This window comes from Jaculus jaculus, chromosome 12, assembly GCF_020740685.1.
Source record: "Jaculus jaculus isolate mJacJac1 chromosome 12, mJacJac1.mat.Y.cur, whole genome shotgun sequence".
Classification (NCBI taxonomy): domain Eukaryota; kingdom Metazoa; phylum Chordata; class Mammalia; order Rodentia; family Dipodidae; genus Jaculus; species Jaculus jaculus.
This window is the reverse complement of record NC_059113.1, coordinates 13,939,787-14,082,241: the sequence shown is the minus strand read 5'-3', so window position 1 is coordinate 14,082,241 and position 142,455 is coordinate 13,939,787. Positions and strand designations below refer to the sequence as shown.

The 142,455-nt window shown below is 49.5% G+C and overlaps 2 protein-coding genes across 2 annotated transcripts; one reads left to right on the top strand and one right to left on the bottom strand.

The window, feature by feature from the left end:
* Nucleotides 1–44,689: 44,689 nt before the first annotated feature.
* Loxl2 (lysyl oxidase like 2) lies at nt 44,690–124,776 on the top strand. Its single transcript, XM_004665813.2, has 13 exons — nt 44,690–45,101; nt 56,937–57,112; nt 73,671–73,882; nt 80,592–80,814; nt 84,523–84,706; nt 94,749–94,900; nt 101,171–101,338; nt 102,655–102,817; nt 106,855–107,098; nt 115,588–115,703; nt 116,743–116,879; nt 120,631–120,742; nt 121,648–124,776. The coding sequence occupies exons 1-13, from the start codon at nt 44,738–44,740 to the stop codon at nt 121,725–121,727; spliced, it is 2,331 nt and encodes a 776-aa protein (XP_004665870.2). The 5' UTR covers nt 44,690–44,737; the 3' UTR covers nt 121,728–124,776.
* Nucleotides 124,777–128,074: 3,298 nt separating this feature from the next.
* On the bottom strand, nt 128,075–140,630 carry R3hcc1 (R3H domain and coiled-coil containing 1). The gene is made up of 9 exons (XM_045130542.1): nt 140,549–140,630; nt 136,695–136,722; nt 136,288–136,416; nt 135,835–135,972; nt 133,257–133,935; nt 131,655–131,827; nt 130,401–130,471; nt 129,130–129,225; nt 128,075–128,364 (listed from the first exon to the last, which is right to left on the bottom strand). The coding sequence occupies exons 1-9, from the start codon at nt 140,628–140,630 to the stop codon at nt 128,210–128,212; spliced, it is 1,551 nt and encodes a 516-aa protein (XP_044986477.1). The 3' UTR covers nt 128,075–128,209.
* Between the last annotated feature and the right edge of the window lie 1,825 nt (nt 140,631–142,455).

Here is a 142,455-nt window from a genome sequence, read left to right as displayed (position 1 = left end):
AAAAAAAAAAAGGTGTGTGTGTGGGGGGGGGTGGCTTTTTCATTACACCGTCTTTCCCGCAATATAGCATGAGAGTGACATGACCACAGAGTATATCCATCCCCCTGCTGCAAGGGACCAAAGTACAGAACGATTAGAAAAAGTGTTCCTTCAAGCTGAGCATGGTGGTGCACACCTTGAATCCCAGGCAGAGGTAGGAGGATCACCCGAGTTCAAGGCCAGTTTGGGACTAGAGTGAGTCCCAGGTCAGCCTAAGCTAGACTGAGACCCCACCTCCAAAACAAAACAAAACAAAGCAAACAAAAAAGAAGTTCCTTCAGAGACTTAATCGTAAAAGGGAAAATTATTAAGATGAGATTGATTGCCCTTAACCAGAATAGTTAGATACAGACAAGGTCACAGAAATTTCTTAAGTATATCCTTCCGCTAGGTGGCGCTATGACATACCGGCTGACCTCAGTTCCGACATGAAATTTCATTGTACTTCAATGTATTTTCTCAGGCATAGGCATAGTGGCTGTCCTTTTTTTCTCCTTAGATGCTTCAAGTGCACTTAATAGATTCTATGCGCCAATCCAGTGACACACACGGAATCCCTCAAGACTGAAGAATGGGCAAGGGGAGGCTGTAATTCAAGCCTTCAAGAAACACCTTGCAGGGAATGAAAATGGCTTCTAGTTCCAGTCATTGGGGCCAGGGCTAGATTTACATATGCATATTTCCTGGGGTTTGTTTTCTCTTTTTCTCTACGTTATAACATTGCAATGGGCAAAATGGGAGACAGACAGAATCTCTTCCCAGTTTTAGCCGCAACTGTAAAAAAAATTCATTTTTTATTTATGTTTTTGTAATATATAATATATTATATATATTATGTCATTGATCCTTTTAATGTGTGTTTAATCCCAGAGCCAGGCCTTACTTCTGGAACTTACAGTGATAAGTAGAGGCGAACAAAAGCAGGTATTTTCAAAGTCCAGCTGAGAGAAAACAACTCCTGTATATTCATTAAGCAGTCAGTCAGGGGTCAGGGTCTGGAAAGCACCCAAGAGGATTTCCAAGTTCGTGTGTCCTGTGCCACATGGAGATTAGTAGAAATAGAGACCGTTTGTTAAGAAAGCACTTCGGAGATTGGCAGCAGGCCCGAGAGCTGAAGGTTCGTAGCTCAGAACGACAAGAGTTGGGAACTTGTGAGGATTCTCTCACGTGGCAGTCATGGTCCCCTGTGTTTGTCCATCATGGATTTTTCTTTTTCTGTTTTCTTTTTTTGATTTTCAAAGTAGGGTCTCTGGCCCAAGTTGATCTGGAATTCAATTTGTAGTCTCAGGCTGTCCTCAGATTCACAGTGATCCTCCTACCTCTGCCTCCCAAGTGCCAGCATTAAAGGCGTGTGCCACGATGCCCAGCCATCACGGCTTTTCTCTGTGCCGTCCATGTAGCCCTGCTTGGGGAAGGCTTCCTGTCTTCTGCCAACTGGTTTCTGGTTTCATATTGGAATGAGGTGCTCTGGGCTCAGGAAAATCCTTGAACCGTAAGTTCATTTCTAATTTTTTTTTTCTTTCAAGGTAGGGTGTCACACTAGCTCAGGCTGACCTGGAATTCACTATGTAGTCTCAGGGTGGGCTTGAACTCACAGTGATCCTCCTACCTCTGCCTCCCATGTGCTGGGATTAAAGGCGTGTGCCACCGTGCCTGATTTTCATTTCTAATTTTCATCAAATAATTGAATGAAAAAAGACAGGGAAGGATAATTGTTAAATTATGTTTATTGAGGGAAGTAGAGAGCCAAGGAAAGATACCCATGTGGAGGGCCTGGGAAAACTGGGAAAAAAAAGTGAGAAAAGAAAGTTCAGGGGCTGGAGAGATGGCTTAACAGTTAAGGTGCTTGTCTGCAAAACCAAAGGACCCACGTAAGCCATATGCACAAGGTGGCACATGTGTCTGGAGTTCGTTTGCAGTGGCTGGAGGTCCTGGCGTGCCCATGTTCTCTCTCTCTCTCTCTCTCTTTCTTTCTGCTTCTATGACTGTCTCAAATAAATAAATAAAAATAAAATACAAAAAATGATTTTTTCTTAAGAAGAAGAAGAAGAATATTCAAGCCAGGTGTGGTGGCACATGCCTTTAATCTCAGCATTTAGGAGGCAGAGGTAGGAGGATTGCCATGAGTTCAAGGCCACCTTGAGACTACACAGTGAACTATAGGTAAGGCTGAGCTAGAGCAAGACCTTACCACCAAAATTGAAAAAAGAAAGAAAGAAAGTTCAAAGAGCTCCTGCCATGTGGGGATGTAGACAGGATAAAGGGCCCATGTGGAGAGTAAGGACTAGGACACTCTGGCTTCCGCCTCTGCTCAGCCCAGCTGGGCCTGCGCCAAGCAAGGGGCAACTGGACAGCTGGAAGTTCCCAAGGGGTCAGCCGGTTCAGAGGGCACTCCCTCCCCTCGCAAGTGTGCGCAGGGTCTTCTGGTGGCGGGCCCTGCCTTCCGGCCCAGGTGACCCAGAGGGACAGCTGGCTGGTTGGGGGGGGGGGCTGTCTCAGGAAGAGGCCAGCCCTGACACCTAGTTCCGGGGGCTGAACTTGATCAACCACAGCGTTTAAAATCCTATGAAAGACCTCCCTCCCAGGAGGGGCCCAGGTTGTCTGTGGAAAAAAGGGTCTAGGGAACTAGACAAGAGATGAGAAGTCAGATCACCCTTTGACCTGTAGCAAGTGCAGATTTTCCTCTCTTTTTACTTTCAGGGGCCCAGTCACCCTAAGTGCCTACGCCCTGGCATTGCAATCCTCTTGCCACTTTTCTGCCCCTCCCACCCTCCCGCCACACACTAGGTGTGTTACTTTGCTTCCGTGAGAGTAAACTCAACAGCAATCTCACTGCTTCAGCCTCCCATGTGATGCCCACACGTGGCACCATATTCTTTTTCCATTCTGGATTTTTCTTAAAAGTTAGCCAGTTTTTAACGTGTCCCTTCCCCCCCCCCCCAAAAAAAAAATGCTTTCTTATCACTGGGACAAAACACCGGATCAGAAGAGTAGCTGTTAGAAAGAAAAGGGTTTGATTCCGCTTACAGTTTCAAAGGAAGCTCATTAAGCCAGGGCCTGGAAGCCAGCCCCGTTCTGCAGCTCAAGAAGCTGAGAGGAAGGGAGAAGGGAGAGGAGCTGGGCTGGGTCACCTCGAGGCCTGCCTTCAAGTGACTTACTCCCTCGGGGAAGGTCCCACCTCCTGCCCAAACCGCACAGCGCATCCAAGCGTCCCAGTGCTCAGTACACAGCACGGTGACCATGAGCAGCTGGCCCGCTGAGAAGGCGTTCTGTTCCAGTGACTAAAGTTGGAAGGAGATTAATATGTACTGGGCAAGGTTTATTGCAAATTAACACACACACACACACACACACACACACAAAGAAAATCCAAAGAAAACTAAGGCTATTGGCTATGATTGCACGCCCTCCAAAATTGCCAAGTTTAAAGTTTTGGCGACAATGTGGGGATAGTAGCTTATCACTGGTGGCCGTGTCAACCAATACAGCCACCCTGGAAGCACGCACACATGTCATGTGACTCAGAACCATTCCTGTATGTTCTCAGGACTCCAACATCACACCGTATTCAAAGGCTGAGGCTGACAGCAGCTCCTTTAAACTTTGTGGGTTTTTTGTTTGTTGGTTGGTTTGTTTACTTCTTGAGGTAGGATCTCACTCTAGCCCAGACTATCTGGAGTCGCTTGGGTGGGGCTTTAAAAAAATATTTTTTTTTAATTGATTTGACAGAGAGAGAAAGAGAATGGGTATGCCAGGGCCTCCAGGCACTGCAAATGAACTCCAGACGCATGCGCCACCTTGTGCATCTTACTTTATGTGGGTCCTGGGGGATCGAACCTGGGTCCTTTGGTTTTGTTGGCAAGCGCCTTAATTGCTAAGCCATCTCTCTAGCCCCTAAGCAGGATTTTTATCAGGGAAACTTAGCAGCATCAGTCTTTACAGGCAGCCCGTATTGGAGCTGAAGGTCTGCCCTCCCTGTGGAGGGTAAGACAGTGACAGATTGAACAAATTATGAGACAACCGTGCTGTGAAGTACTGCAGTTATTGGGAAGAACAAGTTGTTTCTAAACAAATTCACTAAAGGCTGTCCCTGAGGTATGTTTAAGTGACTTGCAAGGTGATTTTCACATCATGAAACCATTTAAACATTCTTTACATGACCCAGTTTCATGTGTTTGTATAATAGATCAAATAATAGAATTAATAATATTGTTATGGCTCAAATATGGAATGTCCCTCCACCCCCACTCATGGCTTGGCTTGGGTGTCCACTGATGGGCTTTTATATTATTATTATTATTATTATTATTATTATTATTTTGGTTTTTTGAGGTAGGGTCTCACTCTGGTCTAGGCTGACCTGGAATTAACTCTGTGGTCTCAGGGTGGCCTTGAACTCACTGCAATCCTCCTACCTCTGCCTCCCGAGTGCTGGGATTAAAGGCGTGCGCCACCACGCCCGGCTGATGGGCTTTTTAAAAATAAATTTATTTTTGTTTATTTTATTTATCTTTATTATTTTTTAAATTATTTATTTATTTGAGAGAGACAGACACAGAGAGAAAGACAGATAGAGGGAGAGAGAGAGAATGGGCACGCCAGGGCTTACAGCCTCTGCAAACGAACTCCAGACACGTGCGCCCCCTTGTGCATCTGGCTGACGTGGGACCTGGGGAACCGAGCCTCGAACCGGGGTCCTTAGGCTTCACAGGCAAGCGCTTAACCACTAAGCCATCTCTCCAGCCCCAGTGATGGGCTTTTAAAAAGCAATTGCATCCTGAGGTTTCTGACGTGGCCAATGGATGAATCCACTGGTGGAGTTACATATGATGGCTTTATGGGGAGGGATAAATAGTAGGAGGTGGGGCCTGGTTTGAGAAAGTGGGTCAGCGGGAGTATGAGTATGCTTTCACAGGAGGTACCTTGGGGATGGAGACACGGCTTAGCGGCTAAGGCACTTGCCTGCGAAGCCTAAGGACCCATGTTCGACTCTCCAGATCCCACAAAAATGAGACAAAAGTGCAAGGTCACACGTACACAAGGTGGTGCAAGGGTCTGGAGCTCTATTGCAGTGGCTGAGGCCCAGGTGCACCAATTCCCTCTGTCTCCTAAAAAAAAATAAAATAAAATAAAAATAAAGAAGCACCTTGTGTTTTCTTTCCTCTTCTCTTCTCTTCTCTCTCTCTCGACCTTTTACTCCACATCCTCCACCACCATGACGTCCAGCCCCACTGCAGTCATGGAAACAGCTGACCATGAAGGAAATGTCTAAATCCTTGGCCCCAAATAAATAATTCCTCCCTTTAAGTTCTTTCAGGTATTTGGGTCACAGCATCAGAAAGCTAGCTCCACATTAGTCCTTTGGGCTATATTTCTTGCAAATATATTCTCCTATTTTGTGGCTTATGCCCTCACTTTCTTTGTTTTATTTTCATTGATTTTTTTATGTTTTCCTCACGCTTTTTAAGCTGTGTTTTGATGGATGGTGCTTAACTTTAATGAAATAACATTTACCTTTTTTTTTTTTTTTTTTTTTTTTTTTGGTAAGCGATTACTTTTGGACTTGTTTAAGAGGGGGAGATTTTTTACTTTTCTAAGGATAGCAGTCAGGAGCCAACCCTACAGGCCAGCATTGAGATTGGCTGGTGTCTGCTCCTCAAGCCTCTGCTGGCCTCAGAGAAATCCGTTCTTTCATTCCAGACAAGATTCCAGGTACTTGAAACACCAGTGGGCAGAAAGAGAGGATAAAGAGAAAGGAAGCTAGGGCCTCACGGAGCTCACATTCCAGTACGGAAATAAAACAATAACTGCCACACATGGTATGTTGATTAGTTACTTTACTCTGTGCTGTGACCAAATACCAGACAAGAAGAAGGCTTATGTTAGCTTGCAGTTCTGGGGACATAGTCCATGACGGCAGGGAAAATCTGGTGCCAGAGGTGGGAGGCTGGCTGGCCAGACAGCATCCTCAGGAAGGGTGGGTGAAAGGGAAGCGGGATCCAGCTCTAAACCCCCAAGGCCCCACACCGGGGATCCCCTCCTCAGCAAGGCTCTACCTAATAAATGTTCTACAAGTTTCCAAAAGCCGCTGTTAAATCACATCAGCCGATGGGAGGTGTTTCACATTCAAACCACAGTACTACTATTAAGAAGTACAAGGCTGAGGCTGGAGACATGGCTTAGCAGTTAAGGCATTTGCCTGCAAAGCCAAAGGATCCCGGTTTGATTCTCCAGGACCCACATAAGCCAGATGCGCAAGGGGGAGCATGCGTATGGAGTTTGTTTGCAGTGGCTGGAGGCCCAGATGCGCCCATTCTCTCCCTCTCTCTCCCTCACCTTCTCTCTGTCAAATAAATAAATAAATTAAATATTTTTAAAAAAGAAGTTCAAGGCTAAATAGAGTACAAGACAGTGATTAAATGAACTGGAAATACCAGAAGAATGGAAGTTTAAATAAGCAATCAAGAATGTCCTTTCTGCCAGGTGTGGTGGTGCACACCTTTAATCCCAGCGAGGCAGAGGTAGGAAGGAGGATTGCATGAGTTCAAGGCCACCCTGAGATTACATAGTAAATTCCAGATCAGCCTGAGCTAGAATGAAACCCTCCTCAAAAAAAAAAAAAAAAAATAGAAAGAATGTTCTTTCAGGGCTAAAAAGATGGCTGAGCAGTTAAGGCACTTGCCTGTGAAGCCTAAGGACCCAGATTCGATTCCCCAGAAGCCACTTAAGCCAGATACACAAGGTGGCTCATGTGTCTGGAGTTCATTTGCAATGGCTAGAGGCCCTGGCGCAACCATTCTCTCTCTCTCCCTCTATCTCTCTCTCCCCTCTCCCTCTGCCTTTCTTTCTCCCTCTCTTCCTCTCCCTCAAATAAATACTTTTTAAAAAGAATGTTCTTTTTGCTTGTGTGCGTGTGTATAATGTGTGGTGTATGCACGTGTATGTGCCCTTGTGGCACCTCATATGCCCTAGGGTCATTTGCCTATGGTGGCCAGAGTGGACATCAGGTGTCCAGCTCTGTAGATTCTTGTGTCTCTGCTCCCCTGAGGGACTGGGTGTGCATGGCCCCGCTCAGCTGTTGGATGTTGGATGTGGAGCTTTGAACTGAGGGGTCTCAGGCTTCGTCAGGCCCCCGTGCTTGCGCAGACAGCAACCTAACCACTGAGCCATCTCATTCACTTGGTTTTGGGTTTTTTTTATTATTATTTGATTTTATGTGTGTGTATGCATGTGTGTGCATATGTGAATGTGTACGATGTATGTGTGCATATGGGGCGCATGTGTGCCATGGCACACACATGAAGCTCAGACAACAACCTGGAGGTGTTCTTTCTCTCCGTCCACCTTCCTTTGAGACAGGGTCTCTCTTGCTACTCCCGTTCACGAGCTTCCAGATTCCCCTGGCTCTGCTTCCTGTTGCCATAAGCTCCTTGAGATTACACCCCCTCTGCAGCTGGCTTTACCTGGGCACTGTGAACAACCGAACTCAACTTGACAGGCTTGTACCTTTCACTGGTGACCCACCTTCCTAGCCCCTAGGGCCTGCTTCTTAAAAAAAGGTGAGGGGCTGGAGAGACGGCTTACCGGTTAAAAAGCTTGCCTAAGGACCCATGTTCTACTCTCCAGATCCCAGTTAGCCAGAAACACAAAGGCAAGGCAAGGGCAAGGCCTCGCATGACCACTAGGTGGCGCAAGCATCTTGAATGTGATTTCAGTGGCCGTGGCCGTGGTGCGCCAATTCTGTCTCCCGCTCTCTCAAAATAAATAAATAAATAAATAAATAAATAAATAAATAAATAAATAAATAAATAAAAAAAATACATAATTTTTTAAAAAGTGAGTTCTGAGGATCAAACTCAGGTCTTCGTGCTTGCAAGGTAAGCACTTTAGTGATTAAGCTATCTCCCTAGCCTCCAGACTGGTATTTCAAAGTATTATGTCACTTTGGACTTGAACATGGGCCGTTGAGGCAAAAGTGGTAGCTTAGTGAGGCTTTGCAGTGACCGAGCGAGAGGGTGCCCAGCGCAGAGACGAGACCGCTCGCTCATTCTGGAGGTCCTGTGAAGGAAGGGCTAGCAGGCTTTGGCACAGATCTTGGGGTTCGAGGCTAAAGAGTCAAGCAGCAGGGAGGACTTTGGAGAGGGAGAAAAGGGGGCGTGACTGTCCACCCTGCCTCTGAGTGGGCCTTCATTTAAGAGGCAGGTAGGTGTCTTTGCTGGCTGCAGGCTTGAGGTCCGGGGAGGGGGGCAGATTGTGTGGTAGCTATGGAGGTAACAGACAAAGAAGCAAAATCTCTGAGGTCACAGCATTGGTCAGAGCAGCTACGGCTGGGGGTGGGGCTGGGTGGCAGGGGCACTTCTGGGGGTTTGTCAGCTCAGGCTGCTGCCACAAAGCACCGCAGACTGGGTAGACGTGCCTCGTCCCAGGTCTGGCATCTGGTAAGTGCAAAGCCCACTGAGCTCCTGGTGGTGGCTGAGTTCTGGTTGGTAGAGGGCCATCTTTCCCCCTTGTCCTTACATAGTACAGGTTGAGTCATCTCCCCCTCTTCTTCTTTTGATTTTGATTTATTTATTTGCAAGGAGAGAGAGAGACAGAGAGAGTCAGGGCTTCCAGACACTGCAAATGAACTTGAGGTGTATGAATCACTTTGTACATCTGGCTTTACGTAGGTACTAGGGAATTGAACTAAGGTCTCTAGCCTTGGCAGGCAAGTGCTTTAACTGCTGAGCCATCTCTAACCCAATAATTTTTTTTTCTTTTTTTTTAAATTTTTTATTTATTTATTTGAGAGCGACAGACAGAGAGAAAGACAGATAGAGGGAGAGAGAGAGAATGGGCGCGCCAGGGCTTCCAGCCTCTGCAAACGAACTCCAGACGCGTGCGCCCCCTTGTGCATCTGGCTAACGTGGGACCCGGGGAACCGAGCCTCGAACCGGGGTCCTTAGGCTTCACAGGCAAGCGCTTAACCACTAAGCCATCTCTCCAGCCGTAACCCAATAATTTTTTAAAATGCTATTTGTTTATTTGACAGAAGGAAGAGGTAGAGGAGGAAGAGAGATACAGAGAGAATGGAGACACCAGGGCCTCCGGCCACTGCAAACGAACTCCAGACGCATGCGCCACCTTGTTCAGCTGGCTTACATGGGTCCTGGGAATCAGACCTGGGTCTTTTGGCTTTGCAGTCCCTGGTCCCCTTTCCTCCTCTCATATACCTCTGAGTCCCACCAGGAAGGTCCTCTCTAAAGACCTCATCCAACCCTAACCACCCTGCAAGGCCCCCCTCCAGACCACGTCCCACTGAACTTCAGGGCTTCAGTGTGAAAACAGGGGGATCCAGCCAGTTCACATGGTATCCTTGGTTCAACCCAACAACTAATGTTGTGTGAGTTTGGTGGCTTTTCTCTGAGTGTCCCCTCTTCTCTAGCCTCTGGCAGACCAGTGGCTACTTCAAGTAAAGCAGCTGTCCACTTCAGGCTCATTCTTAGCCTTCTCCCAAAGAAGTAGGCAGGGGCTGGAGAGATGGCTTAGCAGTTGAGCGCTTGCCTGTGAAGCCTAAGTACCCCAGTTCGAGGCTTGATTTCCCAGGATCCACGTTTAGCCAGATGCACAAGGGGGCGCAGGCGTCTGGAGTTCATTCGCAGTGGCTGGAGGCCCTGGAGTGCCCATTGTCTCTCTCTCTCTCTCTCTCTGCCTCTTTCTCTCTCTGTCTGTTGCTCTCAAATAAACAAATAAAAATGAACAAAAATTTAAAAAGAAAAGAAAAAAAAAGAACTAGGAGACTCTTCAGCCTTGGAACCTGGGAGGTACCTGCTTTTATCCAGTCTTGGAAACCCAAGGATCAAGGAAAGGCTGGGCTAGGCTTGCAGCTCCCTGCCTCCTCTGGGGTGCTGAGCTGGCTCTGGGCACACAGGAGCCTCATAAATACCAACAACTGGAGGAGCCAAACGTCCTCAGCCAACCCTGAGCCACCTGGGCAAGCTGCTGGCATACCTTCTGGGAGAACAGCGAGGCTAGCTGGACTGCGGCCTGGAGCACGGCTCCTGCCAAACACCAAGCCATCCTCCCTAGCAAAGCGCTCAGTTTCGTCTCCTAACCCTCCCCTGTTTCAGCTGCGTCTTGGAGACAAGGTGGTCAGAGCTGGCAGAAACCAGATGTCTGGAAATGAGGGTTGAACCAGTTTAAAAAAAAAAAAAATTTCCCCCTTCTAAATGACTGTTGTCTGTGAATATGACTCTTGTCTTGCAGAAGGGTTTCTGCATGGAGGGACAACTGGAAAGTCAAGGGAGAAACGCAATTATGCCGTTGGCCACACTGGTTTTCAGAACTGTCCCCTAACCCTGTTCTGTGCCTCCCCACTGCCCTGGGCTCACATGCCCCAGGGCGATTGCTAAGCGAGGGTTAAGCTGATTTTTCAGATCTGTGTCTCTGGGGTACACTCCCTCCCCCTTCCCCACCTCCACCCTCCCTCCAGCAGGACTTTGTTCCCTTTTCTCACCAGTCTGCCCACTTCCTGTCTATTCTCAGCCTCCTCCACATTCAGCGACCCTCAGACTCAGCGCACCTCCCACCACGCCCTGGTCCTGCTGACCTCTGTTTACCCTGTGGTTGCCTGGCATTTTGCGCCAAATCCATATTGCCTTTTTCTTGTTTGTTTGTGTTTAAACGTCTTTGTGATTACTCTTCTCTCATATCAGAGTGGCAGCCCTTGAGGATTCTCACTTGTGACTCCTCACTCCTGCCTTCTACCTCCTCCCGTTCTAGGCACAGATAGGATCGGATGCGCACGTGGGAACAGAGAGCCCAGGCATTCAGAGTTCTTGATGGAAACCATGACAAGATGAGTCATCCACTGGGAGAAAATCTTTACAAAAACTCATACTCAAGGAAGAATTCACTGCTTTCTCACTGCTGTGAACAGACACCTGACCAGAAACAGTTTAAGAGAGGAAGAAGGCTTTATTCTGGCTTGCAGTTTGAAGGATGCAGTTGATTTGGGGGAGGCAGTGACGGTGGTATCACAGCTGGAGTCAGAGGCAGAGGACAAACAGGAAGTGAGGCCAGGCCACCCACCCTCCAGACCCACACCTTCTAACCCATTTCTTTCAGCAAGGCTCCACCTCCCTAAGGTTCCACAACCTCTCCAAACAGCGCCATTGGCTGGGAAGCAAGTGTGCAAACACACGCGCCTATAGGGGGCAGTTTATATTCAGACCACAATGACTTATGCCCAAACTATACAAAGAGCACTTAGTACTCAACACCTATTTAAAGAATGAGCAAAAGTTGTGAACAGACATCTCACCCAGGAAGTATAACAACCACATGAAGAAAATGCTTCCTATCATATGTTTAGGGAATTACAACTGATGGCGACAATGAGATACCATTGCACAACTGTTAAAATGGCCAAAGTCTACAACAGTGATGTCTCCCCTCTCCTCCCCTCCCCTCCCTCCTTCCAACTCCATCTCTGCTCCCTCTTCTCCTCTCCCTCCCTTCTTTTCCCTTCTTCTCCCCTCCTCTCCCCTCTCCTTTCTTCTCCTCCTTTGCCCTCTTTTCCTTTCTCCCCCTTTCCTCTCCTCTTCTCCGTCCCTTCCCCTCCCTTCTTCTCACCTCCTCTTCCCTCTTCTCTCCTACCTTCCCTTCTCCTCTCTTCTCTTATCTCCTCTCCTCCCCTCCCCTCACCTCTCTTCTCCAGTAACTGGACTATTCCTGTAAAGATGGGAAGACAAAGTGTCAATGTACCTTAGAAAGATGGTTTGGCATTTTCTCACAAAACTGAACAGTCCTACCATAAACTCTAGCATCTGTACTCCTTGGTATTTTCCCAAAGGAATCAAACACTTATGTCCACTTGAGTGGTTATAGCAGTGTACTTTATAATCACTCAAACTTGGAAATTAGCAAGCGATTTTCAGTAAGTGAATGGGTAGAGATTCTGGCACAGCCACATAAAGGAATATTATTCAGTAACAAGACCAGAAATCTATAAAAAGGCACGGAGAAAACTTTCTTAAGGATGGGAAACATGGCTTAGTGGTTAAGGCATTTGCCTACAGAGCTGAAGGGCCCAGGTTTGATTCCCTAGAACCCACAGATGCACGTGGTGATGCATGCATCTGGAGCTCATTTGCAGTGACTGAAGGCCCTAATGCTCCCTCTCAAATAAATAATAATGTAATATAATATAATATAATATAATATAATATAATATAATATAATATAATATAAATGGTCTGGAGAGATGGCTTAGCAGTTAAAGCACTTACTTGTGAAGCCCAAGGACCCATGTTTGATTCTCCAGGTCCCTCATAAGCCAGACACACAAGGCGATGCAAGTGCAAGGTCACACATGCCCACTAGGTGGCACACATGTCTGGTTCCATTGCAGTGGCTGGAGGCTCTGTCTCTCATAAAAAATGCAAAAGTAAAATATAAAAAGCTTACTTAAATGCAGATGTCTGTTTATGTTTTAAACATTTTATTTATGAGGGACACTACACACACAACAGCATATCAACATTGGCTCATCAACTGTAGCAAATGTAGTTTGCTAGTACCCGATGTTAGTAGAAGATACATTGAACGAAGGAGGTACATGAGTGTTCTCTGTACTTTCTGCCCATTTTTTCCTATAGTTCCTAGAACTACTCTAAAATTTTTCAGAAGAATAAGAATGGAGAGATTGCTCAGGGGTTAAAGACACTTGCTTGCAAAGCCTTCTGGGCGCTGGTGCAATTCCCCAGACACCCATGGCAAGGTAGATAAATGTTTGTTTGCAGTGCCAAGAAACACTGATGCAATTATGTGCATGTGCTTATGAACACTCACTCACACACACAAATAAATAAAATTTTCAAAAGAAAGCTGGGTGCTGTGGCACATGCCTTTAATCCCAGCACTCTGGAAGGCAGAGGTAGGAAGGTCACTGTGAGTTCAAGGCCAGTTTGGACTACAGAGCAAGTTCCAATTCAGCCCAGGCTACAGTGAAACCTTGCTTCAAAAAAACAACTGGCTTACCGGTTAAGGCACTTGCCTGCAAAGCCAAAGGACCATGGATCAAGTCCCCAGGACCCACATAAGCCAGATGCACAAGGGGATGCATGTGTCTTGAGTTCGTTTGCAGTGGCTGTAGGCCATGACACACGCATTCTTTGTCTGTCTTTCTCTCTCTCTATGCCTCTTTCTCTCTCTCAGATAAATAAAATATTTTTTAAAAGTTTAGCTGAATCATAATTAGAAAAACACTATCAATTTGAGGTGAATCTATGTTGAATCAGTCACATGCAGATAAATGACTTTTAAACCAGCCTGCACTTGCTATATGTCAGATACTGACTCAAAGAACTTTACATGTGGAAACTCAACTTCAACTAACTTCGTAGCAATCCCATGAAGTACCTCTGCACTTTACAGGTGAGGGAACCAAGGCCCCAGAGGTTAAATGGCTGCTCCAAACAGTGTGGTCCTGACTAGTGTGCTCTAAACACATACATTATTCTATGTTACCCTTCCTTAAACTTCAATTTTTTCTAAAGGACCGAAAGGGAGAATAAAACTAATTTATCAGTCTACTTTATTATGGGATAATTTATGGAACCTGAAATCACCCATTATACGTGTGTTAGTTACTTTTCTTGTTGCTGTGATAGAATGCCTGACGAGAAGCAGTTTAAGGGAGGAAGGGCCATACAGCTCACCATGCTGGGAAGGCCTGGTGGTAGGTGCTTGCGGCAGCTGGTCACATCACATCCACAGTGAGGAAGCAGAGAGAGAGAGACACGAATGCTGGTGCTCGGCTACTTTCTCCTTTTTATTCGGTCCCTGATCACAGCCCATAGAACGGTGCCAGTCAGGGTCAGTCCTCCTACTGCAATTAACGTGGTCTAGAAATTCTTTCACACACATGCCCAGAGACTTGTCTCCTCGGAGATTCTAGATCCTTTGGAGTTAATAACCAATATTTAACCATCACAATGAGTGTCCAGTTTTTTGAGTTTTGGACAAATGCATATGCAACGAAAACACCACCACAACACATTTTCATCACCTTAGAAAACTCCGCCACACCCAACCCACACCTTCAGCCTCAGGCCATGGTTTGGTTGCTAGTTCCTTATGAATGAAAGCATATAAGCTGTCACCCTTGTGTGAGTGGCTTGTTTACCCCCTCAATGTATTATTATTTATTATTATTATTATTATTATTATTATTATTATTTTGTTTTTCTGAGGTAGGGTCTCACTATAGTTCAGTCTGACCTGGAATTCACTATGGAGTCTCAGGGTGGCCTCAAGCTCATAGCGATCCTCCTACCTCTGCCTCCCGAGTGCTGGGATTAAAGGTGTGCGCCACCATGCCCGGCTCTCAATGTATTTTTAAGATTTAGTTATTCTGGGTAGGGAGTCTGTTTCTTCTTAGACATCAAGTTTTGTATTTGCTTTATTTCTATTTATTTATTTATTTTATTTATTTATTTATTTATTTATTTTTTTGGTTTTTCGAGGTAGGGTCTCACTCTAGTCCAGGCTGACCTGGAATTCACTATGTAGTCTCAGGGTGGCCTCGAACTCATGGCGATCCTCCTACCTCTGCCTCCTGAGTGCTGGGATTCAAGGCATGTGCCATCACACCAGGCTTATTTGCTTTATTTCTTAGTAAAACTCTCTTGAGATGGGGGTCTTGCTGGTACAGTACCTGGGCTTATCTTGAACTACCATATTCAATCTATCCACTTGCCTCAACTTTCTGCAGCCTGGAACTGTGGATGCAAACCTCCACACCCACCTCTATTTTATCATTCTATCATCATATATTTAACCGGCATGTAACACTTATTGCATGTATATTCCATGTGATATGTCCATGTATGTATTCAATGTGCAAGAATGGAATCCGGAACATTACCATACCCATCATCTCTGGCATTTGTCTTGTCTTGTGTATTAGGAGCACTCAAAGGCCTCTTTTCTAGCCATTTTGAAATACACCGTCAACTGTTAGGTATAGTTACCTCATCAATATAGGACACTAGAACTAATCTTGCTGACTGTAACTTTTTTTTTGGAGGCAGGATTTTACTCTAACCCAGGCTGACTTCAATCTCATAGGGATCCTACCTCGGCCTCTCAAGTGCTCGGATTAGAAGTGTGAGCCAGCATTCCTGGCCTGATCTATAGTTTTACATCCGTTGATCAACCTTCAAAGATAATAGTTTCTAATGGTGGAATTTCAGAGAGGGGGAGCCCAGGGAAACAAACTGGTTTGAGTCACTGTGAGGAAACGTTTGACAAAACCGCTGAAAGGGAGGGAGAATTTATATGGGCTCACAGTTCCCGGGGAGCAGTCCTTGGTCACCCTGCATCTGGGCTGGGTATGAGAATACAGAGCAGAAGCTGCTACCCTAATGGAGGAAGATAGGCTGCTTTAAAAAAATTTTTTTTTGTTTTATTTATTTATTTGAGAGTGAGAGACAGAGAGAGAAAGAGGCACACAGATAGAGGAAGAATGGGTGCTCTAGGGCCTCCAGCCACTGCAAATGAACTCCAGTTGCACCCGCCCCCTTGTGCACCTGGCTTTCGCTGGTCCTGGGGATTCAAGCCTCGAACCAGGGTCCTTAGGCTTCACAGGCAACAGCTTAACCGCTAAGCCATCTCTCCAGCCCAATGAGCAGCTTCTTAATGTATAACCTTGTGTTAGAGAAAAGGTGGGTGCATTCTAAACCACTCTAAATTCATACACATGCAGTTTACAATTCTAACTGTTCAAAACGCGTCACACATTACACTTCACAATTCTTAACCACTCCAAATGCGTCACACGTTACACTTCACAATTCTTACCACTCCAAATGCCCACCCTTGCAGTTTAAGCTCGTGCTTTTCCAGAAGTCTTGGGCTGTTCCTGATCTGGGATCAGTCCCTGGTATCGATAACTCCCCACAAAGGCCTATGTTTATGTCAACAATCCTCTGGGCCTCTAATTCCATGTTTATCTAAAAGGTACTTAAACCAGATAGTTCCTGAAATTTTTTTGGTGCATCCAAGTTTGTACTTTGTAATTTAGCGGGAAAGGGGAATCCTTCACTGCTGACTGTGCAAGGCTTCGGCCACGAGGGGGCACCGCTCCCTTCATCTCAACCTGAGAGAGTCTGAGCATCTATAGCATTAAAAGGGATTGGGATTCAACGTTGCAGGTTTGTGATCACAAGAAACACAGAAGCCAGATGACAGGTCTGTTTAGATGTCCGGACAAAGAAGGACCACTGGAATATGTGATATAAGCAGCCACCATCCCCTTCCCAAAGCTACATGGGACACACCCATACGTATGCCCACGCCACTTTCCCAAACTGATGTTTAATTACTTGCTGGCTTGCCTGGTTGATCCCCTTTCCCACTAACCAGCAGACCCCATGAAGATATTCAATTGTACGGTTTCAACCTACTTTCCTCATTCTTGTTAGTGAGAGAATCAATAATAACAGCAACCAAAGCTATTTCAACTTTAGTCATGTCCTGTAGGTTTGTGTTTTCAGTTTGGTCCGAAGCATATCATGGACACTGGAGACCTCGGTGAGGCACAAGGTAAGCTGCTGGCTCCCACAGTGGCTACAGAAGTCAGCAAAATGTGCTGTCATGTGAACCGACTCCACCACCGAAAGGTGAGGTGAATCACCTGGCTGGAACCTCCTAATCTACTCACACAAGCATCATGGGGTCATTAGGGCTGGGGAGATGGCTCAACAGTTAAAGGCACTTGCTTGCAAAGCCTTCCAGCCTAGGTTCCATTCCCTCAGCACCCACATAAGTCCACATGCACAAAGTGGCACCTGTGTCTGGAGTTCCTTTGCAGTGGCAAAGGAGTTGTGGGTAGGCAAGGAGATAGTCTTCCAGCGCTGTCTATCTTGGCATCTATGGGCCAGACTGGAGGACCCATATAGGCTCCAAGCCCTGAAAGCTATGGGCCTTCTGGTCCATACGACTGCAGGTATTCATGGTGGTGGTGTGGCCCTCTGGATTTCAACCTCCAGTAGCACTGAGGCAGGACAGACAAGGAAAATGAGGGGGGTATGAAGAGAGGTGCCTCACTCATTTCTGGAGTCTGGAGACACCAGGAGTGTCTGCTTAAAGTCTCTCCAGTTGAGAGTCTTGAATTCCAGCACATTCACATTCACGGCATATTGCTATAAAGGCTGCCTATGTAGAGATGGTATTCCTTCCACATAGAGATGTTTCAAGGAAGAATGTTTTAGCAGTAGCGAACCATGCTTAAGGCGTAAGTGTAAAAGACATTTAAACCTGCAATTTTCTAGGAATCTCACAAGAAACCCTGTTTACAGTCCCTCAGGACATAAAAGATATGTCTCAACTCCTCTGTCCAAGTCTTTGACCTGTAGTTTATCTTCCTGGAGTACAATCTTATCCAAGTAACCTCTAAATATAAACCCTATAAATCTCATTTATTTAAAAAACAGAGAAAAGTTTCTTTTTAAAAAAAAAAATTTTATTTATTTATTTATTTGAGAGAGAGAGAGAGAAAAAATGGTTGCTCCAGGGCCTCCAGCCACTGCAAATGAACTCCAGACGCATGCTATACCTTGTGTATCTGGCTTACGTGGGTCCTGGAGAATCAAACCAAGGTCCTTTGTCTTTGCAGTCAAACATCTTCCATCTTCTCCAGCCCAGAAAAACCAAAAGTTCTTTAGCAACCCTTTTAGATGTAACTTGAGAGCCACCAACATCATGTATATGGCTAGGGCACTGAGGCATGGTTCTTCCTTGGGATGCCCACACCCACATCTGAGTGTTAGTCTCTCTCCGTTAACCTCTGTGCTTAAATCTATGTTAAAAATCCTCTCAATACATTCCGACTCTGGTTCACAGTGGCTCATTCTAAAATTCTTTTTCATAGCAAAGAACCCCATCTTTACCTGGGTAAAGGTCTCTGAAAAGAGCTCCCCAGGCCGCCACAGGCAGGAGCGTGGAGGTGTGGCTCTGACCCACGACTCCCTGCGGCTGGCAGCCTCAGCCTTGGGCCTTCGTAATCCCTCACTCTCAGCGGCAGTGCACAGGAGCTCTTGTACAGGCCCCGGGTGCCGAGACCCTGAGCCAGCAGTGATCAGTGTTAGAGTCCTCAAGCCGATGGCATCTGACACCCTTGACCCTTTGGCAGCACCCTGGTAATCTCCCAGTAAACAAGACCTATTATTTCTTTATTATTTATTTGCAAGACAGAGTATGCATGTGCTCGCGTGCGCGCGCGCACACACACACACACACACACACACACACACACATACAATACAGATAAGTAAACCAATGTTTTAAGGAGGTGCTTACACTAATCTCATGCACGGCCGAGGGAGACGGCCCAGTGGGTGAAGTGCTTGCCACACCCACGTGGGGACCTGAGGTTGGATCTTGAGCATTCACATGAGAACTGAGTGTGGTGGCCACGTGCTTGTGATCCCAGTTCTGGGGAGATAGAAACGGGAATTGTTACCTAGCCAGCTAGCTATTCTAGCCAAAGCACTGGGCTCTGGGTTCAGTGAAAGGTCTTGTTTCAAAAAACAAAGTGGTGGCGCACACCTTTAATCCCAGCACTCGGGAGGCAGAGGTAGGAGGATTGCCGCGAGTTCGAGGCCAGCCTGAGACTCCATAGTGAATTCCAGATCAGCCTGGGCTAGAGTGAGACCCTACCTCAGAAAAACAAAATAATAATAATAATAGTAACAAAATAAAGTAGTATTTTTTGGTAACATGTATTAAAACTCTATTTTTTTGCATGCGCATGTGTGTGTAGCATATGTGGTGTGATGGTTATGGTGTGTGTACATGTGTGTGCAGATGCATACACCCCCTGCAAGGGAGTGGAGCCATCTGAGAATGTCTGCTGTCCATCCATATCACTCATCTGTATGTTTCCTTGGGATGGCGTCTTTTTCTGAATGGGGAGCTGACCAGTGAGCCTTGATGATCCACTAGTCCCTGCTCCCCTCAGGACTGGGTTACAGGAATGTATGGCCGTGCCCAGCTACCTACCTGGATTCTGGGGAGTTAAATTCAGGGTGAATCAAGCTCTCCCAGGCCCTTATGCTTGCATGACAGATACTGTTACCTACTCAGTTATCTCACCAGCCCCAAACTTCATTCCTTTTAAAAGTTGAATAGAGCCTTGGGGAAGTGGTTCAGGCACCTGGTTGCTAAGTCTGCTGACCCAGGTTCAATTCCCCAGTACCCACGTTAAGCCAGATGCACAAAGTGGCACATGTATCTTGAGTTCATTTGCCGTGACAAGAGACCCTGGCACGCTCGTTCCCTCTCTCTCTCTCTCTCCTTCTCTCTCTCTCTCTCTCTCAAATAAATACAAAGTTTTAAAAAGTAGAATAACATGCCATACCACATATTAACTGTCCATTCATCTATTGACAGGCAGCTGAGTTGTTTTCATCTTTGGACAATTGTGAATTGTGCTTATGGTGCAAGGATTGGACTTTTGCTCTCAATACGTTGGGGGTATTCTCCTGCAGATGGAATTACTGGATCCTGTGGTAATTCTATGTTTAGCATTTTGACAGACCTTCAGCCTGTGTTCTGCAGTTCTGACACCAGCAATCATCCTTGTGAAGATGAGACGTCTTTAGCAGACAAGCACTATCCTGTAGACAATCTTGAACTCATCAGTTGTGTGAACATTTCAAGCTCCCAGCCAGATTCCAGGAGCGAGGGATGGCTCTCCTTGAACTTCCCCTGTCTCTGTGTCTTGCTTCACTCTGACCTGCCTAGGCTGTGAATCTTAGAGCCAAGCACTTTAGAATGTCTTGCTGCCCAATGTCCACACCTCCCCCCTCCCTTGGATCATGTTCAGTCCCCTGAGGACAGAGCTTGTTAACCCTGATGCTGAGTGAAGCAAAGGACCTTGGAGATCCAGAGCCTTTAATTTACAAAGGAGGAAGCAGGTCCTCAGAGGGGAGAGAAACTCGGCCTCCCTGTCAGCCGTGGTGACCTGCCCTCAGCAGCCTGGGGCCTTCTCTCTGTCCTTAACTGCTCAGCTCGGTGGGCCCTTGCCTACACCATGGAAGAGAATTTCAGTTAGAAGGAAACAAAGTCAGTGAGTTTAGTCAAATTCAGGGAAAGAGGCTGGGGAGGGGAGATCATGAGGGCCCATGTTCAATCCCCAGGACCCACATAAAAATCCAAGCCACAGAGGCAGGTAACCTAGTAAGGCAGAGGCAGGAGGAGCCCCGGAGCTCGCTACCCTGACAATCTGGCCTAATTAATGAGCTCTAGGCCAGCAAGGGACTGTCTCAAAAAAAAAAAAAAATAGATGGCATTCCTGAGGATGGATATACTATTTCTTCTCTGGCCTCTATACACATCTCTGCATGCACACACACCTTCATACTTGCACGCGTGCGTGCGCGCACACACAGACACACACACACATTAAAGAAAATGATCATGGGAGGCTGGGCGTGATGCCGCATGCCTTTAATCCCAGCACTCAGGAAGCAGAGGTAGGAGGATCATCATGAGTTCGAGGCTACCCTGAGACTACATAGTGAATTCCAGGTCAGCCTGGACTAGAGCGAGATCCTACCTAAAAAAAACAAAATCAAGGGAAGAACTGGGAAGGTCCCTTAGTGGATAATATACACGCTGCCCAATTCTGAGTACTTCAGTTCCGAGTCCAGACCTCACTCAAAAGCTGGAAGGTGTGGCATGCACGCACACCAAGTAAAAAAATAAATATATATTTTCAGATAGCGTCTCTGTTTAGCCCAGGCTGACCTGGAATTCACTATGTAGTCTCAGGCTGGCCTCAAACTCACAGGGATCCTCCTACCTCTGCCTCCCTGAATGCTGGGATTAAAGGCGTGCGCCACCACACCAGGCACATTATTTTATTTTTTTGTCAGAGTGAAAATAGATTTTTATTTACTAATTCACATCATTATTATTAGTCTCTTTATTTCATTACAAATTAAACAGACTTCTCACTTTCTTTTCGTTTTTCATAATCCCTTCCCTTCACCTCCTCTCTCCCTCCACCCCCCCCCACCGCATCCCCTCTTCCTTTCTTAAAACTTTTTTTGACACTCTATACAATTCTGCACTGACCATTATCATAATCCCCTCCCATCCTGCTCCTTTGTCCCTCAGGTAGTCGCCTTCCGCTGGACTCCTTCATTTCACCTACTCCCTCTTCTATTTTGATGTTTATTTTAACTTTTTTTTGTTTTTTTCGAGGTAGGGTCTCACTCTAACCCAGGCTGACCTGGAATTCACTATGGAGTCTCAGGGTGGCCTCGAACTCACGGTGACCCTCCTACCTCTGCCTCCCGAGTGCTGGGATTAAAGGCATGCGCCACCACACCCGGCTCTTTATCTTTATTTTTATTTATAGTATGCAGGTCTTCTGTAGGCTAACAGTGTCAGCTACTGTGAGTTCACGTAGGCAATGGCCAGTTTTTGTCTGTAAAGAAATAATTCTTAAGCTTAACAGAAAAATGCCAATTTTAGATTCAAGCACCATATTCAAGAAAGACACCCTGACACGTCTTCACAGTGACTATAGATGTCTGATTCTGCAGCCTTCTAAATCACAGTGTTCAAAAGATGATCTACAATAAGGTTTAAAGGTTAAGCAAAGCTTAAAATTTAAGTAAAGTTGGAAGACTGGAAAGATGGCTTAGTGGTTAAGGCCCTTGCCTGCAAAGGACCCAGGTTGGATTCTCCAGGACCCACGGAAGCCAGATGCACAAGGAGGCTCGCCCATTCTCTCTCTCTCATAAATAAACAAATAAATTTAAAACTTAAGTGAAGTTTAATTATTTTTCTTGTTTATTTATTTATTTTGGTTTTCCGAGGTAGGGTTTCCCTCTAGCTCAGGCTGACCTGGAATTCACTATGTAGTCTCGAACTCACTGCGATCCTCCTACCTCTACTTCCCAAGGGCTGGGGTTAAAGGTGTGCTCCACCACGCCCGGCTCAATTAGTTTTCTTATCCTTAAAGAATTTTCTTTTGTAATAAATCGCTGGCTGTATGGGTGCATTATTTAGACCCAGGAATGAGAGAGGAGTTAAGCAGGAGGCCGCCAGCTCTGTGGCTGTAAGCATAGTTTGATCTTTAAATCCCTGAAAGATAGCTTTAGGAAGACGCAAGCTATCCCAGTAGGCAACTGAGAGTTTATCAGTCTTGATACAGTTCAAGATTCCAGAGGAGAGCCAGGCTTCTTTCGGGTGGGGATGGAGGGCGGGGGGCTCTAGACTCTTTGATGTCCGAGGTTTTCATCAGGTCGTGCGTGCACAGATGTGGTCTGCTGGCACCAGGAGGCCGTTTTGCTTTGCCACTCAGCAGTTTCCACCCCCAGGAGGAGGGAAGTGGAACGAAGGATGCAAGCTCCTCGCATTCCAGACTTTTTTAGCTTCTATAGGCGGCGAGGACCGCCGGGGCTTCGGATGAGCGGGATTCCGCCTGGATCTCCGCTAGCGGGCCAGCTAGCCGGTGCAAGGCTTAAAAGCGCGCGCGGGCGGAGGAGGGCCGGGGCGTCCGCCCGGGAGCCGCAGAACCCCCGGGCCCCACCCCGCGTCCCGCCTGGGCCCCGGAACGCGCGGCCCCGCCGGCCTGGCCCCACCCCTGCCCCCCGCGGGTTCCCCTCCGGCCCCGGGATTGGCCGGGGTGGAATTCCAACAAAGGGGACTGGAGGCCAGGCTGGACGCGGCGGGTCGGGGGAGGGGTTTGCCGCGAGATTCCGATTAAAAAGTCCGGGAGAAAGAGCAAAAAGCCCAGATTAGTCGCGGCGCGACTCTGCGGCCTTGCGCGACGCGGGGACCCCGGCTGGGCACGGGTAAAGGGGCGCAGCGGCGATCGGCGAGGAGAGGGGCCACCGCCAAGAGCCCAGTCTCAAGCCGGCCTCCGCAGACCACCACCCACCCACCCCCGCCCTCCCCGGCTGCCAAGTAAGAGCTCTGCCCGTGCCACCTCTCCCCGCTTCCCGCAGGGGCTCCCCCACCCTCCCCAGGCTCCCCCCGCGCTGGGGCCGGCGCTGAGGACGTGCCGGCTGACAGGTCCCCCTACCTCCGTCCAGAGCGGCCAGTCCTGCTCAGTCCCACCTCGCCAGGGTGTGGGGAGACGCAACAGTGGGCTCGCCACGGGGAGCCGGGCTCTGGACTCCCGGTCGCCCAGAAAGCTGGTGGCCCGGCAGGACAGAGGCAGGGGTGGGGGGCGCTTAGGTGCGCGCTGGATGCCCTTAGAGCGCGCGGAGGATCGCGGGGCTAGGGGCGCTGGGGAGTCGTGGCTTCTGAGGTAGAGGACCCTGGAGTGTTCCCAGAACTGTGGTGCGTCCCTGGGTGTCCCTGGAGCTGTGGCTTTGGGGGTGTGGGAGCGCGGGGTTGCGTGTCCAGCGGCTCTAGGGCGCACTGGCTAGCGGCTAGGCTTTTCCGCCAGCCTGTTGGGATGGCCCCACTGAGCGCCGGGGCTCCGCGGGCTGGGCTGGGGGACACCCGTGGGGTGCGCGCGCCGGGCGCTCGCTCCGAAGTCACCCAGGGACCCGGGAACCACTTCCAAGTAGGAAAAAAATTCCAGACTAGCGAACCCAAGGGTGGCGCGTGCATCTGTGTGGTTAGTCTCATGGTCCCCAGTGCTTAAGACTTACGCGCAGACGCATTGCTCACAGACCCTGGTCCCCACTCCACCTGGACCCCCCCACCCGATGCTCCCCAGCCCTCCTGGGGTGTCGCCCTGCCTGTCTGAGGTGTCCTTGAATTTGGTGCTTCAATAGAAATGATTGGAAGAAGTAAATCAAATCCCTTCCTCTCATCATCCCCCAGCCTGGCGCAACAAAACTGCCACCAAAAAAAAAAAAAAAAAAAAGCTAAGAGTGCCTAGTTGGAGGGACAGGGCAGCACTCGGCGTGGCATGAGATGGGGTGGGGACTGAGTGGCCCAACTTGGCTGGGAAAGCTCCAGTTCTGATGAGAGCAGGAAGAGAGGGGGACGTCAGCAACATGTCTGGAATTAGTTTCACCCCCTAAGATCTTGGAACTGGAGAGATCTTTATTATTACTGCGGGTGGTTGTGAGGATGTTGTGTGTGGGTGTGTGCAGAGCAGATTCGCGTGTGGACGCGTGCAAAGATTTTTTTTTGGGGGGGGGGTTCAAGGTAGGGTTCTTGCTCTAGGCCAGGTTGACCTGGAATTCACTATGTAGTGTCAGAGTAACCTCGAACTCATGGTGATCCTCCTACCTCTGCCTCCTGAGTGCTGGGATTAAAGGCGTGCGCCACCACGCCGGGCACGTGCAAAGATTTTTAAAATCAGCTCAATCGGTAATTCGTTATCAAAGGAGGAAAAGTGCTGAAACTCAAGGGTCCAGGGTTCATGTGAGGACTGAACCCCTGTCTCCGACTCCCAGACACCTCCCTTACACTGCTAGACTGCATGTCCTGGGACCTCCAAAGCCCATTTATCGACTTTGGGGAATCAGTTTATTCATGGTGTCTGTGTGCTTAATAGCCAGGAATAAGGTGTAAGGGTGATGAGTTGCCAAGTGAATGCCTAATTCACTGGACTGCCCCAGCCTTGAGGAAAAGTTTAATCTCCCCTCTAGCCTTTTTTTCTTCTTTTTGATTTTGGTTTTTCGAGCTAAGGTCTCGCTCTAGCCCAGGCTGACCTGGAATCACTATGGAGTCTCAGGATGGCCTTGAACTCACGGCGATCCTCCTACCTCTGCCTCCCGAGTGCTGGGACAGGATGGCCTTGAACTTGAGCTCACCGTGTCCTACCTCTGTCTCTGTGCTGGGATTAAAGCATGCGCCACCACGCCCGGCCCCTCTAGCCTTTGACATCTCCCTTTCCCAGTCGGTAGGACAACCACCCAGCTCCTGACAAAGAGACTGTATTCCATGCTTCCTGGTGGCTCATGGGGCTGGCGCTGTGTCTCAGTTGCCTGTGTATATAGGGTTGCATGCTTCCCAGTGACGTTGTGTTAAAAAGTCAAGTCACGTAGCTGTTAAGTGACAACGCTGAGGATGAAACACAGGCCTGCAGACGGAAGTGTGCCCTTGGCCTTATATGGTGCCTGACATCTGAGCTTCCCAAGAGATTCTGTGAGCGCACTTCATTGGTTTCTCCTTCCGGCTTCTCCTGGCCTTTTCCCAATCCCTTACCCTTCCCAAACCCTCTGACTTCTGGATGACCGGTACCTTGACCAGGACCTGATCACTAGAAAGCTGACTAATGTTCTAGAAAATTCTATGTTGTTCATGTACAGTATTTTATGCTAAAACTATTCCGGTATGTACTGGAGTACAGAGAGAGGGGCTGAAGGATTCCTTACACCCTTTTCCTGTGCTTCAGTGGTTCCCAACATTTTGCCACACTTAGGGCATTTCTCTCAGTTTTCTTTTTCATTGTGTGTGGGGGGTATCTGGGTGTATGCATGTTTGTATGTGTGTGGGCACACATGTATGTGTGGGTATGCGTGTACATATGTGTGGAGGGCTGAGAGTGACATCAGGAGTCTTCCTCCATCACTTTGCACTTTATTTATTTAAGAGAGAGAAAGAGAATAGGCACACCAGGACCGCTTGTCATGCTGCAAATAAACTCCAAACACATGTTGTCACTTTGTGCATCTGGTTTTACATGGGTACTGGGAAATCAAACCCAAGCCATCAGGCTTTGTGAGCAAGCATCTTTAACCACTGAACCATCACCCCAGCCGTTCACCTTATTTTTTTGGAAACAGGGCCTTTCACTAAACCAGGGACTCAATGATGCAGCTAGACTAGCTAGCAAGCCAGTGAATCTTGGGGACCTCCTGTCTCACCTCCTCAGTGCTGGGATGATAGGCATATGCATCAACCACTTTACCCTCTGAGCCATTTCCCCAACTCTCTCTTTACTTTTTTTTCCCTGATTCCTTTTTTTTAAATTTATTTTTTATATTTTAATTTATTTTTATTTGCAAGGAAAGCAAGAGTACGGGTGGGTCAGAGCCTCGTGCTACTGCAAACAAACTTCAGATGCATGTGCCACTTTATGCATCTGGCTTTAGGTGGGTGTTGGGGAATAGAACCCAGACCAGCAGGCTTTGCAAGGCAGTGCCTGTAACTGCTGAGCCATCTCCCTAGCCCATTGATGTATTTTAATCCCAATATTATGTGATTTCATCCCTGAATATTTCAACGTTATTGTAAAAATATTTTTAAAAACTATGATGCCATTATTATACCTAGGAAAATGAACAAAAATTCTTTGGTGTCAACAAAAAGTTCTTTGGTGGCTCACACCTTTAATCCCAGCATTTGGGAGGCAGAGATAGGTGGATTACTGTGAGTTCGAGACCACCTTGAGACTACACAGTGAATTCCAGGTCAGCCTGAGCTAGAGTGAGACCCTATGCTGATAAACAAAAACAACAGCAACAAAATTATTTGGTATCAACTCTTACCCACTCTATATCATATTTTTTTCCTAACATTCTTCAAAAATCTGCTTTTAGTTGATCTGAGTCCTGTTGTTTTGTATTGTGTTTGTATTTCTGTTACATTCCTATTCTGTGTTATTTCTTTCAATCCACTCTATCATTTGAATTTTTAAAAATATTATAGTTTAACTGCTAAGCCATCTCTTCAGCGAGAGAGAGGGAGAGGCAGAGAGAATGGGCCCACTAGGGCCTCTAGCTACTGCAAAGGAACTCCAGACACATATGTGCCATCTTGTGCATCTGGCTTACATGGGTACTGGGGAATTGAACCTGAGTCCCTAGGCTTCACAGGCAAGCACCTTAACCACTAAGCTATCTCTCCAGCCCTATCATTTGAATTTTACAAAGTCCCACTAGAGAGTGAGGTGGGTAGTGTTAAATTCATTTTAACCTGAGCAAGCTTGGAAACAGAGAGGCACCCCTGGTGGCTGGAGAGCATCCAATCCACTCACTCCACTCCTTGAATTTTCATATCAGATGGAATGCCACAGCTCCCTCAAGGGTGTCCTTTGGCTTGTTGCATCTGGAGCTCATCAATTACCATACACTTGCTACCTCAAGTCCCTTTTTAACTGTTTAGTTTGGTGCTACATAGTCAGGAAGCCAGGGGATGCCACTGGTGTAGGAAAGCAAGTTTTTCTGAGTACTGGTGTGTGGAGAGGAAACTTGACTTTTTGGCTTTGCTTCTCTTTACATATTTTTGATTTATTTCAGAGAGAGGGAAAGTATGGGCACTTGTTGCCATTGCAAACAAACTCCAAACACATGCGTCCCTTTGTACCAGTTTGTGTGTCTGGCTTTATATGGGTACTGGGGAATCGAATTTGGGATATCAGGCTTTACAAGCAAGTGCCTTTAACCACTGAGCCATCTCCCAGCCCACCCTTGTTTTTTTTTTTTTTTTCTTTTTTGGTTTTTCAAGGTAAGGTTTCGCTCTAGCCCAGGCTGACCTGGAACTCACTATGGAGTCTCAGAGTGGCCTCGAACTCACGGCAATCCTCCTACTTCTACCTCCTGAGTGCTGGGGTTAAAGGCGTGTACCACCATGCCAGCCCAACTTTGTTTTGTTAAATTAATTTATTTATTGCCAAACAAAGAGATACAGAGACAGAGAGAGAGAGAGAGAGAGAGAGAGAGGGAGAATGCTGCACTAGGACCTGTAGGCACTGCACACGAACTTCAGGCATGTGCATCACCTTGTGCATCTGGCTTTATGTGGGTCCTGGGGAATCAAACCTGAGTCCTTTGGCTTTGCTGGTAAGTGTCTTAACCATTAAGCCATCTCTCCAGCCCTAATAGCAGTTTTATTCCTTACATTTATTTGCTTTTGAAATGGTGTGATAAGAAGACTTTATTTTTTTCTTTTTACATCTTATAAATAAGATGTATGAGTTAGAATCCTCTGTTCTTGGCAAGCAGTGTGGAAGAAGGATTTTTCCTTGCTAGAGCGCTAGGTTATTTGCTGTTAGGTTTGCTGCACTGAAATTGACAGGAAATGGGCCTTCTTTAATGCAACCAAACAACTTGGGGAATACAATGCTGCTATCCAACTGGAGGAGCTCAAAGGAGGTAAAATTTACCTTAAACCACAGTTTTCTGGCAGCCCTTGCTTCCCTTCTCCCATGGCGAACAGGTCGTGTCTGTCCAAGTCTGTTTTTCATTATTCTAACTCTTTCCTTTACTTTTCTCACAGATTCAGCCTGTAGCCCACCATTTTAGCCAGAAGTACACTTCATGAGGGATTTTCAAATACACACCCAGTTATCCATACAATGCTCATTCTAGACCCAGAAGTCAGGGATTCTGGAATATACTAGAAAGTTCCTGGGGCAACAGATGAGGATAATGGTGTTTTTTTTTTTTTTTTTCTTTTGCAACTGAAATAGTACTGCTCATGGCCAACCCAGAAACTGGAGCAGGTCATGGTTAGACCCTCTTTCTCACCTCCCAATCCTTCCTCACCCCTCCCTGCAAGCAGCAAGCATTGGTTGACATAAGAAGCCCTTCTTCAGAGTCATATTTGGAGAATCCTTGTGTCCCTTCATCCTGTTGCCCTTGACACAATTTAACACTTCCTAGTTTATACCCCAGCTGGGGAAAAAAATGCCTTTTTATGTAGGCAATTAGGCTTTTCTCCAACACTGTGCATTCTGTAAGTGTGCATTTCTGGTTTCCAAGTCAGATTTTACAAAAGGTGAATCCACAAGGACCTACCTCAGCTCATCCTAGATCCACAAATGACACTGAGAGAAATCAAAGATCAAAATTAAACATAATCTACTGCATTGCCTAGTTGAAACATCTACTAAAACTGCAGTTGGCACTTGAACTTCTTGACTGGAATCTAATGTCCAGCACCTGCTTGAACCAGATACACCAGCTATTCATCTGTGACTACCAACCATGGGCCAGAGATGTGAAAAACTTGATCTTTGACTCCTTTTATTGATGCAAGCCCAACAAACTGGACTTTAAAAAAAAGATTTTATTTATTTATTTAAGACAGAAAGAGAGAGAGAAAGAGAGGGAGAACAAAAATGGGCACACTACACCCTCTAGCCACTATACACAAACTCCAGACACATGTGCCACCATGTGCACCTGGTTTACATGGGAACTGGAGAATTGAAGCTGGGTCCTTAGGCTTCACAGTCATGTGCCTTAACTGCTAAGCCATCTCTCCAGCCCCCCACCTTTAAATGTGTGTGTGTGTGTGTGTGTGTGTGTGTGTGTATGTGTGTGTAAGAGAGACAGAATTGGCATGTTAGGGCCTCTGCCACTGTACTTGAACTCCAGACGCATGTGCCACCTTGAGAACATGAGTAATTTGTGCACTTGCATCACCTTGTGTGCCTGGCTTACATGGGATCTGAAGAGTCAAACATGAGTCCTTAAGCTTTGCAGGCAAGCACCTTAACCACTAAGCAACCTCTAGCCCTAACTCTTTTAATAGTCCTGTAAAGTAAGTATTTATTATTTTCACTTAAAAATGTCTTCAAGGGGGCTGGAGAGATGGCTCAGTGGTTAGGGTGTTTGCCTGCAAAGCCAAAGGACCAGTTCGATTCTCCAGGACCCGTGTGAGCCAGATGCACAGGAGGCGCACGTGTCTGGAGTTCATTTGCAGTGGCTGGAGGCCCTGGTGTGCCCATTCTCTCCCTCTCTCTCTCTCTGCCTCTTTCTCTCTCTCAAATAAATAAATAAGTAAATAAAAAATATTTTTTAAAATGCCTTAAAGTATATATTGTTTCTCTCTCTCTCTTTGTGTGTGTGTGTGTGTGTGTGTGTGCGCGCACACACGTGCACGTGTGTGCATGTGCCATGGCATGGGTGGAAGTCAGAGGCAGCCTCAGAAATCTCGGATGTCAATTCTTCCGCCTCATCTATTGCTCTCTGCTGAGTTCTCTAGGCTAGTTGGCTCACAACTATTCAGGAATTTCTTTTTTTTTTTTTTCTGAGTTAGGGTCTCACTTTAGCCCACGCTGACCTGGAATTCACTCTGTAGTCTCAGGGTGGCCTTGAACTCACGGTGATCCTCCTACCTCTGCCTCCCAAGTGCTGGGATTAAAGGCATGCGCCACCATGCCCGGCTCTCTAGGAAATTCTTCCATCTCTGCCTCTCATCTTGCCATAGACACACTGGCATCACAGACACCCACTGTAGAGTCCAAGATCTGCATTCAGGTGCTCACACTTGTGCGGCAAGCACTTTATCCGCTCAGTCATCTCTCTGCCCTTGTTCCTATGTTATAAATGAATCACTAGGATGACAAAACTTAAGTGTGCTTGAGGTTACAGAGCTAATGAGGGATAGAAGTGTGATTTGAACCCAGATCTGAGTGACTCTGAAATGCTAGTCACGCTGCTGCTTGCTGTCAGTGGAGAAGCAATGCAATCTATTATGTTCCGTGTGGAGGAAACGTGTGTGGACCGTGTAACTGCACGCGGAGCAATGTGCAAGGCCACGGGGAACAAGAGCTGGTTCCAGGTGATGGTTGTTGGGAAGACTTTGGATTTCCAAGTCCAAATTGTATGAATGAGTTCTGTCCACATCTCCCCTGGATAATCCCCCTTGTAACCTAGCACCTCTTTTTTTTAAAAAAAAATTTTTGTTTATTATTTATTTGAGAGTGACAGACAGAGAGAGAAAAAGGCAGGTAGAGAGAGAGAGAGAATGGGCATGCCAGGGCCTCCAGCCACTGCAAACGAACTCCAGACGCGTGCCCCCCCTTATGCATTTGGCTAACGTGGGTCCTGGGGAATCAAGCCTTGAACCGGGATCCTTAGGCTTCATAGGTAAGCGCTTAACCGCTAAGCCATCTCTCCAGCCCCCCAGCACCTCTTGTAAGTGGGGCTTATAGTACTGTGTGAACACTGTATCCTTGAACGATTTGAATTGAGCGTGAGAATATCGTCAACTGCTTAGCCATGAACCAGTGATAAAATAACCTTGGAGAAATAAATTCTGATAAGTGGCAGTCACAGCCGACCTCCTTCTGGAAGACATGGGCTTTTATTCTGTTAGTCAGATACTTGGGTCTTTAGGCGTGCCGCCCGAGGTCCTGATGGTGACCCATTCAGTGTGACCCATGCATGTGCGAATAATTAAAACCATCTGCTCCAAAGTTCCCAGACCTCTCTCCGATGACCCTTAGCCCAATGTCATATGACATGTTAGAGAGCTGCTCTCCCACATAGGCCTGGTGGAGCAGATCCCCTCATGCCTGGGAAACCTCGGCCTGGCTTCGTGTGTGTGAACAGAGCTTTGGGAATTCCCAGCATTCATCTGCTGTGTTCATCTGCCCCACTTGGCGGACACTCTCTGCCTGCATTCAGGATGAGGGACTGTGGAATTTCCATGATGTTTGATGATGCAACTTCTCTGCTATGGGATGTTTTCAGGCCACATGTGAAGAGACACCAACAGAGGCATTCAAAGGGGCGCTGAGAATAGCCCTTCTTGTTATCCAGCTCCTCTCCTAACTGTGACCCTGGTTTCCTGACCTCATTTATGAACTAGGGGTCTCTGATGGAGGATTGATGGAGCAGGAATGGAAACAAAGATGTCTCCATCCATCTCGGGCAGAAGGGAATCTTAGAGTGTTGGTTTATGGCCAGGTGTCAGAAAAGGCAAGAGGCATTGATACTTCCGTTTGGAGCAGAGAGAAACGGAAACCATGGGGTGAGCAAAGGGCAGGGACTCTGGGCTCCTGGTCTTCTGGAAAACCCGGCAGTTTTTCTTGGCTATGGCTGGTTGCATGCCAATGTGGAGGTGGATCTCACAAAGCAATGAGAAAAATGGAAAAGGTGTGACGCCATGGTTGCCAAAGAAATCAGTACAGGTCAGGGAAAATGCTCTAAGTTTTTGGTAACCAAAGAAATGTTAGTTCAAACAAAACATGCTTATAAGCATGTAAGGAAATCTATATACTGCCCACAGGTATAAACTGGCAGTCTTTCTGGAATCCAGTATAATTTCACAAAACGTGAGTTTTTAAAATAAGTTTTTAGCTCAAGCCATTTTACTTTTAGGAATTTATCCCAAGATTACATGACATTTTAGCAATATGGATTTTCAGCAATATATGTAGAAGTAGTGAGGTTAGAAATACAATGATAAGGCTGGAGAGACGGCTTAGCTGTTAAGGCATTTGCCTGCAAAGCCAAAGGACCTCGGTTCAATTCCCCAGGACCCATGTAAGCCAGATGCACAAGGTAGCACATGCATTTGGAGTTCGTTTGCAGTGGCTGGAGGCCCTGGTGTGCCCATTCCCTCTCTCCCTCCCTCTCTTTCTCTCTCTCTCGGTATGTCTGCTTCTTTTCCTCTCTCACTCTCTCAAATAAATAAAGTTTAAAAAATTTAAAAAGAAATACAATGATAATAGATCTGTATTACTAAATATAATGATGTTAGCTTTTTATAGCTGTTACAGAATACCTGATGGAAACAACTTAAGGAGAGAAAAGTTTTGTTTTGGCTCACAGCTTCGGAAGTGTCAGACCCTCATGGCGGGCAGGTCACATCATGACAGTGGAAACGGAGAGAAGGTGCCAATGTCACGACACTTCCTCTTCTTCCCCTTGTATTCCGTCCAGGACTGTGGTCTCCTGGGTAGTCTCATCCACATTCATTCATTCCTTCTGGACACACACCCTTTTAGACACACACCCAGAAGGGTTCTTTAATAACCCTCTTGAACCCCTTCCAGTCCAATCACTTAGGTAATTAAAATGAACCATCACAATAATAAAAGCTGTGGGCTGGAGAGTTGGCTTAGCAATTAAGACTGTGAAGCCTAAGGACTGAGAGGTTCGATTCCCCAGTACCCACGTAAGCCAGATGCACAAGGTGGCTCATGCATCTGGAGTTCATTTGCAGTGGCTAGAGTCTCCGGTGCCTCCATTCTCTCTATCTGCCTCTCTCCCTTTCCTTCTTTGTCAAATAAATAAATAAAATATTAAAAAAAATTTAAAACCTTTTAAGAGGACAGTTAACGAGATAGGACGTTTGCAATATGCTATCTAATGGAAGGGCTGCTTACAGAGGCTGGGGAGGTGTGTTTGCCATGCAGCCATGAGCACCTGAGTTCTTACCTCAGCGTCCATGGAAAGGCCTGGCGTAGTGACAGACTCTTGCAATCCCAGCCCCAAGGATGGCAGAAATGGGATCTCTGGGGCTTGCTGGCCAGCTTGTCTAGCCAAATTGTGAGCTCCAGATTTACTGAGAGAGACTGTCTCAATATATAAGGTGGAAAGTTCTTAAGAAAGACACCCGATGCTCACCTGTGGCCTACACACACACACACACACACACACACACATCCACATGCACACCCGCACACAAGCACTTAAAAAAAGGAGTTTACAGACAGAGCAATACATAAAAAAAAATCCAAATTTTAAAATCTATTGTTTATTTATGTATGAGATAGATAGAGAGACAGAATGGGAAGACCAGGACCTCTGGCCATTGCAAATGAATTCCAGATGCACGCATCACTTTGTGTGCCCGGATTTATATGGATACTGGAGAATCGAACCCCAGGCTGGCAGGCTTTGCAAACAAGTGTCTTTAACTGCTAAGCCATCTTCCCAGCCCTCCCCGCACCCATTTATTTTTTCGGTGCTTGGAATTAAACCCAGGTTTTTTTTTTTTTTGGTTTTTCGAGGTAGGGTCTCACTCTAGTCCAGGCTGACCTGGGATTCACTATGTAGTTTCAGGGTGGCCTCAAACTCATGGCAATCCTCCTACCTCTGCCTCCCGAGTGCTGGGTTTTGCACATTAGATAAGCACGCTACCACTGAGCTGCATCCACAACTCTTGTTTTTTTTTTGTTTTTTTGTTTTTTTTTTTGACACAAGGTCTTACTTACACCTCAAGCTGACCTTGTAGTCCGGGTTGGCTTTGAACTTTCAGTCGCTCTATTTTTCCGTCCGGAGTTCTGACATTACAGGTGTGAGTCATCATGCCCGGTGCTTCCAATTTTTCAAAGTGAATATATACAAAAAGAAAAGTAAAGTTGGGCTGGAGAGATGGCTTCACGGTTAAGCGCTTGCTTGTGAAGCCTAAGGACCCTGGTTCAAGGCTCAATTCCCCAGGACCCACATTAGCCAGATGCACAAGGGGGCGCACGTGTCTGGAGTTTGTTTGCAGTGGCTGGAGGCCCTGGAGTGCCCATTCTCTCTCTACCTCTTTCTCTCTCTGTCAGGCACTCCCAAATAAATAAATAAATAAACAAAAATTTTAAAGAAAAAAAAAAGAAAAGAAAAGTAAAGTTAAAGCAGCAATAAACATGAAAGAGAAAGGAAAAGCAAATGTGGACACAGCAAAGACTAGAAGCATGTACCCTGTGGAGCAGATTGTGGTTCACCCCAACAGCCACGTGGCAAGTTGCTTTCTTCCCCTTCCCAGTGCTTGTATCTTTCCACATGGTTGTTAACATGGCTAGCTTTCACAGTAGGTTGGGCATTAAATTATTTTTTTTTTAATTTTTTTGCTTTCGTGTGTGTGTGTGGTGGGCGTGGGAGTGCGGTGTGACACCCCCTACACTTGCCTGCCATGGGAAGCGCCCACCTATGGTGGTGGCCAAGGTGGACACTCGCTGTCCTTCTCCAACGCTCTTCTACCTGGTCTTTGTTTTGAGCCAGAGTCTGTCACTGAGTCCAGAGCTTACTGCTCCCCTGCAGCACTGAGGCTTCAGACATGCCTGGCCTTACCCAGCTGATTATTTGGAATCCAGAGATTCAAACTTGGGTCATGTCAGGCCCCCTCACGTCTTTATGCTTGTACAGGAAGTTCACTTAACTGCTAAGCCATCTCTCCAGCTCTTAAAATTACTTTTTAAGAGAAGAGAGAAGCAGCTGGGCCTGATATATTATAGTCCTCCAGAGGACAGAGCAGAAGGGCCCCACAGAGGAAGCCAAAAGAGAAAAAGCACAAAAAACAGGTAGCCCTTTCCTAGGAAAGATGTAGGCGTGCAACTGTGGACACGCCCACAGACTGGAGAGTCTAGAAAAATGGGTAGAGCAGTTTATAGACATGCAAAACCAGGAATTAAGAGTTCTTCTTTAAAAAAATTACAAGATCACGTTTCCCCCCATTTCTTTCTGGAATAGCATCAGAGGGTTTCAAAGGCTCTGAAACCCTTGGGGGGGGGCAGGGCAAGTGGTAGGCTAAGGAAGCAGATCACAGGGTACAGCCTGGGCCAGCAAACCATCTTCACTCAGATCCCGACGTACACTTACTATCGGAACAACCTTACTTCCTAAACCTCTCTGTGCCTTGATTTCCTCCTCCGATAAAGCTGCTGCCCACGGCGTGGGGCAAATTAAGACACTAGACTTGGGCTGGAAAGATGGCTCAGCAGTTAGAAAAGGCTCTTGCTTGCAAAGCCTGAAGGCCTGGGTTTGATTCCCCAGTACCCATATAAAACCAGATGCACAAAGCGGCACATGTGTCTGGAGTTTATTTGTAGTGGCCCTAGGCCATGGTGCACCCATTCTCTCCCTCCCCCACCCCTCCTTGAAAAAAAAAAACAGTAGACAACACGGGGAGACGGTTCTAAGGGGAAGGTGCTTGCCTTGCAAACACGAGGCCCTGAGCTCAATCCCCAGGACCCATGTGAACTGTTGCGCATGGGAACATGTGCCTGTGATCCTAATACTGTAAGGCAGAGCCAGGAGGATCCCTGGGGCGCACTGGCCAGCCCTGTTAGCCTAATTGGTGAGCATGCAGCCAATGGGAGATCCTGTCTCAAAAGCAGTGCATTCCTGGGCATGACATTCAAGGCCCACATTCACATGCACACATGAATACACACACATTAAAAAACCACTAAACTAGAGTAAACCAGTTCCCTTTAGCTGCAGGGACACATCCCAAGACCCTGAGTCCTAGATACCTTATGCTTTTTCCTCCTATAGATACATCCCTATGATAAAGTTTAATTTGTAAATTAAGCGCAGTAAGAAATTCACAATAACACACAAAGTAGATAATTCTAATATACTGTAATAAAGGTTGTATGGCCCGATCTCTTGCTCTCTACTGCTTTTCTTTCTCAAAACATCTTTAGTTTATTTTGTATTTAATTAATTAATTTGAGAGATAGAGAATGGGTGAGCCAGGGCCCGTAACCACTGCAAACAAACTTCAGACGCATGTGTCACCTCGTGTAGCTGGCTTACGTGGGTCCCGGGGAATCAAACCTGGGTCCTTTGGCTTTGCAGGCAAGCGCCCTAACCGCTAAGCCATCTCTCTGGCCCCATCGAAGTGTGTTATTATGCTGGTGTTCACCTTCTTCTAGCATGAATTTCTTTTCCTTTACAATTTCATAGAGGAAAGATTCATACTTACCATAGATCTTAGCTTTCTTAGCTTATCATCTTTTTTATCTTCTAACTCAATCTAAAACTTTCCTTTCTTCTCTTAAAAGAAGCCACCATCACTTTGGCACTTTGGGGCCATTCTGAGGCAAGGCAGCGGTCAGCACCAAGCCAGTGATGACAAGCGTCAGTGAACAAAGGGGTGACTGACACCAAGGATGGGGTCGGGGGCGTGGCACGGGGTAGCGCCAGATTGCATCACACTACTTAGAACAGCTGTTGCAGTTTAAAAGTTATGACTTATTTCTAGAATTTTCCACTCAACATTTTCTCACTTGAGTGTGAGTAGCTGAAACTGGAGACTACTCTATGGAGAACGTAAGGAGTCATTTTACGTTAGTGATTGTAAATCCCTCCGCTTGACCTTTGGAAAGCCAGTGACTTTCTGCCTTTAATATCTACAAAAAGAGGGTAGGAAACATGGCTGGAGAGATGTCTTAGCAGTTAAGGTGCTTGCCTGTGAAGCCTAAGGACCCAGGTTCAATTTCCCAGTGCCCATGTAAGCCAGATACACTTGGTGGTGCATGTGTCTGGAGTTTGTTTGCAGTGGCTAGAGGCCCTGGTGCACCTATATTCTCTCTCTCAAATAATAAACAAATTTTTAAAAGTTTTAAAAAGAAGGTAAGGAGGCAGCATAGAGTGCTGGGTCTTCTATTGCATGCCAGCACTTGGGAGGTAGAGGCAAGAGGGTTTTGAGTTCCAGGCCAGCCTAAGCTATATAGGGGACCTGGTTTCAGCAAACCAAAGGAAATGGAAGACACAAAACATCTGAAACTCAAAGTCAGGTCACCTAGACTCATGCAATCCAATCACCGATGCCCTGGAGGCACAGAGCCGTGTCAGCGCGGTAGCCAAGAGCTGCTGCCCTGTTTCACGTAGGGCTGGGCCTCCCTCCCACCGAGGCAGCGTGGTGACTGCTCTCTGAACACACCTGTGGTCCAGTAAGCTGGATGGAGATTCACGATCACAGATTTATTTCACTGTCCATCAAATCCACAGATCTGGGCATCTTCCTTGTGGCTTATTTATTTATTTATCGCATACAGATGTGTAGTGGGAGTGACATGGCCTGTGTGGTATATGCACACATGTGCACGGATGCAGTTGCCCATGAGTGGGCAGAAGCCACCTATCAGGCGTCCTCCTCCGTGGCTCATCCACGTGCTCCCTTGAGGCAGAGTCCCTTCCCTTGCCACCAGCCCCAGCGGTCAGCCAGTCACTGTTCTCTACCGCGCCGGGGTGACAGATGTGCGCGTCCCTGTGTGGCGCCGCAGAAAGCACCCTCAGCTGCTGAGCCATCTCTGCAGCCCAGGAGTGATCGCGGAGCTCAGAGGTTGGCACGTGGTCTGAATGTTCTTGAAGCTTTGTTTCATTCCCACAGTGGGGAGGGGCTGGGGATGAGGAGGTGGGGGGAAACCGTCCTGACTTCGGGGTTTAGACGAGGCCTTTGGGAAATGAGTGGGGACGTCCCGATCACGTCATCAGCAGACAGTCTTTGACTGAAGCTTGGTGACTTCAAAGAGGGAGACAGAACAGACAAGTGTGTAGTCTGTGTCCCTTGCCGTGTGAGGCTGGTTATCGCCCTGGGACTCTGCCAGCAGAAGGCCAAACGCAGCCTGTCGTACCTCGAACCTGCAGAGCTGTGAGCCAAAGTAACCTCATTTCTTCATGATGTACTCAGTGTATAATAATAATATCATATTACTAGAAACAATAAGCAAACAAAATACACTAGCTCATTTTTATTTCTATTTATTTATTTTGGTTTTTTTTTAAATTTATTTATTTGAGAGTGACAGACACAGAGAGAAAGACAGATAGAGGGAGAGAGAGAATGGGCGCGCCAGGGCTTCCAGCCTCTGCAAACGAACTCCAGACGTGTGCACCCCCTTGTGCATCTGGCTAACGTGGGACCTGGAGAACTGAGCCTTGAACCGGGGTCCTTAGGCTTCACAGGCAAGCACTTAACCGATAAGCCATCTCTCCAGCCCTTATTTTGGTTTTTTGTGGTAGGGTCTCACTCTAGCCCAGGCTGACCTGGAATTCACTATGTAGTCTCAGGGGGGGCCTCGAACTCACGGTGATCCTCCTACTGCTGCCTCCCAGGTGCTGGGATTAAAGGTGTGCGCCACCACGCCCAGCTACTAGCTCATTTTTAAAAAGTGTGTGTGTGTGTGTGTGTGTGTGTATGTGCGTGTGTCTGGGTGCACACCAAGCACTGTGTGTGCACTTACAGAAACTTGTGAAGTGCAAGGTTGTTGATCCCACCCTGCACAACTTCAGTGCCCAGGTTTGCACGTCTGTTTCTTCTGTCAGTCACTAGCAGGTATGGAAAGTGGCCCGCGGCAGTCATGGATCTGTTTCTCCTTGGCGTTCTGTCAATGTGCGTTTTACGACATTGAAGTGACCTATGCAAATTGAGCGGTTGTACCTTCTTGGAAGACCAACTCTTTTGTTAACCATTTGTGGTGGTTTGATTCAGGTGTCCCCCATAAACTTAGGTGTTCTGAATGCTAGGTTCCCAGCTGATGGAAATTTGGGAATTAACGCCTCCTGGAGGGAGTGTATTGTTGGGGGCGGGCTTATGGGCTTTATAGCCAGTGTCCCCATGCCAGTGTTTGGCACACCCTACTGTTGCTGTGGCCCATCTTATGTTGGCCAGGGGGTGATGTCCACCCTCTGCTCATGCCAGCATTTTCCCCTGCCATAGTGAAGCTTCCCCTTGAGCCTCTAAGCCAAAATAAATCTCTTTTTCCCAGAAGCTACTCTTGGTTGGGTGATTTCTACCAGCAATGCGAACCGGACTGCAACACCATTCCTCTGGACTCCAGGAGGCTCTTGAAGCTAGTGTTATCTCGCTTCAGTGTGTGTGTGTGATCATGCATGCCATAACCTGCATGTAAAGGTCTGAGGACAGCCTGTGGGTTGTATACCACACATACACAAAATCAAACATGAGGAAAGAAAAATCACACTTTCATCATTTCTCAGACCACACAACAATCTTAACACATTTTAATTCTGTTAAATCCCCATTTTCCTGTTCTACCATTGTAACTATGCATTTTTAATAACACACACACATGCACATGTGCACACACTCGGCATGTACATACACACACACATGCATACACAGTTGTTGCAACACCCAGGCCCTCACCCTTGCTAGACAAGCGCTCTATGCCTGAGCTACCTCCCCAGCCCATATTTTATTTTATTTTTTAAAAATATTTTATTTTTATTTATTTATTTGAGAGAGGGAGAGAAAGAAAGAGAGAAAAATGGGTGCACCAGGGCCTCCAGCCTTTGCAAATGAACTCCAGACACATGTGCCACCCTGTGCATCTGGCTTACATGGGTCCTGAGAAACTGAACGTGGGTTCTTTGGTTTTGCAGGCAAGTGCCTTAACCACTAAGCCATCTCTCCAGCCCCCAGCCCATATTTTATTTTATTTTTAAAAATATTTTATTTTTATTTATTTATTTGAGAGAGGGAGACAGAAGTAGGCAAAGAGAGAGAGAGAGAGAGAGAGAGAGAGAGAGAATGAGCACGCCAGGGCCTCCAGCCACTGCAAATGAACTCCAGATGTATGTGCTACCTTGTGCATCTGGCTTAAGTGGGTCCTGGGGAGTCAAACCAGGGCCCTTTGGCTTTGCAGGCAAGCGCCTTAACTGCTAAGCCATCTCTCCAGTCCCCAGCCCATATTTTAAACTCAACAGACATTATTATTGTTTAAGATGGTATATTTGCATTTAGATTGGTTTGTATAGTTTCCTATTCCATCTCCTTCATTCCTTCTTAAACCCCCACAATGTTACATAGGATTATTTTTCTTTTAGGTTTTTTTTTTGGTTTTGGTTTTGGTTTTTCAAGGTAGGGTCTCACTCTAGCCCAGGCTGACCTGGAATTCATTATGGAGTCTCAGGTTGGCCTCAAACTCAGAGCAATCATCTTATCTCTGCCTCCATAATACTGGGATAAAAGGTGTGCACCACCACGCCCAGCTACCTTTTAGTATTTTCTATCTGTGGCTCTTCTGGTAACAAATTATTTCCATTTTTGTTTGTCTCCAGTGGCCTCATTTTACCTTCACTGTTTTTCTCAAAAAGCACAGATGCTGGGCTGGAGAGATGGCTTAGCGGTTAAGTGCCTGCCTGTGAAGCCTAAGGACTCCAGTTCTAGGCTTGATTCCCCAGGACCCACGTTAGCCAGATGCACAAGGGGACACATGCATCTGGAGTTCATTTGCAGTGGCTGGAAGCCCTGGTGCACCCATTCTCTCTCTCTCTCTCTCTCTCTGCCTCTTTCTCTGTCTGTCTGTAGCTCTCAAATAAATAAATTAAAAATATTTTAAAAAAAAGCACAGATGCTGTTACTCTTGTCAGCCCTTTGACAACATCAGGCCATGTTCTCCTTGTTTCCTTATGTTTTTGGAGAGGCTAGCGTTGGTATTGTTGGTGTTCTTAAAACGCATTATATACCCATTACCTTCTGGCTGCATTTAAGATTCCCCCATTTCGAATTCCCGCAGTGGATGTGCTTGGCGGTGGTTTCCTTTATAAACCATACTGCTTGGCCCAGATAGTATTTGTCGATTTTGGAGAACTCTTCACCATTGCTCCTCAAATATTTACTCTGCACATTCTTTCTCTGCTCTTCTTTGGGATTCCAAGGATGTGTGTCTTAGACCTTTCCAATAACACCGTGCTCTAGAGGATTTCAGCCCTGTGGGAGCCCCCATCTGGAAGCCCAGGCCTATCTACCAAGCTCTTTGTCCTAAGCAGGCTCTGACTTCTGATCGTGTGTGTGTGTGTGTGTGTGTGTGTGTGTGTGTATGTGTGTGTGCACACGTGCGGGCGTGCATGAGTATGTGTGGGTTTTTTTTGAGGGGGGTGTATGTGAGTGCATGTGCACGTGGAAGCCAGAGAACAACCTCAGGTTGCTGTCTACATTTTAAAAAATATTTGTGTAAAACCGGGAGTGGTAGCACACACCTTTAATCCCAGAATTTAGGAGACAGAGGTAGGAGGATCACCATGAGTTCGAGACCACCCCAAGACTACATAGTGAATTCCAGGTCAGCCTAGGCTAGAGTGAGACCCTACCTTGAAAAACAAAAAAAAAAATTATTTATTTATTTATTTAAGACACACACACACACACACCAAGAATGGGTGTGCCAGGGCCTCCTGGTGCTGCAAACAACCTCCAGGTGCAGAGCTTTACATGGGTATTGGGCCATCAAACCTGGGTCATCAGGCTTTGCAAGCAAGTGCTTTACAGCTGAGCCATCTTTCCAGCCCCATTTTTTTTTCAGGCAGAGTCTCTTATTGGCCTGAAACTCACCTCATTATGCTAAACTAGCTGGTCTCTCTTCTCCAGCGAGCCCACGTCTCTGTCTCCCCAGCACCGGGATCCACGTGTGCACCACCATTCCCCGGCATTTCTATGTGGGTTCTTGGAATTGAAGTCAGATCCTCACCTTTGTGGGGCAGGCATTTTACTGACTTGACCTTTTATATGTATCTGGAGAGTCAGTCCTCAGAGGCTGCCAAAAGTTCCACTTAGCTTTGCAGCCTTCTGGCCACCGTGTTCGAGTTGAGAAAGGCAGGGCAGGGAAAAGCAGAGACAGATGTGAGCCTGGGCTTTCTGGCCTGGCCGCCCCTCTGCGCTCTTGGCTCCTCAAGCGTTTGCTGCCTTAAGTAGCCTGGCTTGGAATGCAGTCCGATTCCCCTTACTGACAGGACGACCTTCTGATGAATGCGTTGGTAGGTGATTCTGTCACTGTGCAAACATTGTAGGATGTTCTCACATAAACCTGGAGGGTAGAAGTCAGTCCTTCCAAGTCAAAAAGCTGTGCGAGGCTGCTGTAAGCGTGACTCAGCAGTCTGTTCCATAGCCAACTTTACCGAGAAGTGGAATGAATACACTGTAAAGTAGTGATAAAACATATCGCGTAAACTGGCTCATGCCTATAATCCTAACACTTGGGACACTGAAGTTAAGTCCAGCCTGGGCTACGGAGTGAGACCATATCTCAAAAAAAGGGGTGGGGCTCGAGAGATGGCTTAGCGGTTGAGGGCTTGCCTGTGACGCCTAAGGACCCCTGGTTCGAGGCTCAGTTCCCCAGGACCCACCCTAGCCAGGTGCACAAGGGGGCGCACGTGTCTGGAGTTTGCTTGCAGTGGCTGGAAGCCCTGGTGCGCCCATTCTCTCTCTCTCTCAAATAAATAAATAAGAATGGACAAAAAAAAATTTTAATATTTTTTAAAAAGGGTGTAGGGAGGCGATGGCTCAGTGGTTAAAAGCGCAAGCCTGACAACCAGAGTTCAGATCCCCAGAGCCCACGTATAGCCAGATGTGGTGTCCGTGCATTTGTAACCCCAGTGTGCCCACAGTAATGGAAGGTGGAGTCGGGAGAATCCCAAAGCTTACAGGCCAGCTAGTCTGGCGTCTTCAGCAGAAATAAGAAAGACCTTGTCTCAAATAAGGTGGAAGGCAAGGACTGACTCCCCGGGGCATCCGGCCTCATGTGAGTCATGGTTTGAGTGCATACACACACACACACACACACACACACACACACACACACACACACACACACCCCAAAGCAAAAACACCCCAAAACAGCCAAAAAAAAAAAAAAAGATATGATAGTTTGGAAACCAGTAGTACAGTCATTAATTATCATGTCAAGGGTATTGTCCTCCAGGGTGTGTGCTGGGTGCTTCACTTTTATACAAGGCAATGCAGCCGCTTATTTCCACTAGCATTATAACACATGCGTGTGTAATGCATTCTTGCCACAATGTTAAGATGACTATCAAGCCACTAGGTGGGGGACTTTTCACCTTTGTTATTTATTTTTTTTTCTTAGAAAATATTGTGGGCTGAAGAGATGGCTTAGCGGTTAAAGTGCTCGCCTGCAAAGCCTAACAACCTGGGTTCAGTTCCCCAGTGCCCGTGTAAAGCCAGATGCACAAGAGGGCACATGCACCTGGAGTTGGTTTGCAGTGGGTAGAGGCCCTGGTGTGCCCATTCTTTCTCTCTCCTTGCAAATAAATAAATAAATACATCAAAAAAATTGAATCATGCACGTGCACACACACACGTGTGTGCATGTGCGTGTGGTCATAGGCGTGCCAATGCGTGTGTGGAGGTCACAGGACAACGCTGGGTGGGGGTCTTCCTGGCCTGCCTTCGTTAAGGCAGGGGAGGGGGGGGTCTTTCGTTATCTGCCACTGCATGCACCCGGGCAGCAGGGCCATGAGCCTTGCTCCCGTCTTGCCACCAGGATTGCAGATGTGCGCTGCCACATCTGGCTTTATATGGGTTCTGGGGATCCAAACTCCAGTCCTCACACCTGTGCGGTGAGCAGCTTATCCACTGAACCGCCTCACATTGTACACGTACAGGACCCACTGTACCATAAGCGTGAGGTCTCCGAGTCTTTGAGGAAAATATTATATGGCACGTGACAGTGTGTGCAAATTTTTAGCATTTTTTAAAAATATTTTTTATAGTTATTTGTGGCAACCAAGATTGATCTAATCCAAGTGAGTGCTCATTAGGCAGACATAGCTGTATCGCTTGGTGGAAACACAAAGGGATGTTTCTGTCCTTTAGGACTGAGGCTTTGGTGACAAAACCAGACATGGCAACAATGTAAACCATGAGCCACATGTGATTGTTAAATATTTATTTATTTATTCATCTAAGTTAGAGAGAGAGGGAGAGAGAGAAAGAGGCAGATAGAGAGAAAGAGATTGGGTGCACCAGGGCCTCCAGTCGTTGCAAACAAACTCCAGTCACATGTACCACCTTGTGAATCCGGCTTACGTGCGGTCTGGGGATTCAAACCAGGGTCCTTTGGCTTTTCAGGCAACTGCCATAACCACTAAGCCATCTCTCTAGCCCCAACATGAGATTTTTAAAGGAGCCAGAGAAGACCTTTACTGTGCTTAGGAGGGCCTGGGAAGGCCTTGCAGAATGAGATGGGCCATGGCAATGTGCTCTGCAGAGTGCAAGGTGTTGGGAACACCATGTTCTTGATGGCAAAGCGTAAGCCAGAGACACAGGTTGGTGGGGTTGGATGTGGGGCTTGCCAAGGGCTGGGGTGAGGAAAAGGCAAGGAGTGCACTTAGAACTGAAGCTGAGCATGTAGGTTTGTGCCACGATGAACTAGAGGCAGTGAAGTCTTGCAGCACTTTATGGCTGTCCCTGGCCCTGCATTCTGTGCTAATGCCTCTATCCTCCCTTCTAGAAAGTTCCTGCTACTTTCCCTGGCCTGCGGCACCTCACCTCCTCCCACCCGAGTAAGAGGATGGAGGGACTTCTGGGCTCCCACCTCTGTGGCTGTTGGGTTGTGCTTTTCCTCCTGCCCTCCCTGAGCCTGGCACAGTACGAGGGCTGGCCTTACCAGCTCCAGTACCCGGAGTACTTCCAGCAGCCGGCTCCAGAGTACCACCGGCCCCAGGTGCCCTCCGACGTCGTCAAGATCCAGCTGCGCCTGGCTGGCCAGAAGAGGAAGCACAACGAGGGCCGGCTGGAGGTGTACTATGAAGGCCAGTGGGGCACCGTGTGCGACGACGACTTCTCCATCCACGCCGCCCACGTCGTCTGTCGCGAGCTAGGATATGTGGAGGCCAAGTCCTGGACGGCCAGCTCCTCCTACGGCCCTGGGGAAGGTGAGAGACTGTGCTTTGGAACTCAATGTGTGTTACTGAGCCAGGCCACAGCACGCCCCCCGCCCCCCGCCAGTTAGCCTGCGAAGGGAGGGGTGCTGTCCATCAGGTGTGAGGGCCTCAGAGCCCTATCTGCCCTTCAATCTGTGTCCTGGTGCCAGGGGGTGGTGGTGGAGGGGAAAGACCCCCCCACCCCACAGGAAGGTTTAGAGGGACCAATCATCATGATTTGCCCGTTTGAGCACAGAGAGTCTTGGGCAAACCAGGGTGGCCCGTGACCCCAGAAGCTGGTGAAATAGTAGGTGTACATCTCACTAGACCCCACAGCTCTTCTGGAGAGTGTGACATCAGCCCAGGGGAAGTTGTGCCTTATTCCAGATCTCTCCTCCAAGGCAAACGTTCACCCCTTCTCACAGGGCTCACTTATAGTTCATTATTTTTTTAAATATATTTTATTTATTTATTTGAGAGAGAGAAAGAGGCAGAGAGAGAATGGGGGTGCCAGGGCCTCCGGCCACTGCAAATAAACTCCAGACGCGTGCGCCCCCTTGTGCATCTGGCTAACGTGGGTCCTGGAGAATCAAACCTGGATCCTTTGGCTTTGCGGGCAAATGCCTGAACCGCTAAGCCATCCCTCCAGCCCTGCAGTTCATTATTTTACCACTAATGTGTCTTGTGGCGTTGGACAGGACGGGGACAGAGATGCTTTGGGATTTTTCACCTTTGGTTAGCCAATACTTTCCTCCCTTGTTAGAGTTAAATCAGTTTATCTTCACTCAAAATGTGAGAGCTGGGGAGATGACTCAGTGGATAAGCACTTGCCACACAAGGATGAGGGCCTGATTCACTTTGAGTTCCATTCCCCAGTCGCCAAGTAAACAGCTGAGCATGGCCACACAGGCCGAAAGCCCAGCCCTGATAGAGCGGAGACTGAAGTTACTTGGGCTTGCGGGGCAGCCAGGTTTCAGGTTCAGTGAGAGACTGGTCTCAAGGAAACGCATGGATGAAGGACAGAGGATGACACCCGGCGTTCTCACGTGGCCTCACACACGGGGGTGGTCTATGTTCCCGGCTGGGAATGCAAGTATGGGTGAAGGGGAGACATGCTCTTCCAGGAGCTGAGTCTCCTCCTCCGAGCCAATAAATCAAAAGCACCTGCTTCCAGACTGAGCCACTCACAGGGCTTGGACCAACAGCTGCTGGATTAGGGCCACATGCCCTTCCTGGACTGAAGGTCAGTGCCCTGCTGACTGTGTAAGACCCTGTGAATGGGTTTAAAACTACAGAACGTTCACCCTCAACCCAAGACATTCTCCCCCCTCTCTCTATCATAAATAAATAACTAAGAAAGGTTTAAAAACTTCTTAAAAAGGAAAGCAGATGTAATCATAGCCTTTGGAGTCCATGTTGAGCAAGGAGGGGAGTAATAGGTGGAGGAGGCGAAAGGTTGCACAAAACTCTCTATCAATAGGGTCTCTGCTGAGATTGCAATACTGGCAGGAATGTTCTAGAAAGATAGTCGGGGAGGGGGGATAAATGCAGAACAGGATGATAGGTATGATGACAACTGAGGAGGACGCGATTGCTGATCATGACTGGGGCTGAGCTGTGACCTTGAAGGGCACCTGGAAATGATGCAGGAAGGTGGCTGGAGCGAAGAGGACAGTTACTAAGAGGCCAGACACGGTAGAAATGAGAGCGTGGACACAAGGCATCAAGAGCTCTGACAGCATCAGCTCAGGACAGAGAGAAACAGATGCCGAACTGACCACTGCTGTGCCCAGGATGTTAAGAGTGAAGCCATCCGTCCATTACGTGGAACTTGGTTTTCGCTACGAGAGACCTTCCAAACACAACTGTGTTTGGATTTCGTCAGCATCAGTTGAGGTTTGATTCTAACACTGAGTGCACGGTGGGCGCCTCAGGTAGTATTAGCTGACTGATACACTTGGATGCGGGAGAACAGAGAAGTTGGCAAGACAGTGCACGCTACAGTGATCACGGTGTGTCCAGCGTCCCATAGGATGGTCCAGTAGAATCTGCCTTGGGAGTCAGGTTCTGTGGATGGGCTTGGGGTGTCGCAGCCGACTCCATAACAGACTGTCCCACCAGAAGTCCCCAAACGCCTCAGAAGTTCAGGCTGTAGTAATGAAAGAGGAGCAATCGCCAGGGACCCCTGGGGTTGCCCAGCCTGGGCTGCAAGTACACTTCAGCTCCCAAAGCACTTCCGAGCCCAGACAAGCCATGCACCCTTCCAGAGTGTTCTAGAGAGGCAGTGGGTTCATTTCCTACTCCCTTGGAGGGGGATTTTCACAGCAACCTGCACCGAGGCGGAGGCTCAACTGGACAGCCCCAATGGTTACCTGTGAGTGAGCACGTAGATTAGGTTAACCTCTGGGCACGTCTGTTGGGGGTTTCTAAGTTAGGGTTCACTCTAACAATAGACACCTCATACCATGAGCTGAGATCCCAAACTGAATAAAAAGAAGAAAGCTAGCTGAACAGCAAAGTTCATCCCTCCACACCTGCCCCCTGCTCCTGCCGCGACTTCCCCACTGTGATAGACTAAGCCCTGAAAACTAAGCCCTTCCTGTCCTTACGTTGCTTCTGGTCAGATATTTTGTCCCAGCAATCAGGAAGCAACCTCACTCCCACCTGCGCCATCACACACGCTAACCAAAGCGATGATCCTGCAGGTCTTGATTTGAACAGCTTTCATGGCCCTGACCAAGCAGAGGGCTCAGCCCCCAAACGTCATTTCATGTCTGAACTTTCTGTTCCAAAGCATCTGTTAGTTTCTCTGCATACCTCTTCTTTAACTGAGAGAGGGAGTTCTTAGAGTGAGTGAGTGGGAAGAGGAAAGCAAAGCTTGGCTTCTGACTGAGTAGCTTTTTTGTGGGTGCCCCAAAGGGGAGCCTCATCTTGTACCCCAAGTGCAGCTTTTCTAGCAGCCAGATGCCCCCAAGATGCTCAATACCACCTTGCACTGCCTCAGCCTGACCTGGAAGCTGGCTGGGTTAGAATCAGGATAGCCTGGCTGACAGGCACTGAGCATACAGGAGAAACATTGCCACCGAATCAGACCCGATGGCGTCCTGTGCATGGCTAGGTTGCCTTCAGCAAGTGTAGGTGTACCTATCTAGCATCTACGAAAACAGCATTGCTATGTAGACTAGGGAGGCTATGGAAGGAATAGAAGGGAGCAGCTCTCTTGGGCCAACTAAGATTCCTCAGGACTTCAGGGCACTCATTTTACATGCTTCTTGGGTGTGGTGGCACAAGCCTTTAATCCCAGCACTCAGGAGGCAGAGGCAGGAGGATCGCTTTGAGTTTGAGGCCAGCCTGGGACTATAGAGTGAGTGCCAGGTCAGCCTGACCTACAGTGAGACCCTTCTAGAACCACCCCATTCCCCCAAAAGTAAAGCCAGCCCTATAGAATTTGTTTTGCTATTTTTGTGCAGCTCTTTTAAATGTGTGCTGAACTGGGGCTGGAGAAAATTGCTCAGCAGTTAAGGTGCTTGCCTGCCAAGCCTAAGGGTCTGGGTTTGGTTCCCCAGTACATACATAAAGCCAAATGCACAAAGCAACACATATATTTAGAGTTCTTTTGCAGTGGCTGGAGGCCCTGGCATGCCCATTCTCTCTCTCTCTCTTTCTCTCTCTATCTATCTACCTAACTACCTATCTCTTCTCTCCATTTCTCTGTGCTTTCAAATAAATAAACAAAAACATTATAAAAGGATGCTGAACTATTCACAGCAGCCAAGTCATAGCAGGACCTCACGGTGCAACGGTAGTGAATCTGGTCCCCCAATAGTCAAGTCATGGTATCAGCCTAGGTCCCTAGTAACAGATGAATAAAGATACATAAAGAAAACTTGGTATGTATACTCAGTGATTATTCAGCAGAACAAAATTAGGTCATTTGCAGGTGCATGGATAGAACTAGAGATCATTGTATGGAGTGAAATAAGCCAGAGAAGCAAATACCACGTCTCCTCTAACATGTGGAATCTAGACTTTAAAAAATAAAAAATAGCCGGGCGTGGTGGTGCACACCTTTAATCGCAGCACTTAGGAGGCAGAGGTAAAAGGATCACCATAAATTCGAGGCCACCCTGAGACTATATAGTGAATTCCAGGTCAGCCTGGGCTAGAGTGAAACCCTACCTCGAAAAACCAAAGTAGTAGTAAACAAATAAAATAAAAATAAAAAATAAGGGGGCTGGGGAGATTGCTCAGTGGCCAAAGCGCTTGCTATGCAAGCATGAGGCCCCGAGTCGGATCCCCAGGACGCACGTCCAGCAGGCATGGTAGCTGACGCCTGCAATCCTGGCATCTACAGCAAGATGGGAGGTGAAGAGTGGAGAACCCCAAGAAGTTTGTGGGTCACCTAGCCTGCTGAATGCAGTAGTGACCAAGACAGACCCTGCCTCAAACAAGATGTGAGGCGGGACCTCCCTCAAGGCTGTCCTCTGACTTGCTCATGTGTACCAAAGCACATGTGCACGTGCAAGCACGTGCACACACACACACACACACACACACTCACAAATGAAGAATAAAACGTAAAAGACTTGAGGGGCTGGGGAGATTGCGCAGTGGGTCAGAGCACTTGCTGCATAGCACAAGGCCTCATTCAACCAAGTTTGAGTCTCCAGCAACCATGTAAACAACTGGGCGTGGCTACCAACATCTGTAACCCCATTCCTATTGTGGGATGGAGACCAGAGAATCGCTGAGGCTGGCTGACCAAAAATAGCAGCTCTAGGTTGAGGGAGAAACTCAATCTCAAGAAAACATGCAGATGAGCCATGGAGGGGACCACCCCACATTTTCCTCTGGCCTCTGCCCACGTGCACATTGGGGGTGCATATGTACCCACACGTGCATAATTACATCACACGCCACAACACACATACCCCACACTACACATGCATGTGCACATTCACACACACACACGCACAACTAAAAGACTTAAAGATAGAGGAGGAGCTATTTTGAAAGAGGAAGGACACTGGTGGAGTTAGGAATGGGTGAGTGGTGGGAAATGCGTCATTGGACAATGAATATAAACTAGGATAAGAGACGCTGCTCTGACCTGCCTGCATCCCGCAGTGAGCCTGGCTTCTTGGAAGGCAGATGGAATAAGGGCACTGCTTTTCGCCGTCTATCCTTCAGCAGCGTGGCTCAAAACATTCCGAGGGAGAGGCCCTGCTGGCCAGATGAGGGTCCCTTCCGTTGCTAGCACTTAGTAAAACAAACATGAGCTTGCTGTAGAAACAGCCATTGATTAGGAAGCGTGTTTCACTGGAGCCTGACGGCCTGGAAGCCAGCCCAGGTTGAGAAAGCAGTTGGAAAACCTCAGTCCAGATGTTTTCAATCAACTCTTTGTTCCCACCATGCATCCGAAGTATTCTCCTTTGAGCCCCAACCAGCCAGCCATCGGAGAAGACTCGTTACAGCCAAGCCAGCGAGTCAGGAGAGTGACCCTGAGTCCTCCTTAGAGAACCTTAGCTTCCACCTCAGTTTTCTATCTCTGACATGGAGGGACCAGTTGTTGTTTGAAACAGGAGCTTATCCTAGGCCAGGCTTACCTGGGACTCACTCTGTAGTACCAGGATGGCCTTGAACTCACAGAGATCCCCCTACCTCAGCCTCCTGAGCGCTGGGGCTAAAAGCGTGTGTCGCCATGCCTGGCCTTGATGCAGCGTTTTTCCTACATCATGTGAGAAGTAGAGCTCATTGTTTTTATCTGATGTCCTGGAAGAAGGAAAGGGAGGTCGAACATGTCCTAGACTTATCCATTAGCTCACTGGGTCTCCATGGCAACCCATCTGCTGGACATCATTTTTACTTTAGAAATGGGAGTGAGGTTTGGTTCAGAGTGTCCAAGCCATGCCGATGGGATTTGAACGCAAGTTTGTTAGTCTTTACGGTAGACCTCTAAAAGGAGCTGTGGAAAAATGACAGACTTTGTTTTGTAGTGACATCTATTTGTAAAGATCACTATTTGTGTGGTTGGGGAGATAGCACAGCAGTTAAAGGCACTTCTTTGCAAATTTTTCAACACTCACGTCAAACCAGGCCCACGACACGTTGCATGTATTTTAGTGACAAGTGACCCTGTTACACCTGTACACACACTCTGAGATAATATAAATAAATAAATATTTTTTTAAATCACTATTTAAAAATCATTTAGCATTTAAAAAACTTTTTAGTTCCAGGGCTTAGTGGTTAAGCACTTGTCTGTGAAGCCTGACGACCCCGGTTTGAGGCTTGGTTCCCCAGGACCCACGTTAGCCAGATGCACAAGGGGGCGCACGCGTCTGGAGTTTGTTTGCAGAGGCTGGAGGCCCTGGTGCACCCATTCTCTCTCTCTCTCTCTCTCTCTCTCTCTCTCTCTCTCTCTCTCTCTCTCTCTACCTCTTTCTCTCTCTGTCTGTCCCTCTCAAATAAATAAATAAAGATAATCAAAAAAAATTAAAAAAAAAACCTTTTAGTTCCAGTAAAATACACACGAGTGGCTGGAGAGGTGGCTTAGTGGTTAAGGTGCTTGTCTGCAAAACCAAATAACTCAGGTTTGATTCCCTAGTACCCATATCCAGCCAGATGCACAAGGTAGCTTATGCATCTGGAGTTTGTTTGCAGTGGCTAGAGGCCCTGGTACATCCATTCATTCTCTCTCTTAAATAAATAAATAAATAAATAATTTAAAAATGCATGAGAAAAATTGCCTCTTAACAATTTTGAAGTGTGTTTCCACATCACTAGCATTAAACATACTCACATTGTTGTGCAACCAATTTCCAGAACTTTCTCATCTTGCAAAACTAAACCTCTGGACCTGTTCAGCAACCCCACCCCATCCCCTCATCTCCCATTCTCCTCTGTTTTTATGAAGTGGATACTGCAGTGGCCTCATATAACTAATATAAATATAAATGCAGTCACACCGCATTTGGCCTTCCATGATTGGCTTAAGAGTCTGATGTCCTCAACACTGCCTATGGGGAAGACAGCCTGGGTCAGAACGCCTCCTCGGCATGCTCCTCAGGAAAGGACAGTTCAGCCCCAGGCACGTGGGTCCCTTCCACCTCTGAGCAGCTGTGAGTCGCGTCACCACGAGCATGCCTGTGCACGTCTCATTGCTGAGGGCCCGCTTTCAATTTATCCTTTATTCTCTTCCTTCCGTTCCAGGGATTGAGCTGCAGCTTTGTGAGTGTTAGGCAAGCACCCTGCCTCCGACCCATGTCCGTGGCCCTTCGCATTAAGCGACATTTCATTAATTAAGTTTTCTGCATGTGCATGTGTGGTGTGTGTGTGCACGTGTGCATGTGTGTCAATACGTATGCTGGCACATGTGTGCGTGTATATGTGGAGGCTGGAGGTTGCGGTTGGGTGTCTTCCTCAGTCACTCTCCACTTTTCGTTTTTTAGATGGGGTCATGCATTGGAAGTTTAAAACTAACCTGTAACTCCCCAGTTCAGCTGGACTAGCTAGCCAGCTAGCTTTAGGGACCTTCCTGTGTCTCCCTGCCCAGAGCTGGCATTGGAGGTGTACAGTACCATTCATATATATATTATATATATATATATATATATATATATGTATATATATATATATATATAATATATATACATAATTTATTTATTTATTTTAGAGAGAGAAGGAGGCATTGAGAGGGGCAGGGAAGGAGAGAATGGGCGGGCCAGGGCCTCCAGCCACTACAAACGAACTCCAGATGCGTGCATCCCCTTGTGCATCTGGCTTACATGGGTCCTGGAGAGTCGAACAGGGATCCTTTGGCTTTGCAGGCAGACGCCCTAACCGCTAAGCCATCCCTCCAGCCCCCAGGCCCAGCTCTTACATGGGTGCTGGGAATCCAAACAGACCCTCATGCTAATGTGCAAGTGTTCCAGGCCCAGTCCTCCTACTTGGGCTTTCTGAAACAGACTCTGTGTAGCTCAGGCTAGAATTCATTCTGTAGCCTAGGCTGACCTCAGACTTATGACAATGTTCCTAACTCAGCCTCCTGATTGCTGGCCTTATAAACATGAGCCCCCATGCCTGCCTCTGTTTTTTTTGTTTGGGTTTCTTGGTGTTTTCATTTGTTTGTTTGTTTGAGACAGGGTCTTGCTAAGATGCCCAAGCTAATGCAGCATTCATTACATAGCCCTGGTTGGCCTCAAACGTGTGGTCCTCTTGTCATAGGTCCCCCGAGTGGCTGGAATTACAGAAGTGCACCCCCACGCTGGTTTTCTTCAGTTTCTTTGGGATGTACGCTCAGAAGGGCAATTCCTGAGTCATGTGATCATTTTCAGGTTTTGGGGCTGGGGTCATAGCTCAGTGGTAGAACAGTGGAGCGTTTGCCTGCTGTGCACAGGGTGCTGAGTTCTATCCCTTGCACTTTAAAAATGAAAATGAAAACAGTTTTGAGGATCCCCAGCACCATTTCCCATAGCAGTTGCACCATTGGTGCACACAGATTACATTTCAAGTCTGCAGCAAAGCTTGTTCACTTATTTCAGACATTTTTGATAGTAGCCCTCTGTACTACTTTTCTTGTTGCTGGGACCAAATACTTGTCAAGAAGCAACTTAAGGCAGGGAACTTAAGGGTCTATGTTAGCTAAGATCGAGAGGATGCAGCCCATCTTGGAGGGGAAAGTGTGGGGTCAGAGGGCTCTGCAGTGACGGGATACACAGCTGGGAACTCCTCACCTCCTCACATCTTGGCAGAACAGGGAGCAGAGAACATCAGGAAATTGGCAGGGCTATAACATCTCCAGTGACTCACTTCCTTTAGCAAAGGTCCACCTCCTAAAGGCACCATGGCTTCCAAAACAACACTAGCTGGGGACCAAGTGTTCAAACAAATGAGCCTACAGGGGCCATTCCTTCTTTAAAAATCATTATTCAGGGCTGGAGAGATGGCTTAGCGGTTAAGCGCTTGCCTGTGAAGCCTAAGGACCCTGGTTCGAGGCTCGATACCACAGGACCCACATTAGCCAGATGCACAAGGGGGCGCACACATCTGGAATTTGTCTGCAGTGGCTGGAAGCCCTGGCGCGCCCATTCTCTCTCTCACTGCCTCTTTCTCTGTCTGTGGCTTTCAAATAAATAAAAATAAATAAACCAAAAAAAATGATTAAAAAATCATTATTCATGGGCTGGAGAGATAGCTTAGCAGTTAAGGCATTTGCCTGCAAATCCAAAGGATCCAGGTTCAATTCTCCAGGGCCCATGTAAGCCAGATGCGCAAGGTGGCACATGCATCTGGAGTTTGTTTGCAGCAGCTGATGGCTCTGGTGTGCCCATTGTCAGTCTCTCTCAAATAAATAAATAAACATTTTTAAAAATTATTATTTAAGCCAGGCGTGGTGGCGCACACCTTTAATCCCAGCACTCGGGAGGCAGAGGTAGGAGGATCGCCGTGAGTTCGAGGCCACCCTGAGGCTACATAGTAAATTCCAGGTCAGCCTGGGCTAGAGTGAGACCCTACCTCGAAAAATCAAAAAACCAAAAAACAAAAATTATTATTTATTTATTTGCATGCATGCATGCGTGTGTGTGTGTGTGTGTGTGTGCATATATGTGTGTACACACACACACACCAGGGCCACTTTCTGCTGCAAATGAACACCGGACACTGGCGCAACTTTTTTTTTGGTCAACTTAGGTGAGTGGCTTGAGAATTGAATCTAGGCGGTCAGGCTTCACAAGTGAGTGCTTTGATCCGCTAAGCCACATTCTCTGCCCTGTTCACTGGGTATTTCACATTCAAGACACAGCAGCGTCCTATCTTGCGTGGCGGTGTCTTGGTGAGGTTGGTTAACCCTCCAGCGCTTGGCATGCAGAATCCTCCGCTTGGTGTGGAGGAAGTCGAGGAACAGGCAGTGGACCACATTCCTCCGTGGCCTTGCATCACGGGTGACGGTGGCTTTGATGAACAGCACAACTGGCCTGTCTCTGACCCAGGCATAGCAAACAAGAGGAAGAGAGGATGGCACTGAGTAGAGATTCGATGTCTGGGCTTCTGGGCCCTATGGTGACCTGGTACCCAAAGGCTGCCTTCTCTGAGCAGAGCTCTGCATGCTGGAAGAAGGACTAAGCAAGCTGCCTTGTTCCCCACTCGCTGAGTAGTGGAGCAATCAGTGGAGGTGAAAATATCCTAAAAATCCGCAAACCTTCCACTTCAAAGTAGCTTAACTTTTCCCAGGGGGCTAGAGGTCAGCTACTGCATGCAGCTGGAGGATGAGGCTGCTTTGTGCGTTCTCATCAGTTTCCCCATTTTCAAGTCACTATGGGTTGGCAGTAAACCAACATGGCATATGCCATGCGGCAGTTACCTTCGCGCTGCTGTGACAAAACTAACCAGAAGCAGCTTACAAGAGGAAAGGGTTTATTTTGGCTTCAGTCTCAAGGGGAGCTTCACCGAGGTGGGGGAAGCACTGCAGAGCAGGCAGCAGCGTGTCCCGTCTTACCATGTCATCTTGGAGGAAGCAGCAGGAGTGAGCTAGGTAGCTCTGGCAAAGGACGGTGGACTAATAGACCTGAAGGCCTTACCTCTATGACTCACCTCCTCCAGCAAGGCTCCACCTCCCGGAGGCTCCACCAGCAGGGGACCGAGCATGAGGCTTAAGCACAAACACAGGAGACTGTGCGGGACATTTTCCATCCAAACCACCACACCATGACCTATCTAGTCAGCATACCCCTCTGCAAGCAGCCCATATGTCCTTGATGTGCCCAATGTGCTGATGTGAAAGAGACTTTGGGACTGGAGACATGGCTTAGTCATTAAGGCACTTGACTACAAAGCCAAAGAACCCAGGTTTGATTCCTCAGGACCCACATAAGCCAGATGCACAGGGTGGTGCATGTGTCTGGGGTTCGTTTGCAGCGGCGAAGGCCCTGGAGAGCCCATTCTCTCTATCTGCCTCTCTCTTTCTCTGTCTTTCTAACAAATAAAATAAAAATAAAAGGTTAAAAAAAAAAAAAGATAGAAAGAGACTCTGACCAAAGCCACAAAGCTGAAAGTGGCTCAGCCAAAATTCAAACCCAGGCTAGATTCCAAAACCTCTGCTCTTCATTGTCAACTGTGGTGGATTTGGAATCACCTAGAGGACAAACCTCTGTGAGAGAGGTTGAACTCATGAGGGATAAAGGCGGGTGGCACCATCCTGTGGATTATGGTCCCAAACTAAATTAAAAGGGGCAAAAAAAAAAAAAAAAAAAAGCCGGTTATGGTGGCACACACCTTTAATCCCAGCACTCGGGAGGCAGAGGTAGGAGGATCACTGTGAGTTCAAGGCTACCCTGAGACTACATAGTGAGTTCCGGGTTAACGTGAGCTAGAGTGAGACCCTGCCTCAAAAAACTAAAATAAATACATTTTTTTTAAAAAAAGAGGAAGCCAGCTGCACACCAGCATTTGTCTCTCTCTGCTTCCTGACTGTGGGTGCAGTGTGACTGGTGAGCTCATGTTCCCCTGCCATGCCTTCCCCCCATGATGGACTACTTACCTTCCTAAGCCACCAGCCAAAATAAATTCCTCTTCCCTTAAGTCATTTTGTCAGATATTTTGTCACAACAGTAGCAAAGTATATGACTTTGGGCTTAAATAACCTACCACTTTCTTAAGCACATCAGCTGCCCTGCCAAAGGATCCCAGTGGTCTAGGCCTGAAGCCCCCTCTTCACATAATAAAAATCAACTGATGGCTGTAATAGCTGCCAAAAATTAGGGCAAAGTCCATGTAAGACACTGGTCCTCAAAACACCCGGAAACTGCCTTGATATGACTCTTGGTTTCTTTCCTCCACTTCCTTCAGGGCCCATCTGGCTGGACAATGTCTACTGCAATGGCAAAGAGGCGACCCTGGCAGCCTGCTCCTCCAATGGCTGGGGTGTCACTGACTGCAAGCACTCAGAGGATGTTGGTGTGGTGTGCAGTGACAGGAGGATTCCTGGGTTCAAATTTGACAATTCGTTGATCAATCAAATAGAGGCAAGTCATGTTCTTTTTCCTTCCTTCCTTCTTCCCTCCCTCCCTCCCTCCCTCCCTTCCTTCCTTCCTTCCTTCCTTTCTTTCTCTCTCTCTCTCTCTTTCTCTTTCTCTTCTTTCTTTCTTTCTTTCTTTCTTTCTTTCTTTCTTTCTTTCTTTCTTTCTTTCTTCCTATCTTTTGCTGAGCTGGGCATGGGACCCAGGACCCTGTGCATGGTTAGCAAATGTTCTACCACTGGACTCCATCCATAGCCTCAAAGCTCTTGGTGACTTCTTCACTTGAATGTATTTTTCTTCCATGTAACATGTTTTACTTACTTCAAGAAATGAGTACTGGCTGGGCATGGGAACCAACCCCAACTGGATTTGGGGCAAAGGAGTTTAGCTGAAGGATTTCTTGAGAATGGATGTCATCTGTGGAGCAAGAGCATTCTAGGCAAAAAAAAAAAAAAAAAAAAAATGTGTGGGGAGAGAGGAGAGAGATAGACACACTAGGGTCTCTTGCCACTGCAAACAAGCTCCACATTCATGTACCACTTTTTGCATCTGGCTTTATGTGGGTAGCTTGGGAATCAAACCCGGGGCCATCATGTGTCACAATCAGCACCTTTGACTGCCGGGCATCTCTCCAGCCTGTAGTCGCCATCTTTAAAGGGACTTATTCATGATCAACAAGGTGTTAGAGAGGCCACGCCCCTCAGTAACGGAATGCTACTGATGACAGCCTTGCTCTGCTGGGAACCCGTGATGTGGAGGTCCAGCTTCTGCAGCCTAGTTTCACAGAGCCTAGTTTCACTCTACATCCTCCTCTGAAACACTTAGCACTCACTTTCACATGTCTCTTCTCTGCTGAGACCCAGAGCTCCTGGAATGTGTGAGCTTGCCTTAGTCACCGCTGCATCCAACAGACAGAACTTGAGGGACCTCAAAAGGCCACCATCTCCATCTCCCAAATCCCCTCCTCCCCAGAAATGCACACCAAAGATCACCATTCCCCTAAGTGGAGAAGAAGTCCTCAGGACCAAACGTTATCCTAAACAGAAGCATGTAGGAGCACCACATCCCTTCATGTGCTGCCTTGTCTAAGCGGATGCTATTTATAACATCTGTTCGTGGCCCTGTGCCCAGTTATAAGCTCAGGCTAATCTAGTTGGAAGGTCATGTGAAGGAATACCCAGGCTTCGGAGCATAAGCAAGGCATCAGTGGTTTTTTATTATTTATTTATTTTTTTTTTTGAGGTATTGCCTCACTCTGGTCCAGGCTGACCTGGAATTCACTATGTAGTCTCAGGGTGGCCTCAAACTCACGGGGATCCTCCTACCTCTGCCTCCCGAGTGCTAAGATGAAAGATATGTGCCACCACACCCGACTACCTCATCAGTTATTTGAGCAGAGCAACAAAGGCCAAAACCATCAGTGGAACTGGCCATTGGAAAAATAAGAGTAATCTGCCTCTAGGAAAAAAATAATCATGGAAAAGGGACTCTGAATGGTGCTTCCTTAGGTAACTGTTTATTGAATATTTACTAGGTGCCCATTGCAATGCTTAGCATTTGAAAGGGAATTAAGTTGGGTCATTCATTCATTCATTTACTTACATACTTATATACTTTTAAGGCAGAGTCTCATGTAGTCTAGACTGGCCTGGAACTTGCTATGTGGCCAAAGATAACTTTGAACTTCTGATCCTCCTGACCCCATTTCCCAAGCGCTGGGGTTGCAGATGTACACCACCATGCTAGGTTTATGAGGTGCTAGGGATTGCACACAGGGCTTTTTGTATGCAAGACAAGCACTCTACCAACTGGGTTATACCCCACCCCCAGCTCCATGTATGTCATGTCTCTGAAAAGCAGAACCCTGGACTGGAGAGGTGGCTTAGCAGTTAAGCGCTTGCCTGTGAAGCCTAAGGACCCTGGTTCAAGGCTCGATTCCCCAGGACCCATGTAAACCAGATGCACAAGGGGGCGCACACGTCTGGAGTTCGTTTGCAGTGGCTGGAGGCCCAGCGCACCCATTCTCTGTCTCTTTCTATCTGCCTCTTTCTCTCTCTATCACTCTCAAATCAATAAATACACAAAAAATATTTAAAAAAAAAGCAGGACCCTAACAGGATGAGAAAGGCCTAGACAATCTGTAAAAAAGAAAGAAAGAAAGAAAGATGTTGGAGTCAGCTTTCTTATTCTGGAAGGGCTGAGAGTCCATGGTGAGAGACTGTAGTGCTCACCTTCATTGTGGGCATTTGCTGAGGTTCCAGCTACGTACAAGATTGTCTGTAGTGATATCACAAAGGACACAGGGCCCTTAGAAGCTGGGAAGATGAGAGGTATGCCCTGGGGAAAGCTAGAACATTATTCCAAGGCCAAGTGCCCTGACTTTAGTGAGTCTATAGTCACCCAAAGGGCTAGAACAAGCATCTGGTACAAAGGACCAGATGACAGATGGTCTTTGTACTTGACATTTTCCTAGAAGGCTTTCCTCTTGTTGGGCAGAACTGCTGGATGACATGAGCTAGAGAAAGGAAGGCTTCCTTGCCCGGCCACAAACCTCCACGCAAGGAGCTTTCGGCTGATTAGCTGTCCTCTGCAAGCTCATCTGGATATCTCCTGAGAGAAGGTCATGGCAGGACCTAGATTCAGGATGCCTAAAGAGCACCTCTATGTTTCCAGAAGATTCTTGCACGCTGAGTTGTATGGTTAAAGTGCATTCTTTATGGGTAGCACTGGCCTGACAGGATGCCTCCTAGACCACCTACGTGGTATGTTTGTGGGATGCTGAGAAGTTTCTCCACAATGCCTCATGGAATGGCCTGTGTTCTTAGCTGAGGTCATGGAAGCATTCCTCCTGGCTAAATAAATGGTCTCTATTAGATCTCTGCGTCTGCGAGGACAGAACGTACTATTGGTACGTACACTCCACTGCTAGGTGGAGTCCCGGGACACTGATTAATGGCACCCAGGGACAACTGGTGATGAATGTAAGTGTGAACAGAGTGGATGGTCTCTCATGCTCCTGTCTGTGCACCGCATATGAGGAATTGACCTGGAAATGTACGTGTAAGATACAAAACTAGGAGCAACTGAAGGAATCTCAACTTGTGGAATGGAGGTTTAGGAAAACTGCACTAGGCTGAAATAATGGGTCCCAAATGTAACTAGAAGCTCAAAATGTAAGGTGTGTTTCAGTGTTGGATGTTGTGACCTATGTGACATTTAGGACAATAGGACCTTGACTAGACATTCAAGTTTGTTGGGAAAATTATTCACAAGAACTGAGCCAGCTAGGAGAGTGGAAAGCACTTAATTTTAATTTTATTTTATTGTAGTTTTTCAAGGTGGGGTCTTGAATTCTAGGCTGATCTGGAATTCACTATGTAGTCTCAGGGTGGTCTTGAATTCACTGCGATCCATCTACCTCTGCCTTCCTAGTGCTGGGATTAAAGGCATGGGCCACTGTGCCCAACTAATTATTTTTCCTATGTATGTGGTAATGTGAATGTATGTATGTGTGTTTATATATGTGCATGCAGATGCACATGTATGTGTGTACACATGTGGGTGGAGTTTAGAGGTCAAAGTTCAGTGTCATCCTCAATTACTTTCCACCTTATTTTTTAAAAAAATATTTATTTACTTATTTGAGAAAGAGGCAGATAGAAAGAGAGAATGGGTGTGGTAGGGCCTCTTACCACTGCAGTTGAACTCCAGATGCATGCACCACCTTGTGCATCTGGCTTTCATGAATGCTGGGGAATCAAACCTGGGTCCTTAGGCTTTGCAGGCAAACACCTTAATTGCTAAGCCATCTTTCCAGCCCAGCCTTAGGTTTTTGAGACGGACTCTCATTGAGTCCAGAGCTTACCAACTGGGCATACGAACCTGAGCCATCAAGCCTGGGGATCTTCCTGTCTCCACTTCCCCAGTGCTGGGATTACAGGGGTACATGGCCACACCAGGCATTTCTACATGTGTGCTGGGACTAAACCCAGCAAGTACTTTACCCATTGAACCTTCTCCCCAGGACTATTTTTACAAATCTCTACAAATGTTAATTGACTTGTACAGTGTGATATGGCTTCCTTTAAAGGAAATTTCAACTGCTACCTGGACAGAAGTACTGCTTTTTGGCTCAGTTCTGGACCCATCTTCTAACCAGGTCACCCCAAGGAGGGGCCAGCAGTACAGAGACACGTCTGGAGACTGTATCTCAGGAGAGGCTGAAGGGTTTTTTTTTTTGTCAAGAAAAGAGCTATGGGGGTGGGGGGAAATGTGTGGTGCTCTTCAAATATTTAGAGTGCTACCGTGGAGATAACTGTTTATGATGTGCTCCAGCTCTCAGAGAAAGCTAGGACAGAGGAGAAGGCAGTGGGAGGCAGACCTTCACCGTAGACCCATCTTTCCTCCTGAGTGGCGAGTTTCTTATCTGTCAGTGAGGGAGCCCTATGAGCTCCTGCCCAGAAGACTGTGAGCATATTTCTTCAGGGGAAGGAAGTGGGGCTGGCCTATTACCAAACTATAAGACCCTTTGTTAACTCTGAGTGTTTGGAAAAGTATTCGTCTCTATTGCGGAGTCTACCTGTTGTATGTGGGGGAGGTGGCGGTTACACATGCATGAAGAAGCAATGACAAATAGCATGTGTGGGGTGTGCTCGGGCTCTCTCCTTGCCTCTTCTCTGGTCCTTCGCAAACTTGACCTTAAAGCCAAGGATGGGGCTGGAGAGATGGCTTAGCGGTTAAAGCTCTTGCCTGCAAGGCATAAGGACCCATGTTCGACTCTCCATGCTCCATGGAAGCCAGACACACAAGGTGATGCAAGCGTGCAAAGTCACACGTGGGCACAGGTGGCACATGCATCTGGAGCTGGATTACAGTAGCTAGAGGCCCTGGCGCACCAATTCTCAATCTCTCTCTCTGTCTTGCTCCCTTGAATAAAAGAAGGCCAGTCTGTTGGGCTTGCCTCAAAAAAGAAAAGAAAAGAAAAGTATGGAGAGAGAGAAAGAGAGTAGGGTGTGTTTGGCGTATGATGAGATGTGTGTGGAGTGTTTGTACAGATGTCTGCACTGCGTGTACATACATGCAGAGAAGAGAGGAGAGCATTGGGTGTCCTCCATGATTCACAAACCCAGAAGTTGGCTAACGGGATTTTATTTAAACAGCTTCCCTGGACTTGTTTGTTGATTGAGTTATCTTTGGGGTCCCTTGAAATGTGATCGAGTCCCCTCCAGAGGAGGGGAAATATCCTGTTCTTCGTGTGAAGGACCCTATCAATGAGGAGTCCACAGGTTTGACCCTGAGCTCCCTGCTGACCAGCAGCCAGGACACTGTGCAGCAGTCAGCCAGCCTTCCATGGTAGCAGCGGCCTCTCTATCACTTGCAAGGTTGTTCAAGTACTCTGTAAGGAAAAGACTCGGCTGATTTCAGTACAAGTGCTGTTCAGACTGTAAAGCGCTTGTGATAGGTTGCCGGCCCTGCTGCTGGTTCACCAGGTTAATTACCTTCAAGGATGGCAGCAGCGTGAGTTATAAAGGCCAGAGCTAGACCCATGAATTTCACTTGAGCTAACTGTACAGCTGAGAGCACTCCCAGCATCCTCTGGGGCTCTGGGCTACTTGGTAACTTCCCACTAGAGATGAGAGAAAGCACATCGTCTAATGACTGACCGTATGATCATTTACTCCAGGAAACTAACTGAGTGGGGTCTCCATTCTCCCCCTTTCCAACACAGACTGTGCCATCTTGTCTTGGGGTAAATCTTCATTCTCAGACCCCGGAGCTAAAGGTCGGGTGCCGGTCTCATGGAGACAGACTTGTGGCTATCCAGAGTGACTGACCCCTCTTGGGTCACTGGACAACACACTGTAAAACACATTTGGCTGGATGTAGGGAAAAAGAGTCCCGAGTTGATTATTAAAACTTAAAAAGAAAAAAAAAAAGAAGTGGGCAGGAGCAAATGATGACATATTAATACAGCTCTGTTTTAGACCTAGAAAACAGAGATCTAGACAAATGTCCCCGGACCCAGAGCCTTTGTTTCCTGTCGGTGGCTGGTGGACAAATTGGAAAAAGCATTAGATAAGGAGAGATGACAAATCCAGATGCCCTTCAGAACAAACACTGGCAGCGGCTGGTTTGCACGTTGAAAGGTCATGTGTTTGTTCACAAGGCTCCTGGCTGGGGCTGTGGGCCATTGGGTCAGAAACTCACACATCTGCTGTTCGTTGTCTGACTTTTTCCTTACCCATTTCTTTTTTCTGTTTTTTTTTTTTAATTGACAACTTCCATAATTGTAAACAATATCCCATGGTAATGCCCTCCCTCCCCCACTTTCCTCTTTGAAACTCCACTCTCCATCATATCCCCTCCCCTTCAATCAGTCTCTCTTTTATTTTGATGTCATGATCTTTTCCTCCTATTATGATGGTCTTGTGTAGGTAGTGTCAGGCACTGTGAGGTCATGGATATCCAGGCTATTTTGTGTCTGGAGGAGCCCTTGCCCGTTTCTTAAAGGTCCTTTGGCCAAAAGCAACAGGGAACACCCCCACTGCTGGCTGTGAGATTTAGGTGCTCCTCCCTGAGGGATTGAGGAGATCCCAAGAAGCCCACAGGGTCACTTATGTCCCTCTGCTCTGCAAGCTCATGTTCTCCTGGAAGGATGCTGAGGCTTGAAAAAAACGCTTTCTTCTTACTATGGGAACTGGGACTGCTTGACTTTTTTTTAATTTTAAGATTCTAGGAATTCAGGATTTTATTAGTCACTGTCAGCTGCCAAATGTTTCCATCCCTCCCTCCTCTGCTACTTATCTATCTGCCTGCATGGGGAGGTGCAAGACAAGGGAATGTGGAGGCCTCCCAGACAGGAGGCGAGGAGCTGCTGCCCCATCAGCAGAGCAGATGCGCCGCGTGGTTCAGGAAAGAAAGCTGGGTCTGTTTCTATTCCGGGTGGAGCACAGAGGGCTTCATATGGAGGAGGCTCCTCGGGAGTCGCAGGCAGCTGTAGGGCTTCCCTCGGGTAGAAGAGAAAAGGTTGTTATGGTGTTCCGGGCCTAACTCTTGGGCAGGGAGTATAGAGCTAAGGAGGAGGCCCTGCTGAGCTGTTGAGCTGGGCAGTGAATGTGGTTCCCCAGGGAGCCCGGGCATAAGGGGGCATAGGAACCCGCCCTGTGCTCATGCTCTGAGTCCCAGTCACTGCAAGTCTCTATGTGGCCAGGGCTGTTGGCCACCACAGGGATGCAAGAGAAGTGGCTCTATCATAGCTTGTTTTCCCAACCGAAAATAGGTCACCGTGTCTGAAAAGCAAAGGGGTGTTTTATGTGGCAAACAGAAAATTAAAAAAAAAAAATTTGGAATTGTACACATACTTAGCAAATCTGGAAACTTAGTTCCTGACCATTTGCCCATGCAGTCTTTTGAAAAACATCAATATCATTATAAGTATTCATGAGATGAAACACTGTGGCCATGAGACTGTACAAGCTGATAGTAAGCATGATAATTTCTTGTAGATGAAAGAAATGAATGAACGGTGTATTAGTCAAGGTTCTCTGGAGTAGCAGGATGCCGTAAAGATTCCTGGAGATGTGGCTTCTGGCCTTCAGTCCAAACTGGAAGGCCAGTGAAGCTGGGTTCTGATGACAAGGAAAGATGGCAGTACCAGCGTAGATTCACTCACCAGCAAGTAGCACAGGTAGTCGGGCAGAAGCCCTGTGTTCTGGCGTTTCATGTGAATGTGTCTTCTGCCACAGGAAAGGCTGCCCCCTCTGGCGGAAGGTCTTCCTCTCCCAGTTAATACTTCCTGGACACACCCTCACAAACCAGCCCAAGGGGTGTGTCTTGTACTTGATTCCTGATCTGATCAAGTGGACAATAGAACTTGACCATCATAGGCATTGTATACTCTTATTTCAAACACTGTCAATTGAGCAGTGCATAGTCTAATGATATGGAGGATGAAGATTAGCGTGAGAAACAGAGGGGCCAGGTGACGCCTACAAATGGCTGAATTGGGCAGAGAAAAGCCTCCCACGAGTGGGAGTCTGTGTGCCTGCTCTGTAGGGCTCTAGTGTGGTCTGATGACATGAGTTAAGACTAGTGGACCTGGTGTGGCCATCGGCCCTTAGACAACACTTGCTTGAGGCATTTCAGCCATACTGGGAAGTCAATGCCTATAAGAAATCTCCCCCCATTACCCCAGTGAAGCTATTGCACGGATCTGTTCATTCATTCACTGCATGCATTTCCAACGAGCCCTTGAATCTATGATGAGCACCACGGAAGGGATTGATGCACTTACTATCTGGCAGTGAAGAAAGATTTCAGGACTCATTTGTTTGTTACCATGGGGATGGTTGCTGTGTCCAACCTACGGTGTGTGGTGGGTGATCTGTCCCAGCCCAGGACTCTTGAGTTTGTGGCTGCAGCACCCAGCCAGGGCCAGAGACGCTGCTGGGCCCCAGGGGCTGGTTTCTGGAGCAGGTGTCCTGCGGACTTCCTGCCCACAGCAAGCCTTGCTGGTTCTCCAAAGAAGCAGCCTCTGTTACCTGCCCAAGCTCTTCCAGGTTGGAAGATGAATCCAAGAGTGTTCCATTTTCCAGCAGTATTGGAAAAGCTCCACATTTATAGGAGGCAGCCCAGACAGGCTGGCTTTTTCCTTAGTGGCGTCAGTGTGACCTCAACTCTTTCACACTGCCCGCACTGTACCCTCTTCACTTCCACTGCTCTCCAGCATAGAGCTGAGCCTCGCGGTGCGGGCCCAGCTACTTGGGAGTCTGAAGCAAGGGAAGAGCAAGTTCAAAGGCTGCCTGAGATACAGAGTGAGCTCATCACCAGCCTGGGCAACTGAGTGAGACCCTGTTTCAAAATAAAAAGTTAAAAGAGGGATAGGGGTGTAGCTCAGTGGTAAAGCAATTTTCTCAGCATGTATAACTCCCTAGGTTCAATCCCCAGGACTACAAAAAGAGAAGAAGGAAGGAAGCAAGGAGGGAGGGAGGGAGGAAGGGTGTGTGGGGAGGAATAGAGCTGTACATGATGGTGCATGCCTGTAATCCCAGCATTAATAGACTGAGGCAGAAAGTCCAGCTTGACCTACATAGAGAAATCCTGTCTCCAAAAGCAATGGAAATGCCTTTCGCTGTGCCGTCCCAGTCAGAAGTCCAGGTTGGGTTAAGTCTAGAGAATGCTGCTGGCAGTTTCTTAGTCTGTGAATTTCCGACTTGCTCATCAGCCGGGGATAATCACAGTGTCCGCGGGGACACTTCTAGCCCAGACATCTGCTGTTTACAGACAGTACTCACCTCCCCAAGCCATCTAAACCTGTGCTGAGGATCAAACTGGCATCTAATTCAGGAGGTTAGGTGTTAAGTAGCTCAAGTGACAAGATGCAGATGGTCTCCGTGCTCTCCGTAGTTCCCACAGGAGCGCTTGAGTTATGTCAAGAGGGAAGGACTGCCTGGCTGTTTATTTAGCATTAAACAAAAGATAAAAAGAGTCTTTATTAATTTTTTGGGTTTTACTGTCCAGTTTTTTTTTTAGCTAAGCTACACTCTTATTGTTGGGTTTTTTTTTTAAAGGTTATCATTGGCTGATTCCAAAAATGGTTTTGATCTGTTTATTTTTTATTATTGATGATTGAAGTTATGACCTCACAGATTCCAGGCAGGTGTTGTACCACTGAACCACATATCCATCCATGGCTATCTCCTCTTCCTCCTCCTCCTCTTCTTTTTATTTTGAGACAAGATCAGTTGCCTAACCTGGCCATGAAGTCATTCTGAACCCCCCCCCCAAATGTTTAAGGATCTACCTGTGTCTGGCAGTGGGAGCTATGGGAAAAATTTTAAAGCTAACAATAAAACAAGAAAGGAGGGGCTGGGGAAATGGCTTAGCAGTTAAGGTGCTTGCCTGCAAAGCGTAAGGACCTCAGTTCGATTCCCCAGGATCCACATAAGCCAGATGCACAAGGTGGTGCATGCATCTGGAGTTCACCTGCAGTGGCTAGATGTCCTGGCATGCCCATTCTCTCTTTCTCTCTATCTGCCTCTTTCTCTTTCTCTTTCTCTCAAATAAATAAGATACTTTTTTAAAAACAAAGAAAGGATAATCCATAGTCCCATCAATTAATTGGCAAAACATGTGAAAAATTAGATGTCTATACGAAGTGGTCAGTATAAACTGAGGACTGAGTGAGGTGATCGGAAAGCAAATGCTAGAAGAATAAAAAAAGAATTTAGATCTATGTGGATAAGATATTTGTTGTAAGGAGTGGGGCTCATAGCTATCCCTTTCTGTGTCCATTAGAAAATTCACAGCAGCAAGAAACTAGCTGATCACAGATTAAACCAGAGCCAGAGAGGTCACTGGGGGTGGGGGCACAGTGAGATGGTAGAATTTGAAAGTACCACGGTTCTCCTCACACACCTGCCTGAGCAACGGAACTGCGGAAACAGAAAAGATATTGCTATAAGAGCAAGAAAGAAGGGGGGGGGGAAGGAGGGGTGCAGGGCTTGAGGTCCGCAAAGCTGGCTGGGTGACTCCCTGAATGGAGGAATTGTGGGCATCTCGGATGTGCTTGGTCTGAGATGCCAAGAAAGGTGGCATGCTGGCAGTGGTGCATGTGACCATCCATTTAAAAAAAAATAGTTAAATAAGGCAAGCTGCAGGCTGTGAGAGCAAGGGTGGGCACTTGTGAGCCGCAGGGGACAGAGAGTGTTAGCATAAGTGAGCAGAGGGCACGGACTTGGTCAACAGCCAGAGGCACATCCTGGCAGAATGAGGACATGATGGCATGGCTCTCATCCCGGTCCCAGCCTCCAGATGATTTCAGGCAGGGTTAGGAGTGGTGAATATTGAGTTGTCGAGAAGGAGAGGGGGGCACTGGGCTAAGATCCGATCTCGCGGGGTGCAGAGCTTCTGGACACTGGGAAGGAGGCATCTGCTTGCTTCCTTGCCTTGCCTCCCTTAGCTTCTCCCCTGATGCAATCTCCAGCTAGCCTTTCAAAGTGGGTGGCTCCTCCCATTGACCGTCCGCCTAGACTGCCACATTCTGGAATTTGCAAGTCACTGACAGATGTGGCACATGGACCTTGCACTCGCTCCTTAACCCTTTTTGACTCCACCAGCCCAGCAGCTGCTGCATGAAAACACTGCTGCTTCGCCTCCCTGAGGGTCCACTTCCGGGACCTGCCTGATGCTAGGATGAAATGAATCCTGTGTGGGACAAGGGCAGGAGTTTCTGCAGGGCCCTCTGAAGAAAGCCTTTTGGAGCTGAGGGTCACCATTGTCTCTGGTGAGAGAACCAGCCCTCAGGCAGGTATCAGAATTTTCAAGACATGTCAGATGTTTGACCAGCCCCTGGGGCTCCTGAGCTTCATTTTATTTTATTTTTTATTTTTTTTTTCTTGTGGTTTTTCATGGTAGGGTCTCACTCTAGCCCAGGCTGACCTGGAATTCACTATGTAGTTTCAGGGTGGCCTCGAACCCTTGGCAATCCTTCTACCTCTGCCTCCCGACTGCGCCACCACACCCGGCCTGGGCTTCATTTTACAGGAGCAAGCCTACATAGATTCGGTGCTCCTTTAAAAAGAAAAAAAAAATCCGTGTCTATTTTAGTATTTTGAATCTTCTCTTTTAAGGCTAAAATTCTGAGAAAAAGAAAATCTGAGCGCTTGTGGTTCTGGAAGGATTCCACAGCAGTGAGGTAGGAGGGAGGTGCTGCGTGCAGGCATCCGCCTTCTGCCCTCGAGGTCGCCCGGGACTCGGAGCCGCTGGTGAGCTCACAGGAGCACTGAGTTCGTGCTGTCAAGGGTTGCCCCACTGCTTCCTGTTGGCCTGAGTTCAAGAGCAGCTAGGGGGCCAGCTCACGTCCAGTGTGATGCACAGCCCCTCCAGGAACAGTCTTGGACTTCCAGTGGGCACAGTGCCAGACAGGCCCTGAAGGGACCACCCAGAAGCCAGTCTCTGCCCCCGCTCCCTGCGCATCGCCATCAATACCAGGCAACACTAGGGCCCGAGAACAAGAGCTGCTCAGAGGCCCGTGGGTACCATTAGCCTAGAACACGGGCTTGGGGAGAAGTGGATTTTCATGTGGCTGGACCTGCTTATTGGCTAAGTGAAATTGGATTTGTTGGCAAGCCTTGCCAAGTTTTCTGATGGTTTTACCTCTAAACGGGTATTCCATGATCCATCTTGAAGGTTGTGGTTGAGGGAGTGAATGGATGTCAAGTGTTATGAGAGCTACGGAGATAGCTTAGTCGTTAAGGCACTTGCCTGTGAAGCCTGGGGAGCCAGGTTTGATTTCCCAGTATCCACATAGGCCAAATGCACAAACTGGTGCATGTGTCTGGAGTTCCTTTGCAGTGGCTAAAGGCCCTGGAACACCCATTCTCTGTCTCTCTCTCTCTCTCTCAAATAAATAAATAAGTTAAATAAATTTAAAAAAAATTTAAGTGCTATTAGCAAAGCCTTGAATCCAGTTGATTGGCCTTTGGGTAGTGATGGCAAGGTATTATAGCCGCTATTAGTGGAAGACAGGGCACCAGGGGAATAGCTATACCCATGAACAACAGACTGTACTTTTTTAGTTTTAGGACGTGTGTGTGGTACGTGATGCTGTGTGTACGTGTACACATGTGTGTATGCAGCTCTGAGCGCCCCATGCTCACAGGGTCAGAGGTCAGAGGACAGCAGGTGTCTTCTGTCACTGGTTTCCTTATTTCCCTGGTACACAGTCTGTCAGCAAACCTTGCTCAGTTAGCCCTGTTTCTGCCCTCCTCAGTGCTGGGCATCCAGGCATGTGCAGTCCTGCACCTCTTTCTGTGGGAGTGCTGAGGATTGAACTCAGGACCTCATGCTCATGAAGCAAGAATCCCTCCTCTCTGAACCAGTCAGGCCACGTGTAGTTGAGCACACGGATGGGAAGGATTTGGTTCTACAGATGAGGAGAAAACGATGTTCCATGTCAGGGGAAGTCTGCGCAAAGCCTCCCCGAACTGCCTTCCTGTGGCAGGGGAGGGAAAGAAGCCATTCCTCTTTCTCTCTGACCCTCCAGACACAAGCTGCACAAATGCAGAGACCTGCACGTCACAGGACATCCATTGCCACAGACGCGCATACCCACAGAGCCGCATGATGCACAGGCGCACACACAGCCTTGCCATTGGCACAGCACCTTGTACATACACACACACACACACACACACACACTCACACTCACACACTCAGATTCTCACTCATGGAGACATAGAGACAGGTTCGAGCACACATGGATGCATGACTCATGCAAAGAGATGCGCCACATGCTCAAATGCACCACTGTGCTCCAGAACAGACATTGCACAGACAGAGACACACGTGTTCAGCAGTGGGGGGGGGGGGGATAAAGAGGGTGGCTGCTGGGGGTAGCTCTTTCTCTTCTCCAGGACTCGCTGTCTACATCCAGGAGACCACAAGACTCCTGAGAGGACTTGTTCTCTGCATTGTGGCGGGAGGGGACTAGACTGTCTTGGGAGATGGGGCCGCATGAGGTCTCAGGCCCTGTGGCTGCCCATCCGTTCCCGGGGTATCTGCTGAGCTGCCCAGCCAGGCCTCCCTCCTCCACTCGCGCCGTGCTGTAGATCACATCTCCCATCCATGAGCCCATGCTGTGCCCACAGCCAGGAAAACAAAATCTGTGAATGGAATGAGGTCAGCACTGCTTGCCAAGGACGGGTGCTGCAGCCGTAACTTTCCTTCTGGGCATGACGCATCCCTCACTGGATGCCAGTGGCCTCCTGCGGTGGGAAGAGGCAGGAGCAGGCTGGCCCACAGGCTTGAATTAGACCTCAGGTTCCTTCTTGGCTCATCCTTGCCCACGTGTCTCAGTGGCACGGGTCCTGTGGGCTGTAAAAGTTCCAGGATGCAGGATCCAGGCTGGAAAACATAATCCCTCCACTGGCGGCTTTCCTTCCACTCTGCGTGGAAGGGTGCTGCTGGGGCCAAATGTCATCACTCCGGGCCACATACTTTCCGCTGCTCTGCAGAATCCACGGAGCAGGACCTGGCTTTGGACTCTGAAGCCTGTGGATGGAGACATGAGTCCCTGGGCATCCAAATAATGGCTCTGTTCAGTGGCACGGCTCATTTGCATCCCGCCTGGACAGACATGGGGGTCTCGGGTCACAGGAGTCCACGTTACAGTCTGGTTCTTACCAGCCCCCACCTACCCCTCTCTGGCCTTGCTCAGACTGTGTCTCACAGGGCGCAGGGTGGTCTAAGAAGGAAATTAGAATCAGCCAGTTTTCTCCTCTGTAAAATGGGGAGAATGGGGATTGTAGGGGTGGCTAAGCAGTTGAGGTGTTTGCCTGCAAAGCCAAAGGACAGAGGTTCCATTCTCCAGGACCCACATAACCCAGATGCACAAGGTGCTGCACGTATCTGGAGCTTGTTTGCAGTGGCTGGAGGCCCTGGCCCACCCATTCTCTCTCTCCCCCTCTCTCAATAAATAGACATAAATATTCTTAAAAAGTTTTTTTTTTAATTTTTATTTATTTATTTGAGAGCAACAGACACAGAGAGAAAGACAGATAGAGGGAGAGGGAGAATGGGCGCGCCAGGGCTTCCAGCCTCTGCAAACGAACTCCAGACGCATGCGCCCCCTTGTGCATCTGGCTAACGTGGGACCTGGGGAACCAAGCCTCGAACCGGGGTCCTTAGGCTTCACAGGCAAGCACTTAACCGCTACACCATCTCTCCAGCCCTTAAAAAGTTTTTTTAAGGAGGAGAATAGCTATCAACTACCTCATTATTGTCCCTGTGGGTTAAATAAGCCACACATAAAGCAGCCTGGCATAGGGTGGGCACTGCTAAGCACTATTAGTGGCTATTACTATAATTCATTGCAAATCATGGTATGTGAGGGTCCACTTGGAGCTGGGACATGAGGGGAAGGAAAGAGGCATAGGTGAAAATCAACTAGGAAACGCCATGGGCATCTCACTAAGTCATCTGCATTAGATGGACAAAATAAAGAGCCCATTGAAGGACAAAATCAGATCCGTGCTTGCCAAAGAGCTCTCTGGTGCTGGCCACGTGGAAGATAGATGGTGGCAGGGACTCCCTTGGGACTGCTGTAAGAGCTGGCCGTGTGCGCCCTATGGCAGGGGAAGGAAGGGTGTGGTGGTGCAAGAAGTGAGAGATTCAGAATGTGGGGACTGATCTGTCAGGCTTTAGCAGCAGAAAAACATCAGTGTAACTTTGGGGGACCAACCCCAGTCCCACAGCCAGCGTGGCCTCTGGAAGCTTCACTCCTTCTGGTGTAGGAGCGATGCAGGGGCATTCCTGCTGCGTGTTGGAGCCGCGGAGAGCCCATGCGTCAGCAAGCACCTTCCGGTCACCTCCCCTTGCCCAGCCTTCTTCCATTTCTTTCTGAAGGGTCCTGCCAGTGAGTCCCTCTCAATCCCAGACCTCTGACCCATTGGTCTAAGAAGATGAATGGAGTAGCCTTAGAAAGAGGCTTTCCAAGGGACTCACTGCGAGCAGAATCTTGCCTTGCCACAGCCAAACACTCTTCCCCAAACCTACTTGCCTCCCCAGTACCCAGGTGTAGAGCCTTACATGTGACATGCTCCACACTGGACACCCTGGCTTCTTTCCCTGCAAACCATGCACCCTCTTGACGTTTTCTATGGTTTGGAATGAAGGAATACCACCACTGAGATGCAAGGTGTTGCGGAAGGTGACACCCAGTAGCTTCAAGAGACCTGAGACTCAAACCGGAGAGGTGGTTCAGTTGGTCAAGTGTTTGCTGTGCAAGTGTGAGGACCGAGGACCTGAGTTCAGGCCCTCAGTGCTCCTGTAAATGCTGGCCTTGAGAGGCAGAGATGGGATCCTGGAGCCAGCTGGCTGGTTAGACTAGCCAAATTGGTAAGCCCTGGGCTCATGGGAAAGTCCTTGCCTTGGGAAATAAAGTGGAGAATGATTTAGGAAGATACCTCATATCAACCTCTGGCCTCCACATGCACGCACACATATGTGAATGTACAGTCACGTGTGCACACACATGCACAAGAAACTTGAGACTCATCTGCCTGAAACTCCTGGCTTATTGGCATAGACAGGGAAACACACACATGCTCACACATGCATACACACGTGCACACACATGCTCACACATGCACACAATGCACCCACACATGCTCACACATGTGTGCACACACATGCATAGACTTGCATATACACACTTTGGAGTCAAATACAAAACCCAACACATCTTCGTGCTTTTGTTGTTGATGCCCACACAGGAAGAGTCTACTGCCCATGGCTCTCCAGTTTCTTCAGTAGGATATGGGGGAGCTCCTAAGACCCCCTCCAGTCCTCTCTGAGTGCTCCAGTTCATCTTGTTCCCTACAGCCACATTCCCTTCCCATGCCTAGCAGTTTACAACTGTGCCTTATGCCTGGGACCCTCTGCAGAGCCTGGCGCAGAAGGCACTTGGGCCTGTGGTCACTGAGAAAGGACGTGCTGCTCTGCAGTCTCTGCAGGGCCAAACTAGGCTCTCAACCCCTGTCCTTCCACACCTCCTTCTTCACAGAGCCTGAACATCCAGGTGGAGGACATCCGGATTCGCCCCGTCCTCTCCACCTTCCGCCATCGCAAGCCCGTGACCGAGGGCTACGTGGAGGTGAAAGAGGGCAAGGCCTGGAAGCAAGTCTGCAATGAGCACTGGAGCGCCCCGAACTCCCACGTGGTGTGCGGCATGCTCGGCTTCCCTGCCGAGAAGGCTTACAACCCCAAAGCCTACAAGTAAGACGGCGGGACCAGGGGGAGGCGGGCTTTCCTGGGCTCTCGTTCTCCCCTCGGGGTCAGAGCCAGCTCTGGAGGTGGACCTGGGCTGCGGGCTGGATCTTGCTCGGAGCACCTTACACCTCTACAGGAAGGAAGTTCTAAAGACTCAGCTCGTCAAGCAGAGGGTGGGGAGGCTTAGAGCACAGTAAACCGTAAGGTACTCAGGCCTGGGGGAATCCCACCATGCACTTGGACATCCGGGGACCACGCGTGCTGGACCACAGCAGTACTTGGGCTAGGCAGGGCAGAGACATCCTTGACTTAAGAAATGATCAAGAAAACCTGGAAACTATAGCAATCAAAGATGTCATTGAGAAGTGGATCCATTCATATCATTTCAGTGAATCCCAGGGAGACCTAAAAAGGCTGTTACTGTTTCCAAGGTTAATGTCATCTGGGGAGAAAAGTAGGGATGTGACCTGGGGGCTGGCCAGGGCAAGGATTTCAGTTGCTTGGCAAGCTGTAGGTGGACATCCAGATGTGCCTTGGTATCTTGGGTGGGGCCCCTGGTTCCAGAGCCCCTTCCTCATGCCAAAATCAAAGGTTCTCTGGTCCCTTACATAAAAGGATATGATATTTACATAGATATTTACATAGAATCTACAACCTCCTCCTGTAAGCCTCATAACATCTCTAGATGACTTACAACACCTAATGCAATACCAGCACTGTGGAAACGGTTGTCAGGCTCTGGAATTTAGGGAATAATGACAAGACAGAAGGGTCTGTATACCCCCCCCCCCCACAACTGAGTATTTTCAGTCTGTGGTTTGGTCAGATCTGAGGATGTGGAACTCAAGGGTATGGAGAGCCAACTGGCTTGAGTTGTGAACGGGCTTTTCCTGTCTCTTCTGCATAAGTGTGTGAGTGTGTGTGTGAGTGTGAGTGTGTCCTCTGCCCACACTTGTGGAGGTCAGAAGAGGATGTCCTCCTCTCATTCTTCTGCCTTATTTCCTTGAGACAAAGTCTGTCATGGAACCCAGGTGTGTGTGTGTGTGTGTGTGTGTGTGTGTGTGTGTGTGTGTGTTGTGGTTGTTGTTTTGATTTTAGCCAAACTGGCTCCCCAGTGAGCCGCAATGATCCTGTTTCCCTCACTGCCGGGGTTACAGGTGTGCAGCCACGCCCAGATGCGTGTGTGCTGTCTGTGGGTATGTGTGCATGTGTATGATGTGTGTGGAGGGGTGCACACTGTGGAGGCCCCAGGGCAACCATGGGTTGTTTATGCCCTCCTTCCAACCTGCTTGAGACCGGGTCTCCTTGTTGGTTTCTGGGCCAGTGTAGCTGGCTGTGGGCTTCAAGATTCTCCGGGCTCTGTCTCCTGTAGGCATGTGGGGATGAACTGAGGCCAGCAAACTTGCAGGAAAACACCTTTAACATCTTAGCCATCTCCCCATCACCACGCCCAGCCTTTGATACGGGTAGTGGGAATCGAACCCAGGGTCTCATGCTTGCATGGCAAACGCTCTTACCCACCGAGCCATCTCTTTAACCCCTTTTCTACATAGTGCTAATTCTAACTTCCGCTTACTGAAAGCTGACTGTGGGCCAGATGGGCACTGGTCACTGCAGCTGATAGGAGCCACACCGCTAGGAAGTAAAGGTTTATTTTATTTTATTTTATTTTATCTTATTTTATTGAGGTAGGGTTTCACTCTAGCTCAGGTTGACCTGGAATTCACTCTGTAGTCTCAGGGTGGCCTCGAACTCATGACAATCCTCCTACCTCTGCCTCCTGAGTGCTGGGATTAAAGGTGTGTGCTCTCTCTCTTTCTCTCTCTCTCTCTCTTTCTCCCTCTTTCTCTCTCCGTCTGTTGCTATCAAATAAATAAGTAAAGATTTTTAAAAAAGACACTGCATTGGGAAACCTAATGACACTGGGAGTAATCCAGGACTGGCCAGGCCACCTGGTGCCCATCAACCACCAAAGGCAAGGGGACAGGGTTCTGTTAAGGGGCAGCAGAGACAATGCCACCCTCGGGATGGTCTGACTCCTACAGACCTTGGCACTGGCTCGTTGGTTATCATGGTGCTTCTGGGAGACAAGAGGCCCACTAGATCCTAGATTGGCATGCACAAACAACCAAGTTCTAGGTCAAGTGCGAGGTCTCACCTGAATCATGAAATCCTGACAGCAGAAGTCACTTTCCATAATCAATTTCAAGACTCAGGTCTGTTTATGTCCCCGGGACCCCAGAATGAAAGGAAGGCTGTGCCCCTTTGAAGAAGAATCTGGAGTACCCTGACAAAAGCTGGTACTTTCTGCCAGTCTTCCCTGAAGGAGCCCTTTTCCCAGGATGTGTGTCATGAAGAAATAATCGGACTTTTGGGGGACTACAGAACATTGACTCTGAACTCACCCAAACATTCCTGTAACCCACTAGCCCAAGGAAGGAATGATGGAGTTTTTAGCTCAAGTCTATCTCACGTGGATGGAGGGTAACCCCAAGCCTGACCAGTGGGGATTCCCCACAGGTCTGGAAAACATGGTTGGAACAGACCTCAGCAGCTGGCAGGATCCCACAGAATCTGCCTTCCCCCTTGGCTGGGGAGAGCTGCCGCGACCTTCCGCGCTGCAAGGAATCATTCTAGCTTCTGTTAACGGCCCCGCTGGCTTCCAGCTTGGCGGAAGGCTGCCTCCAAGCCTTCATCCTTCCTATGTTCAAGCCTGGGGGTAGGCTACCTCCCTCCTCCCCCACACCTCGGCTCTCTGAATCTCTGGGGAGGGAGGGAGCCCATCTGTGAGTCAGTAGATGGTGGGGGGGGGGGAAGAGTCGGGGAGAGACCAGCGTCTGGTTAGTGGAGGTCTGTGGTCGTGGGCGGCGCATTCCTGAGACTTGATGTAAGCTGAGCGGCCTGGGAAGGAGCAAGTGTGGGGCAGCCTTGTGTGCTGCCCGGCGAGGTGTGCACTGACAGCTGGAAACAGATGCGGTTTCCTAAACCAAGGCCGGGGGGGGGGGGGGGCAGTGTGGTCTGACCAGTCTTCACACAGCTCACGTTCCGGGCCATGGGTAAGGGGGAGCTGAGCCCAGTGAGCTGGGGGGGGCTTCCCAGTGCAGGGGCCTTGCAGGAAGTGGGGGGGGGGGAGTAGTAGCTCTGGATTTACTCATAGTCCTGCCGTGGAGGTTCCCATCCTACGATGTCACTGCGGAGAGCACGCACTCGGAGTCCCCCAGCGTCGTTTGCCTCTCGGAGACCCCGGTGTACAGTAGAATTGTTAGGAGACACACATTTTGGTAAAGGAGAGCGGATGGTGGCACCCGTGTTTGCATGCTACTCGCTCCAAGACCAAGCTGATCCTTCCAAGGGGGCTGGGGCAGAAGGAACGGAACCCCGCTTCTGCCCCTGCCAGCATCACCTGCCCGGAGAGCCTCCTTTACTGGGCAGCTGAGAGCAATTGCTGCTCAGCTTCCTCAGACGTCTCACTGAGTCCTTCCAGGCAGGGACAAGCCTGTAGGAAGTCCCAAGGAGCTGGACAGCAGGACCAGGATGTCGTCCCTGTCCCCGTCTTCTGCAGACCCACCATTACTGGTCTCCCACCAAATGATTCTCACTTCAAGCACAAGGCGCCCTCCTCTTACCCCTTTGCTTTTTCCTGTAATGACCTGACAGAAGCACCTTAAGGGAGGAAGGGAATTACTATGGCTCACAGTTTGAGAGGGTGCAGTGCATCCTGGTGGGGAGGGGGAGGGTATGGTGGAGTTCATGGCGGCAGGAGCATGCAGCCCATCTCTGCTGATCAGGAAGCAGAGCCCAGCTGGAACCCCAGGCCCTTCCCAGTGATGCATTTCCTCCAGCTGGGCTCCACCTCTGAAAGGTCCCACAACTTCCCAAAATATCGTGCCCCTCCCCCGCAAGCTGTGAACCATATGCCCAAACACACGAAACTGTGAGGAACATTCCACATGCAATCCATGACACCGCTACAATTTCTATTTATTTCCCAAACATTTCCTGGGCAGTGTTTTAAGTGCTTCCCCAGTAGGAACTCATGATTAATTCCCAGCCGTAAAGTTTTGCTCTAGGTCTGAAGGCTCACCTACATTGAGAGATTAATGGATTTATTTACAGTTTGGGGCCAAAATTGGGAGAGGGGGGAGAGAGAAAAATTGTAATCTATCATTACTGGGCCTACATTCGTGTTACATTTTACAGAAAAGGCGAAACAAACCCAGTGAATGTACATACAGAGATTTAGCCGTGGGCCCCAGTGACCAGTACTGGAGATAATTTTTCCTTTGGGAGGTGAGTCTTTCTCTAGATGCCAGGACTCTTGTAGCAGGTCATTTTCACTCCCAGCATGGGGTTTCCTCCGACCTCCAATTATAGTTTGACTGTTCCCTCCAACACACAAGTTGAAGTGTAATAAATGGTACTAAGAAGTGGCACCTTTAAGAGGCGATCAGATCATAAAAGGTTTGTCCTCCTGAATGGCTCAATGCTATTTTCCGTGGGATGGGGTTAGGTGTCATGATGCTAGGTTTGCTGTTTAAGTAAATTTGGCCCAGTTTCTTCTCTGTCTTGTGTGTCTTTCCACAGATGGCCATGGAAGGACATGGCACAAGGTCCTTTCCAGGTGCCACCACCATTTTTCTTGAACTTCCCAGCCTCTAGAATGGCCATACAAACCAAATAAGTGTCTATTTTTTAAATTTAATTTTTATTTATTTATTTGAAAGAGAGAGAGATACAGAAATAGGGAAGGAAAGAGAGAGAGAAAGAATGGGCATGTCAGGGCCTCCAGCCACTGAAAATGAACTCCAGATGCATGTGCATCTGGCTTATCTGGGTCCTGGGAAGTTGAACCTGAGTCCTTTGGCTTTGCAGGCAAGCTCCTTAACCGCTAAGCCATCTCTCCAGCCCTAAATGTCTATTTTTAATATGCATTATCCAATCTGTGATAGCCAACTATAGGAGCAGAAAACAGGCTAAGACACGTAGCAATCTTATGAAGTAGATATTTATGTTATTTCTGCTCTGGACACAAGGGAACTGAATCATAGTAACCTTTTTATTTTTTATTAATCAATGTATTACTTATTGGTTGGCTATTGTTTTGGGGGAAAATATTTTTCCTACCTTAATCTTAACTTAATTTTTTAACTGTTATTCTGCCTTTAAAAGAAAAACATAGCCAGGAATGGTAACACATGCCTGTCATCCCAGAACTTAGGAAGCTGAGGCAGAAGGATCAGAAGTTCAAGGCCATCCTCAGCTACATGGGATTTGAGGCTAGTGTGAAGTACATGAGACTCTGTCTCAAAGTAAACAAATAAATAAGTGCATAGATATATAAATGAATTTTTAAAACCATAAAAATGTAAAATAAATACGCACTGAAAATCCCTAGGATGGTACTAAGATAACCCCAACCTCACCAATTTCCCTGGGTGATTTGGGTATTTGATAAGGTCTGTAGTTTCCATTCACTGAACAAACTCTTCTTTGATTCAAGGGAGGGAGTCATTTAAGGCTGTTGTCATTGTGTTTATGCGTTTACTCTTGTCTGGCATTGTGAGACTTGCCCTCCTCACTGACCAGGAGAAAGAAGGTTTGCAGGGACAATAGGTGATGCTGAAGTTAACTGAAGAGTCAAGGTTGGCCATTCTGAGGATGGCTGGGTTGGGGACCAGGAGACCTCATCTCTTCTAGATGGTTCTAATTGTTTTGTGTGTTTGTGCACACAATCCTAATCATTATTATTTTCTTGTATCTTTTTTAATTTTTAATTTTTATTTATTTGAGACATAGAAAGAGAGAGAGAGAGAAAGAGAATGGGTGCACCAGGGCCTCTAGCCACTGCAAATGAACTCCAGATATGTGCGCCCCCTTGTGCATCTGGCTAACATGGGTCCTGGGGAATCAAACCTGGGTCCTTGACTTTGTAGACAAGCACCTTAACCACTTAAGCCATCTCTCCAGCTCTTCTTGTGTCTTTTTCTTGGCACGTATGTGTGTGGTATGTGTACTATAGCGTCTGCATGTGTGTACACAGATGTGCATGCCCAGTATGCACACATACGGACACTGGGTGTCTTCCTCTGTCGCTCTTCCGCAGCGTGTCCTTGAGACAGAGTCTCCCACTGAAACTGGAGCAGCTACTTTCTGTCAGACTGGCTGACAAGCAAGGCCCAGTAGTTCTCCAATCTCCACTCCCCGCAGGACTGGGGGTTCCAGGGGTGCAGAGCCATGCCCAGCTTTTGTACATAGGTGCTTGGGACTGAACTCAAGCACCCTCAGGCCCTCACCCTGGCACAGCAAGTGCTCTTATTCACTGAGACAGTTGCCCAGCCCTTATGTGTTTTTGAGACCCAGGCTGGCCTGATTCCTTCTGCTTCTGCCTTCCAAGAGCTGAGGTGATCAACACGTGCCACTTGCCTGGCCACAGACTTTATTATTATTATTATTATTTCATTAACATGAGCTAGTCCTTTTTCGCCTAAAATGGAAGCTGCCTGAGGTCAGGAGGCCCCTGTACACCCTCTAGGTTAAACCTCCAGCTCCCAGCATCAGCCAGTGCTCTGTGGGTGCCGACAAAAGGCACTGAGCAGAGACTCCCCTCATCTGGGAGGCAGGGCTGAGCCCTGGGAGCAAGCTCTATGAGTTTCAGAGGGGGGAAGGGATGGAGATCAGGATGCCTTGGTGACTCGCTCCATCCTGCCCTCTGCAGAGCCTTTGCCTCCAGGAGGAAGCTGCGTTACTGGCGCTTCTCCATGAACTGCACGGGCACCGAGGCTCACATCTCCAGCTGCAAGTTGGGTCCACCAGTGTCACGGGACCCTGTGAAGAATGCAACCTGTGAAAATGGGCAGCCGGCTGTGGTCAGTTGTGTGCCTAGCCAGGTCTTCAGCCCCGATGGACCTTCAAGATTCCGGAAAGCCTACAAGCCAGAGGTGAGGACTGGACAGAAGAGGTGGCCACTTGGTCTCTGGCAAGGGTGATGGGTGGAAAGGGAACAAGAGGGACCCCAGGAGAGAGTGAGGAGAGGCCCCTCTGTGGAGGACAAACTCTGGGCAAGAGGAGTACTCCATGGTCACCTGTCACGTGCTTCATAGCACCAATGATGTGGGGTGGCCAGATGGGGACCCTGTGCACAGTCCCCAAAAGAGAAAAGCCTGCAGGACTCAAGGACTACTGGGGAGGTAGGGTGCAGCTCTCCAAGCCACGTGATGCCAGCTACATCATTTTGTAACCAGCTTTGGCTTTATTTCCAGTAGAAAGGTTTTCAACATGCGAGAGCACCTGCCATTATCTCGTCCAGGTCATCTCTGCACTGGTCACATTACACTTGGATGAGCCAGCCCTGTCATGTTTACAGAGGGCATGTATCAGGGTGACAGAATACATGAGAGCGGGTGGGAGAATAATTGAGAAATAATTCCCATCTCCCCATATAAGTGAGGTCCTCCGCTTCCACCGATGGATTCCTCCAGACAGGTGAATCATCCCAACCTCGGCAGGCCTGACTGTGAAAAAGAATGTCTCCCCTCTTCTGTCTTCCCTTCCATAATCAAGAAGAGGCCGTCAGCTTTTCTTTTCTCTGTTCTTCCTTTCTGCCATGTATCCATCACATAGTCCCTGTGAGCGTGAGTGCATGCGTGCACGCAGCGTGTGTGTTGTGGGAATTGCTGACCTAGGACAGCTGGAAAGCACCTGGAACGAGCAGAGGGTGGGGGAGGACAGAGAGTTGATCATCGATCAAGGGTTGGATCTCTGGCCCTGATAATAAATAACCTTAGGCATGGCCAGATAAAAGCTGCGTGCCTTTATCCCATTGGCAAGGGGAGTTCCACACCAGCTATAACGGGGAGCTAAGGAGAGGGTGGGGGAGCTCCCACAGGGCGTGCTGGTAGCCAGTGGAGCAGCAGGGGTCCCTCCCCAGAACAACGCCTGTCTTCCCTCTCCCTCCTCCTGCCTCTCATCTTATCCCTTGGTCCTCTGCACTCCTCTCAGGGTTCTTCTTGGGGCTACGAAATCAGGAAAAGAGTGACCAACCAAGAAGCATGCCTCTCCCAGGCTGGGAGGTAGTGGGATCAAAGATCTCGGGTCTAATGGAGAGAAGTGAAATGCATGCTGGGAGCTCAATCCTCAGGCCAGTGTTTAGGAATAATTGGGAAGAACCCTTGATTTCCTGGCACTTCTGGGGAACATGAGCCTAGCCTCTTCAGGCCCCTCAGGGATCTTGAAAATGCGGCTGTGACCACCCACAGCTAGAGTAAGGGGAAAGCTATGCAGTGCTATTTCTAGGCCCTCCACAAACCTGTCTCCAGCCCTCACTTCCCCTGCCACATGCTCTGATGGCCTCATCCTCATCCAGCCTGTGTTTTCCCCATGTGTCATCCAGAGTACCAGGTCCTACCGTTTTGGAATTCCTCTGCTGTGATGTTTAACACGAAGGAGTCAGGTTCATACCAAACCGGTGAACAAACCAGAGGCTGACCTCACACTTTCCCTTGGTTTCTGTTTTCACTCCAGAGCCAGCCGGATCTCTACACGGCCCCTTCGAGGGGCGGGGGCTAGGGCTAGATTACATTCAGGCACTTTGTCTCCATCCCCTTGAGATCAGGATGGTGGGCTCCATGTGAGAGGACCCTGTATTCCACGAGGCAGCTTGGGAAGAAGGTCGCTAGAAGTCACAGTTCTACAGAAAGCAGGAGCCATCACCAATATTTTTAGTTACTATGCTGTTTATTTAATTTTGGAAGAGAGATACAGATAGAGAGGGAATGGGCGTCTAGGGCCTCCAGCCCCTGTAAGCAAACTACACATGTATGCGCCACTTTGTGCAGCTGGTTTACGTGGGTCCTGGGGAATTGAACCTGGGTCCTTTGGCTTTGCAGGCAAGGGCCTTAACCACTAAGCCATCTCTCCAGCCTGTTTTTTGTTTGTTTGTTTGTTTTTTGTTTTGTTTTGTTTTGGACTCTTTTGAGGTAGGGTTTCACTGTAGTCCAGGCTAACCTGGAATTCACTATGTAATTTCAGGGTGTCCTCGAACTCATGGTGATCCTCTTACCTCTGCCTCCTGAGTGCTGGGATTACAGGCATATACCACCACACCCAGTCCCTGTTTATTTGTTTATTTGTTTTTTTTTTTAAGAAGGACTAAAGTTCCTGAAGCCACGGGGATTTTTGTACTCAGTCCACCCTCTTTTACTTCTCCCCCCTTGTGCCAGGTTCTTGGGGGCTGGGGGGGGGGTCTGTGAATCTGGATGATGCCGCAGCACCCCACCTTGCAAAGCCAGCCCCAAGTTGCCATTTGTGGGTGGGGAAGGTGGCTGGAGGGTAGAATCGGGCTTTTGCATGAGGCCTAGGTCATCACGGTGCTCTGTGGTTGTGAGTGGTTCCAACACAGCGCCCCCAGCCAGGCCTGCCTTCTCCCCATCATCAGCAGACAGGCTGAAAGTGGTCTCGGCTAAGGGCGGCACAGGCCAGGGTCGAATAAGGACTCTGGTCTGATCTGACGAAAATGCCAGCACAGTCCCCAGAGGAACATCAGCCATGACTCAGAGCCCCGAAGACTTCGGAATCTCCTGAACGCACACCCGTACGGGTGCACCCGTACACACATGTGCAAGTGAGCCTGCCCACAAGGTTGCGCACAACCATCCCTGCACACCTGTGCGTGCACACAGCCACGGAAGCTGGCGCCCATCTCCTATCCTGTAAGAGATGAGAGGGCGGGCCTTGCTGTTGTGTCATTCCAGAAGGGTAAATTAGAGCTTCCGGACTGTGAGTCAGCATTAGTGGCATTTTAACTGCAGCACCTCACCGTCTGTGGCTCTCTGGAGGCGTTGCATCTTTTGAAGGTCTGAGCTGATTTGGACTTGGACTGGGTCTAGGGAGCTCTGGACAGATACTGGTCATAACTAGCGAGGCTCCCCATCCAATGCAAGGTCCCTGCCCTGAGTCATGCCCTGATCAGGTCTAGCTTTCCTAATCAAGCCCCGCTTTCTCTTATTTTCTTTTATTTATTTACTTATTTGGCAGAGAGAAAGAAGGAGAGAGAGGGAGAGAATGGGTGCGCCAGGGAGGCCACTGCAAACGAACTCCAAACTCATGTACCTCCCCACCTTGTGCATCTGGTTAATGTGGGTCCTGGGGAATTGAACATGGGTCCTTCGGCTTTGCAGGCAAATGCCTTAACCTCTAAGCCATCCCTCCAGCCGTCAAGCCCCACTTTCTAGGTCCGGGTCTTCCCTTGCTTTACGGCTCCTCCTGCCCTGTGTGGCGCGCAGCAGAATCATAGGCATGTAGGGCAAGCCAGGAGTACACTGCTACAGGCAGAGGATGGGGTTCATTTGTCATCTGCAGACATTGTGGGTAAAGCGTCTTCCTCACAGGGGGAGGAGGGACGAACTGGAGGTGGAGCCAGGAGCTGAGCATGGAGGAGGTGGTGGGCCGGCAAGGGTCTCACATGGGCTTCCAGGGCAGAGGCTCGTGGGAAGCTGCACTGGGAGCTCATGTCACCTCACCCCCAAGAACCTGAGCAGGTTCAGCCGCTGAGCTGGGGGCATGGCCTGGCCAAGGGAGCCGGGAGGGAGGGGAGCGGAGGAGGGTGACAGCCCGCAGGGTGCGCTCAGCAGGACCATGTGTCTCTCCAGCAACCGTTGGTGCGGCTGAGAGGAGGAGCCCAGGTCGGGGAGGGGCGCGTGGAGGTGCTCAAGAATGGAGAGTGGGGCACCGTCTGTGACGACAAGTGGGACCTGGTGTCAGCCAGCGTGGTCTGCAGAGAGCTGGGCTTCGGGACTGCTAAAGAGGCCGTCACCGGCTCCCGGCTGGGGCAAGGTAAGGAACGGGGTACCTGATGGTGGGGCCCTCTCTCTCTTCACGGGAAAATGCGGCCCTGTGAGCCCAGCGCTAGGCGGTGGTCGTGACCTCAGGCTCCTTTTGTCCTGCTCCTCCCTGAAGCAGGGGCCCTGTCCACCCAGGAATCTCAGGCCCTTCTCCAGAGCCTTAGAGAACACTGAGTCCCCATTTTATAGACTTGGAAGCTGAGGCGTAGAGAAGGGAATGAATGAGCAAGGTGAACTGGCAGCCAGTGGGTACTTGTGTCTAGGTCACCAACTCCCCACCCTGTGCCCCCTTCAGGATTCACAAACCCTTCCTCCAGGAAGGAAACTCAGAGTCCAGGAAGTGTGCCTGGATACAAAAGAGCTAGCCACCACCTTGTTTTCCCGCCCTGCCACAGCCTTGCAGACATTGTACCCCCGACAGCAGAGAGAGAACGTGGTTTGGACTTCTCCAGGGTCATAAGACAGTCAGGAGAAGAGGCCCAGTTTTCGCTCTTTCCAAACAAATCTCTTATGTGAGCAAAGCACAAAAATGGGAGGCTTTTGTTGGGGGCTCTGCTGTCGCCTCCAGATGACACAGAACGATGGTGTCCCCTCTGGTGTGAGGCCATGAAACCTACCCAGCCTTGCAGGCTTGAGTCTGTCAGGACCCTTCGCCTAGGCCAAGTGGCCCCGATGATGCCCACCCTTCCCCTGGAGAACTGTGTTTGAGTGAGACGAGTCATGGTCATTTCTGGGGCTCCGTCCAGCCCAGACCAGCAGGGAGACCACTGCAGCCCGTGGGTTGCCATGGTGGTGGGGGTGGGGAGCAGGGAGTGGTGCTCAGGCTGCAGACGAGGGTGGGGTGTCCTAGTCTGTGAGTGAAAGTGCTTCTCATGCTGCTGTGCGTGGGGCCGTCACCCCACAGAAAGGAATGTGGTGAGGTCATCAACTGCAGCCTGAAGAAGTAATAGTCACCATGGGTCCAGGCCCTGAAATGCCACAGCTGGTGATTTTTCTCCTGTGGAAATCCAGCATCCTGTTGAACTTAACCTCTAGTGCAGCTACTGAACACAGGCTCTCACATCTTAGCAGTAAGCTCATCTGAACTGTGCCATCTGCTGGTTCATCCTGAAGCATGCCACCCCCAGCTGCCTGGGGTGTTCGTAAATGGTTACCTGGGCCCAGAAGGAGGCTCTGTGGAGTTAAGATCAGTCTGGGGGGTCAGAGATGGGCTCTGCTAGATAAAGCCCCGAGTCCTCTACTCCATCATCTGAGGAGGGTGAGGCTCAAGGGGATCCCAGTAGTTGCCAAAGACTGGAGCGCCATCGCCCAATGCGGATTCCAGCTTCCTGGTTTTTGACCTCTGGGCCTGGTCACCTCTGAGCCTCTTTCCACGTACATTCTCCCATCTAGGAGGCACGCTGGGTGTGCACTGAGGGGTGAGGACCTAGGGGAGGTCATCAGCAGCACGCTATGTCATCTGGAAGTCCCCACTGCGTCACAGGACAATGCATTCTCTTCCCTGGTCCCAATGAGGGAGTCTGGGTCCCCTCAGCTTCTGAATGTCCCCCCAGTTCACTCTACTGGCTGATCCACAGGTGGACTTGGACCTTCTTTCCTAAGACCTACAGAATAAGGGCCGCTCATCCCGAGGCATAAGCAAGCACTCTGTGACATGGCCATTCCGTGTGTCATGGGCGGGGGCTATGTGACCTGATTACTTCACTGCCCAGAGCAGCCAGAGGTTTATGAGTTTCTGAGGATCTGTAGGAAGAGGCCCTGGGCATTTTTGATGCTGACCTTGAACGCACCTTCTGCCATCTGCCGTGTTGGGTGGGTGACTCCAGCAGGCAGGAAGGGAGAAGTCTCACGCACAGAGTCAAGTCGCAGAGCAGACACGGTCAGTCCCCAGGTCCTGGCGAAGCTGATGGAACAAGCAACCACACCCATGGGTAGTTTAAGGGCAACCAGGGAGCTGAGCAATCTGAATCTTCATCCTGGCCTGACCACCTGCTTGTCTGGTGACCTTGGACGACCTTCTGGTCCCGGGCTTCTTCACTGTAAATCAAGGTGGCTGGATGGATGCTGTGTGCGGCTCTGTCTGGCTCCAGCAGCACAAGGATAGATGATAGGTCACCAGAAGACTCTGCCAGGACACCCCCCCTCCCAGAAGGACCCCAACTGTCTGCTGACATATGGACTTCTCATATCTGAGCCATATGTGAGGTGGGCCTTTGTGTTTTATCTGCTGTCCGTAGAGTCATGCCCAGCAACAAAGAGGGAGAAGGGAAAGAAGAAGGGAAGGAAGGGAGGAAAATAAAGGGAATGAAGGGCAAGGAAAAAGAGAAAAAAGAAAGGAAACAAGCACTCCAAATGAATAATTATGGCCAACTGAGCAGACACTTGGTGAAGATTATCCAACATCCTAGACCAGTGCCTCTCAGTAGAATTACAATATGAGCCACATATGGAATTTTGAATTTTCTAGCATGCACATGAAAAAAAAATGGCAGGTGAAGCAAACTTTAATACTATATTTTCCTCAACCCACTATATCCAAAATACTATAGTTTCAATGTATCATCTGTAGAAATTCTATTAATGAGATTGCTTGCTGTTTTTCTTCTTAGAGATTTAAAATACAGGCAGTATTTTTGTTTCCAGCATGTATCAGTTTGGACTGGCTACAGTTTGAGTGGCGCTGGGCAGGGCAGGAGTAGAGAAATAGCTTGAACATCCTCTTGCCAACAATAAGACATACACGTGACAGGCGTGCCACACGTGCAAAAGTGAAGCGGAGTTGGGTGGAGCAGAGCTTCTGTTTGCAACATGCACACCACCACCCACACACTCTTCTGTTCTGTTGTGCTTTCCAGAATCTGACTGCAGCCTGCTTAGCTTACCCTTAAGGCATTCATTGATTTGTACCCACAAAGACCATGCAGTTCTTTTTTTTAAGATTTTTATTTTTATTAATTTATTAGAGACAGAGAGAGCAAGAGAGAGAATGAGAATGGCTGCACCATTGCCTCTAGCCACTGCAAACAAACTCCAGACACATGCGCCACCATGTGCATCTGGCTGACGTGGGACCTGGAGAATCGAACTGGGGTCCTTAGGTTTTGCAGGCATGCGCCTTAACCGCTAAGCCATCTCTCCAGCCTGAGACCATGGAATTCTTAGGAAGGCAGACGGGAGACAGGAGCTACTCATGGTTCTCCCACTGCACCCTAGTTCTGCTGCAAGCCTGTGGTCTCCAGACCGGGGCCCCCATGGCAGAAGAGCAATCAAGCAGGAGATGGGGCAAGAACTATGAGAGATGCAATTTAGGGAGTGCTGCAGCACCCAGGAGCAGGTGAAGTCTATAGTTCTGGAATGCAGAAGGAACCAGGTGCCCATGGACACCATGGGCATGCTGCCACTGGACCCCAGCACCATTGCCCGCCTGCCCTTCCCCTGACACAGAAGTGTATGGATCAGGGAAGAGAGTAAGGCACATTGGGGTGCTCGCCTCAGACTCTGTCTCTGAAGTGCCTTGAACACACGTGTCGGGAGGGTGAGCCTCACTTCGAGGCCTCATGCCCAGATCTGCCCAAGAGCCACATAGATTTTTCTCAGCAATTAATCCAGGAGGGGCTGAGGAGATGGATTAGTGGGTAGAATGCTTGCCACATAGGCACAGGACAGATCCCCAGCACCCATGTAAAATTTGGCCAGGGTGGTGTCTCAGCCATCCGGAGGCAGACACAGAATCCCCGGTATAAACTGACTAGATAGACTAGCTGAGTCAACGAGCTCTGGGTTAAGTGAGAGATTCTGTCTCAATAAATAAGATGGAGAGCAATGGAGGAAGACAACCCATGTCAAACCTCTGGCCCCCACATGCACACACACACATCTACACACACACACACACGCATACACACCACATACATATGCATGCCAAAGACAGGAAGAAGAAAGATTAAAAGAAAGAAAGACAGAGAAAGAAAGAAAGAGAAAAAGAGAGTGAGGTTTGAATGTAATTATCCCCTATAGTCTCAGGTGTTTGTAATTAAGCATCCTACCTAGTCCCCAGCTGGTGGAGCCTTTGGGAGCTGGTGCCTTGCTGGAGAAGGCATGATGTCTCTGGTGGCAGCCCTGTTTGCTCCACTTAGCTCACTGTCTCTACTTCCTCCATGCTCATATGGAGATGTGAGACTTTGCTGTTTGCTTCAGCCATGCTTCCTTGTCCCCAATGTGATGAAACTTCCCCCCAAACTGTAAACCCTCCAGAACTAAACCCTTTCCTTCCATAAGCTACTTCTATTTATTTATTTATTTATTTATTTATTTATTTATTTATTTGAGAGAGAGGCAGATATATATATATATATATATATATATATATATATATATATATATATATATATATATGTATATGGAGAGAGAGAGAGAGAGAGAGAGAATGGGCCACCAGGGTCTGTAGCTACTGCAAACGAATTCTAGATGCATCCACCACCTTATGCATCTGGCTTTATGTGGGGAACTGGGGAATTGAACCCAGATCCTTAGGCTGTGCAGGCAAGTGCCTTAGCAGCTGAGCCATATCTCCAGCCCAACTACTTCTTTTTTTTATTCAGAACTTCAAAATAAGAGCATATTGCAAATTTCTCTTATTCCTATTAGGTTATACTCTATGAACCTCCCCCCCACCCCAGTTCCCAATCCACTGAGAGCCTCCTCAGTGGGGTTATTGGTAATCACTGTGGGTTCACGAATGAACCAGTCAGTCTGTATGGGAGGGACAATGTCTCAGAGTACACCTCCACACCCTGTGGCTCTTACATTCTTCCCAGCCCCTCCTCCATAATGTTCCCTGAGCCTTGGGGGGAATGTTTTAAGTCTCCTTTAGCAATGAGCTCTCAGCAGTCTATGATTTATACTTTGATGGGTTTAGAGTCATATCTGTGTTTCCTGCCTTCTCGACCCGGAGGAGGTGTCTCTGGCTAGCAGCCAGAGTAGCGTTCATGTCTAATCCATACCTTCCTCTCTGGTGTTTCCTGGTGGTGGAGATAGAGATGAATTCTCTTGTGTTAGGAAGTCAGCCTGCTTTTCTTGTCATATGGATGGGTGTTGGGTCTCTTCAGTATTCACTGCCACTTGGAAAAGGCAGACTCTCTAGCCAGGAGGGAGAGCAGCATGGATCAAAGGGGATCATCATAGATATTTAGCAAGCTTCTTGTTCAGGTGTTTCGTCCCCGCAACAGAAGGCAAACGCTCCAGAAAGAAGTGAGTCAACAGTCACTAGGTGGTGGCCAAAGTGTGTCATGCCCTTGACTTGCCACCCCCACCCCGTGTGGTCTAACAGCTCTACACAGCCACAGAGTTCTGTTTGTGCTGAATCTTGGAATGGAGAACTCATCAATGTCCCCTGATGTCAAGGGGGAGAAAGAAGAAATAACCTGAGCCCATTATTTATTTGAGAGAGAGAGTTACTTGGCCTATGATCTGATGACGAGTCAGAACTAACCCTGGTCCTAACACCCTCCGTGTCCTGGGTCCCTAGCAGCCTGACATACTTAGTCTCCTGTGTTCCTCATGCTGTCAGCCCTGCGAGAGAGGTGTCTGTGGTCCTTTCCAGATGGAAAAACGGAACTCAGAAAGGTTTGTCACTTCCCAAGGATTATTCATCACCCCCGGCCCTAAATCCTGAGTTGGATTTAACCTTGGGCTGACTGTGAGCGCTTTGGCTCATGAGTTAGAGATTTAAAGAATAAAAGGTGCAGAAGCCTAGACAAGCACGAGGTCATCTGAGGCTATACCACAGAGGGGACAGGTTTGAGAGGTCACTTGGAGGCTTCTTAGATAGGCAGGCAGGAAGCAGCCCTCCGCAAAGTAGGAAACAGCAGATGCATTTGGGAGCCTCGAGCGCTTGGACCAGATGGGCTCCGCTGTTTCCTAAGCAACACCTGCTTACCTTTCAGCCTGGGTGTCTGCCCTGATGCTTGTATTAGTTTCTCATTGCTCAGACAAAATACCCTGCTGGCAGCAGCTTAGGGGAGAAAAGGGGTTTATTTCAGCTTACAGTGTCAAGGAGAAGTTTCATCGTGTCAAGGAAAGCATGATGGGAGCAGACAGCTGGTGTCACTCGGTCACATACACATGGAAGTAGAGGGCAAGTCAAGCCAGGCTGTAATGCTTCAAAGCTTCCCCCGGCAAGGCTCTACCTCCTCAGGGCTCTACAGTCTTCCCCAGTAGCACTACCAACTAAGTATTAAAACTCAGGGAGCTTTTTACATTCAAGTCATTACAACTCCACTGGAAGAGTTTGTGCTCAGGGGTTAGTACCTGGTTTGAACCCTGACTCTCTCACTGAGCCAAGTACTTCGTCTTCTTCTCACAGTTACTGTATAATGGTTCCATGGATTAGTAGAAGCCACGTGTTTAGAATCCAACACACAGCAAGTGCTCAGTGAATACCAGCCATCGCCACCTCCCCATCATTATTCTGAAGGTCATCACACAAACCCAATCCCGCAGGGTGTCCAGGCCCCAGCTTGCGTCCTGGCCCACCTCAGTCCTTGAGCTGTGGCCCTTGCTTGGACGTTCTTCCCAACATTATCCCTGAAGTGTTTTTATAAATTTATAAAATTTCCAAGGAATTGATGGCCTCACTATTCATGAATTTCTAAGGAAAACGTAACTTGGCTCTTTCCTTCTAAAAGTCATGTTTTTGGGCCTCAGTGTACTTAGATAGAGGCTGATCCACATAGCCCATCGACCATGAGACCACAGCCCCCGCACCCCTAGGAGCTCCAAAGCACCTGTGCTCATCTCCATTTTTATTTCCGACCACGCCGTGCCACAAACTTTTGGGTGACTCCTGCCTCCCCAGGAACTGGGCAGTCTTTCCTTATCCACTGTTGAGTCTTCAACATGTGGCGTGGAGGCTGACAGATCACAGAGCCCAGCAGAGTCAGCAGCATCGATATGGACGGCATGTGAGCGTTTCCTGTCTTCTGAACACTGGCTGGGAACTTAGAGAGGAGAGCAGACAGACCTTCAAGAACAGGGGATGGGTTAAGGCAGAGAGTTCGAAACAATGCTGTGGGAGGGAACTCAACTGAAACTGGGTTGGGCGGGGGTCAGAACAGTTTCTCCAAGGAAGTGAAGGATGGGACAAGAGTCACCTGGTGGGCTTTGGAAGGGAGAAAGGGCCAGGCAGAGGGAGGAGGCTGAGACTCCTAGGTTGAGGTGCAAGGAGCCCGAAACCCTTGTGGCTGAGGTAGGAGGACCAGGCAAAGCTGGAACACAGGTTTGTAACAGTGCGAGGCCTCCAGGGTCATTTGGTGGTGACAGACCCTGTGCACTCCTTCCTAAGGCCAGTAGTGGTAAGTCACTGGGCCACTCTCAAGTGAGGACTAACCCAATCCGACATGCGTTTGAAACTCTCCTGGACTGCTTTATAGGGAAGAGATCGGAACAAGCCAGAGAGGGAATGGAGGTTGTTTGGTCATTGCGTGTGGGAGAAGCTAATGTGAGCGTGGTGTTGGTGGAAATGAAAGGGAAAGAAATCCCAAGCTTTCAGATTGCCCGGAAGTGAACAGAACCTGATGGGTGGGTTGTCCGGAGTGGAAAAAGAAGTACAAAAGATAGTCTTGTGGGTCTGGCAAAGCAGCAGGTGCTTGGAGGAGCCATTTCTTGGAACGAGGAGGGCTGGTGGAAAACCAGGCTGGGAATCAGAGACAGAAGAAAGCTTCCTAGAAAGTTCACCCGACCAAGAGGAGAGTGCCAGGCCTGAGGGAAGCAGTGTGGGGTCCCGAGAAGTTCCACAAAGAGAGGTGAGAACATGTTAGAGCCTGAGGGACAAGAACTCAGCGAGGGGTGGGGAGGAGACTCGGGAAGCAAAGAGATAATAGAGGTCACAAAGATGGGGGTCGGCACATGCCAGGACATCAGGAAAGAGCTGGGCCTGAGGGCCCTGCCCAACTCCACAGGACTCCTGTCTCTGTGAGCAGAAGGGCCTGGGAGGCTTCTCAGTGTGGAAGGCTTGCTCTTGTCATCCTGCCCCTAGTCAAAGGAGCCCCTGTGGCAGTTCTTTCACCTGCCCCCTGGTTCCACACCCCACCCTTGCCCAGGGTGTGAGGCACAGTTGGCTTTGGCCACAAGGAGCACTGATAGGAAACGGAAGTGGCCAGAGGAGAGGACTTGGGGCACTTTCCTCCTGGCTTGGTCCCTCAGGCCCTGTGCCCCTCCACACAGAGCCAGCTGTTCTTTTCATGCCACTTCTCTCCTGGGTGAGGTGTCAGCTTCTTGCCTCACTCATAGGGCCAGTGTTATTAGCCCTGAGTACTGAACTACCCCTTTTATAACGTCCCTACACTTCAGCCATATGTGCATTTAAAACAAGGTCTCATTCTACGACTCACTCTATAGCCCAGGCTAGCCTCACACTCACAGCAATTCTCCTACCTCAGTCTCCCACCTGCTGGAATTAAAGGTGTGCACCACCATGCTAATACCTATATTTTAAAATCCCCTTGTTGGCTGGAGAGATGGCTTAGCGGTTAAGGCACTTGCCTGCAAAGCCTAAGGACCCAGGTTTGATTCTCCAGGTCCCACATAAGCCAGATGCACGTGGTGGCACATGCGTCTGGAGTTTGTTTACAGTGGCTAGAGGCCCTGGTGAGCCCATTATCACTCTCTGTCTCTATCCCTTTCTGTCTCTAATAAATAAAAATAAATAAAATAAATAAATAAAAATAAATCTTAAAATAAAATCTCCTTTAGAATTAGATTAGAATCAGGCCATCTAGTTCTTATATACCACTTGTTTACTGCAGGGACTATGACTGGAATAACAGTAGTCACTCCTTTCAGATTATTTTGTTGTTGTTGATTTTTGTTTTTCGAGGTAGGGTCTCACTCTAGTCCAGGCTGATCTCAGGGTGGCCTCGAACTCACAGCGATCCTCCTACCTCTGCCTCCCGAGTGCTGGGATTGAGGCGTGCGCCACCACGTCCGCCTTCCTGGATTGAAGTTGGGAGGGAAACGTAGATGTCTTCTAGCCCAGCTCCATTATTAATGTGAGAACTCTAGTATTGAAACATGCCGAGTGCATTACTTTAATGGTTGATGTGACAAATGCCCGACAAGAAGTAACTTAAGAGAAGGATTTGTGCTTGGAATTTAAGAAAAAATACAGTCCCTCACGGTGGGGAAGGCAGGCGGCAGGTGCAGCAGGAGACAGCTGGTCACATTGCATCCATGGTCAGTGCAGCAGACAGCCTCAGGTCACTGGGATGAGCTTCCAAACCAGGCACAGTTGTGGAGGAAGGAGTTTATTGACACAGATAGAGGGAAGGGTCTATGTTGGCAGAAGACGTTGGCCCTCCCTTTCACAGATCCAAGCAGACAGAAATACCACCACCAACACACAAGCAAGCAAATACGCTTCAGGAACCCAGGCAGAACTCTGGCACTTTGCCTGTCTTCAGACTGGAACTCTGGGTCTGCCCCGACACCTCCACACCTTAGGGTTGGACCCTAGGATCTCCCCAGTGACACCTCCTCCAGCCAGGGTAGCTGGAGATCTAAATTACAAGCTTTAACAAGTGCCTGAATCTATTTGGGGGACATCCATTCAAACCACCACAGCCAGGAAGCACATAGCAAACAGAAGTGAGGACCAGCTCTAAAACCTCACAGCCCGCCTTCAGTGACCTCCATCGATGGTCCATCTCCTAAAGATTCTAAGACGTTCTAAAAGAGTGTAACTAGTCAGGGACCAAATGTTCAAACACATGAGCCTGTGGGGATATTCTAAATTCAAACCACAGCCCTGAGTGATCCGACCAAGGTCCCAGGGCAGTTTGGTGACGAGTTTTATTAGCACAATGGCAAGGATATATGCCAAGACGGCGATGTTCTTTCCAAAGAGATGGGGCTTGGAATGTGGAGCTGATTGAAGGCAGTTTGGGGGATGAAGAGGGAGATTGTGGTCAGGGACATCCTGGCCAGCTCCAGGAAATCTGCAGACGCTTTCATGGCACGCATTTCTTTTTCCTCGCCAGGGATTGGGCCCATCCACCTCAACGAGGTCCAATGCACGGGCACAGAGAAGTCCATCATCGACTGTAAACTCAACACCGAGTCACAGGGCTGCAACCACGAGGAAGACGCGGGCGTGCGATGCAACATCCCCACCATGGGCTTCCAGAGGAAGGTGAGGAGACTGGACACCCAGAAGGGGCTGGGTTGCCGGTGCCCTGGAGAATATAAACTGCCCACTCTCCCTCTGAAGGACCCTCCCGAGCGTGTGAGGGTGCTCGGTGGTGGACTTGGAGAAAGGGCTCTGCCGCTGTCACTTTTAATGCCACTGTCACCTAGCATATGTTACAGTGCCAAGTGAGCAGACCCATTTCAATGCCACCTCCATACTGGCAGGTATCTGAGCATCCACTGTGGGCCATGCCCTCCTCTGGCGCTAGACATTCAGGGCCACAGCAACTCAGTAGACTGTAAGGGACTCGCATACCTGTGACACCATTGGCGTACATCCTTTCCACAGGCCAAGAAGAGTCACGTGGACTGCCGGTCAGTAAAGCCCTCAATATAAGCACAATACGGATAGTGGTTTGTAAACAGAGGGAATTAGAAGGCTGTCAGCGGAGACACACTCCCGCCTTCCTGAGACATGACTCGTATGTGGCCTGCAGCCTAGGGTGACCTTGCCCACAGAGGATTCCTTTCCTCCTTCCTGGCTATGCAGAAAGTCTACTCAATATTGCAAAATACCTGGCAAATCCTACATAGTGATCTTCACTACGCCTTGAATTTGCAGGGTGCTCTGTGGCAGCCAGAACGGAGTGGCATCATGTGTTTATGTAAATAGTCAATAAAGAGACATTATGAGGGGAAGGAGATCAATGCAGAGAAAAATCAACTCCTACCAAATCAGAGAGCCAGAGCCTCAGAGGCCCCCAACACCTCAGCACTGAAGCAGACCAAAAATGAACCCAACATGGCTCAGGGAAATCTTGCGGAAGAGGGGGCGGAAAGAATGTCAGAGTCACATGTTGGGTCATGATTTTCAGAGACATTTATCATACTAATAACTGGGGGCTAACTCCACAATGCACGACCCATTTTCATTAACAAGGAGGGTCTAATGGGAGGGGGTAGATCACAGATGAGCCTAAATAATGGTACCAAACTGCCTGTATTTACTGAAAAGAAAACTAATAAATTAAATTAAAAAAAAAAAAGAGAGACATTAAGGCATAGAATGTGCCGGGCCCCACTTGGACAGCAGCAGTCTTTGACCTTGGCAAAGGCACACCAGCTCATTCCTGACCCAGTAGGCACAGTGCCTGGTACAATTCACTCCCCCTCCACCTCCCGCCACCCAGGCTGTAAGTAGAAGCACAACTGTGGGTGACAGAGCCATGTGTGCGTGCTCTGGGTGGCAAGCAGGGAAGCTGGCCATTTGGCACTGCTGCCCGGCAGGACCCTGGGAAAGCCCTGATAAGACGAGAGCACATGCCAGCCGCGAGTCCCGGTGTGCCGGCACGCCGTGCAGACGGGCCGGTTAAGTGAGACGAAAGACCTCGGGCAAAGAAAGTGAGCATTTTCTCCAGAACTGTGATCACCAGAACTGAGTCAAGCCGGCTGCCTGATCGCGGCGACAGAAATGACTCACTCCCGGTGCCAGCAGTGCCCACCTTCCTAGGACTCAGGTTCCAGGACAAGACCACCGAGCTCAGGCTTAGGTGGCAGGAGGTGTGGTGCCTGAGTCTGTGGGTGCTCGCTCTCCCCAATGTCCACCCTGCGAGAAGACATTCCTCCGGGTGGGGCCAGGTAAGCTGCTGCGGTAGCCAGCCAGGCTCCGCGTGACCGCCGCGCGCAGGACGTGGAGTCAGAGTCACTTTAGCATTATCACGTTAGTCAGCTGGTGCGGCCATAACAAAACACCCCCAACAGGCAGGCTTAGCCAGCAGGAATCTCTTTTCTCCCAGTCCTGGAGCCTGTCCAGGCCAAGGGATTTCAATGTTTGATTTCTTCTGAGCCCTCTCTGCCTCTGACTTGCAGCTGGCTGTCTTTTCATTGTCCTTACCTGACCTCTCCTCTAAGCATGCTGTCCCTTGGCCTCCTTATAAGGACACCGATCTGACTGGTTTAGAGCATTTCCATATGATCTCACGGGACCTTAATTACCCCATCTCTAAATATAGTCACATGGGGGTCAGGACTGAAGCAAAAGAATTAGGGAAGAGGGGCACACTGGGGATGTGGCTCAGTTGGGTGGAGTGCTTACCTAGCATGCATGAAACCCCGGGTTCAAGCCTCAGGACCACGTAAAACTGTGTGTAATGGCACGTGCCTATAATCCCAGCACTTAGGAGGTACAGATAGAAGGGCCAGAAGTTTAAGATCATCCTCAACTATGTAGCCTGGGATCCTATCTCCAAAAAGAAAGAAGACAGCACTCAGGATGCAGAGGTAGGAGGGTTGCTGTGAGTTCGAGGCCACCCTGAGACTGCATAGTGAATTCCAGGTCAGCCTGAGCTAGAGTAAGATCCTACCTTGAAAAACCACAAAAAAAAAAAGAAAGAAAGGAGGGAGGGAGAAAGAGAGGAAAGAAGGGGGAGAAAGGACAGAAAAGGAAAGGGAAGGAGGGAGGAAAGGAAGAAGGGAGAAAAGTATAAATTTACTGGTTGAATATATGTGAATAAAAAAAAAACAGTTTATTAAAAAAAAGAATTAGGAATCTGGAGAGATGGTTTAATGGTTAAGGTGCTTTCCTGTGAAGCCTAAGGACCCATGTTTGGCTCTCCAGGTCCCACGTAAGCCACATACACAAGGTGATGCAAGGACACAAGGTGGCACATGCATCTGGAGTTCCATTATAGTGGCTGGAGGCCCTGGCATACCAGTAATTTTCCCTCACTCTCACTCTCTTGCATTAAAAAGTCCAGTCTGTTGAGCTTGCCTCAAAAAAAATTTTTTTTTTAAGAATTAGGAGCCAGGGGTGGTGGCACATGCCTTTAATCCCAGCACTCGGGAGGCAGAGGTAGGAGGATCGCCGTGAGTTCAAGGCCACCCTGAGACTACATGGTGATCCCTAGTCAGCCTGGACTAGAGTGAGACCCTACCTTCAAAAACAAAAACAAAACAAAACAAAACAAAAAAAAGGTTTTCTTTTCCTGGGTGATGGTGGGTGATGGTGGTGAGATGTGGACCAGATTCTGCTGGCTGACCCTAAGGCTCCCAGGACCCCATGGTGGCTGATGATGATTGGCCACCTTTAGCTGGCAGGCCTCATGGTTGCCAGGATGCCAGCACCTGCATGGGGCCCTGGTATAACAGTGTGCTAGGGGTCCAGGAAAGTCCTTGAGCCCTAAGCCCTAGGTTCATTTTTTTTTTTAAGTTTTTTTTTTTTTTTTTTTTTTTTTGGAGAGCGGCAGACACAGAGAGAAAGACAGATAGAGGGAGAGAGAGAGAATGGGCGCGCCAGGGCTTCCAGCCTCTGCAAACGAACTCCAGACGCGTGCGCCCCCTTGTGCATCTGGCTAACGTGGGACCTGGGGAACCGAGCCTCGAACCGGGGTCCTTAGGCTTCACAGGCAAGCGCTTAACCGCTAAGCCATCTCTTCAGCCCCCTAGGTTCATTTTTAATTTGGATCAAAGAACTGAATAAAAAAAGAAGACTGAGAAGGATAATTATTAAAATTATTATATTAATTTTGAGAAGAACAGAGCCAAGGAAAGACACCAGAGTGGCTAGACATCCCACATGGAGGGCCTGGAAAAACTGTGGAAAGAGAAGAGAGAAAAGAAAGTTCAAGGAGCTCCTGACATGTGGGGCGCTGGAGGGGATAAAGAACCCAGGTGGAGAGGAAGGGCCAGGGGCCCTCCCCTCTGCTCAGCCAACTGAGGTGGAAAAGTCACCCACATCTAGAAGTTCCCAAGTGGTCAGAGCACCTGCCCTCCCCTTGCAAAGGCATTTATAACCTTATAGTGGTGGGCTGTCTTCCGCTCAGGTGACCCAGAGGGACAGCTGGATGGTTAGGGGTAGGGGCTGTCTCAGGAAGAGGCTAGCCCTGACACCAAGTTCCGGGGCCTGTATGTCCAGAGGGCTTCGTGGCCAGCCTCTCATAAAGAAGACGAGAATGACACACTCTGCCCAGGTCTATCCCAGAGCTGACCATCCTGCTCCAGTATAGGCATGGGTCCAGGCCTGGTCAGCCTTGGAGGACCACCGCAGCGTCTGGGATCCTTGGGAAATGTCACTGTTGACCACATGACACATTATTTGGCCCCATGCCCCTGAGACACTCTGCAGCGTTAGAATTCAGGACAAGGACACTGCTCTCTGGCCAGCCAATTTAAGAGAAGGCTACTTCAGTGGATGGGGACACAGGCCCCTTGAGACCTTGGAAAGAGAGAACAGATGACAAGAGCTTTCTCATTGAACTTAGACCTGGAGATTCAGGGCCACCCCACCTTCTGGAAGTAAGAGCAAATGTGAACAGGGGTCCCAGGCCCCTTTGATCTTGCCCGCATCGACCTCAAGTCGATGGAGGGAAGTCAGTCTTTGGAGGTGGGCGGCAGGGCTGGGACCCACCTCCCCCAGGTGCAATCATTGGGACAGGGCCCAGTGCATGGAGGATTTAGAAATGATAATCCCAGTGGAAAGTCACTTTGCTTTTTATTTTTATTTTTATTTTGGTTTTTCGAGGTAGGGTCTCACTCTGGTCCAGGCTGACCTGGCATTAACTCTGTAGTCTCAGAGTGGCCTCGAACTCTCGGTGATCCTCCTACCTCTGCCTCCCAGGTGCTGAGATTAAAGACGTGTGCCACCACACCTGGCTCATTTTGCTTTTTTTTTTTTTTAATTATTTATTTTTTTTTTATTTGAGAGCAACAGACACAGAGAGAAAGACAGATAGAGAGAGAGAGAGAGAATGGGCGGGCCAGGGCTTCCAGCCTCTGCAAACGAACTCCAGACGCGTGCGCCCACTTGTGCATCTGGCTAACGTGGGACCTGGGGAACCGAGCCTCGAACCGGGGTCCTTAGGCTTCACAGGCAAGCGCTTAACCGCTAAGCCATCTCTCCAACCCTCATTTTGCTTTTTAACACGCCACGGGCTGCCACTGTAAACACAAGGTCATTCAGAAGCATTCATACCCGCACCCTTCACTTCCCACCCATGTGCTCCAGCCGTGGAGACCTTCGGCCCTGCCAGGGAGGAGGCGGGAAGTAGCAAGCAGGTCCAGGGGGAAAGGAGTGCCTCCCGGACCGCTCAGACTCCCAAGATGTAGAAACAAGCAAGGCCTGCGGTCCCCCTCACTGTCCCCACTGTACTTTGAGTCTTGGGCATATGTCTCAGGGGACCATGGCCAGCCAAGGCCACGCCAGCAAGCTGGAGACTTGAGAGCTTTGGAGTGGAGAGGAGTGCCAGGGAGAGCTTGGCAGAAATGGCTTTCACAAGAGATACAATCAGGTGATTAATGAATGCCCTAAGCCCCAGAGGCCAGTCCAGACCCCAGGGACCCAGTGGCCAGAGAGCAGCACTCCAGAACACCTAGGACAAGGTCCAGAGCCTGGCCTCGTCTCACGGGGAGTCTGTCCTGGTCTCCCATTCCCTTTAGCACTTTGGACAAAAATGCCTTTGAAGGAAAAAAAAAAAAAAAGGGCTTTTGGACAAAAGAATCCTTAGAAAAGACAGATTGGGCTGGAGAGATGGCTTAGCGGTTAAGCGCTTGTCTGTGAAGCCTAAGAACCTCAGTTTGAGGCCTGACTCCCCAGGTCCCACGTTAGCCAGATGCACAAGGGGGCGCACGCGTCTGGAGTTCGTCTGCAGTGGCTGGAGGCCCTGGTGTGCCCATTCTCTCCCTCTCTCTCTCTCTCTCTCTCTCTCTCTCTCTCTCTCTCTCTCTCTTGCTCTCAAATAAGTAAGAGTAAACAAAAAAAAATTTTAAGATAAAAAAGAAAAGACACAGATTAAAGACAGTTTGGAGGTAGGGTAATTAAAAGTCATGTAACTTATCCAAACCTCTGCTTCTCCATCTGCCCTGGGGCTGTGTGAAGACTGAAGGTTCATGTTCTTAATGGATTTGTTCAGGGTGAGGATTAACGCTCCATGAAGCTGCCTGGGAGTTCCCAACTGAACATAGCACATGTCACATGTATGTGCTCTGTACCCATGGGATGAGTGACTAAGTCCAACAGAATCCAGGTAACATGTACACAATTCATGCCACCTTTTAGGAATCCTCAGCCTTACCAATGAAGTCCTCAAAGTAGGTGTTCTGACAGAGTACAGGACACCCAGGTGGGACCTCAATGTGAAGCCCTGCTGGAACACACAGGAGTTGAATAACTAGATGGCCAGGTCAGGCCACCTGGCTCGGGATGGGGTGAATTGGGGCTGATAACAGCATGAGGAGACTCCCTTCCATCCCAGTGACCACGGTTTCTTTCTATCTGTAGCTACGCCTGAACGGAGGCCGCAATCCCTATGAGGGCCGAGTGGAGGTCCTGATGGAGAGGAACGGGTCCCTCGTGTGGGGGACCGTGTGCGGCCAGAACTGGGGCATCGTGGAGGCCATGGTGGTCTGCCGCCAACTGGGCCTGGGGTTCGCCAGCAATGCCTTTCAGGTGAGAGGCCCCACCCCCCAGGGCCTGACCATCCTCCATCTAGCCTGGTCTTTCCCAATGTCAGTCAGTCATCTTCATAATTTGTTCCACCCCAGGCACCAAGAAGGGACAGAACTAAGCCCTTGCACCAAGCAGAGCTCATTCTGGCCATAGCTCTTTCCCTTTAGCTCCTTCCCTGTTAGCCCTGAGCCCTGAATACACTGTCTACACTCACGTTTAAACCAGTATCTTCTGGACTTTGTAGCTCAGCCAAGAGGACACAGAAGTAAGTCCTGACGACTTCAGGAACCTGTGCTCTCTCCCAAGCTCCGTAGCTAACTCCCCCACTCTCCTCTCATTTTTCTCTGCTAGAAATTTCTCTGAAGTTTAAAGCCCCATCAATAGGAAAAAAGGCCCAGTTAAACTTGGCATCATAAACCTGGTAAATTCCTCAGCCCATGTGAGGAGCCATTCCAATAAGTGTGTTTTCCCAGAATTAAATCCAGAAGGTAGAATCTATGAGGTAGCTAATTATTGACATAAGCTGCTGGATTTCTCCTCTTTTAAAAACTTATTCAATGAGCCGGGTATGGTGGCACATGCCTTTAATCCCAGCACTCGGGAGGCAGAGGTAGGAGTATCGCTGTAAGTTCAAGGCCACCCTCAGAATACAGAGTGAATTCCAGGTAGCCTGAGCTAGAGTGAGACCATATCTCGAGAAGGAAAAAAAAAAAAAATTCATTCAATGGGCTGGAGGGATGGCTTAGCAGTTAAGGCGCTTGCTTGCAAAGTCAAAGGACCCAGGTTCGATTCCCCGGGACCCACGTTAGCCAGGTGCACAAGGGGCCGCATGTGTCATTTGCAGTGGCTGGAGGCCCTGGCGTGCCTGTTCTCTGTCTCTTCTCTCTCCCTCTCTCTCTCTGACTCAAATAGATAAATAAAAGAAAAAATTGATGCTCAACATTAAGAAAAAAAAAATCCATTCAATTGGTAGGGTATTCCTGGAGCAGTGTGCCAAGGAGTCTGAGATTACATCTGGATTTAGAGGTAGTGATCAGCTAGCAATGTCTGCCTTGGCACAGGGCTAGGGAGTGGGCAACATGACCTGCAGACATCTACCGCTCCTGACATGTCCCACCAAACAATGATCTGACTGAAAATTTAGCTCAGCTTTCCCAGCAGGGAGATGGCAAAACACAGGTATAGACTCAGGAGGCCCGGATGCGACCAGCTAACCACGTGGCTGAGGCCGCGCATTGACAGAATGTGAGAAACGTAGCAGCTACAGGTGACCAGGCGACGCATGGGTGATGTGGTGATTTCTTCTGTCCCTCCAGGAGACCTGGTACTGGCACGGAAATATCTACGCCAACAAAGTGGTCATGAGCGGAGTGAAGTGCTCGGGCACAGAACTGTCCCTGGCACACTGCCGCCATGACGAGGAGGTGTCGTGCCCCGAGGGTGGGGTGCAGTTTGGTGCTGGAGTCGGCTGCTCGGAGAGTAAGAGTTTCACCCTCCCCACACAGCTCCCGGGGGGCAGGGGGGCTGGTCCAGAGAACCTTCAGCTACTTAGACCTCCCAGGGCTCGGGGGTCTCACCATGAGAAAACAGAAGAGAAAGGCCCAGCAAATTCTCATAAAATAAGAAGAGTCAGGGCAAGGGGACAAATGACATGTGCGCCCTAACCACAGGAACTTGGCAGATTGCCTAGGGGAGAGAAAATGAGGAAGGGCTCATTTGAGGAGTGTGGAGCCTTGGGTTCGGATCACAGACCGCTGCCGTGTCAGTGGCCTTATGGCGTTCCAGGGTGGAGGGCTCCGGGTCACTGAGGAATATGGTGCCCTCCTCAGAGGCTCGGGACACAGGTCAAACACACGCTGTGTCCTTGGAGTGCCTCTTTCCACCCTACGCTATGTGTAATTTCATGTTTTCGGATCCTGGTAGCTTCCCTGAGTCCCAGAAGGATGGGATGTTTACAAAAGGAACCCCAGCCACAGCTCACAATGGCCTGGCTCCGGAAGGTTCTCTTCCATGCCCCTTACGGGTCATTTTCTTGCCAAGTCCCAGCCCAGCTCCCCTGACCTCACGTTGTAAACCCACCCTGGACGTGAGTCCTGGGAGTGGCTAGAGAACTCCAGAGCAGACTCTTCCTCATTAGCTGATCTTGGCTAAGTTAACTAACCTCTGGAACCTATACTTGATGCTGCTCCTAGATATTGGGACTGGGATGTGACATCAGTACACACAAATGTTTGGTAAACAGCGATGCCTGTCATCTTGCCAACACCAGAACAAGGGAGGAAGCAAACCCGGGCTCGTCAGTTCCACTCGCTGTCAGCTCCTTTCCTTCGCACTCAGCACTTCTCAACCCTTGCAAAGTAGGGCTCTCAGACCCCGTACCAGGTTATCCGGCCAGTGACACACTTTCATATCCTATTGGAAAGGCAAGATGGGCATGTCACCACCCTTATTGTCCTACGACCCTGTCCATGCCCCTGCCAGGGACTTATTTCTTCATCCATCAACTTTATATTTGCAATATGCCATCCTTCCCAAAAGGAAGTGAAGATCATATAAACTTAAGTAAAATTCAAGGTAACTAAAATTTAAACAAAATTCATATGATAAACGTTGGGAAGGTGGCTCATTGCGCAAAGTGCTTGCCTCATAAACATGAGCATCTGAGTTCAGACTCCCCAGATCTCCCATAAAGCCTGATGCTATAGTGGATGACTATGATCCCAGCATGCTGGTGGTAAAACAGGAGGTGGACACAGGAGAATCCCCTCGAAGTTCACGGGCAGCTAGCCCGGGGAACGCAGTGGTGAGCAGCACGTGACCCTGCCTCAAACGTGGAAGGCAAAGACCTGAGCTCAGCCCGGGTCCCCACGGAAAGCTGGATGCAGTCTCAGGCATCTGCAATCCCAGCGTTCCTCTGGCAAGATGGTAGGCAGAGACTGAAGGCTCCTCAGAAGCTCATGGGCCACCTAGCCTGGCACATGCAGCAGGGAGCGACAAGGAGAGTCCACCACAAACAAGGCGGAGGGCTAAGAGCAACACCCAAGGCTGTCCTCTGACTGTCACACGGGTACATGGCGTGCATGTACCCATGCTCACACACACGGACACGTATATGTAACTGCACAAAAAGGATGGTGTGATTTTTATTTTTGCAGGAATAATGAAATCTTGGCAAATATTTGATCCTGCAGAACGCAGAGCATCTTCATTGTTCTCCAAAATTAATCAATATTTTGGTTTTATAGTCGTTACTGCTAAGAATGCAGCATTGTTCAAACACATAGTGCAAAAGGATAGAGGTATGTTTAGGGCCACTTTAGAAATTGTTGGAAATTCTGTCCTTATCCCAAGCCCAAATTCATTTAACAACTTTTATTTTCATGAAACTCAAGTAAGCAACTCAAACAGCAAATTTTAAAATCAAATATTCTAACACAAAACCATCCACAGAGAGAATAATTTGGTATTGACATGCTGAGGAACAGCAGTAGGAAAATGTTAAAATTATTTTCTCTGTATAATAACTAAGCCATGGTTTCTATAAGAGCAGAAAACTGTATGCAAAATAAAAACGCTGCCGTTCGTGACATACAGTCATCCCGACCTGAGCTGCGGTGTGGCAGGGCGCGTTCATCGGCACTTTCATGTGTGACAACACGCACAGTACAAAGTGCACAATGATGTGTGTTCAAAACCAAGGCCACTGGGCTGGAGAGATGGCTTAGCGGTTAAGGCGTTTGCCTGCAAAGCTAAAGGACCTCGGTTCAATTCCCCAGGACCCACGTAAGCCAGATGCACAAGGGGGTGCATGTGTCTGAAGTTCATTTGCAGTGACTGGAAGCTCTGGCACACCTGTTCTCCCTCTCTCTCTCTCTCTCTCTCTCTCTCTCTCTCTCTCTCTGTCTCCCTGTCTCCCTTTCTTAAATAGATAAATAAAAATTAAAAACATTTTTTAAAAAGAAATAAAACCAAGGCCATAGCAAAGTCACAAAATGCAGCGTGTGTGTGTGCTGCTAGAAACATCTCAAGTTAACTGAACATTTTGAACTAATTTTTGCGCATTCACAAACCTGTTACCAATGCCAAGTTTTTCACAGCCTCACATTCAGTTACGTGACCCACGTTACCTCCATACAGAATTGCAGCCACAGTTTAGGAAGCTGGGAACACTGTTTGGAATCAAGTGTGTTCTGAAATGCACGCCAGAAGTTCATGGTTAACGGGAGAGCTGTGTGTGGTTCACACTTGCAGAAAGAGGTGGAGCTGCCCAGGACAGTGGCTGAGTAAACACGGACTGAATCCTTGTGGTGCAGGATCCAGGCCGTGCACCAATTGAGGAAATCAACGTAGATTTTAAAAAGTCTGGCACTCAAGGAAAGAGTGCATTGTGGAAAGAGGAGGAACCTGTGAAAAGACAACTCAGCGATCTGCACGGAAGCCTTAAAGTCATACAGCCCTCTCTCCAAAGAAAAATCAAAGTTATTTACCCAGGTTTACTATAAGACTTTAGGAGAACCAGGCGTGGTAGCGCACGCCTTTAATCCCAGCACTTGGGAGGCAGAGGTAGGAGGATCGCCATGAGTTCAAGGCCACCCTGAGACTATATAGTGAAGCCCAGGTCAGCCTGAGCTCGAGTGAAACCCTACCTTGAAAACCAAAATATAAAAAAAAAAAAAAAAAAAGATTTTAGGATAGATTTGCCCTTAACTGAAAAGTTGCAAACTACCAAGGTACATCTCTAAAAATGTAGGAGAGGTGAGGTAATGAATTAAACATTGCACAGCCATAAAATGAGTGTTGTGGTGGATATTTATCAACAGTCAAGGTGTATTTTAAGGGGGAGAGGGTTAAAAGACCATAAATTAAAATATATCATTTCCCAAAAAATCAGACCAAGGGTGAGCAGTGTTCTCTCTCACTGTTATTTATTGTGCACATGTTTATGTGGTACTGGGGATCAAACCCAAGGCTTGTACATGCTAGGCAAGCACTCTATCCCCTGAGCCATATCACTGGCTCCTTTTGTTTTTTATTTATTTTTCATATTTTTATTTATTAATTTTTGAGCAGATAAAGTGTGTGTGGGGTGTGTGCTGGGGCCTCTTGCTGTTATTGCAAAGGGTCTCTAGACACATATGCCACTTTGTGCGTCTGGTTTAACATGGGTCCTAGGGAATTGAACCCAGGTCTGCAGGCTTTGTTTGCAAGCAAGTACTTTTAGCCACGAAGCCATCTCCCCAGTCTCCTTTTGCTTTCTATCATGGCAAGTTTGAAGCTGCTTGAAACTAGAATAACATAATAAGCCTTCATGTGCCCATGGGCCAGACCACCTGAAAGGGGATTATATAATTATGATATACTCAGAAAGGGGATAACATAATTGGGATTATGGACAATAGGAAGGTAACCTTGAAGCACCCGAAGGCCACTTCCAGAAGAAGGTGGCGAGTTCGGTCAGAAGTGGCGGCCTCAGGAAGGACTCTCCCATCTTGCTGACCCGTGCCCGTCCTTCACAGCTGCCCCGGACTTGGTTCTCAATGCTGAGATTGTGCAGCAGAGTGCTTACCTGGAGGACCGGCCCATGTTCATGCTGCAGTGTGCCATGGAGGAGAACTGTCTCTCGGCCTCGGCTGTCCACACCAACCCCACCACAGGCCACCGCCGCCTTCTGCGCTTCTCCTCCCAGATCCACAACAATGGCCAGTCCGACTTCCGCCCCAAGAACGGCCGCCATGCGTGGATCTGGCATGACTGCCACAGGTAGGCTCTACCACTGTCACCCAGCTGCCCAGCCCTGTGGGACCCAGACAGGGAATATAGCCTGGCCAGGGTCACCTAGAAAGAACCAAAAGGCCACATGGTCCAGGCAGAAGAGTGATCTGTATTTCTGGAAGCCATTGGGGCCACCTCCCCTTCTCTGATCCCATGGCTTTTGCCTCCAGTACTCCTGACCCTGAGTGACACCCTGTTCTGAGGGAGGGGTCCCCCCAGGGACCTTCCACCAGCGGTTTCTGCAGGGTCCTTTAGCACTCTACAATTTTAGACTTTTAGTCCATGTAGAAATATACTTTGCATACCATTATGTGTTTCTATAATTAATTTTTAAAAATTATTTATTTGAGTGAGAAAAAAAAGTCAGAGAGAGAGAGAGACAGAGAGAGAGAACAGGTGCACCAGGGCCTCCAACTACTGCAGATGAACTCCAGATGCATGTGCCACCTTGTGTATTTGGCTTTTTGGGGTGCAGGGGAATTGAACCTGGGTGCTTTGGCTTTGCAAACAAGTGCCTTAACTGCTAAGCCATCTCTCCAGCCCAGTAATTAATTTTTTTCAAGTTAGCATACAAAGGAATGGGCTTCATTCTTCCTACATGTGTCATTCTACTTTGGTCTTACTCGTTCCCTTCCCCCACTGCCCTGTCACATCAGCTTGCCCCTCTCTCTTGCTGTATATTTTAAATATCTCTAAGAAGACAAGCAGCGTGGGGACAAGAGCTACGGGTCCTGGAGTCATGAGATCTGGAATTACCCGGGGCCTTTGGCCAGCTGTGTGACATCAGGTCAGCTGGGCCACATTGCTTGGGATTTCTAGGCTCCTTTCCATCACCTCCATCTGTGGCCATGATTCATGCACTGTAAATACTAGGCTGGGACAGAAGAAAAGACCAAAGTCTCACAGGGAGCCCCAGCCCAGGCCTACAGCAGTGGCCTATGCACCCGCCCATGCCACCTTCCTTTTGCTCCCCGCTCCTTGACTTTGATCTAATCCAGACCCCGCTGCCTCTGCTTGGTCACATTTTCCTCTAAATCCTGAGCTGGGCAGGTAGAGGACAGAAGCAAGCAAATGATTGCAAAGGCAGGGAGGGTGCAGACCCCATTCCTCCCGGCACGCATCCCCCTCAGTGACCTACAGCCTCCTCGCAGGTCCCCTCTCAGGGCTCAGATATTCCATCTGTGATGGAAGGGTTTGCACTACACACTGCTTCTCAATTTTAGCCAGTTCTCTGCCATCACAGCGAGGGCTGGGCATGCTGAATGCCAGGGCCCACTGCAGACCTACAGGTCAGCGGGCATTCTAGCAGCCCCCTCACGGGACTGCATGCACATCTGAGCTTGGGAAGCCAGGTCGAGGATTTCTTCCAGCGCTCGCCCCCGTGGTCATGGTCAGAGGTAGAGGCATTCACAGTTGTTGGCTGTTCCAAGTCTCAGGTCAGGCCATCAAGTTCTGATTCTCACTGGTAAGGCAAAGAGGCAGGGATCTGTGTACTGCCCGTGAGGACACAAGGAGCGCAGCACAGGCCGCTCAGCCGGGCCCATCGCTCCAAGGGTGCCCCCTTCCTAGCCGCTCTGCAGAGCCTGCAGACGCCTGCCTGCCTGTCTTCAGCTCCTTCTCCAGCCATGACTTGTGGCCTAGCCACATTTCAGTCCGTTTGAGGGTAGAGTTGTTCAACCTATTTCAGAAGAAAAAAACTGTGATCACATTTCAGGTGTGGTTCCCCTGAAACAACCATCTGAACACTGTGAACATCCTCAGGCCCACAGAATCCCACCCATCTTCTTTGGGCTCTTAATCAGACTAGAACTAAAGTCTTTAAAAAAAAAATTATTTGTGGGGCTGGAGAGATGGCTTAGCGGTTAAGCACTTGTCTGTGAAGCCTAAGGACCCTGGTTCGAGGCTCGATTCCCCAGGACCCACGTTAGCCAGTTGCGCAAGAGGGCGCACACGTCTGGAGTTCGTTTGCAGTGGCTGGAGGCCCTGGTGCTCCCATTCTCTTTATCTCTCTCTCCCTCCCTCTCTGTCTCTAATAAATAAATAAATTTTAAAAAATTATTTTTGGGCTAGAGAGATGGCTTAGCAGTTAAGGCCTTTGCCTGCAAAACCTAAGGACCTATGTCTGACTCTCCAGATCCCACATAAGCCAGATATACAAGGTGATGCATGTGCAAGATTGTGCATGTGCACAAGGTGGTGCATGCATCTGGAGTTTGATTGCAATGGCTGGAGGCCCTGGTGTGCCAATTTTCTCTCTCTCTCTCTTGTTTTCTCTCATAAAAGTAATTTATTTGTGTATATATATATGTGTGTGTGTATGTGTGGTGTGTGTGCATATATGTTTGCATGGGCACGCATGTGGATGTGAATGCATATCGTGGACATGCAGGTCATAAGTTGACATCAGGTGTCGTCCTCAATCATTTTTTTTACCTTATTCTTTGAGAAAAGGACATTTGTTGAATCTAGAGCTTACAGATTTGGCTAGACTAGCCAGTAAACCCCAGGGACTGCCTGTCTCCATCTCGCTAGTACTGGGGTTACAGGCAAGTGCCACTATCCCAACATTTTGTGTGGGTGCTGGGGACCCAGACTGAGGTCCTCATAAGCACTTTGCCCACTGAGCCATCCCTCTGGTCCCTTAGAGTTAAAGTTTTGATAACCTTGGAGCCTGGTTTCCTTCAGAGAGGATCTGGCAGGAAGCCAGGGTCAATGGGGACTGACACTGCCTATGGGTCTATAAGTGGAAAGTAATTGCATCCCAGCCCTGCATATGGTGGCCCACCCAAGATTACATAGTAAGTCTCCAAGTGCATATAGTTGCTCTTCCGGCCATGGCTGTCTGCTCTAAGAATAGTCACACGGTGACACCATGGCCAGGTTCTTCTGATCTGGAGCCCTGGGCACTCTGACTCAGCCCACTTTTCCTGTGGTCTACTTTCTCCTTGGGTTACAGATGTTCCTGTCAAGGGTTTGGGTGATAAGGGTAGAAGAGAACAGCTGGCTAAACCTATGTCCCCTCAGGACACCCCTTGTTTCTTCACCAACCAGACACGGGGGACAAGGCATGCTCGCAGTGTTGTTCTCTCAGATGCGCTGTGCTGGCACTCCCTGGTGGTCTAGTGGTTAGGATTGGGGGCTCTCAAATGCATTGTGCCCTTGGCTGATGACCTTGGTGTGGTCTCTCTCCCTTCCTTTATGACCCAGGGACCATGGTCACACTTGCTTAATGGAGTTATCGTGTCTCAGCGTTGATGAGAGCCAGAGAGAATGGGCACAAGTGACACTATGGTCCAAAGAAACTGTGACCATAAGATTCTGGGGACCATGTGGGCTCCTCCTCCAGCCTTCAGAGCCACAAGTGGTTTCTGCAGCCTTGTTGGTTTTAGTCGGTTGTGCTTTCTGAGGCTGGGTCTCGTGTAGCTCAGGAGTAAATTGCCCACACAGTTGAAGCTGGCCTTGAACTTCTGATTCTCCCGCCTTCACCTCCCAAGTGCTGGCATTACAGGCATGCGTCACCGTGCCTGGCATCGTCACTTGGAGGACTTTCCAACTGGGAAGCTGGCTTCCACTTCTGTCGGCTCCCTCGGGGGTGGGGAGCTCCTGAAAGCTAGACCTCTCTCAACTCGAGAACACTTGTTTCTCAAGGAGCTAACATCCAATGTCAGCAGGTTGGCAGACATTCTGAAATCCGTCTGCAGAGGCAAGTGGGAGGACTCTGGTTCAAGTTAATGTGAATGGGAAATGCTGTCCCCAAACTCATGGGTGGTCACAATGGGGAACCGAGTGAAGCTCTCTGAAGTGCTAAGCTGAAACAAGCAAACAAAAAATTAGTGCCCCTAGAAGTTTTTCACCAGCCAGATATAGAAGAAAATGTCCTCAGGGCTGTCTTCTCAGATGCATTCTGTGTGCCCATGGGTCGGCCTTGATGACCTTGTACCTCAGGGGTAGTTCCTTGCTCAACCGACGCATCGTGTCATGTGTTTGACCGTGTGTTTGACGGGAGCCGGGAGAGATGGGCACGGACGTGTAGCAGGCTCCAGGGCAGCTGCCCTGCTGCGTCCCAGGGGCTCGGACCTCCTTCCCTGGGGAATCCTGAGAGAGGAGCTGGAAGCTGGGGGAGCTGAGGACCGGGTCCCAGCACAGGCGACAGCCCCCCTCCCCAGTTGTCCAGGTCGACCGCCCACTCTTGCCCGTGTACCGCAGCGCCCTGGAGGGCCAGAGCCCCCGGTCTGATGCAGCCTCTGAGCTCATGATGGGCCCTTGTCCCATCGGAGAGACTTTGCTCCTGCCAGGGGGCTACCTGACACATAAGGACCATGGGGAGAGCCCTCCCAAGGGGCCTTGCTTTTGTGAAAGCCCCTGCTGGGACCAGAGCCACCCCCAGTGTCTCTGACTCTGAGGGCAGGAGCATCGGCCCTAACCTTCAATGGCTTGGCACAGACCAGCTTTCTTTCTTTCTGTTTGTACTTATTTATTTATTTGAGAGCGACAGACAGAGAGACAGAAAGAGGCACACCAGGGCCTCCAGCCACTGCAAACAAACTCCAGACGCGTGCGCCCCCTTGTGCATCTGGCTAATGTGGGTCCTGGGGAATCGAGCCTCGAACCGGGGTCCTTAGGCTTCACAGGCAAGCGCTTAACTGCTAAGCCATCTCTCCAGCCCCAGACCGGCTTTCTTTACTGCCACCCATGCTCTCATCGAATGCAGCACTTCCCTCAATGAGTGCCAGGTCTCAGGACACAGTCTGCAGTCTGGCAGTAATGGCCACCTGTTCTGTTGCCCATTTTATGACTTCCAACGCTGGGTGTGGTGAGCCATGCCTGTAATCCCGGCGCTCAGGAGGCAGAGGCAGGAAGAAGCAGAAGAGCCATGGGTTCAAGGCCAGACTAGATTACATATTGAGTACAAGACTATCCTGAGTGAAACGGTATCTCTGTCTCCAAAATAAATAAGTAAATAAATAAGGGCTGGGGTGTTTACCTCAGTAGTGGAGCACTTACCCAATGTCCCCACCACCACAGGGCAAAACAAACAATGCAAAGTTCCAAGCAGGGTGTGGTGGCACATTCTTTTAATCCCAGCACTCGCGAGGCAGAGGTAGGAGGATCACCATGAGTTCGAGGCCACCCTGAGACTACATAGAAAATTCCAGGTCAGCCTGGGCTGGAGCGAGACCCTACCTTGAAAAACCAAAAAAAAAAAAAAAAAAAAAGAAAGAAAGAAAAGTTTCACCAATCATGAGGCCGCACTCTCTTTCCTCTGTGTTTGAGAATGTCTTCCTAAGCCTACAACTCACTATCCACACCCCAGGGTGCAGACCCCTCCTAGACTCTCAGTTGGTAAGAGGAGGTCTACCTGGGTGCCTGGGACTCACCCTTTTGCTTTCCTGTGACCATCAATAGTTCCTGAAGAGTCTGGGGATGGGTGGAAGGCTCCCGGCTTACCTCAGGCCAGCCAGAAGGGACATGTACCCCCAGGGGGGCAGAGGGAAGGCCCACATATGCCCAAGGGGCTTAGCAGACACGCTCCAGGACAGAGGCCATGAGGGCCCCTCAGCTTCCTCCCAGCATTCATTTGCAGGGGAAACAGTGATGCAGAGGAGCCTGGGCTGCAGGAGGCCACCTCACAGCAGCCTGTCTGTGGCCTCCGTCTGAGTTCTGTTTAGAAGACGCCGGAACATAAGCCTCTTCCTCTCTACACTCTTTCCAGCCGGCCGGCAGTCACATAAGCCCCTCTCTGAAGAAGCAGACATTTTTTAGGCTGTGAGTCAGACCTCATGTCTCATCTGGCCCCTGCAGGGAGCCAAAATAGACTCCCCTCAAAGTCATCTCTTCATCTGCTACAAAATGTTCCTTGTGAGGGCTGTCCGTGGGCGCCTGGCCCAGCACAGATTTCTCCAGAAACAGGAATGACCTGGGGAAGCCCGACTTAGCAACGTATGACGTTATTCATCTAGTATGAGCAAACACAGGAGGAAGGAAAAGAGCCTCTAATATCCCCTCTGGAAACCCATCCTTTCCATCACCACCTTCTCTCCTCAGAGCTCATACGGTGGAGGGGATCCTGGGCCACCACGGGAGGCATAGAAAGTTAGGGACACAGCTGTCCTGGGGATGGGAGGTGTGGTGATGAGGACATTGGTGGGTTCTGAGCGCTTTCCTGGACCATTTCTCATATCTGCTCCGTACGTCACCCCGAGTTGGCGGTAATATCAAACTCAGCTGGGCATAAGTAAAACAAGTGCTTCTGCCCGTCTTGGTAACCAGGGTCCTTATTTGCTATATGACCTGGTAACAGTGAGGACGAGTGGGTGGCAGTCGCGGCAGATGTGACAGACCCGTGGCAGGCTGGGACGGGGGTCAAAGCCAGCCTGATGTCTCCGAGTCCTGGGCCTGGGCAGTAGGTGACTCTCAAGACTCCCTAGCTCCCCTCAGCGGTCACGCTTCCCTTGCTATTTGCAACCCAAATGCATCACTCTCCAGGGCTGCATCTGGTCTCAATTCCCTCCAAGTGCGGACACGGACCATTGTAAACAGTCCGTCTAGGGAGCTGCAGCCTCCTTGCACAAGCGCGGCTCCCAGGGCCAGCTCCCTCCTACAGCCCCGAGAAGTGCCCTCCCACGCTGGGCTCTTGTCTCTCCCCAGCACCCCGCGCTTCTCCCTCGCAGAGGCCTCCACCCTTTGCACTCAACTCTGTGTTTGACTTAATGCTCAGGACCAGGAGCTCAGACTTGGCGGCTGCTCTCTCCCAGGGCCCCGAGGCCTCCTCTCCCCCATCTCTCACGCACGCATACGAGCAGGGCACATTATGTCACACAGCCTACTTGTGAACTTGTGACTCTTCATTCCCACCCAGTCTCAAGTCCTTCTCCTTTTCATTCTTTTTCTCCCTTCAATTTCGTCACTTTACAAACAAGTGCCTTTAACCACTAAGCCATCTCGCCAGCCCTGGGATAAATCCCTATTTAAAAAGACAACAAGATGTGATTTTTTTAATTAGCTAGTCATATTAGTTTAATATTAGCACAAAATATCTGGAGCCACTAGCGCAGAAATAGCAGAGGCTTATCTAGCTCAGTTTTGTTGTATTTTGTTTTTTGATTTTCAAGGTAGGGTTTACTCTAGCCCAGGCTGGCCTGGGATTCACTCTGTAGTCTCGAGGGTGGCCTTGAACTCACAGTGATCCTCCTACCTCTGCCTCCCGAGTGCTGGGATTAAAGGCGTGCACCACCACGTCCGGTATTAGCTCAGTTTTGATGGGTCAAAGCCCTGGTGCCTGGGTTGGCTGAGTTCTGGTGAGGGCAGCAGATGGTAAAACACCAGGCTGGTAACATGCATAGCAGTGAGCACACCCCAAGTCAGGAAGCAGTGAGAAAGGAAGAGATCGGGGTCCCACATTTCCCTCCAAAGGCACCTTTCAGTGATCTAAAAACCTCTCACAGGCCCCACCTCCCAAAGAACCCATCACCTCAGAACAGTGCCCTCTGGGAGAGAAGCATAGATGCTTGCTGGACACTTACCCAAATCATAGCATGATTCGAGCAAGGGAGTGCCTTGCTCCAAACATGCTATAGGGATGAGGAGAGTCAGCGGGGCACTCAAGGAGCATCCCTGCTTCGTAAAAAGAATAGTTGAGGGCTGGAGAGATGGCTTAGTGGTTAAGGCACTTTCCTGCAAAGCCAAAGGACCCAGGTTTGATTCCCCAGAACCCACATAAACCAGCCGCACAAGGTGGCACATGCATTTGGAGTTTCTTTGCAGTGGCTGGAGGCCCTGGTGTGCCCATTCTCTCTCTCTTTCTCAAATAAATAAATTAATTGATTAAAAATATTTTTAAGAAAAGAATCGTTGGGGCTGGAGAGATTGCTTAGTGGCTTAGGCACTTGCCTGTGAAGCCTAAGGATCCATGTTCCGTTCTCCAGATCCCACGTAAACCAGACTCACAAATGTGACATAAGCGCAAGGTTGCACATGCCCACTAGATGGCACAAGTGTCTGGAATTCAATGTTAGTGGCTGAGGCCCTGGCGCGCCAATTCTCTCTCTTTCTCTTTCTATCTCTCTTTCTTGCTCTCTCTAAAATAAATTAATAAAAATTTTAAAAATTAAAAAAAAAATAGTTGATTTGATGGTACTTATTGAACGACTTAACGCTGTGCTAATGACTTACGCCGACCTCACTGAGACCCGCAACACACCATGCACTTCCTGCATTTTCATTCTCTGTCAGCTGCCGAGAGGACCGAGATGTGGCCAGGAAGTGACTGTCCCAGGCCACTGTCCAGAGCCCCCCCAGCTGACTGGCTTGGCTTCTGCTTTCCATTTGCCCATTCCCCCGCCCCTTCACTCCTCTTCCTGCCTCCCTGGGCCCCTGCTTCTCAGGGCTGTCCCAAAGGCAAACTGCCAGCAAGGAACCAGCTTGCAGGCAATGGTGGCTCCACACAGCGACCTTGGGCCCTGTCTCTGGCTTCTTAGGCACTACCACAGCATGGAAGTGTTCACCTACTATGACCTGCTAAGCCTCAATGGCACCAAAGTGGCTGAAGGACACAAGGCCAGCTTTTGCTTGGAGGACACGGAGTGTGAAGGAGGTATGTTTGTGTCGGGGCAGGCCGGGAGCTGGGGTGGGGGAGGGGATTTGCACACACACACACACACACACACACACACACACACTCACACACACCACTGCTGTGGCTGGCTTGACTCACTCTATCACCCTGGCCACTGCTGGCTGGTCTGGCCTTGCTTCACGCTCGGCCTTTGTTTGCCAACCCCCTGGCCCTTCCATGGCTGTGGGCTGGGGCTAGGAGAGGGGGTTCTGAAGACGCCTGTCCCCCACAGGTGTGCTGACTGGCGCTGGTAGGGCCTCGTAGCTTCTAGAGTAAGGTCTGGTCCCTTGAGCCCCTACCTCTTTGCCTGCCACAGACCTTCCTACCTGGCTGTCCCAATGCCCAGTTCCTTCCCCGACCAGACTGTGGAGTTCAAGTTCGTAAGATCCTTGTCAAGTTCCCAGCTTCTCCACACAGCCATCCACGTAGCACTGGGCTTCCACCCTTGGGGTCTCACTGTGACCACCCGTGGCACAATTGCTACCCCGACACATGGGGGTCCCCCAGCAAGACGCGTCTGTTCTCACTCTGTCCATTGCCCATGTGAGGCGTCAGACACACAGCGACTCCCACTACTGACTTGTCATGAAGTCACTTAGCAAAGAGGCTTTGAGCTCCTACTGTGTGCAGACGGCCTGGGAGGGACCAAGAGAGCGATCAGACATGAGGCCAGAGTCCAGTTGCTGATACTCGGGGGGGGGGGGGGAAGACAAGGTGACGCCAGCCTAGGCTAAACATGATCACTGGAGTTATGGCAGATGAACACAACATTCGTCCCCAGGCTGAGGGTGTCACAGAAAAGCCAGGGTGGGCCAGCGTTGTACGGGAGGGCTCTGCAGAGAGAGGGCCCTGGAGCCAGGCTTGCAGGGAGGGTCCGTACGTGGGTAACGGGTTTAACGAAGGGTTCCACTCAGAAGCCCACATGGTGAGGATGGGGCGCAGTGGCTCAGGGGCCTGCAGACAAGAAGAGGCAGGGTGGGGATGGGTGGGACGGCATCGCCCTCTCCTCTGCCTGCAGACATCCAGAAGAGTTACGAGTGTGCCAACTTCGGCGAGCAAGGCATCACCATGGGCTGCTGGGACATGTACCGCCATGACATCGACTGCCAGTGGATTGACATCACCGATGTGCCCCCTGGAGACTACCTGTTTCAGGTGAGGTGGGCAGGAGAAGGGCACCACAGGGGCCCTTGCTGTGGGGGGAAGGGAAAGAAGTCTGCTGTGGTACCCTTCTTCCCATGCATGCCACACGAAGAGGTCATCATCTGTCAAGCATCGCAAGCAAGTGAGGCTCATGGTCCTGAGGAATACAGTGTGCGGGGAACGGTGGGGGGGGGGGGCTTTGTCAGGAGCCCAGGTTGTTGGAGACATCCAAGTGTGAGTCAGTTAACCTTGGTACCTGCACGTCCCTGCATACCCATGGGCTGATTCAGACCCCAGACCAGGAAACTCATACCTTTGACCTCTTTTTGGGTTTTTCCCCCTCCATACCACAATCCTGAGTCCCCTGACATATGGACAAGGGTGTATTATTTTCTTCCCTCACAAAGGATCTGCAGAGAGTCCATTCTTCATGCCCCCCCCCCCAAATCTACAATAGTAGAAAGTCAAGCTATGGATAGTCTGGCTGGGAGGCTGTTTTGTGAGGGCTTCCATACACCTTGCTTTGGGGGGTATGGGCAGCCCTAAGGAGGAGCCAGGGAGCTCTGGCCTCCCACCTTCCTGCCAGGGCCTATGTCGTAGAGGAGACAAGGGGCTCTGTATCCTGTTGTCTCCCCTTCTGCCACAAGGCTGCTTTCCTGCCTGCAGAGGCTTCACGTCCACACATCCCCACCCATCCTTTTTCCCAGCTTGCCCTGTTGGGTGGCAAAAACGGGCCATCAGAAATGGGTCATTCTGCCTTGAAAGCTTTGCCAAAGAGGCTTTTGGCCAGCCCAAGGTCTAGCCCACAGCCCGCACCACCAGACACGCCCCGAAGAGCCAACACCTGCAGACAAGTTGACCACAGGGTGCTTTGAGAGCTGCCTGGCATCCTCAGTGCTGGCCACCAGACAGCAAGCGCTTCCCAGCCGTGAGCCAAGCCCAGAACCACAGCCTCAGGAGGTCCAGACTGGGAGCAGAGCTCTTTATTTAAAGATGGGCTTCTGCTGGGTGTGGTGGCGCACGCCTTTAATTCCAGCACTCAGGAGGCAGAGGTAGGAGGATCACTGTGAGTTCAAGGCCAGCCTGAGACTACATAGTGAATTCCAGGTCATCCTGGACTAGAATGAAAGCCTACTGCAAGAAAACTAAAAGAAAGAAAAAAAGAGAGAGAGGGAGGGAGGGAGGAAGGAAGGGAGGGAAGGAAAGGAAAGGAAAGGAAAGGAAAGGAAAGGAAAGGAAAGGAAAGGAAAGGAAAGGAAAGGAAAGGAAAGGAAAGGAAAGGAAAGGAAAGGAAAGGAAAGGAAAGGAAAGGAAAGGAAAGGAAAGGAAAGGGAGGAAGGAAGGAAGGAAGCTAGCTTCTGTGGCCACGTACTGGTGGCTTAGGTTGGCAGGGCTTTGTATCAGCATGTTTCCTGATCAATGCTGATGAGCCAGGCCTGGCCTTCACCTGGGCAATACATTGTCCCATTGAATCTCCCCCAGAAGGGACACTGTCCTCTCCTTGTAGCCAGGCAAACACAGGCCACACCGAGGCTCTATGCTGTGTTCCTAACCCCTCAACTTGAGTCAACCGATGGACTCAAGGACGTGTCAATGATTGTAATAAATTTTAAAAAGCCCATTTTAAAGTGTGGACACAGGGCCCTGGGTAGCTACAAGCCCCAGCCTGCGAATCCATGGGACAAAAGAGCTGGCCTCTAGCAGGCAGTGCAGCCTGCTGTCAGGACTGGAAGAGGGCACGATGGAGGTAGGAAGTAGCTCTCACAGCTCGTCTGCACAAAGACTCAGAGGCAAGGCTGGGTTGACGCATGGGTTCTAGTGGCCTTTGCTTTCTATTTTTACTTGTTAATTTTAGAGAGAGGGAGAGAGAGAATTGGTGTGCCAGGACCCTCCCAGTCACTGCAATTGAACGCCAGACACTTGCGCCACCTAGTGGGCATGTGCGGCCTTGCGCTTGCCTCACCTTTGTGTGTCTGGCTTACGCGGGGTCCTTAGGCTTTGCAGGCAAGCGCCTTAACTGCTAAGCCATCTCTCCAGCCTGCTTTTGCTTGCTTGTCCTTTCCTAGATTACCAGACACCCAGGGAATGCAAACTCCTCCCGTCACGTGCTCACAGACCTTGTGTATGAGAGCAGGATGGGGCCGGGGAGATGGTTTAGTGATTAAGGTGCTGGCCTGCAAAGCTTAAAGACCCAGGTCCGATTCCCCGGTGCTCACACAAGCCAAATGCACAAGGTGGCATATGCATCTGTAATTTGTTTCCAGTGGCTAGAGGCCCTGGTGCACCTATTCTCTATCTGCCTCTTTCTCTCTTGAATAAATATATTTTTTTTAAAAAAAAAAAAAGAGTCTTGGGCTGAAGAGATGGCTTAGTGGCTAAGCGCTTGCCTGTGAAGCCTAAGGACCCCAGTTCGAGGCTCGATTCACCAGAACCCACTTAAAGCCCAAATGCGCAAGGTGGCGCATGCATCTGGAGTTCATTTGCAGTGGCTGGAGGCCCTGGCGTGCCCATTCCCTCTCTCTCTGTCTGTCTGTGGCACTCAAATAAATAAATAAAGATAAACAAAAAAAAATATTTTTTAAGAGTATCATGGGACTATAGAGACCAGCCCCACCCTACATGGGTCACAGAAGCCCTTAGAATCTCTGAAATGAGCCCCGGTTGTGACCCACTACCCTCCTGGCTACACTTCAAGGATGCCTTTGGGGGGGCAGAGTTGCAGCGTGTGGTGTTAAAGACCCTGTGTTGAGTGGGTGGGGGTTGAGGCCACAGCCAGGTTGTTGAGTTGAAGAGAGATCACAGAAAACTCAGGCCTCCTCAGAGAGAGAGACTTGCTGCCTTGGCTGAATAGACTTGAGACATGACCCAGGTAAGTTCTAGTCATTGGGCCAAAACAGCTCGAGAGTGGGCCGGCCTCAGTTTCCCGGAGCATCTCTTAGGGGAGACCTCACAGCTAGAACGCTCCCTAGTGAGCAGCCAGGGGAGTCACCTGTGTGCCTCACCTTCACCCACCACGACAGGGACAGATTGGTGGCTTCCCCTTTCCCCTTCCGCCCCGTTGCCTTTTCCTCCTGGGCAATGTCCCACTCGTGGCCCTTCGCTGCCCTCTCGGAATGGCGTTCCTTCCCTCGATGACTGACTTGCGCTCCGTCTGCTCAGCTGCAGGAGTTTGGAGAAAGGAGCTGGGTGGGGTGTGAGGGAAGCTGGAGATGCCATTTCCACCAACTCCCTCCAGGTCCTGGGCCGGCAGAGCAGAAAGGGATTTCAGGACAGCCTGTCGCTTTACAGGACAACCCTCAGGCCCACAGGAAGCAGTGTGTCCAAAGTCACATGGCTAGAACCGGTGTCCAGTGGCTCTGGGTGGCCCTCTCCCCACACCAACCTGTCCTCCTCACCTGTCCTAGCAACCTTCCTCCTCTTTCTGGAGAAAGCTCAGTAGTTCATTCTGGGGTGCCAAGACAGGGGAACCCTGGAGAAGGCCTGCCTTCAGTAGAGCGCATGTGTGTGTTACACTGAAAGGGGCACATGCCATCCCACTTCTCACCTTGTCCCTTTTTGCCACGCAGAGCTCAGCTCTTCCCTGCCAACAGAGTATTGTTAAGGACCCTTACCACCCACCCACTGGCCAGACCAGCCTGAGGCTGCGCCTCACACCTGTCCCGCTCACTTTGCCTGGGGATGCCCAAGTCTGGAAGAGCCCCAGCCTGGGTTGGAGGTTGCCCCACCAGGAAACCTCAACTTCCTCTGAATTGGTCCTTTCCAGGTCGTCATTAACCCCAACTACGAGGTGCCAGAATCTGACTTCTCCAATAACATCATGAAGTGCAGGAGCCGCTACGACGGCCACCGCATCTGGATGTACAACTGTCACGTGGGTGAGTCTCCTCAGCTGCCCACCCTCCTTAAGCACTCGACCCAAATGCTGAGACCCAGGCCAGGGCAGTCCTAATGCCTCTAGTATCCCAAGGCAAGATAATTTTTGGAAAGCTGGGAGGAGAGCCAGCGTCACATTCCTAGGAAGAGAGTCCTAAGGCACAGAAAGCCTGGGCGGAGAGGGGATTTTCACAGCCCACTCTGGCCTGGGAGAACAGGCGGGCAGAGCTGGCTGGCCCGCAGACCCCAGAGCTATAGAAGGCCTGGATCCAAAGTCACCAACTCTGTGTGTGTGTGTGTGTGTGTGTGTGTGTGTGTGTGTGTGTGTGTGTGTCCACAAATGCCTGGGCATCAGCAAGTTGTAAGCTCCGTGTATCATTTTGCTATGAAGGATGAGAAACAAGTTATACCTCATCTCCAATAAATAGGTCTGTTCTTGGGGATCCAATAGGAAAGTAGAGTTATTTTTCATTGTTTCATTTATTTACTTATTTATGAGAGAGAAAGCATGGACACACCAGGGTTTGTAGCCACTGCAAACGAGCTCCAGAAGCGTGCATCACCACATGCATGTGGCTTACGTGAGTTCTGGGGAATCAAACCAGGGTCCTTAGGCTTCACAGGCAAACACCTTAACCACTAAGCCATCTCTCTAGCCCAAGAAAGTAGTTTTTTGCCTATTCAGGAAAGTGGCAGACTTCACTCATAGCGACAGTGAAAATGAAAGGCACATTGTTCACATGTCCCATTGAGTTGGACAGGACGCCTGCTGAGTGCCCGGCCCTAGAGCTGACCTGTACTGGGGTGGGACCCAGTACTGCCCCAGGGAGTGCTCCGAGGGCACCCTTGGCCTGGGCAAAGACTGAACCTCTGATATGCCCAACTCTTTCTGACTTCCATTCCTCAGGTGGATCCTTCAGTGAGGAGACGGAACAGAAATTTGAACAGTTCAGTGGACTGCTAAATAACCAGCTCTCCACGCAGTAAAGACTTGTAGCCAGGTGTGAAGGCTCATGCCTGTAATCCCAGCACTGAGCAGGCCGAGGCAGGAAGATTGACACGAGTTCGAGACCAGCCTGGACTACATAGTGAGAGACTCCATTTCAAAAAAGAAAAGAAAAGAAGAAAGAAAAGGACAATCCATGGTCACCTCTTGACTTCAGGTGACACTCCATCTCCCCCACAGACAAAACTGATCACCACAGCCCTGTCTGCCAGCCCTGGCTGCGAGGATAGGTACTCCCTCGTTCAACAGGGGTTTCTGCCTGACCTTGGACCTGGGGAGGCCTCTGAGCAGGGGCTTTGCCATGTGGCTGTGGGAGCTGGGTGACTGGCTGTCCTCAGCTTGTCCCTTCTAAACTTCCGCATATCCTGAGTGTGACCTCACAGAGCTCTGCACAGACAGGCCATTTTCCTCTGAAATTGTGGCAGATGTGAACTTGTCAACCCCAGGGGCAGTCAGGCCGAATCCCATAGGTCGTATCTGGAAAACTTGAATCTCTAGACCTCTGGATCACTTACTCTTCTCGTTGCTGTAACAAAACACCTGACGAAAATCAGCTTGAAGAAGAAAGGGTTTATTTTAGCTCCCAGCTCAAGGGTCCAGCCCCTTGCCTGGCAGCGGAGTAGGGGGCAGCAGTGCCCGCAGGCAGAGCAGCAAGATGAACGCTGGTGCTCCACACGCTGCCTGATTTTCACTCAGTCTGGGATGCCAGCCTGAATGGTGCTGCCCACAGTCACGTGGGTCTTCCCTTCCCTCTTCAGTTAAACCTTTCTGGAAACACCCTTATAGACATACCCAGAGGTATGTTTCCTTGGTGAACAACTCTACCAAGTTAATAATCAAGATTAACTCTCACAAGTCCATCCCTTGTTAAACTATCATCACTTTAAATCACAATATTCCACCCATGGTACCAACTCTATCCACTCAAGGCCATCTTTTTTTGTTTCTTTTTTAAAGATAGGGTCTCACTCTAACCCAGGCTGACCTGGAATTCACTATGTAGTCTCAGGGTGGCCTTGAACTCACGGCAATCCTCCTACCTCTGCCTCCCCAGTGCTGAGATGAAAAGGGTGCACCACCACGCCCAGCTCAAGGCCATCTCTTAAAGCAAAATGCATTCACTCCAACTCCAGAAAATCCCTCCAGTTTTTAGCACTCCCAATGCTATTTAAAAATCCAAAGTCTATGTCTCTTCTGAGACAAGGTAATCTCTTAACCACGAGCCCCTGCAAAATCGAAAACAGGTTACAAAATTCCAATATGCAGCGGCCAAGAATAAACAATCCCATTCCAAAGGTAAGCAATAGGATAGCACAGAAAGATTGGACCAGAAACAAGCCTCAAGCCCAGCAAGGCCAGTGCCAACCCTTGGAGCTCCGTGCCCAGCCTTTGAGGCTCATAACAGAATCATGCAAGCTCCAAAGGGCTTGAGTACACCTGCCTCCCACCCCCACCCCGGCTCTGCCATAAGCAGTATGCCACCCCGTCTCATGGGTCCCCGTTTCTGTGTCTGCAGGGCAGACGTCTCTGTGGTTCTGGGATCTACGTCACAACTTGGGCTTCACGTTCAGTTTCAAGCAATGGCCTCTCCAGGCCTCCTTACAGCCACACATTGTCTGGCCTGGGCAACTCTCTGGAACCTTGGGGCAAACCTCCATGACACCCCCTCCTGCTCCTCCCCCCTCAGTCTTGCATCATTCATGCTTGCAAAATCAGTACCGTGTGGGCAACATTGCCAAGTTCTGCTTCCAGTTCAAGACGTAGCCTGGCCCCTTGAACCAGAGCCATACAGTGGGCTCTGTATGCCTCAGTTGCCGATCTGGGACACCACTTTCCCCGGGCAGATGCTTTAGAGCAGGGAACCCCTTCTGAAGGATTCCAATTCAGGATCTGTCCTTTCAAGAGAATTCAACATTTTCATAAGCTGGGGCCTTTGATGGATAGGATAGGATTTTGTTTTTTATTTCCATAGGGTTTTTTTTTTTTTTCAGTGTCTCGTGTTGCAGGACGGTTACAAGCTTACTACGCAACTGAGGATGACCTTAAATTTCTGATCCTCCTGCCGGCACCTCCACAGTACTGGTATTAAAGGCACGAGTCACTATGCCCAGTTTTATGCAGTGCTGGGGCCTGAGTCCAGGGCCTTGAGCATGGTATAAGCATGCCAACAATTAGAGCTGCTTTTTTCAGCATCCATTCTGTCTGCACCTTTAAACTTACTCATGCCATTTCCTTGCCAAACTGCACGTTTTTTTAATCTGTCTCCTCCACTTAGTGCTCCCAGTTGTACTTACCTTCTCGTTGCTGGGACAAAGCACCCGACCAAAAGCAGCTGATGGGAGGGAAGTTTTCATTCTGGCCTACAGTCTCCAGGGGAAGCTTCGTGACGTCAGGAGAAAGCACGGCATGAGCAGAGGCTGGGCCTCACCTCTGCCACAGCAGGTGGAAAACTGGAGCGAGAGTGGGCTGAACTCTGGCAGAGGGGAGCTGGCTGTAACACCCCAAAATCTGGCCCCAACGACACAGCCCCTCAACCAAGACTCCATCTCCCAAACTGCCACCAGTTGGGGAATCAGGCACTCAGAACATGAGTTTATGGGGGACATCTGATTCAAACCACCACTCTTTCACTATAAACCTGGATCAGAGTGGTGAGCAGTAACCATGCAACAGCCTGGATTCTATCCTGTCTTCAATTTCCTCTGCTAACAAATTAGCACAGTACTTTAAAAAAATATATATTTGCATTTATTTATTTATTTGAGAGAAAGGAAAGTATGGGCACACGAAGGCTTCCCGCCACAACGAACAAACTCCAGACACATGCACCATGTGTATCTGGCTCTATGTAGGTACTAGGGAATCAACCCCAGGCCATAAGGCTTTGCAAACAATTGCTTTTAACTGAGCTGTCTCTCCAGCCCAGTACATTACTTTTGAATTTGGCCTCGCTCAAGTTCTCAGGCAGAATCAAGGTATATTCTTTGCCCAAGTAAAACAATGATGGCCTCTAACCCCGTTCCCCCCCCCCCCCCCGCAAAAAAAAAAGGGTTCTTTTTCTCCTTTGAAATCTCAGGAGCCAGGCCTCTGCCATTCATTTTTCTCTAGGTATTCTGGTCTTTTAGGCATCCACCAAAACAGCTCATTAAGCTCTACTGTCAGCATTTGAGGGCGTTTTTTTGTTTTTAACTCCCAAAGTTCCCAGCCTCTCTACGTTTCTCCCACAATCCAGTTCCAAAGGCCTAAGAACCACGTGATTGGGTTTATCACATCGATGACCCCATTCTCAGCACTAACCTTCTCTCATAGCTCTGACAAAAGACCAAAGCAGTAACAGGGTGCAGTTTGTGGATGCAGTCCTGTGTGGTGGGGAAGCCACGGCAACAGGGACATGAGGCAGCTGGTCACTCCGTGTCCAGCGCAGCACAGCGAGATGAACACTGGCGCTCCACCCGCTTCCCCTCTTCATGCATCTGGAGCCCCTGCAATGGTGCTACCCACATTCCGTGTGGATCTCCCCTCTTCCCCTAAGCCCTTCTGGAATCACCCTTGTAGACACACCACAGGTGTGCTTCCATGGTGATTTTAACTCTTTTTAAGTCTACAGTCAAGGTTATCACATCCATTCCAATTAAATCAACTTCTGTATCCTAAATTATAGTCACATTTTTACACAGTCAAGACTCCAAAGGGATGCCTGAAGATTTGTACAGTACTCAGACAGGAGGGGAACACAGAGAAATGTATGGGGGGGACAAGAAAAGAGGACCTCCTCACCCCCTGGTGTCTGGTTGAAGTTTCTCACTAGCCGAGTCAAGAATTCCAACATTTGGGAGGCAGAGGTAGGAGGATCGCTGTGAGCTCAAGACCAGCCTGGGACTACAGAGTGAGTTCCAATTCTGCTTGGGCTAACGTGAAACCTTACCTCAAAAAATAAAACAAAAATTCTAACACATCTGCTGTGAAGGATGCCAACAGGCAGACAATGTCCCTTTTCCATAGCGACATTACAAGTTAAAAATGCTAAAATAGCAGTGAATCATTCTTAAGGCACAAGTATAGCCTTTCTCCCCTCCCAGGTGTAAACCTGGAACGTTCCTAGCGATCTCACCAGAAACCCCGTGAATAGTAAAAGGCGCGTCTTTAATCCCCTGTGCCACCTTTCTCTTGTCAGATTACAATCCTATCCAAGGCAGCCCCTGACCGGCCACTTTATCACCTCACTGTCAAAAAGGAGAAAGGAGGTTGAGCCCCTCAGAAACCCATCCAGCAATGAATCTCAAAAGCCTCCCAAATCCTGGATACAGTTCCCAAGTTAAGAGCTCTCCTTTGAGAAGCTCACACCCACACTGTGCCTTACTCTTCCTGAGCACCTTTCTCTAAACCCCTGTAACTTAAGTTTATATTAAAAACTTCTTGTTAATGAACTCCAACTTTGCTTCATGCTGGCTCACTGAGGTTCTCTTCTGAAGCAATGCTGAGGATCTAGTCATCCTGAGTAGAGGTCTACAAGAGGAAAGGACCCCCTCTGGCTGCTGGCTGCAGTGCTGGGTCAAATCCAAACCTGTCCTGGTGACTGTGACAAGGACAATTTAGGAGAGGCTTTCTTTTGGCTCACGGCTCGAGGGCAGGAATGAGGAACGGAGAACACTGACCTCCACTTGGCTTTCTCCTTTTCTTCAGCCTGGGACCACACCTCGGGATGGTGCTCCCCGCATTCAGGATGGCTCTTCTCCCTTTAGCTGACCCTCTAGAAATGCCCTCAAAGACATGCCCGGAAGTGTGTCTCCTACAGAGTTCTCAATGCAATCAAGTTAGCCACCACACGAGCCCGGGCGTGGTGGCGCACGCCTTTAATCCCAGCACTCGGGAGGCAGAGGTTAGGTGGGTCACTGTCAGTTCAAGGCCACCCTGAGATTATGTAGGCAATTCCAGTTCAGCCTGGGCCAGAGTGAAACCCTACATCAAAAAAACAACAACAAAAAGACTAGCTACCACACAACCCTATACATACTGTGGGGTTTTCTTACACATGTATAAATATTATGTTAGTGTTTTGTTGTTGTGAAAAATACCTTACAGAAACCGTTTCAAGGAGGAAATTCTATTTTGGCTTATGACTCCAGAGGTCTCAGTCGGCTGCTGGCTGGCCGCATGTTACTGGGCAGCCATTATCAACTGCAGGTTACTAATTCAGCGGTGCTACCCCAGACCCTGGGTGACAAGTATATTCACCAAACCTACCACCCTCCACACGCGCTATCTACCTACTTAAAAGTGTGGCGCTATCGGGCATGGTGGCACACGCCTTTAATCCTAGCACTGGGGAGGCAGAGGTAGGAGGATCACCATGAGTTCGAGGCCACCCTGAGACTCCATAGTGAATTCCAGGTCAACCTGGGCTAAAGTGAGACCCTTCCTCGAACCCCACCCCCCAAAAAACCAACAAGTGTGGCGCCTAAGGCTCATGACGTGCTCCTAGGTTTCATCTGCACCACTCCCCTGGGCCCAGAGCTTCCTACGTCCAAAAGGCTTTCATGTATTTTTAGTTTCTCACCTACAACAAAGGCACCCATGTCTCCCACAGTCCCATGTGACCTGGGGGGCTCCTCTAGTACACATTGCGAAAGGAAAGGCGTGGCTGCAGCCCTGAGCAATCTGCAGCTCAAACATCAACAGGGATCAGCAGCACCCTTCCATGAACTCCAGTCACTCTTCAACGGAACTTGGCAAAGCACAGCAGTGCCAGAGCCCGATGGGGAAGCCAGCGACGAGGCATCTTCCCAGAGAAAGAGGTGTGCGCCCGCAGAGCCTCCAGCCCTGCTGTGGGCAGAGACTCGGGAATTCCCGCGTTAAGGGTGGGCTAGGACCCAGCGTAGCAGAGGTCCACCGTGACCCCTAGCTCTAGGGAGAGCCGCCATGCCGCCAACCCTCCACCCAAGCTCGGAGAGAGGGCCTGCTCCTGTAGGAGAGCTCGGGAGCACTCAGGTAGCACTGCTTGGCTTTGCTCGTGCATGTTTCCGCGAGGAATCCTCTGGCAACCCACCCCTGTGTCAGGCTCTCAACGCTGCCATGACGCAGACTGCTTCATACCACAGGACGGCAGGCTGGGACTCCAGAAGTGGAGGAGCCTGGGTAGGTGGCAAAAGGCAGGTGCGGCCTATCTCCACCCCCAAAGCAGGGCCACCTGTGCAAAACTGCCCTCAAGATTCAGACAGGCGGCTCCGGGCCAGGCCGTCTGGTCTTCAGCAGCTGCAGAGCCACCACGGGAGACGGGTCAGCACCCTCTAGTGCCCCTTCACGCTGTACTTGGAAGCACTCATTAGAACAACTTTAAATTTTCTTTATTTCTCAATTTTAGGGACTAGATCAGCTACAGCCTACCATGCCCCACAGGGTAGCTGCAGCAGAGGTGAGGAGCGGTCCTGGCGTCTGTAACGGCCCGCGGTATCAGAAGCCCAGCCTACTCGGTTGGGTCCGGGGCCTCAAGGTGGCAGGAGACTTGGGGCACAGGCACCTCTTTCTTTCGGTTGTGTTGGAGTCCCAGAGCCCGGGCCACCAGCCTGCGGGCCACGGCCGAATCTGTCTGTGGTCTCTCTTTCATCAGCCGCAGGAGCTCTGAAAGGAAAGCCCCGGGGTGAGACCCACAGTCAAGGCTGGGGTGTGTGTCATGGCATTATGGGTTTGGGGCTGCAGCCCAGCTGTGCCCCTAGCAACCAAGTACTTGGGAGAGGTGCCCAAGAGGACTCCAGGTCTGTGTCCCACCTCTCTCCTTGCTCTGCGGGACCCTTTAAGGAAAATGGGGTGCCTCGGGCTCTTACACAGAGATGGGACTTTCACTATCCACATTGGTATGGTGGGCCTTGTGGGCCCGTTCTGGCGGCCACGACTTCACAGTCATGGACAGCTGGCCTCTCAGAGCCCTCACCACGTTTTCCGGGAGAGGAAAGGGCAGAAGCTAACACTGATTCAGTGTACTGGGGGGGGGGGGGGAACGACGACGACCCCAACAGAAGCCTCCTTCTAGCCTGTACAACAGGCTTATTTTACGGAGGAAAGAGACCAGAGACCCATTGCAGGTCAACATAAGTGACACCCAGGGTCCCAAAGCGCAAGCACACGTCATCCTGCAGGGCACAGCCTCCAAGGCTCTCTGGAAGAAGGTCTATGCTTTTCTCAAGCAAAGGCAGGGAGGCGATGAGCCGGGGGAGGGGGAATGCACAACTGCCGCTAGCAGCTACCACCCCCCCCCCCCCCCGGCCCCCCGCCGCACACACTGACTGCTGTAGCCCAGGACTCCTAAAGAGCAGGATGCTGAAAGGGGAACAAACCAAAACGCGCCCCCACCGCCTCAGCAGAGGGGCTGTGCACGGGCTGCCTTACTTGGTCTCTGCAGGGCTTTGAGCTTGGACTGCTTGCTGCCCTGCGCGAGTGGCCGGATCTTGAGCACAGAGAACTCCTTGGCCAGAGCCTCGGCGGCTGGAGAAAAGAAAAAGATCTGGAACAATCCTCTCCTGCTATGTGAAGCCCTCGGGGATCCCAGGGCACACACATCACCCAGACGTGCCACAACCATTCCATGTGCTTGGTCATGGCTGGGGAGGCTGAGCCGAGTACGAGCCTCTGCTCACCTCTCGCCCCAGAGCCCCGTGGAGCCCCACACTCAGAACCACAGCAACGGGCTTCCATTCTCTGCAGGAGGAGCATCCTTCGCCTTTGAAAGCCAGAGCTTGACCCAGACCTGCCTTCCACCACCCAAGATCCCGGAAGCACCCGGGCCTCACGCTGGGCCATGGGACATGTGGGCTCTCCTGTGTACAGAGCAAACTGCTATTTTGTGGATGAGGAAACTGAGGCCAGGGCATGCCCTGCACTTGCTAAGCTATCTGTGCCATAGCCTAGGAAACAGCCAAAGGCACCCTTGCCCCGAGCTCATTCTTCCACAGTTCCCAGTGGGCTCTTGGCCCTTCCTTCCCTATTCCAGGGACTCCCTCCCTAGGAGTCTAAAGCTCCCCTCATTCCCTCTGCTCCTCCGTCAACCTGAGGCTTCTAAGGCAGAGGACAAACTCAAACAGGATGCTCCCAGCTCTGATGATCAGAAGACCAGGGTTTCAGACAGGACAGCCTCGTTTATAAATATCTCCAAAGTGAGCAATGGGGCAGCATGGGCGGCTGAGGGGAACCAGGAGCAGTGGAGTCATGGTCAGGGAGCCGCATGGCATCTACACTTCCACAGTGAGAGGTTCTTTAACCCGGCACCGACACGGTGTTCTGAGAACCTCAGCCTCCAGCTTGTGAGATGGGGCAACCCAACCCGCAGCCTGCGTCTGTTTAGCCCTGTGAAGCGGCCCATGCCGAATGCCTGTGAGCTAAAGAAATAGAACTTCCTCTTTTTTTCCCCCCAATATGTGGAAAGAACTATGATTTGGCCCAGGCCATGTGCTCAGTAAATATCACTGAACCTGAAAACTTCTGTACACAAGGCACCAACGGGCAGAGCAAAGGCCGAGACGAGAGAGCTTCCTGGGCCAGAGACGCTGTGCCCCGGAGCATGGCTCCCACGAGGACACAGCCGGTCCTTCACCAGGGAACTCGGGTGTCTCTGCTCTGAAGGGTGCAGACAGCAGGCAGAGCCTACGGTGGAGCTGCCTTACCTGAGGCCTGGCAGGGAAAGATGCCAATGGCATGAGTGTCATCCACCCATTGGATCTTGAACCCCTTCTCTCTGTGGGGGAGAGAACAAATCCAGTGACGAAAACGCTTTCCCCCTGAATCCCTCACACAAATTCCCTCTCAAACCTGACCCCAAGATAAGGCCCTGTCTTCCCACTTGACGCTGGGAACGGTGGTGCATGCCTGAGCTCCAGGCTCTGGGTTCTGAGCCTGAGGCCACACAGTGAGTGCCAGGTCAGCCAAAGCTAGAGGGAGACCCTGCCTAGGCGGAGGGCAGGGGTGGGGGGAGGGGCAGGAGGAGGTAGGTGGGAGGAGGGCTTTTTCCAGACCATTCTGTCTGCTTCAGAAAGTCAAACGTCTCTCTGTAAACGAGTGAGGAGGGTTCCCAGTGCCTAGAACTGAAGGTGCTACTATAGAAAGGCTCATGTAGCGTAAGACTGTGAGCAAAGTCGGCTCCTCACAGCTTCTACCACAGCCAGGCAGGGTGTGGGTTCTGAGGAAAGGCTGGACGCTAATGGGCTGACGGGGTGGGGAGGGGAGACCCCAAACAAGCACCCATCCACGCACTGCTCGGGTTAGCTTCTTCCCCGCTTTTTGGGAAGGTGCCGTGGCCTCTGTTGGGGAGAAGCCAGAGGCAGCTGCAGACTGGCCCGGGTCCTCTGGGGTCTCTGCCCACCAGGCAAGAGACAGAGCCACAACACATGCTGGGCCACCCCAGGAGCCCAAGTGCCAAGTGCAAGGGAAGATGCCAGGGATGGAGGGGGGCAAAAAGGAGAGTCAAGGTGTTTTAAAGCCCATGGGAAAAGGGAAACAAGAATTAAAAAAAAAAAAAACAAGTAGTTGGATCCAGAGAAATCTTCCTGTCTCCCAGTCTCTCTGGCCTCTATTGGAGCTCTCCAAGCCAGCCACCCCCAGAAGTAGCCCCCAAACCAAGAGAGCCCTCTGCAAACCCGGCACAGACAGACAGGCAGCTACGTAGACAGCTGTGTCCCAAGGGACTGGTGGGGGTCCTCCTGCTCCCAGCAGGGCCGTGGACAGACCTCCCTTTCCCCAGTCACGGCCATCAGCTGACCACCCGGAAGCAGAGCCCAGAGCCCTGGCAGACATGGCACCCACATGTGGTCCTTCTTCCTGGAGTACCACCAAGCATCAGGGGAGGAGCAAGCAGATGTGTCCCCAGCAACAAAGGGTTACCCTAGCGCCTCCGGGCCTCCCCGGCCTCCTGTGGCACTCACTGGAACTCAGAGAAGTTGGCCACTAGGTCCTCGGTCTTGAGTGCTGGCTCGAAGTCATAGATCTCCACCACATGGGCCAAGTCCCTCTCCCCAGGCAGCTCCTCGGCGAAGGAGGACGTGTCCAGGTGGACCCTCTCTATCTCAACGTCCTTCTCGGTCAGGTTGGCTGTGATCTGGGCACAATCAGAATCTTTGGCAAGGGGAGCTGACAGAAGGTTCCCCACCACTCTGCTTTCAAAACCACTGACTGAGCCGGGTGTGTTTAATCCCAGCACTTGGGAGGCAGAGGTAGGAGGGTCGGATTGCTGTGAGTTCGAGGCCACCCTGAGGCTCCATAGTGAATTCCAGGTTGGCCTGGGCTAGAGTTTGAAAAACAAAAAAACCAAACCAAAACAAAACAAAAAACACTGACTGGAGTGGGTCAGCCTGGGAGGAATCTGGGCCCAGCAGCATGGTACCAGGCCATGCTGGTACAGTAAGAATGTGGAAGTTTTGGGGGATGACACTTGGCTCTGATGGAGCATATTCTAGATACCCACTTTACAGAAGATGGGGAACCTAAGCTTCAAAGGGTTAAGTGGTTTGCCCAAGGCTCCGGTGAGTGAGAAGAGAAAGCCGGGCAAGGCCAGACTCTATCCTTTACTTACTAAGGACGTGGTACTATGAAGATTTTCAAGTCTCTTCATGTATAAAACAGCAGTCAAGGATGCCCACCCTCCCACCTGGTCCCTCAGGGCAGACACATGGTCCCAGCAAAATGTGATCGCCAACACAAAGCTGCCGACAGACAGGTTGGTGACTTCCCGCAGCCCAAAGCAAAGCACGTGTGTGTATATATTCTGCCTCCCCCACCTGGTGAAGCATGTGACTATACTACCCTTCTTTTTGTCTTCAGATGAGGAAAGTGAGACTCAGAAAAGCAAGTGACAGGGCTGGGGAGATGGCTCGGCCGGCCGGTAAAGGGCTTGCCTTGCTAGCACAAAGACACCAGCTCAACCCCCTGGAGCCCCCATAACAAAGGCAAGCCAAAGTGCTGTGTGCTCTAAATCCCAGTGCTGTGGAGGCAGAGAACAGAGGATCCCTGGGGCTCACTGGCCGGCCAGACCACCCTAGTGAAACACTCAAAAAAACAAGATGGACAAAGCCAGGCATGGTGGCGCACGCCTATGATCCCAGCACTCGGGAGGCAGAGGTAGGAGGATCACAGTGAGTTCGAGGCCACCCTGAGACCACATAGTGCATTCCAGGTCAGCCTGAGCTAGAGCAAGACCCTACCTTAAAAAAAAAAAAATTAAAAATAAACAAGATGGACAGCCCCTGAGGAATGATACCAAAGGTTTCACTCTGGCCTCCACATGCGTGCATATGCACAAACAAATGACTTGCCTAGGGTCAAGTTGCTCTAAACAGTGGGGCTCGGATCCAAATCCACTGTCGCCCCCAGGTTCCCTAAGGGAATCCATCACCCAACACCTAGGCCAGAGCCACCCTGCACACCCCATCAGCACGTCTTCCCCACCCCAAGACCCTTGGTCCCGTCCACCTGCGGCCACACCCACCTCACTTCCGCCCTCCCTTCTCTGGGTTCAAGGGCCTCATCACCTCCTGCAGCAGCTCACTGTGATCATCATTGTGGTCCTCTTCCTCCTCCTCCTCCGTCTTCTTTTCCTCCTTGTCCAACTTTCCTTCCTCCTCCACCTTCTCTTCCTCCTTCTCCGTCTTCTCTTCCTCCTCTCCTTCTATCTTGTCTTGGTCGACCAGGCTCTGTTCCAGCTGACTCATATTCCCTTCCTCCAGGGCTAGCTGCAGGCTGGACTCAGGCTGTGTGGCTGTCTCCACCATCTGTCCCTTCTCAGACGGACCCTCAGGCCCTGACAGCTCAGTGGCATCCAGCTCCAGCAGTGACTCATTCTTACAAGCTGTGTCTGGGCCCTTCAGGTCCTCTGTTCCCTGAGTTATCAATTTCAGGAGCCCCTGAGCAGCGTCAGGGTCCCCAGCACCATACCCACCCAGCTCTTCAGAGCCTTCAACAGCTGGAGCCTCTCCTGAGGTCAGCCCCGAGGTGGACGGTGCTGCCCAATCTTCTGGCCTACGTCGCACCCGGGGCACATACAAAGCCTGGTCCGGCTTGCGTCCACGGTGCCATCGGCCGGCCCGTGCCCCCCGGGGACCAGCAGCTGCTCCCTGGTTTGAGATGTATCGTGGACCACGGTACTTGTTGGAATGAGAAGCAGAAGGGCGGCAGGGACCAGAAGCAGAAGGGCCATCTGAACTGGGCACCCTGGAACCACAACAGACGCAGGTCATCACAGCATGTATGGAGCCACAGGAAAATGGCTTCCTTAAGCCTCCCATAATCCGACACTCTCAAGTCACCAGTAGGCAAAACCCACAGCCTCACGACCCTCAAAAACTAACATGTCAGGGCTGGAGAGATGGCTTAGCAAAGCCTAAGGACCCAGGTTCAATTCTCCAGGTCCCGCATAAACCAAACGCATGAGATGGTCCATGCATCTGGAGTTCATTTGCAGTGGCTAGAGGCCCTGATGTGTCAATTGTCTCTATCTCTCTAATAAGTAAATAAATAAAAATAAACCTTAAAAAAAAAAAAAACTAATCCCTGACAACCAAAGCAGCCAGGTTATCCTCGTGTGCCAAAATGAAATTAAGAGGTTACGGGAGGGCAGGAGAGATGGCTTAGCGGTTAAGCGCTTGCCTGTGAAGCCTAAGGACCCCGGTTCAAGGCTCAGTTCCTCAGGTCCCACGTTAGCCAGATGCGCAAGGGGGCGCTCGCGTCTGGAGTTCGTTTGCAGAGGCTGGAAGCCCTGGCGCGCCCATTCTCTCTCTCCCTCTATCTGTCTTTCTCTCCGTGTCTGTCGCTCTCAAATAAATAAATTTAAAAAAAAAATTTAAAAAAAAGAATGTTAAAAAAAAAAAAGAGGTTACGGAAGCTTTGGTTACACAAAGTATGGGCAACACTTGCATTTAGGAGGAGTTATGTTAATAGAAAACATGCAACTTAAAAACTCAGATGGGGGGGGAGGGAGGGAATTACCATGGGATTTTTTTTAATAACCATGGAAAATGCTAATAAAAATTAAAAAAAAAAAAAAACTCAGATCAGGGCTGGAGAGACAGCTCAGTGTTTAAAGGTGCAAACTTGCAAAAATCTGATGGCCTGGGCTTGATTGCCCAGTACCCACACAAAGCCAGACGTGCAAAGTGGCACATGTGTCTGGAGTTCGTTTGCAGTGGCAGGAGGCCCTGGTGTGTCCTCACTCTCTCTTGCTCTCTGACTGCTTCTTTCTGTCACAAACAAATACATGTATTATATTACTTAAAAACAAAAATCTCAGGTCAGGGCCATGGAGATGGCTCAGCGGTTAAAAGTGCATGCCTGTAAAACTTGTTGGCCCACATTCAATTTCCCAGTAGCCATGTAAAGCCAGATGCATAACATGGCACATGCTTCTGGGGTTCATTTACAGCAGCAAAAAGCCCTGGTGCACCCACATATATTCTCTTGAGTTGCAAATAAGTGAATTAATTAAAAAAAAAAAGAGGCTGGAGAGATGGCTTAGGGGTTAAGAAACTTGCCTGTGAAACCTAAGGACTCAGATTTAATTCCCCAGTATCCATGTAAGCCAGATGCACAAGGTGGCACACGCATTTGGTGTTTGTTTGCAGTGGCTAGATGCCCTGGTGTAGCCATTCTCTCTTTATCTGCCTCTCTCTCAAATAAATAAATATTTTTTTAATTACAAAAAAAAAAAAAAACACTTCAGATGAGAGCTGCAATGACTATAGATGTTCACAGCCTGTGAGGTGCATATGGGAATGGTGATGTCTATGGACCAGTGGGTGCTTCTCTTATGTCGCTGTCCTTCTGAAGAAGAGAGGCACAAGAAGGAAGATGGCAGACCCACCATCGTGAGCTCGCTCTCTTTTATTTGGCCCAACACAAACAGTTGAATTGGCCAGGCGAATTTCACCAGCAATGCATGTCTGTGTCACTGCTGAGCCCTGACTGCCCTCAAGTGGAGCCAGGGATGGAGGATGCAAGCTGGGATGGGGCTTCTGGTCCTGGCTCTTGCCAAGGTCCACCCTCCCAGAAGGCAGCCACCTTGAGCAACCACCACAAGAAACTGCTGAGGACCCTGCAAGGCTACAGGAGACATACCTGATATCCAAGTGGCAGATGACTGTCCTCCTCTTCCAGCCTTCCCCAACAGAGAAACTGCTCAAGAGGTCAAAATTCTCCGCTGTTCTGTGAATCAGGTACCGCAGGCGACTGGAGAGGGGGGGGAAAAGAAGGACCCTGGAAAGGGACCAGAATGGGTGCTAAGTAAGAGTTCCCACTGCTGGGCCTGACTCCTGCCCAGCTCACCCCCAGGTTAATACTGGTGACTTAACACCTAGCTTCGTCTGCCCCAGTGGGTTCCAGCCCAGCTGCAAAGGACAAAGGACCGCAGCAATACAATCACAGGGAGCTATAGATCACGCTATCTTCCCCGCCCGGGTAGCGCTCAGGATTACAAAGGAAAGACGTGGCTGGACGAGGCTATTCAGGGTTACCCGGGCCTAGCAGCGCTGCCCTTCCTACCATGAAAGCCGCATCCTCCATTCCCGATACCTGGACAGCTGCTTCTGCAGCAGGAAGCGGTCCAGCTCCTCCTGGACCTGATGGACAAAGTCATTTTCGGCCGAGGAGAGGAAGACACCGTCCAAGCAGAGAAGGGCCAGGGTGACAGGTGGAGAGAGCCTGCAGGAGAGGTGGATGGGGCCCCCGATGAGAACGCGGGTCCCAGGCGCCGGAGGCTCAAGGGCCCTGCAGTCTTCCCCGTCCACGGTCTGTCCTCCGGGGAGTAAGGCAGCGTGGGTGGCCCAGACCTCCCGGCCCTCGCCAAGGCTTCCTCGCGCCGTGCGCAGACCTGCACTGCCCAGCTCCTGGACGTCGTCCGCAGGGAGGGGAGGGTGCCGCCCCGGGCCAGCTCCGCGCTACCCGGCCGCCCTGCCCACCCGGGAGCCTGCAGCACTCACCGCGGCCGTCCGCTACGTTGCCGCCGCTCTCAGGGTCCCCGAGGGGCCTGCGCGCCCCCGCTCCCCCTGCGGACTCCCGGGCGCAGCGCCACCGTGCGGTGTGGAGGAGGTATCGCACGTGCGGCAGAAGGGGGCGTGTTCTCGTCCTGAACAGGAGTGGGGGGCCCAGCGCTCAGCTGTCACTTAAGGCAATTTCCTCACAAAAATATCCCTAGGTATTATACTCATGAGGAAAGGGAGACCCAGCAAAGTGAAATGGCTTGTGCAGAGTTACACCAATAGTCCATTCTAGGTTCTTGATTTGAGCAAAAGATTTTGTTTTTTTTTTTTTTCCCCTCACTGGTAATATCTGCCAGGATCACTTAAATTGAGAGACATTTGTGAACGGCTAGTATATGCTACATGGCAAAGGCTCTGTGTTTGCAGACTGTAGGTACCCTTGCCTGTGCTCCTTAACAGAGAAATAAAGAAGTTTCTGAGCACTGGACATGCAAAATTCTGTCCACAACTGCCCTGCCTTCTCCCTCAGTGAGGGAGCCTACAAAGAAGTCAAGTTCATAGAGGGTCAAGTTACTGACAAGGTGTGCTCGCCTGTGCACGACTGAGTCCAACCACCACTACCACAGTGATTTGCAGGGCAACTTACCCTCGCCTGCCTCATTCAGAAATCATCCTAGGGCCCACCGTAACCAGGCAGTGAAAGGCTTGCCAATCGGAGAGGCTGCGGGATGGGCTAGTATAGTCCCAGAGACCTGACCAGAAATGTGTGCCTTTGTCATCGTGAGCTCAGAGAGCGCAGAGCAAGGCAGAACCCTTAGCCAGGAGCTCTTAAGACAAGGTTTGTGTCCAAATGTGGGACAGCATGAGTTGGACCCTGCAGTAGGCAACAGCTGGATACAGTGGGCAGGCTGTCCATCAAAGGGTAATTAGAAGAAGAAACATGGGCATGGAGAAATGGAGGACAATAACATGCATTTGCTCTTCCATAATTTTCCCCAAGTGTTTTTTCAAGTTTTTTTTTTTTTTAATTTTGTTTTGTTTTGTTTTTCAAGGTAGAGTCTCACTCTAGCCCAGGCTGACCTGGAATTCACTATGGAGTCTCAGGGTGGCCTCGAACTCACGGCAATGCTCCTACCTCTGCCTCGCGAGTGCTGGAATTAAAGGTGTGTGCCACCACACCCGGCTTACTTAAAAATATTTTTATTGGGCTGGAGAGATGGATTAGTAACTAAGGCACCTGCCTGTGAAGCCTAAGGACCCAGGTTTGATTCTCCAGGTCCCACATAAGCCAGACACACAGGTGGCACATGAGTCTGGAATCCATGGAGCTCATGGAGGCCCTAGCATGCCCATTCTCTCTCTCTCTCTCTCTCTCTCTCTCTCTCTCTGTCTCCCTCTCTCTCTCCCTTCTCTCTCTGTATCTAATAAATAAATAAAAATAAATATTAAAAAATATTTTTATTTATTTGCTTATTTGAGAGACAGAGAGAGAGAGAGAGAGAGAGAGGGAGAAAGAGGCAGATAGAGAGAGAATGGGCATGCCAGGGCCTTGAGCCACTGCAAATGAACTCCAGATGCATGTGCCACCTTGCGTATCTGGCTTATGTGGATACTAAGGAATTGAACATGCTTCTTTAGGATTTGCAGGCAGGTGCCTTAGCCACTAAGCCATCTCGCCAGCCCTCAAGTTTAAAAAAAAAAAAAAAATTAGCCGGGCGTGGTGGCACACACCTTTAATCCCAGCACTAGGGAGGCAGAGGTAGGAGGTTCGCTATGACTTCAAGGCCACCCTGAGACTCCATAGTGAATTCCAGGTCAGCCTGGGCTAGAGTGAGACCCTACCTCGAAAAACCAAAAAATATATATATATATTTTTGAGATAGGGTCTCAGTCTAGCCCAGGTGGACCTAGAATTCACTATGGAGTCTCAGGCTGGCCTCGAACTCACAACGATTCTCCTACCTCTGCTTCTCAAGTGCTGGTATTAAAAGTGTGTACCACCACACCCCCCTCCGGGGTATATATATATATTTTAAAGACAGTCTTTTAGTAATTGATACCACATTTACAAAACACTGTGTTTTTTCAGAATCCAACAAGTACAAGAACAACAGCATGATCAACAACAAAAGAAAAAGACCTAGAAAGAAAGAAAAAAATCAAGGTGCAGGGAAACAAATCACGGGTCTCCTTGCTAGCTGTGGGTGGGAAGAGACCTAACAGATCCTGGTGCCCAACCTGGAGGGCATTCAGTCTAGGCAAAACTCATGTAGGTCTGGCCATGCCCCTACACCCACCCTTCATGGCAGTGGAAGCAGGCCACACAACACCATCATTTCCTGACCAGCTTCCTTGATTGGCAGTGAGACTGAGGCTGACCCCCATGGACAGGACCTGGGAGGGGAAAAAAAAAAAAATACATGCTGGCTTGGAAAAGCAAGGCCCAACTCTCTCAACCAAACATTGTCGTTCCATGCCCCCAGCTCCTTAGAGCCGATGCGGCAAGTCCAGGGCTGCAGTAGAAAGGCATTTCAGAGGAAGGCTCGCCCATGAACCCTGACTGGAAACATCCCGCCTCATCCAGGGGGTGCTGTGGTTTGAACGTGAAATGTTCCCCCTAGGGTCCTAGTTTTGCCAGATGGTGGCGCTGTTTTGGAAAGTTGTGGAACCTTTAGGATGCAGGGCCACCTTACAGGAAGTGGATCCCTGGGGGCGGGCCTTGAGATTTTATGTGGAGGCCCACTTCCTGACTTTTGTCTACTTCCTGACTATGGAGACAAAGTGACCAGATCCATCACATTCATGCCACCATGTTTTTTCCTCACCATGAGCTGTACCCTTAAACTGTGATCTAGAGTAAACCCTTCCTTCCTTCTGTAGTGTTTTATTTAGTGATTTTTGACACAGCAATGCGAAAAGGAATTAATACGGGTGGTGAGGTCCTCGAGGGATGCTGGGTAAATAAGGGATGGAATCAAAGCACATCTGTTGTAGTGATTCAGGGCAAGATGAGAGCAGAATGATCCCCATTCAAAGATAAGCCATTGACAACGAGAATAAAGACTGGAGTTCGGAAAAAAAATAGTTGGGAGTACATGGCAGGTTTCAAGGTAGGGTCTCAGTCTAGCCCAGGCAGGTGACTTTGAACTCACAGCAATCCGTCTACCTCTGCTTTCCCCAGTGCTGGGATTAAAGGCGTGTGCCATCACACCCAGCAATAGTTTAGACATGTGTGCCTTTTGTTTGTTTTTGAGGTAGGGTTTCACTCTAGCCCAGGCTGACCTGGAATTCACTATGTAGTCTCAGGCTGGCCCCCAGCTCATGGTGATCCTCCTACCTCTGCCTTCTAGTTTAGAAATTTGATGAGGTCAAATAATCATTGGTTTCAGAATGTGTTGTAAGCCCCAAATCTAGAGGAATTGATGCAAAAACACATCTAAGCAAGAATGGGTTTCTCGGAGGCAGTAGATATGGAAAGAGGCAGAGATGGCAGAGGTAGGGAAGGCTTTAGAGGCAGACAGAAAAAAGGGGGAGGGGAGGCTGGGCAAGTCCAGGGTCAGGGAAGCAGAGAGAGAGGCAATGAGAAACTACACATCCCTGCTCTACCTGATCGGCTTCTGTGGGTGTCTCTGAAATCCCAGGTGGTTTTGTTGTCCCTCTGTTTCTAGGAGACCACAGCCCCAGCCTGGTCTCAGTTCTAGACTCTCCTTAAAGGACCAGAGTAAGCAATGTGTGATGTCACTTAACCTGGAATTTCAGCAGCCAGGATGCCAAGGTAGGAACATCTCAAATTAGAGGACAGCATGGGCTACATGGTGAGTTAAAGGGCTAAGCAGCGTGGTTTTCTGTCTGACGGAAGTAGGTGACTGGCGGCAGACCTTTGAAGGTCACGCCCGGCCTCTGGTTCCTGCCACTTTCTGCTTCCTGGTTCGTCATGGTGCAAACAGTTGCCGCCCCATGCTCCTGCCATCATGGACTGAGACCACACTCTGCCTTCTGTGCTCATGGACTGCAACCCTCAAAACCCATGCCAAGCCAGGCGTGGTGGCACATGCTTTTAATCCCAGCACTCGGGAGTCAGAGGTAGGAGGATCGCTGTGAGTTTGAGGCCACCCTGAGACTACATAGTAAATCCCACGTCAGCCTGAGCTAGAGTGAGACCCTACCTTGAAACAGAACAACAACAAAAAAATGAAAACCATGCCAAAATAAACCTGCCCTTCCATTTATGTTGTTTCAGTTTATTTATTTATTTGAGAGTGACAGAGAGAGAAAGTGGCACAGAGGGAGAGAGAGAGAGAGAGAGAGAGAGAGAGAGAGAGAATGGGCACACCAGGGCCTCCAGCCATTGCCAGTGAACTCCAGACGCATGCGCCCCCTTGTGCATCTGGCCTACATGGGTCCTGGGGAATTGAGCCTTGGACAAAGGTCCTTAGGCTTCACAGGCAAGCGCTTAACTGCTAAGCCATCTCTCCAGTACCCATTTATGTTGTTTCTACACACCAAAGTAACTAATACAAGGCAAGAGAGACTGCTCAGTGGTTACAGACACTTGCTTGCAAAGCCTGCTGGCCTGGGTTCAATTCCCTAGCCACCTACATAAAACCTGACACAAAAGTGGTGCATTTGACATTCTGTTTGCAGTGGCAAAAGACCCTGATGCACTCATACACACACATAAGTAAAAACTTCAAAATAAATGCAAGCAGCATCACTCCACAAGGAAGGATGAGAGAGCCTATAGAAGAATTTTGCAACTAAATATTCTATGTGAAGAAAAGGAATGCTAAGGAACTTAAATGATTTATCAGCCAAATGTAAGAAATGGGCCTTTCGTTGTTGGCTGGGCATGGTGGCTCATACTCATAATCCCAACATTTGGGAGGCTGAAGCAGTAGGATCACACTGTAAAAAATAAGCCTGGGTTACAAGAGTGAGTTTGAGGCCAGCTTGGATGGCTAGAGTGAGACCCTGTCAAAAATAAAGAGCAGATGGGCTGTGCAGATGGCTTAGCAGTCAAAGGTGCTTGCCTGCGAAGCCTAAGGACCCATGTTTGACTCTTCAGATCCCATGTTAGCCAGTCACACAAAGGTGGGGCAAGTGCAAGGTCACACATGCCCACCAGGTGGCGCAAGTGTCTGCAGTTGGATTTCGATGGCTGAGGCCCTGGTGCGCCAATTCTCTCTCTCTCTCTAAAAAAAAAAGTAGAGAGAGCAGCCTTTTGCCTGGCTATTTGGTGCGTGCATCTATGCTGCTGCTGCTACCCTTAATGGACATCAGGATCCAGCTTCATGACCCTTCCAACATGGACTGAAAACCAGTGTCTCTCCAGGAATCCTCCAAGCCCTCAGTGCCAGACTGGGACTGCTGAGGCATCTAGTTGCGTGGACTGAGCAGTTATTGGGTTCTCTGACTCTCCAGCCTGCAGACAGCCACTGTTGGGTTGTGCATCCCACCTCCTGTAAGCTCAGCCAGCAAAGCCCCTTTATAATACACGTTCATTCCACTGGATCTGTTTCCCTAGAGAATCCCAATACAGCTGACATACACCATAGAAAGAAGTTGATATATATATATTGTTGTTTTTTCAAGGTAGGGTTTCACTCTAACCCAGGCTGACCTGGAATTCACTATGGAGTCTCAGGGTGGCCTCAAACTCACGGCAATCCTCCTACCTCTGCCTCCCGAGTGCTGGGATTAAAGACATGCGCCAGCATGCCCAGCAGAAGTTCCTATTTTATTTTGTTTATTTTTACTTATT

Excerpts from the sequence above, each read along its gene's own strand:
- R3hcc1 (XM_045130542.1), bottom strand. The coding sequence starts at position 140,630 with ATGACGAACCAGGAAGCAGAAAGTGGCAGGAACCAGAGGCCGGGCGTG. Across the intron at positions 136,417-136,694 it reads CAACGTAGCGGACGGCCGCG|GCTCTCTCCACCTGTCACCC; the intron begins GTGAGTGCTGCA and ends CCTCTCCTGCAG. Across the intron at positions 129,226-130,400 it reads CTTTCCCTGCCAGGCCTCAG|CCGCCGAGGCTCTGGCCAAG; the intron begins GTAAGGCAGCTC and ends TCTTTTCTCCAG.
- Loxl2 (XM_004665813.2), top strand. The coding sequence starts at position 44,738 with ATGGAGGGACTTCTGGGCTCCCACCTCTGTGGCTGTTGGGTTGTGCTT. Across the intron at positions 80,815-84,522 it reads GGAAAGCCTACAAGCCAGAG|CAACCGTTGGTGCGGCTGAG; the intron begins GTGAGGACTGGA and ends GTGTCTCTCCAG. Across the intron at positions 115,704-116,742 it reads GGACACGGAGTGTGAAGGAG|ACATCCAGAAGAGTTACGAG; the intron begins GTATGTTTGTGT and ends CTCTGCCTGCAG.